This window comes from Mus musculus, chromosome 9 (assembly GCF_000001635.26).
Source record: "Mus musculus strain C57BL/6J chromosome 9, GRCm38.p6 C57BL/6J".
Classification (NCBI taxonomy): Eukaryota; Metazoa; Chordata; class Mammalia; order Rodentia; family Muridae; genus Mus; species Mus musculus.
Genome location: NC_000075.6, coordinates 53895700 through 54014357, shown reverse-complemented (window position 1 = coordinate 54014357; position 118658 = coordinate 53895700). Strand labels below are relative to the sequence as shown.

Here is a 118658-nt window from a genome sequence, read left to right as displayed (position 1 = left end):
AGATCTGTCAGGTAACCTCGGGCAATGGAAGATTGGACCTCATTTCCATCACATGTCTTAGACTAACCTCTACATGGGACTCCAAGCCATCCTCACTGGCACAATAGGACTTATTTTAGGAAAGAGCGACCAGACCCTATGGGGACTACAGATTTACCTAGGCATAGTAGATGAATATTGTACAGGGGAAATAATAAAGTTTTGACTCAGTTGCCCCAAACTTAGTTGGATATTATACAGAAATTAAAAATAGCTCAACTAGGAGGATTAAAAAAAAAAAGAAAAAATAGCTCAACTAGTGATATTCTCCAATAATAAACAAGGAAATATGCTCATGGCTCATCCCCACAGGCCTTTCTCATCTAATCTACCTGCACATTGCTTCCAATGGAGAGTTCTTCTCCAGGGTATGAAAAACAATCTTACAATGCATCAGGAACCTGTTGAGTCTATCAAGCCCATGTATGACAAAAACCCGAAGGCTTGTATCATTACTGTATGGATGATAGTCTAATCAGCCATCCTGACTCCTAAATTGGCAGCTGTCTTTGTCCATCTCCAAAATAGCATTTAGGCCCATAGGCTTCAAATTACTCCAGAAACAAATAAGCAAAGAGGTTCAAAAACATCTCTAGTCCAACATCTAAGCATAATTATAGAGGGATAAACTTTCTGCCCTCAAAAATCTAAAAATATGCAAAGATGGTCTTAAAACTCTTAGTGATTCTAAATCCTGCTGGGAGATAATAATTGGCTCAGACCCTCCCTGAAGCTTACAGCCCAGAAACTTTCTACACTTTTCCAATGTTTAGAAATGAATGCAGATCTCTCTCATTTCTGAGGCCTGGATGGCTTTAGCCAAAGTAAAAGCTACTGTGACCCCTACCGGGCTATTTGACAACTGTAGGGCACTTTAGAATAGTTGTATTTGGAAAAAATCTACCTCCAGAACTCTAAATCTTACTATGGTAAGGGGGTGCAAATGTGCTATAGAAATGCTGTGTAAAAAGGCCAAAGTAATTATCATCCCATATTCAGGAGATCGACAATGTCAGCTCTGCCAACAGCCCACTGTCTGGCAATGCTCTTTGGCTAGTCACCCTGCCCAGCTTGACCCCCATTTTCCACCATTCAGGATGTTACATTTTGCATCCACTCATCGGTTTATTTTTGCCAAGGTAATACAGTCTTAACCCCTTCCTTTGGCTAAGCTGTCTTTATGGATACCTCTGGCAATGACATTGCTGCCCACACTCTTCCTTGAGTTCTAAAGTACAATGCATTCTGAACTTCAGCTCAACAAGCAGAATTCTTAGCAGTCAGCATGATTCTAGAGATGTCTGCTTTCCCACTGATATTTATAGTGACAGCTCCTATGTAACAGAGGAAAGCAAGCCTCGGAGGCAGCCAATATTGGTTGAACCCCAGATCAAGAGTTATACCATAGCCAGGTGTGGCCCCACATTCTGCCTTGCCACTGGGATGTAGGACCGCCACTTGAGCAGGTGAAAGTAGAGATGCTAGATTACATTTACCCTATGCTGCCAATGGGTGCTGGGCTTATGGGAAGCTCCAATGCACTGCTCAGAGGGTGGGAGAATGCAGCTTGGGCAGGGAGTCTCAGCCCAAGGGAGAAACGGCACAGGCTGAGGCCAAAGCTGGGGTTTTCAATCTCCCTGGCATCCAGTCACCACTTGAAACCTCATGGATTCAGGAATGAAGGGGGTCCATAGGCTGAGGAGGATGAGCCTGGGACTGGGATTCAGAAACCCTGTCTCAAGAAAGAAGAAAGAAGAAGGAAAAAGAGAGAAGAAAGATAGGAGGAGGAAGAAGGAAAAAGGAGGAAGAAGAGGAGGAGGAGGAGGAGGAAAAGGGAAGGAAGAAAGGAAGGAAGGAAGGAAGGAAGGAAGAAAGAAAGAAAGAAAGAAAGAAAGAAAGAAAGAAAGAAAGAAAGAAAGAAAGAAAGAGCAAGGAAGGAAGGAAGTGAGGGAGGGAGGAAAGAAGGAAGGAAGAAAGGAAAGAGTTACTGCATCTTTCCCATAGGACCCAGGAACTCTTGTGTTGCCACCAGGGCCCTTACTGTGTTGGCCATATTCAGTCACACTCAAGTCTCCCCAGGCTATTGGCTGAAGGTACTGCACAAGCTGGTGCATGATGCACTTCTATACTGTTCTGCAATCTGTCTTGATAAAAGCCCATGAGAGCCATGATCTGTAACATCAAAATACTGCCTCTTCCTGAAAGGAATTTGCTATTTCCCAAGAACAAGCTGGGAAAATAGTTAAGCAATGCACCCGCAGTGTCCCTTTTCAGTCTGTCAGGCATGACGGCATCGCTTACCCCAGACGATTACTTCCCAACGCCCTTTAGCAGACAGAGGTTACTCATCTCTCCCCTTTGGGGAAGTACAATTTGTGCTCATTTCTATTGATCCTTATTCTCATTCAGTTTATGGCTCTGCCCACGTGGAGGAAGCTGTAAAGTGTATCGTTGCTCATCACCTTGCTCCATTGGCTGTCATGAGCCATCCACAGCACCTCAAGACTGACAGTGCCACTTCTTATCCATCTATATTTGAAAATGTTTGTGCCCACCATAATAGCTCACAATGTGGACATTCTCGAGCATATGCACAGAGGGCCTTAAACTACTGTGGTAGATTCAGAGAGACATCAACTGGGACTCTTGATTACACTCTTTACAACAGAAGATCCTCAAGAAATGTACTTTTTATAGCTATACATAAAAATAAAATAGTTCAATCCTCTGTCACGAGGTTCATTCTGAAAGTAAGGGACAACACTTATAAACTATTTTAGCTCTTCTCAGCTCTGCCATTTTACTGCCACACAAATCTATATTGTGATGTACAACTGTTGAAACGACAGCTGAAAAAAAAGAAAGAAAGAAAGACAGACAGACAGGAAGAAAGAGAAAGAAAGAAAGAAAGAAAGAAAGAAAGAAAGAAAGAAAGGAAGGAAGGAAGGAAGGAAGGAAGGAAGGAAGGAAGGAAGAAAGAGCAAGGAAGGAAGGGAGGGAGGGATGGAGGAAAGAAGGAAGGAAGAAAGGAAAGAGTTACTGCATCTTACATCTTACTTCCATCTGCAAATGGAAGACATTTGCATTGTAAGAATGTTATCAAGGGTACAGATGATGCTGAAATGAGTAAGATGGCAATAATGAGACCACTGAATCCGTACACAGAGCTTCAGTCACTTGAACACTGTGCTAGGCTAACATGATAACTGCACCTGGACACAAATCAATGTAAATGGTCCCCCAAACAAAACACTTAAGGAAGGCATGTGTACTAAATAGAGTTCACAATAGGCTGCCAAAATGATCCTAACATCGGGGCACAGAGTTGAGGCAGCAAAATTCTAATTACACATTAGAAATGACTCTTGTAGGGAAGTGAGCTTCTAGCTGATTACAAATGTATTGTTTTGGAAGACTCAGCGGGGTTTGGAAATGAAACATAATGTCTTGGTTTATAAAAATAAGTGTCTACCATTCCTCTTTATTAAATCCTCATAAATCAAACACTCGGATTTATTGTGGTAATAAATTCTAATAGGTTAGATTCATGGCCTTCTGAAACTCTTTCAAGGATAGAAGTCCGTTAGGGAATTAGCTTGGTGTAGCATTGGGATATGGAATACAGTTAGTGTTAGAGATCCATTTATGGTTATATTTTAGAACTAGTTTTAGTGTATAGGCTAGATGTAGAGTTAGAGTCAGGGTTTTGACTAGGTTATGGTTAGGGTTACGGTTAGTTCATGAATAGTTTTAGTTTTATTCCTGGGATTAGGCTTAGAGGTAGGTTTAGTCTTAGGGTTTGGATCGGTGGCATTACCAGGGTAAGGATTATGAATGGGCTTAGGTTAGAGATTGATATAAGTTAGTGTAAGAGCTGTAATTAATGTTAGTATTAGGGTTAAGTTTAGGCTTAATCTTAGTTTTAGGGTTCTGGCTGGAGGAATTGTTACAATTTAGATTAGATCTAGGGATGTAATATTTGAGCTAAGGTTGATTTTACTGAGAGAACTATGGTTTAAATTACTAGTGAAATTAACTATATAGTTAGAGGTAGTGTTAGGTTTAAGATTAGACCTAGGGTCATATTATGGTCAGAAGTAGGTTAGGGCTAGGTTAAGAATTAGGTCTGGTGTTAAGTTTAGAGTTAGAGTCAATGCACAGCTCTGTGTATAGTGGCAAATGCCAGCTTCAACATGTCAGGGTTTGAAGGAGAATAGTGGAGTCAGTAGAAAACACAGACACAGGAATCTTTTTGATAGTTCAAACGGGTTCTCAGGTTCTCTAAACTTTCTTTCTTTCCCCATAGCAAAATCTCTCAAGCAGTATAAAAATTACAATGTGGTTATACTGTGACTTTCTTTAAGTAAATGATTATAATGAGTATATGTAAAATGAACCAAAACAAAAGGAAACCCAGCATATTCCCCAACACCCTCACATGGTTAAATGTTTTACATATTACAGGAGAAAAAACACATCATTCCCAAGGACCCACATATGTCTGTGTCTAAGCAACTTGTTATAGGTTAGCCAAGTGTAAGCAAGCATAGTATTCCTCTCAGGCAGCTCTCTTCCTGGCAGGCTGCAATTTGCAGTTACAAAGAAAGGATCAATCATTTTATTATTTATCTTAAAAAGTAATCTTATAAAAATTCTTAAAAGAAAAACAAGTCTAAACTTTTATGTAAAAAAATCAGTCATTTCTACTTTAAATCCTCCGAGTGCACACCCACTCGCCAACAATGTTTTATTAAATCATATCAGCAAGCCAAAGGCAAAATGAGTACAAAAAAATTAATCACCACCTTGATCACCAGCCCAGCTTTAGTAAGAAAGGCATGACAGCTAGTACTAGTTGGGCTGCCATTGTTCTTGTTCCATGACTTTAAAAAAAAAATCCCTTGCTCAATTATCAAGAGTTTGCCTTTCTGCACTTTAAATTTTTCCCCAAGATTTTCTACATCAAAGCCACAAACAAAATCATCCTAACTATACTATCAAATACTACATCTCTAATCTACATCTCTAAATTCTTTCTAAAGGTGGTAGTCATTATTAACAGTCTACATCTCGATGTCTTTCCAAGAGTGATGGTTGAATCATTAATCTGCTCCAGCAGCAGTGCTTGAGAAAGATCAATCAATACCATTGTAAGTGCCAATGACACTCTCCAGTGAGGAGCTAGAAACCCCCTTAGGGATTGCATACAACCCATAGATTAGGAAGGATGTGAAGAACACAAGGGCAACAACAGAGAGATGCTCCCTGACAGCAGAGGTCTTCAGGACACTAAGCCCTCAGGGCTCTGCCTCTCTGAGGCACATCCATCATAGTTGTGTTAATCAGAGGGCCACCCTCCATGAGTTCTAAAGCTGTTTGCCATTCTTCTTGCATAGGCCCCAACAGTATAGCTTGGTTAGAATTGTGATTAAGATTATGGATACAATGGGGTTAGGCTTAGGTTCTGGTGACCTTTGGGGTTAGGGTTTTGATTTGTGTCAGTATTTGCAGTTCTGTTGAGTATTGTCTTAGGGTAAAGTTAGATCTAAGATGTAGATTAATATTGGATCTGAACTTACAAATATAGCTTTGTGAGAGTTATGTTTAGGTTTGGAGTGATGGTTAAGATCAGAGCATAGGACTCAGGATAGGTAAACATGGGAAAGCAAGGGCTCAGGATAGGGAAATGTGGGGGAGCAAGGACTCGGGATGGGGAAACATGAGGGAGCAAGGACTCAGGGTAGGGAAACGTGGGGGAGCATTAAGGAAAGGGGTACAATTAGCATTAGAAAATGATTTATGGGAGGTTTTTTTTTTTGGACCTAGTTTTAGTGTTGTGACTAGATAAAGTATTAGGAAAAGGGTTTTGCATCTAGCCACAGACACCCCTCTTACATTATCCCCAAAAGTTGAATGTTACAAGTTACCCACTTGTGTGTATGGTCCCTTAACTTCAGGGACAGGGGGAATAATCTTGGATTAATTTCTCAAGGATTATTGTGCATCCAGGTATAGTAGATGGGGATAGCAAGAAAGAAATTAAAATTATGGCATATGTGAAAAAGGAAATGTACACATACATTTTGTCTGCAATTACCAAGAAAGCATAAAAGAAAATTAGGGGTAATAGAGTAGATGCTTCTGGGGAAGGTATTGATACAGATGATTGAGAACAATCACAAGCTGTGCCCATGATCAAAAAAGAGGACATCATAGGGACTGAGTTTCCAGATTCGTAAAAGGGGCCACTGCTGACATACCAACAGCCTTGCCCCTAAAATGGTTATCAAACCAGCCTCTCTGGCAAGAGCAGTTACCCATAACAAAAGAAAAATGACAGGCACTTGAATAACTGGTACAAGAGCAGCTGGAGGCTCAACATACCAGTTGAGGCTCAGTCTACCAGCCCATGAAATGTCCCTGTCATTGTTGTAAAAAAGAAATCAGCCAGGCAGTGGTGGCACACGCCTTTAATCCCAGCACTTGGGAGGCAGAGGCAGGTGGATTTCTGAGTTCGAGGCCAGCCTGTTCTACAGAGTGAGTTCCAGGACAGCCAGTGCTACACAGATAAACCCTGTCTTCAAAAACCAAGGAAAGAAAGAAAGAAAGAAAGAAAGAAAGAAAGAAAGAAAGAAAGAAAGAAGGAAGGAAGGAAGGAAGGAAGGAAGGAAGGAAGGAAGGAAGGAAGGAAGAGAGAAATCAGGTAAATGGAGGGTAATAACAGATTTAAGAGCAGTTAATAAGGTAATTAAACCAATGGTCCTTTACAACTTCCTTTACCATCTTTGTTACCAAATCATGGCCTATAATAATAATTGATTTGAAAGATTTTTTTTCTTAATACCCTTGCATGAGAAAGATAGGGAAAGGTGTGCTTTTTAGTACCTACTTTGAATAACAGTCTCACACTAAAGAGATACCACTGAAAGGTACTGCCCACAGGGAATGTTAAACAGTCCAGCTTTATGTCAGTATTGTGTGCAACAACCATCAGAAATTATTTGTAAGCAGTTTCCTCGAGCTATCGTTTATCATTATATGGATGACATTCTGTTGGCTGATTCTGACAAAGATGTTCTAGAGAATATGTTTAAGGTAACACAAAGAGTTCTGACAACTCTTAACAATGTTCAAAACTTAATGGGAGATATTAACTAGCTGAGGTCTTCAATTGGATTAAGTGCATATGAGTCAAGTTTGTTTCAAACATTACAAGGATATTCAATTTTAAACAGTCCAAGATGTCTAACAATTGAAGCAGAAAAAGAGTTAACTCTTGCAGAACAAAGAAAAAACTGGAGAATTATATAGAAAAGTTTCTGAATTAATTATAAAAGGTAGAATAAGACTACATCTGTTAGCAAGAACAAATCCAGCTGAAATAGTTGTACCTCTTACAAATGTTGAAATTTTTTTCAGTATGGTTGATTAATGAGGATTGGCAAAAAAGCTTGTAGTAACTTCTTGTATGAAATTAATAACAAATACCCCAAAAGCAAATGTATACAGAACTAATTGGATTCTTCCACGTATAGTAAAGAGAACACCAACTCCAGAGGCACCAACATTTTATACTGATGCGAACAAGATGGGAATGGCAGGTTATAAGTCAGATTTAAAAAGGTGGTCACAAGTCCAATATACATTGGTTCAAAAGTCAGAATTGTATGTAATCCTTATGGTATCGTGAGATTATCCTGAACCTCTCAATTCCTGGTTCTTTATATGCAGAAAGAGTCATTCTGCATATAGAGACTGCTGAATTTGTGCCTGATAACTCAGAATTAAGATTGTTGTTTACATACACAATTACAACAGGCCATCAGCAGTAGAGACCATTCGTTTTGTATTCATCAGCCTCATACAGGTGTGCCTGGTCCATTAGCTCAAGGAAATGAGGACATTGACCAATTACGGACAGGAAATGTGTTAGAAACTGCAACATTTCATGAAATACATCCTATTAATGAGAAGGTTTTTTTTAAAAAAAAAAAATCTATCACTTGGCAACAAGAAATAATAAAAAATGTCCTATGTGTTCCCTATACAACCAGACTCTGTAACCTGCTGGTAGTAACCCTGGAGGTACCAAAGGAAATGACATCTGGCAGATGGATGTTTATCATTTTGCAGAATTTGGAAAGCAAGAGTATATACATAATACTATTAACACGTACTCAGGGTTTCTGTGGGCAACTGCTTTGAGTTCTGAAAAGGCTGATTGTGGAGAGCCGTGCTGCGAGCAATCGCCATTATAAGATGGCACTGGCCTCCTCTGTGCCTAACTAGTAAACAAGCCTTGTACGCAGGTGCGAGCGTGAATTCACTCCTAGTCACTGCCCATTCTCGGGGTGAAGTAGTGGGGTAATGGGCGAGCAACGAATCAGGAACTGTCACGCCATATCAGGTGCTGAAACATCACGCTGCGGGCTATATAAGCAGTGCCATTTTCCCGGTTCGGGGTCTTCCTGAGAAGCAAACAATAAAGCTTTTGCCACAGAAGATTCCGGTTTGTTGCGTCTTTCTTGCTGGTCAAGTGGGACGCAATAAGTGGCGCTGAGGAACCCGGGAACTACCATCACACCAGCACAAGGAAGATCCCTCGTTCGCGGGGTGGAACCAGAACTGCGGGACAAAAGACTCTTCAAGGTATGTACAATCTTGAAATTTCTCCAGAGTTAGAAGCCCTTTTGATTGTTTGCACGGTGATTGCACTTTTCCTTTTGGTTTCGTTTTGCTTCCACCGCTGTAACTGCTGACTGGTTCTTAGTCACGGTCAGGCCTGGACAGCGCCTGGACAGCGACCAGTTTCAGTCGCGGTCAGGACTGGACAGCTGCAGTATGGGAATCTCCCATTCTATAGTAGTTGCCTTATGCTTCGTCCTGAAGAAGTGTGGCCTAAAATTCGCCACTAAGACCTTAGAGAGATTTGTCAGGGAGATAGACCGTGTGGCACCATGGTATGCTTGCTCAGGATCGTTAACTGTCGCCTCTTGGAACAAACTGAAAGGAGATCTAGTTAGGGAACAGCAGAACGGCAAACTTAAAGCAGGGATCATGCCGTTGTGGAAATTGGTGAAATTGTGTTTAACAGATGAGGATTGTCAGCAAATGGTAGAAGCGGGGCAGAACGTTCTGGACGAAATTCAAGAAAGTCTATCAGAGGTAGAGCGGGGAGAGAGAGTAAAAGTAGAGAGGAAACAAAGTGCAATGAAGAATTTAGGCCTTTCCACGGGCCTTGAGCCCGAGGAAAAGAGATATAAAGGAAAGAATGCCTTGGGAGAGATTAGAAAAAGGGATGGAAAGGGAGAGAAGAAGGGAGATCGAGCTGGAGAGGCACATAAGGAAAGGAGCCTCTACCCGCCACTAGATGAGTTTAAGCAGCTAGCTCTTAGTAGCTCAGAATCAGATGAAGGACTTAGCTCCTCTGAAGAAACGGACTTGGAGGAGGAAGCAGTTCGTTATAAGAGAGAAAGGTACCAGCAAGATAAAATGCAAGCTACTCAGTCCAGAAGAAGGCCAAAAGCGGCTGGCGAAAGCCAGCTTGCTGCTCAGCCTCCGGACTGTCAGCTTCAGGATCCTAGTGCACCTCCACCTTATGTGCAGAGGTAGTGGTCAATTTTTACCTACTCCTCATGTAGGGGTAAACCCTCGTGGCATCAGGCCATTGCAGGTCTGGCAAATGGATGTCACTCATATTTCCTCCTTTGGGAGAAATCAGTATTTACATGTTTCCATTGACACCTGCTCTGGTGTAATGTTTGCCACACCTTTAACAGGTGAAAAAGCCTCTCATGTTACACAGCACTGCCTAGAAGCGTGGAGTGCTTGGGGCAAGCCCACAATTCTTAAAATGGATAATGGGCCAGCATATACTTCTACTAAATTTCAACAATTTTGTCATCAAATGGATGTCACACACCTGACTGGCCTTCCTTATAATCCTCAAGGACAAGGCATTGTGGAACGTGCCCACCGCATACTCAAATTTTATCTTATAAAACAAAAAGGGGGAGTTGATGAGACTCTGCCCTCAGTGCCAAGAGTAGCGGTATCTATGGCGCTCTTTACACTTAATTTTTTGAATCTTGATGAGCAGGGACGTTCTGCAGCTGAGCGACATAGCTCAGACCCTGATAGACCAAAAGAAATGGTCAAATGGAAGGATGTTTTAACTGGTCTGTGGAAAGGCCCAGATCCTATCTTAATCAGATCCTGGGGAGCTGTTTGTGTTTTTCCACAGAGTGAAGACAACCCATTTTGGCTGCCGGAATGACTCACCCGCAGGATATTCATTAAGGATGGTGCAGAAGATGCTGACCTCCCGAGGACTGTTCCTGATCCTGACAATGCTGAACTTGTCTCAGGTTCCTAGTATAATGGGCAAACAGAGATGGGCTATTCTCTCGACTTTCCCTAAACCAATGCCAGTTCGCCATGATGCTATAGTTTTTCCAAAATTCTTTACTACTAATAAAACAGTGGATTTGCCATATTTACCCTATGATCCCACCCGAGCACCATTAGGAGAAAATCGCTCTTTACTAGAACAGGGTTCTTTATGTTTTCAAATTAATGCACCAGGAAATTGTATCAACCTCACAGCCCGAGCTTTGGGGAAGTTTAATGAGCACCGAGGAGGTTGGGTGAGCACAACCCAAGATACTTCCAATGTAGATATAACCTTTACAAATCGGACCTTTTGGCAGGAGGCAATTTGGGTTAATGGTACATTTCTACCACCTAACTTTTCAGACAAAGAACGTCCCCACCAACCAAAAATAGCTCCTCATTGTAGCTTGGAAGATGAAGGGCTGATCCTGCCTTGGTCTGATTGTCAATCCTCCATCACTCGTTGGGCAGATCAGAGTAAAACTTTTTCCTTTTCTCCCAACATGATAGGTGACCCAGAGAAGGAATTTGTTATGAAAAAGGGACTTTTCATACAGGACTTTAGAATGCATCCCTTTCACAAGTGGGTGCTTTGTGGAGTCAATGGCAGTTGTACAGAACTCAATCCTTTGATTTTTATCCAGGGAGGAGCAGTTGGAAAGGCTTCTTTTACTGGCATCTCAAGATTTGCTCAGTATTGGGGAATACATGATGCCTCCCAGGACTCTTATGGATATACTAATACCAGTGTAGAGATAACTGGGTTCAATAAAACTTTGGTAAACCAGATTAATTATCCATCTACCCCAGTCTGTGTTTACCCCCTTTCTTGTTTATTCTTTCAAATGATTCATTTGAAGTCTGTTCCAATGATTCTTGTTGGATTTCTCAATGTTGGGATGTAACAAAGAACACCCGTGCCATGGTGGCACGGATCCCATGTTGGATCCCTGTTCCGGTGGAAACACCCTCCACCTTATCTCTGTTTCGACAAAAGAGAGATTTTGGCATTACTGCTGCCGTGATCATAGCAATTTCAGCCAGTGCAGCTGCTGCTACAGCTGCAGGGTATGCTATGGCTAGTACGGTTCAATCAGGCACAAAATTAAATCAGCTTTCAGCAGATCTGGCTGATGCCATCACTGTCCAAACCTCTGCTAGTACCAAGTTAAAGGGAGGGCTGATGATTTTGAATCAGCGCCTTGACCTGGTGGAGGAACAGATAGGTGTTCTATACCAGATGGCCCAGTTGGGTTGTGAAAGAAAACTGGAAGCTCTGTGCATTACCAGTGTCCAATATGAAAATTTTACTTATGCAGCTAATCTGTCTAGGCAGCTTTCTTTATATCTTGCAGGAAATTGGTCTGAAAGATTCGATGAGACCTTTGAGGCCCTGAGAGTGGCCGTTCTAAAGATCAACTCAACACGAGTGGACCTGTCATTGACAGAGGGCCTCTCCTCCTGGATTTCATCTGCATTTTCTTATTTTAAGGAATGGGTGGGGGTAGGTTTATTTGGTGTTGCCACCTGCTGTGGACTTGTGTTCATGCTCTGGTTGGTTTGCAAGCTCAGAACCCAACAAACAAATGACAAGGTTGTGATAACTCAAGCACTTGCTGCCATCGAGCAAGGGGCCTCCCCTGAAATCTGGCTATCTATGCTCAAAAATTAGTTGACATTGGTGGCTGGCCTCTTTTATAGAGTTCGCCCTAGGTCATTTAGTAGTTACTGTCACATAGCACTGCGGTATCCAGGGACGGGCAACTTTCCTCATGCACAGATCAACCTAAGACACGGGGCCCGGTGGCGATAGGGTTACCCTATGACAGGAAAGGCTGTGACATTGGAGGAACGACCTAAGACAGGAGCCACAGCGGATGGGCATAATTACACAGGCCTAGACAAGCCTCAAATTTTAATAAAATAAAAAGGGGGAGATGTGGAGAGCCTTGCTGCCAGCAATCGCTGAGTAGAGCCTTGCGTGCCGCGAGCAATCACCATTATAATATGGTGCTGGCCTCCACTGTGCCTAACTAGTAAACAAGCCTTGTACGTAGGTGCAAGAGTGAATTCACTCCTAGTCACTGCCCATTCTCGGGGCGTAGTAGTGGGGTGATGGGCGAGCAACGAATCAGGAACTGTCACGCCATATCAGGTGCTGAAACATCACGCTGCGGGCTATATAAGCAGTGCCATTTTCCCGGTTCGGGGTCTTCCTGAGAAGCAAGCAATAAAGCTTTTGCCGCAGAAGATTCCGGTTTGTTGCGTCTTTCTTGCCGGATTAAATATTTATTGGAAATAGTGGCAATTATGGGGATACCTGCACATATTACAACTGACAGTGTTCCCATATATGTATCCAATAAGATGAAACAATTCTTCCCATATTATAATATAAAACATGTTGCTGGCATACACACAACGTCACAGGACAAGTAGTCATAGAAAGAGCCATACTTTAAAAGAGGTGCTTATTAAACAAAGAGGGGGAGTGAACCCTCCCCCCAGCACAGACTAAATAAAGCTTTGTTAACTCTCAGTTTTCTTAATGTTGGTGAGAAAGGAACAACAGCAGCTGAGAGACATGGGGTTATCGAAAAAAACTGAGGCACTAGGCCAGCCAGTATATTATAAGGATATGTTGATATTAGAGTGTAAACCTACAATAGTTTTAAGATGAGGACATAATCATGCTTATGTATCTACAGGGAATGAAAAAGTACAGCTACCAACAAAACTTATAAACATCATATCTAACCAGGGAAAACCTCCTATCACCTGAGACATGGATGTCTTCACAAAGCAAATAACCCAGATGTCTCACACACTGTCTCAGTTACTAATTTAAAAAAAAAATCATACAATTCAAATTCAAAAGGGCTAGCCCAAGTGATCAATCACATAAAGACTAGATAAACATAGAGACTGGACAATACATGGACTGGATAGACAATACAGAGACTGGATAAACACAGACACTGAGCAATAAATGCTACAGCTAGCTTCAGACTAACCATTTTTTCCCTTGGGGCCCCAAAATAAGAATTCTTCACCCCAATTCAGCAGGAAAAGAAGACCATTGTCCCAATGCCTTAAATTGGGGTGGGTAGTTTTGGTTACTTGATATGTTATGGTTCTCATCATCTAGGATGGTAGATTGTTATGTTTGAATTATTGTATGTTAATAGTAATTCAAGGTTCTTAATCATCGTATATTAATAGAAATTTGAGGTTTTTATTTGATTATATTCTATATTGATAGGAATGTAAGGTTTTTTTGCTTAATTATTGTATATTCATAGAAATCTCAGGTTGCTTTGTTAGTCTGTTGTTTGACTATATTATACATAAGCCATTTATTGGAAATGTGACGATTCTTATACTTGTTTTTATTGTGTATAGATTGTTAATGTTAGAGAAAAGGAAAATTCTTAATCAGAAAGGGAGATATGAGGTGGAAAGTAAAGTGTTCTTGGGAAAGTCAGTTGTGTCAGATGATATTTTGCTGGGACAAACACATGGAGGAGTGTTTTCCTGGAGTGGACACAAGTGCAAGGTGTTTTGGTAAAGCAGACATGAGAAGGAGAGTTTCGCCAAAGCAGACACGGGTGAAAGGATGTTTCACTAAGCAAGCACGTGAAAGGACAGTGATGAAGGACTCTTTGCTAATGACACACATGTATTGGTCTGCCTTACACTGTATAGCTGAGCTCCACTTGTTGGGACTCCATAGGGAGAAATGCACCAAGCTAACTTCTGGTGGTATGCTGCGGCTGCTTGCCACTTCTGTGGACTCTGGCCAGTTGGCAGAGTGATGTCAGCTGAGACAGACTCACGTGGAGTTTTGCTAAGACAGATGTACATGCTAAGGAAAGACATGTGGTGAGGCAAGACCCAGGGGCTTTCTGGAAGAGCTGGCTGTGCACCACTTCTTGGCCTCGCATCTTCACTGATCTTTGATTCGTTGAGGGAACTTCTCCTGGTGCTCCTGATGCTCCTAATCCCTCCTGATGACTGGTGCTGGTTAGCCTGAGGTCTTAGGTCATGCCACTGCTGCTGCTATCCAGACACTACTGAACTGTACTTTGGTTTATCCATGAAGTGTTTGTGAGTGGATCGAGCTGCCGCTGCTGACCTATGAGCAGAACTGCTGCTTTCTGACAACAAAGATGAGATTCATTCCAAAGAACCATTTCTTATCATGTCTACTTGCCCCGTATCCTTTCTTTTCAACTACCTCCAGTGAAGGGTGGGTTAGAAGGGAGGTTAAAGCATTTAAGAACCATCATTAAAAGTATGTATTGAAAAATTAAAGTTATAATAGTTAGGTTTAGTCTGTGTTGAGAATATATTTGGAGTCAGTGTTGTAGTTATATGTACTGTTAGGGTTAAAATTAGCACTACTTCAAGGGTTATTTTTCTGAGTAAGTCTAGGTTAGAGTCTATATAGGCTTAGGTATAGAACTTTGCTTAATATTATAGTTAATGATTAGGTAGGGCTAGTTCAGGGTTTTATGGTTATGGTTAACCTTATGCCTAGTTTTGTCATTAATGCTAGATTTAGGACTAAAATTTCTCTATGATTTTAGTTATCATTAGCTGTAGGCTTACGGTATGGTTATACCTAGGTTTAATTTGGGGTTTAATCTAAACTTAGAAATAAAGCTATCTGATGGTTAAATTTAGAGTAGATGCTATGGTCAGAGCTAGGCTTAGGATTAGGGTAGATCAAGTTTGGTGTGGCATTAGGGTATGGAGTATAATTAGTGTTAGAAATTGTTTTACGGTTTGTTTTAGGATAGGTATTAATCTTTGTGCTCAATGTATTTTGGACAGTGGTAGGATTATGCTTATTTTATGGTGAAGGCTAAGATTAGGGTTAAGATTGAGATTAAATAGGGTTATGGTTAGTTATGGTTAAGGTTATGGCTAGGATTAGTTTAAGTTTGGAGAGAGCAGTAGCTTTGTTTTGTGTTATGGTTAAGATTGTGGACAGAGTTAGCTCTAGGCTTTGGTTCTGGTACTGGTTCTGATTAACTCTAGGTTTAGGGTACATAAGTAATTAGATTAGGGGTAGTGTTGTCACTATGGTAAGTTGTGGGCTTAACATAAAGTTGGAACAGGGGTTAGTATTAAGGTTAGATCTAAACTTTAAAAATATGGGTTTGTGAGGGTTGGGATTATAAACTAGGCTTTGACTCAGGTTATGTATAGAACTAAAAGTAGAATTTGGGAAGAGGTACAGTTACTATTAGATATTAGTTTCAGGTTAGTTTTAGACCTAAGTTTAAGGTTTGGGCTAGATCTAGGGTTAGGGTCAGATTTACTGCTATGGTCCGATTGTGGCTGTTTTAGGGTCAGGATTAGTGTTAGAGTTAGGGTGAAGGATAAGTTTATAATCAGTGTTAATGTTAGAGCTAGAGAGAGTTTTAGCTTTATTTAATCTATTAACACTAGACTTAGAGATGGGGATAGGGCTATACTTAGGCCCTGGTTAGTATCAGGCATGTACAGTTTTAAGTTGTTGGAGGTCCCTGCTGTTAAGGTCTCAGTCCACCATGTCCGGATAGCTCTCTGAGCCTGGCATAAAATGGGTGCACTCCGTTCCTCAGCGAACCTTCCTTTTCTCTGCATAACCCCAGTTGGAGAATATCTCTAAGCACAGATGCCTGATCTTATTTGGAAGATGGCCCTGACCAAAGCTTCCTGCAAGCATTGCTCTTTCCTCCAGCCCTGATAATTAGGTGCTGTGTTATAACCAATCAGCCCTTCCCGCCTGCAACCCTAAGGACCCTTATATACCTTACCCCTGGAACAATAAAGTGAGCAGTCTCTCTGAGGCTGGTTCCCGGAAGCTCTTTCTAACCATACTCACAGGCAATGAATCCCGCTTGCTACTCCTGCTCCATTCGCCCTTTCTGACCAGTGACCAATGCCCAGCGAGGAAAAAGGGGATCCACAGCTGCCACACCCAGACAGGGAATCCTGGGATGCATGGAATTCGAGAGTATCCCCCTGCGGGTACTGACAGCGACCATCCCGCCTTAGAAATGGTCGTTTCCTTCCCTTTCTTTGCTTTACTTTTGGATTTCTGACAGCTGAAGCCTCTCAGTCAGGGCTATTCCCCGACATCCCGTAATCCTTTTGAGGATCACGACAGCCTGAGTGTGTAGGCAATAACACCTCTACTCTCTTTAAAACCTGGTTCTGCAGCAAACCTGTTAAAAGTCCCTAGTATGGTTGCCAGTCTCTTAAATCTGCAGGCAGGCTTGTGCTCATTGGTGCGTTTTCAATCCCCTGCTGATGGATTTGCCTCCGGAATGTTGAGCAGCACCAGTGACAACACTTCCTCTCTTTTCTATAATTGAGCTCAACATCACCTTAGAGGGATTTCCAAGTTCCTTCCCTCAGAGACTTACTTAAATCAAGTCCTTAAAAATCTCCCAAAAGGAGGGCTTAGAATTTTGGAGGAGGTGGTTTAATTCACACCGTGGGTTCTGTTGGTGAATATTTCCAACCCTGATGTCTAGACCTGGGTTGCCTACCTGGCTAATAAAAAGGAAGTCCAGGAAGGCTATCTTTTGCCCTTCTCCTTCCTCCCCATGATAGTTACCATAGCAATGCATAGGGAAACCCCCAAAGCTTAAGGATGACCCATTAGACACAGGAGGACAAAGGGGAAGACTCTAATGAGGAAGACAACTCTGAGGGTTGTCCAGTGGCTGACTTAGCTGCTCTAGAAAACGAAATTGATATAATCAGACAGAAGTTACTCCCCAACCCAGAGAACCCCTCTCTCTTTATCCCCTCTTCCCGAACTCTGTGAGTCCTCATCAGCTACAAAGACCCAGAAGTTAAGACCAAGGTTCCTAAAAACACCCAAATGATCCCTCCCCCACCCCTGAACACAGCATTGAGCAGCTCTGTAATCTTAGAGATGCTGTGAAGAATTATCCCCAGTCACCTCAGCCACAGTGGCCCAGGGATCCAGAATTGCCACCCATAGGGACCGTTCCCATTAACATACATATATCCAGACAATATCTACTGGTTTGGTATATCCCCTCTTGGCAACAGACTTAAAAGAGTCACACCAAGCCATCCACAAGGATGAATTTATGCCCCATGGACCAACTCTATTTTATAAAGTTTCAATAGCAACCTCTTAACTCTTCAGGACTGGAGAACTATATGCCAATCTTCTTTCCCTAGTCTCCTGTTTGTAAAATGAGAAGCCTCATTTAGAGATGAATGTCAGATGCAGAGTAATAAAAAAGGAATTACATAATCAGCAAATAGGACCATGCCAAGGACAAAACCACCCCACTCAATTAATAAACTGAAACTATGACCAACTGTTCGACCAGGGTAACTTCCCCACAGGAATTCAGCAGGACATACTCCCTGCTGGCTGCTTTGAGGAACCTTAGCTTGCCTATGTGCACTCCAGGCCTGGGGTGGCTTAACTCCCTTGTCTGCAGGGCCGGGAGAGGCCTCTTCATTGACTTTCCTAAAACAAAAACCAGCCAAGACTCTCCAGAATTTTATACTAACTGTTCGAGCCAATTTAGACAGAAAAACAGCAGACCCTGCCAACCAAAGCAATGGTCCTAAACAACCTTATCTGGGAAGGGTGACCCTAGAACACAGACAGGCATGCCAGGAACAAAATGTGAACATTGTGACAAAGGGATCATGGCTACCCAGGACACTGCGTCTGCCTCATCTCAGGTATCCTCTCTCACTCAAGCCTATGTGGCTGTCACACAATCTAATTCAAAACATTTTTAATGTGGAGAGACACTAAAAAGAAGACTGCTGAACAAACGACCTGACTGCCCTTAAACCTCCTAAACCCAGTTGTCCCCTCTGCAAGAAAGGCTTTCATTGGGAAAAAAAAAAAAAAGGACTAAAAATTCAGATATGACAAAGATAGCAAACCTCTGCCACTGTCAAACTCCTTGTGGGGCAACCCTCAGACCCATCAGTCAGAGCAAAACCCACGAGACCACCAGGTAATTAACATACTGGGGAAAATCTCACCTTAAACTTTCAATAAAATTTGATAAGTACAAGTTTTAAGTGGGTAATGGACATAGGTACAGATAAGATCATCCAAAAATGAGCTTAGGTTCCTCCACATTGAACCTCCCCACCAGGACCTCATCTGATGGGGGTAGGTGGTCGCTTCCGAGCATTCATTACCCAAACCTTTTGGACAGACCCAGATAGAACAAACAGGACCATTAGACCCCTAGTGGCCAATATGGCCACTAACTTGCTGTGTAGAAATTTCTTTCTTTCTTTTTTTCTTTTTTCTTTTTTCTTAGATATTTCTTTATTTACATTTCAAATGTTATCCCCTTTCCTGGTTTCCCCTTCGAAAACCCTCTATCCCCTCTCCCACTCCCACCCCTACCCCCACCCCCACCCTGCTTACTAACCTACCCACTCCTGCTTCTCTGTCCTGGCATTCCCCTACATTGGGGCATCAAGCCTTCACAAGACCAAGGGCCTCTCCTCCCATTGATGTTTGGCAAGGCTATATCCTCTGCTACATATGTAGCTGGTGTCATGAATCCCACCATGTGTACTTGTTGGTTTGTGGTTTAGTCCCTGGGAGCTCTGGGGGTACTGATTAGTTCATATTGTTGCTCCTCCTATGGGACTGCAAACCCCTTCAGCTCCTTGGGTCCTTTCTCTAGCTCTTTCACTGGGGACCCTGTGCTAGTCCAATGGTTGGCTGAAAACATCCACCTCTGTATTTGTCCGGCACTGCCAGAGCCTCTCAGGAGACAGCTATATCAGGCTCCTGTCAGCAAGCACTTTCTTAGAAGATTTAAATGTGGTCCTTGCTAGTGGAGAAGAGGGAGAATGCCTCCAAATAGAAGATTACTAAAAATATCAAGATCTAAAGAACCCCCAAGTCTAAGGGTCACTGTTGAATACCTTATTAATGAGTCACAGAAGATCCTATGTGACTATAAGAATGGCCTTTAAACACAGAGATATTAACAATTTTAGAACAATTTGTTAAACACCAGTTAGACATGGGACACATTTGTCCCTCTAGAAGCCCCTGGAATATCCAGTTTGGGTAATTAAAAAGAAGTCCTGGACCTAAAGGCTCCTCCAGGATTTAAGGTTAGAATTTTGTTTAGGGCCATTTATATATTTGGGTTTGGAAGTTTATGGTGCCATCTAGGGTTTGGTTCAAGTTATGTCTAGGATTAGAGATAGTGTTGGGTTACTACTAGAGTTAGGTCTAACCCTAGAGCTATTTAGGGTTAAGGTTCATTGTTCAGGCTTAGGAAGGAATTAGGACTACGTTGAGGGTTAATTTTATGCTTAAGACTAGAGTTAGAGACAATATTGGGGTTAGTTGTAGAGCTTTGCTTAGTTTTTCTGGTTAAGTTATACACAGGGTTAGAGCTAAGTTCATGATGTGGCTATTGTTTGTGCTAGGTTTATGGTTATGATCAGTGATGGGGTTATGGTAGTTAAGTTTGCTTGTAAGGTTACAGTAAGTTTAGGGCAATGGTTAGGAATAGGGTTAGGTCTATACCTATAGATATAGGTATGTGAGGGTTATATTTATGCTTGATTTATGGTCATGGCAGAGCTAGGATTTGTCTTAGGACTCAGGGGAGGGGTAAAGCTTAGTATAGCATTAGGGTAAGGGGTAAAACTAATGTAAGAAATTGGTTTATGGTTATTTTCAGATATAACCTTAATATATAGGCTAAATATAGGGTCAAGGTTTTTGCTAGGGTCTCATTAAGGTCATGGTTGGGTTTAGTGTTAGGACTAGAGGCAGTTTATATTCATTTCCAATATTAGTGTTAGAGTGACTATTAAGTTTATGGTTAGGTATGAGACTATTAGGTAATTAACCCTTCATTTAAGGCTAACTTAGACTATGGTAACGTTTAGATCTTATGTTAGGGTTATGATTAACTGCAACTCTAACTTTAGGGGAAGAGTCTGAGTTCAGTTACAGCTAGCCATAGGCTTAAGATAAGGTTAGAGCTATAATTAGGTTTCAGGTTAGATGTAAGCTTACAAATAGAGCTATGTGTGGCTATAGTAAGATTTAGAATTACGATTAGTTTCAGAGCTAAAACTAGAAATAGTGTCCAGTGAACTTTAGGGTAGGGCTACAGCTAATGTTAGAAATTGTATTACGATTAGTTTCAGACCTAGTTTTATTGTTAGGGATAGATTTCAGTTTATGTTTTGGGTGTTGACTAGTGTCTGATTGTGATTAATGAAAGATTTGGGTCAAGGATAGGGTTAGACAGGGTTAGGATTAGGGTTAGGGTTAGGGTTAGGGCTAGTGACTAAGGTTTTGGTTGTAAATAGGGTTAAGGAGAGCATTGGTCGTATTTCCAAGGTTGGTTTTCTAGTTAGGCTTAGGTGTAAAGGGATGGCTAGGTTTGGTCTTAGTGTTTGTGCTGGTCTTCGAGTTACAGACTGCTGTCGGCTGCCACTTAAGAGAGATCACTGAGCCTACATCCTCTGGGAGGGCAGCTAGTGCTTACTCTTAATTCCTGATCCATCTCTTTAGATCCATGAAACTGGAATTTTTTTTTTCAAAGTCATTCTATAGCATGAGGTTTTTTGACATAAAAGTATTTGAGCCTCTGAAATTTGTTCTTATGTATTTTATAAAATAAGATGCCAGGCACCTTCTACATGTTTATTGAGTGATGTTGAATATTTAATATAAGAAACACATACTAAACTGGGTGTGGTGGCCTATGCTTTTAATCTTGGCACTCATGAGTGTCTTAGTTAGGGTTTTACTGCTGTGAACAGACACCATGATCAAGGCAAGTCTTATAAAAAAACAACATTTAATTGGGGCTGGCTTACAGGTTCAGAGGTTCAGTCCATTATCATCAAGGTGGGAGCATGGCAATATCCAGACAGGCATGGTGCAGGAGGAGCTGAGAGTTCTATGTCTTCATCCAAAGGCTGCTAGTGGAAGACTGACTTCCAGGCAACTAGGGTGAGGATCTTATACCCACACCCACAGTTACACACCCATTCCAACCAGGTCACACCTATTCCAACAAGGCCACACCTCCAGATGGTGCCACTCCCTGGTCCAAAGATATGCAAACCATCACAATGAGGCATACACCAGGGGATAGGCAAGATCAAAGTCAGACTGGTCTACATAGCAAACACAGAACAACAACAAAAATCTCCCTACATTTCTGTCACTGCTTGGAGATGCCTTTAGTCTGTCTGGACACTTTTGCCAGTACTACAGTCTTTGGCACAGGGCAGATTGGACTGTGAAGTGGAACAGTGAAGATTTAATTCTGTAGAAATGGAACCTGGCCCACTCTTACTAGCCTCTTTTCTCAACCTGACCCTCACTGTGAGTCTTCTGACTTGTGACAAAAGCCAGCCAGTTTTTAATGTTTTATTTTGTGTGGCTGGGGGTGGAAGCCATGTGTGCAGGACCCATTGATTTACTTGCTTATTTAGTGGGGAGATGAGCAGCAAGGATGTCATAGTGAGTGTTTGGAGGTCAGACGGCAAACTGTCCGTTGGTTCTCTCCTTTAAATTTCTGTAATTCCATTTCCAGTGGATCCAAAACCTTCTTCTGGCCTTCAAAGTCTCTCTGTCTCTGCCTCTGTATGTCTGTCTCTGTCTCCATCTCTCTCTATTTTCACATGCACAGATATGTGCACCTCTAAATAAATAAATGAGTAAATACATAAATATTCAACAAATAAATAAATGCTGTTGGTATGAGGGGAAAGACTACAGGATGATGTACTGGGATGCTTCTTCCAGAATGTCAGGGTATCCGGATGTCACTGATACACCTGCTCGGAGAGGACTGGGTGAAGTCTGGAACAGGTGGGGTCCACAGTCCATCTCTTCCCTCCAAGATCTCAGATACCACTGCCAATCAGGGCAGGATGGGGTGAAGCAGAGTCTTGGACAGGTGGGATACTGGTCCAGTTGGGATCGAGGTCCAGAGCAGGGGAGGTTGGGGGCGTGGATGTCGGGGGTGGAGAGGGATAGGAGGGTGGGGTAAGATGGGGGATGAGGGAATGAAGGGTGGGGAATGAGGTGGGGGTGGGAGGGGGCAGCAGAGGGGGAGTCCTTCTCTGTGTTGTGGTCCTTTCAGGCAAAGGCCTTCTCTGACAATCTTTAATGAAGCCGCTTTCTGGGATGATCTTAGCTTGTTTACATTCCTTTATTTGGGGTGGGTTTGTATAGTTTAGGGGAAGGGTGTGAGACTATCTAGGGAGGAAAAAGGTCACTGGCTGAAGGCTAAGGCTACTAAAATGCCTCATTAGCATGGAGAGGCATTCCAGGTGCTTGGTAAGTACCCGACTACCTGTGACCACGTGGTTGAGGGCTGCCTGGTTACACCTCCAAGGCAGGCGGAGAAACCTGGAGGAAGCCAGTTCCACTCCTGCTGGCCTCAAGTTCTGAGATTTCTGGGGGGTTTGAATATGCTCTACCTCGCCAGTTCCACCAGTTCCTCTTGAGGCACGGTTCTCGTGCTCCACAGAAACCCACCAGTCAGAATAGAGTAAAATCATTTTCCTTCAAGGTCAGTGACATTGGGAAATATCAGGCACACACTGTGTTGCTCAGAGTTTCTCACTATTGTCTTTGGGGATGGAGACTCTCTGTGGAGCAGGCATGTCTAAAATTCACAGAAAGAATAAAGGGTAAAGAAAAACTGAGAATCCAAAGAATCAACAGGAGGGGACAAGGGGAGGAGAGAAAAAGGACGAGTGCCCAGCACACTCCATCCCATACTAAAGGGAGCTTGTGCCATCTAGTGGCCGTTGTATGTAATAACTACAAATGATGCTTCAGATGGCTGGTTCAATGTAGATAGGGACCCTCTCTTGTAGAAACGAATGCATTACACAGAAATAAGTGAGTAAGTGAAAACCTGGAAGAATCACTGCATGCAGATCTTGGAAGGGAGGAGCTAAGAGGCCAAGAGGATGGTAAAAAGCAGAACAGAGAGATTTATGACCGCACCGGGAAGAGGGCCAAGAGATCTTATTAGGCCTCTTTCCTCTCCCCTCAATAGCTCCCAGAAATAATGTAAATGTTAAATATATAATAATGCTTGGTGATTGGCAATGTGTTGTAATAATAATAAACTTAAAAGACTTAAGAGAGGCCACTTTCTTTCAAGGCTTGCTCAATGCTCAGGAAGAAGACCTGGGCCAGGTGGTGACATAATGTGTCCTGAAGGTAACAGAGGCAGGACAATCAGTAGGGCTTGCTGAATTCCAGATAAAATCCAGTTACATCAGATTTAAAACTGAAGTAAAAAAGCGAATAAGTCAAAATGAACTTAAGCATAGGATTCTCCCCCAAAAAGCTATGAGTCTGGAAGGCAGCATGGAGGCCCTCTTCCCCTCCACACTCCAACACACAAAGGTTGGCTGGAAGGTGAGAGCTATGCTTGTCTAAGTAGTCCTGCTCAGCCATGGCCCTGCACATCATGTCTCTGCTACAAGGTCAAGGTGCTATAAATGGATGATGATCCTTCAGCACCTACCGCTCAGTTTCAGGTACAATGGGCGGGTGCCACCGTGTCCAATGTTTTCCCATTCAGGTGTGAGATAATAGAACTACGTGTCACCTACTCATTTACCTGCATACCAGCATACTCATTTGTTGAGTATATATATATGCTGTATACCAGCACCCATGTAGTTGTTATGCCACAGTTACAGAGAGCTATAGCACAATGTAAGTAATTTCAGGACCTGGGTTATGTGAGAGAGAGAGAGAGAGAGAGAGAGAGAGAGAGAGAGAGAGAGAGAGAGAGATATCTTAGGAAAACCTTTCTAGAGTTTACTGGTCAAGAAGAGCACAGACAGACAAACATAGGCACACACGCACAAACAGCAAATACATAAATAAGTAAGTAAATAAAAAGGAAAAGACATAGCTGTTGTTATCACTCTTTCATGGCCACCACAAATGAAAAGGGGACACCCTGTTCCCGAGGACATAAGGCACTTTGGTGGCTTGGTGGAGAAATATACTTTGGTGTGATGTCACACATCCTCCCTTCCAGTTGGCTCACTTGTCCCCAAAAAGTGGGCTCCTAGTGGCTCTCCATTTATAACGTTTGTCTTTGTGTTATGCCTGTAGTCTGGGCAGTTGGAAGAGGCAAGGGTCAGAGAGGAATGACAGCAAGTGCACCCACCACACTATACACTAAAATGAGAGCAAGTGCGTCTACCACTGCATACACTACGGAGAGAGCACAGATTCTGACCCCTGTCAGAGAAGGAAAGGCAGGTTCTCGCCACTGAGATGCATCCTCACCTCAACACAGCAGGAGCCAGCGAGTAACCTAGCAGCAGATTATAATAATTACTTGTTAGAAACAATGACAATTGATGCCCCTGTCCACCACTGTGGCATGGGTAGGGTGCGGGACACCCAGAGGTCTGTCAACCATTATGATGAGCGAGTAAATGGTGGAGAGATGGGAGAGAAAGAGAAGCAGAGTGGTGTGTGCACAGTGAAGAGAGGCAGAACTGGAAAAGTGAGGATGGTGAGGAATAGCCTGATGTGAGCAGCCTGGGCTGCCACCTGAGGGCATGTGAGGCCCAGTCCACGCTGCTACTGAGGACCGTGTCTGGGTCAGTGGCCCTGCATAAGCAGGGGTCTGTGTTGATGTCCATGGTCCATGTTACCACCAAAGGCCATGTGGAAGTCCCTGGTGTGGACTGCTGCCTCGGACCATTTTGTTGTCCAAGGGCTGCACTGAGTTGACCCTGTCCCTCTGTGGCTGAAGCACTGAGGAGAGCATCCCCACCCTTGCTGGAGCAGCATGAGAGAACTAGCTCTGGTAATGTGGGCACAGAAGAGCAGGCCAAAGGTCTGAGAGCAGGACAGCTGGCCCCACCATTGCAGGGACAGTACTGGAGATCTGGCCCTAGTGACATGAGCTCAGGAGAGCTGGCAGGCTGACCAACTAACTCAGCTACCACCCAAACACAAATCTATATCTTTGAGTTGGTCCACACTAACATGATCTGCTGGAGCATGTGAAGGGGCTGGTTCTACAGATCCAAAGCTGCAGGATCTCCATGACACAGGGCAACAACAGGACGTCTGAGAGGAGTCCCAGTGAGGACCCAGTATTGATAGTGTAGCAGAAGCCAGAGGCCTAGAACCAGGCTCATTAAGATGGTGTACTGGCTAGTTTTGTGTCAACTTGACACAGCTGGAGTTATCACAGAGAAAGGAGCTTCAGTTGGGGAAATGCCTCCATGAGATCCAACTATAAGGCATGCTCTCAATTAGTGATCAAGGGGGAAAGGCCCCTTGTGGGTGGGACCATCTCTGGGCTGGGAGTCTTGGGTTTTATAAGAGAGCAGGCTGAGCAAGCCAGGGGAAGCAAGCCAGTAAGGAACATCCCTCCATGACCTCTGCATCAGCTCCTGCTTCCTGACCTACTTGAGTCCCAGTCCTGACTTCCTTGGTGATGAACAGCAGTATGGAAGTGTAAGTCGAATAAACCCTTTCCTCCCCAGCTTGCTTCTTGGTCATAATGTTTGTGCAGGAATAGAAACCCTGACTAAGATAGATAGATATTTGCAAGTAAAGCTGTTTGGGCAAAAGGGTGTACTGTGTGACACACCACAGCTTCCTCAACAAGATGATTTCTTTTAGTTTTTTAAATTCTTTTGTTTCCTTTGTAGGTGAGATTGCAAGGGCAGAGATTGGCTACGGAGGGGCGGGGAGATGGGTGGGATTGGGATGCATGATGTGAAATTCACAAAGAATCAACAAAATTTTTTAAAATAATGATAATCATACTAACATTGAATTGAGAATAATCATGAGGTATAGTCATTCACTCCTTTTTTTAATCTTTAAATTTTCGGAGATAGTTGTTTTGCCTGCACTTATGTCTGAGCATCACATGAGTGCCTGGTGACCTCACAGGACTTAAGTGGACATCAGGTCCCCTACAACTGGAGATTAAACAACTCATTCATTACATAATGCATAATGAACAGGTCAAGAAAGAAATAAAAATACAGAAATGGAAGGAGTGCTTTCAAACTCCTTCTATAAATCTTTTATTAACCAGTTTTGGGCAATTTAAAACCAGGTAAAGATAGAGGGAAGGAAGAAAGGAAAGAAGGAAGAAAGGAAAGAAGGAAGAAAGGAAAGAAGGAAGGGAGGGAGGGGAAGGGAGGGAGGGGAGGAAAGGAAGGAGAGAAGAAAGTAGGGGAGGAGGGAGGAAAGGGGAGAGGGAAGGATGGAGAGACAGAGACAGGGAGACAAAGAGACAGAGTGTCCTAATGATCATAGAATTAAAAAATGCTCACTTGAAAACCAAATACAGACTTCTATCAAAAAGATTATCCACCATGACTGAGTTGGCTTTATCCCAGAGATGCAAAGTTGGCTCACCACACACAGGTCACTAAATGCAGCGAACCACATAAATGATCTGAAAGACAAAAAACAATCTGATCATCTCCATAAATATAGGGGGGGAAGCTTCCCTGAAATCCTATATGTCCCAGTGATAGAAGGGCTAGAGGGACCTTAGGGTCATTTTCCTACATATTAAAAGCTGTAGATGAGAAACCTAAGCCCAACATCAGCCTAAATGGAGAAAAGCTTGAAGCAATCTCACTGGAATCAGGAATACAACAGGGCTGTCTGCTAATCCCATCCTTTTCAAGACTGTGCTCAGAGCACTAGAGGGAGCACTAGGACAGGAGAAGGAAGGTGAAGGGACACAAATAGGAAAGGAAGAAGTCAAACTCCCCTGTTTGTGGACGACATGATACTATCTGTAAGAGACCCTCAATGTTCTGCCAGAGAACGTCTAGAAATGAAACACCATGTCAGACTAGAAATAAAACACCATGTCAGCAAGGTGCCCGTGTATAGAATCAACTTGCATGAGTCCATAGCCTGACTATGCACCAACAAAAAACAAAACATAAGGAAGAGATGGCGAATACACTCACTTTCGCAATAACCTGAAAGAAATTTAAATATTTATGAATAAGCCCTAGCGCAGGAGGTGAAAGACCTCTACAAGGAAAACTTTAAATTTCAGGAGAGAAGGAAAGGGGGAGGGGGAGAAACAGAAAGAGAGGGAAAAGAGGTGGTGGTGGTGGGGATAGGAAACGGAAAGGCAGACCCTGCTCTTGGATCAGTAGAGTTAATAACTTGAGCATGATGTGTCTATCTGAAGGTATAATCCGTTTCAGTGCAGTGCAAATCAAAAGCCCCACCACATTCTTTACAAAATAGAAAAGAAGAAAGGAAAATTAATCTAAAACTTTCATGGAATCACAAAAGACTTCAGTCAGTCAAAACAATCTCAATACCATTCCAAACTTCAAGTTATAGTACAGCACTATAGTCATTAAAACAATGTGTTACTGGCTCAAAAATAGATACAGAGACCAGCGGAGTCATATCCAAGACCCCAACAGGAATATGTGTAAGTATTCCATCTACAACACACACTGAAAACAAGACATTTTCTACAAAGATGTTGGGGAAACTGGATGCTCACATGTAGAGGAATGAAATTGGATTCCTATCAATCACCAGGCAAAAAACTAATTCTAAATGGAGAGGGGGACCTGGAGGAGATGCAAGAGAGGTACAGAGGGTCAGGAAATTGAACAAAAATATGTAACAGGGGGAATGAGAAACTGGGGATACCTATTGGAGGGTCCCAGACACCAAGGAAACATGAGGTTACCAGGACCCAACAGGGATAACTTTAGCTAAAATGCACAGGGGATATATGAAGGGGGATATAGAACCTGTTGAGACTACCTCCAGTAGATGGTCATGGCCCTTGGTCAAGGGATGGGGCCACCCACCCATCTCAAAGTTTAACCCAGAAATGTTCCTGTCCAAAAGAAGAACAGGGACAAAAAATGGAACAGAGACTGAAGGAAAGGCCAACCAGGGACTGCACCACCTGGGGATCCATCATGTCTGCAGACACCAAACCCAACACTGTTGCTGCAGTCAAGAGGTGCTTGCTGACAGGAACCTAGTGTGGTGTTCCTTGGGAGGTCGGGCCAGCAACTGACCAATGCAGAGGCGGACGCTTGGAGCCAACCATCAGACTGAGCTCAGGGAACCTGGTGGGGGAGCTGGCAGAAGGACTGGAGGAGCGAAGGGGGATTGCAACCCCACTGGAAGAACAACATAGGCTGGCTGACCACCCAGTCCGCCCAGAGTCTGGACCACCAACCAAAGAGCGTACCTGGAGGGATCCGTGGCTCCAGATAGATATGTAGCAGAGGAAGGCCTTGCCTGACAGCAGTGGGAGGTGAGGCCCTTGGTTCCAGGGGAAGTTTGGTGCCCCAGCGTAGAGGGGTTGCTGGAGCGGTGGGGCAGAGGAGTGTGGGTGGGTGGGAGAGCAGCCTCATACAGGCAAAGGGGAGGGGAGAGGGCAGGTGTGGGATGAGGGGTTGATGGAGGGGTAACCGGGAAGTGGGATATCATTTGAGATGCAAATGAATGGAATGATTAATTTTAAAAAAACGACAAAACATAAATGTGAAAATTGAGACACTGAGATTGAAGGAAACAGGCAATACCCACAGTGTGTAAGCTTGGGGAAAGATTTTCTGTCGCCGAGGGGTCCAACCGCCCAGTGCTCCAGGTCGATGCTTTACAGATGGGGCGTCACAAAAGGAAAAAGCTCTGTACAGCTGAGAAGATGATAGAACAAGAGACGATGGTCTCCTTTTTAAAGATTAATTATTTTCTTTTATATGCATGGTCTGTGTACATGTTTGCAGTTCCCTCGGAGGCCAGAAGGCGGCACTGGATCCTCTAGAACTGCAGTTACAGACCACTGTCAGATGCCACTTACAGGTCTGAAAGCGCTCACATCCTCTGGAAGTGCAGCTAAAACTCTTAACTCTTAAACTGAAGTGGGACTATGCAGATTTAATTCTGTAGAAACAGAACGTGGCCCACTCTTGCTAGCCTCTCTTCTCAGCCTGGCCCTCGCTGTGAGTCTTCTGACTTGTGTCAAAAGCCAACAGCGTTTCTCTAAATTTTACTGTATGTGGCTGGGAGTGGGGACCGTACATGTGGTACTTCTGATTATTTAGTTGGGTAGCATGTATGTCACAGCATGGAAAGGTCAAAGGACCAACTGTGTTAGTTGATTCTTTACCGTCTGTGACTTCAGCTCAACTGGATCCAATACATTCTTCTGGCCTCTAAAGTCTCTGTCTATCTCCGCCTGTCTTATTCTCTTTTTGTCTGTCTGTCTCTGTATCTCTTAAAACACACACACACATTAATTTTCTAAGAAAGTTCAGATGTGAATGGGTATGTACACACATGTGCATGTTTATGTGTGCATGCATGTGTGCTTATATAAATGTGCATTTATATGTACATGTATGTGTATATCAGTATTTATATGTGGTTGTGTGCATGGCCATATTGCATATCTATTCATATGTGCATATGTATCATACCTGCATATATATGTGTTAATATATGCATGTGAATGTTTGTGTTCATATGTATATAGGTATGTGTTTATATGGCAATTTATGCATATATAGTTGTATGTGTGCATTTATATGTGCATGTGTACATTCTTATATATGTATTTATAATCATATATTTATTCCTATCTTCATAGTTTCATATGTATATTTGTTTTCATATGCTCATGTGTGTGTTTTATGTGCATGTACATGTGTATATGTGTATTGTGTTCATGTGTGCATATGGATATGTGTGTTCATATGTGCATTGTGTATTCATATATGCATGTGTATGTCTGTGCTTATGAATTCATGTGTTTGTATAGAGGTTTACATTTATGTGTGTGTACATATGTGATGTGTGTATTCATACATAAATGTGCCTGTGTGTTTATATGTTCAGGTATCTTAGAGTTTTATTCGTGTGAAGAGACACCATGACTATGGCAACTCTTATAAAAAAAAATTGGGGCTGGCTTGCAGTTCCAGAGGTTTAGTCTGTTATCACCATGGAGAGAAGAATCCTGGCTGATGTGGTGCTAGAGAAGGAATTGAAAGTTCTACATCTTGATCCACAGCCAGCTGAAGAAGACTACCACACTAGGCCTAGCTTGAGCAGATGAGATCTCAAAGCTCGCCTCCACAGTGGCACACTTCTTCCAACAAGCCCTCACTTCCTAACAGGGCCTCTCTTTATGGGCTAAGCATTCAAACACATGAATCTATGGCAACCAATCCTATTCAAACCACCACAAGGTGCAAATGTGATTTCATATGTGCATGGCCATGTGTGTGTGCATAGGTACATGTGTGCATTCATATGTGCATGTATGTGTTCATATATATGTGTGTATAGTCATATGTGCTTAACTATGTTTATGTGTGCTGGATTTGTGTATATGCATGGTCATAGGGACGTATGAATGCGTTTGCATTTATATATACTTATGTGTGTGTGCACTCCCATGTGTAGACTTTCCATCAGACAACCTGGAATCTGGCCTCTTCCGTCATTACTAGATTGGCAGTCTTGATCTCTCTCTGCTTCTGTTCCTCATCTATATGTAAAATGGGAATAATAATATACTTACCTTTAGGGCTGTTATGAGGATAAACTAGATAATATCTCTATAATGTTTTGAATAAGGCTGGCCATAAAGTAAGACTCTATAAATGCTAGATGCAATTCTTTAAATGCTTCACTTTAAGTCTGTAAGGCTCTTCCCTTATCTCTGCCAGCTACATTATGTTCCCTCATAAATAAACTGCCTCAGTCCCTTATAGCCTTACCATGCCTACCACAGCCTAATGTGCATTAGTGCTACTGGATGGCAAGCATTTGGGGACAGTTGACATGCTGACTTCTCTCTGTGATGTGCCTATTAAGTACTCTCACCATTGCACTAACTCATAACTGGCTTCACCTGGGCAAAGGAAGGTACTAGCCCGATGAGGCCAATCCAGAGAAGTTCTGCTTAGAGGGTTCCACCTGGAGCAGCATAGACATTTTACCACTTCATTTCAATATGGACTAGGATATGGAGCAGATGAGCCTGGATTGATACTTTTAGAGAACTGGGCTTCCATCCTAAGTGTTTCTTAATTAGTTCCATGCATCAGGATCACCTAGGGGAGTTTTCACAATACTCAGGCCTGGGTCCATACCCTACAGACTCTAATTCGAGGGAACCAGGTAGTGTGCTGGCTGCTTATCTGGAAGTCATTTATCCAGATAATTCTGAATCAGATCTGCTGGACCAACTTTTCCATTTCCTTTCTACACATTCAACAAAAGCCTGCTTCAGCCGGAATATACCCTATCCACCGTTTTGACGGCTCTTTCCACATAACTAGCTATAGTATGGATAGACAGCTCTTCTCAAGTTCTCAACTCAACAAAAGAAAATGCTTTGGATTCTTGTTTGACTATCCCATGTGACCGTGAGTGATGCTCCAGGAGGACCGAGCGACTAGCAGTTTCCCTAGTGAATCTTCTGCACTTCGAATGAGAACAGCACCACAAGCCTTTGGGTTGTTTTCCCGGACTGCCTCCTTTGACTGTGGGCTGATACTGCCCAGGGTGCTGAACATGGGGTGCTGCCCCATGGTGGCATTGCTGCTGCCACATCTAGTTTTCTCTTGGGTGCTGTCCCCAACTTCTAAATTTTAAGATAGTTGTCTACCTTCTTGTTAGAGAGACCCGTGTCCGAGACTCATGTCCCTCAAAGCTTTGATTGGGAGATAAAAGCGGAACAGAGAACAGGAAAGTATAATTGAGTTCTATCCCTTTAAATAAATCACATTTCTAATCTTTACATTTTTAAGGTTTATTTTTATATTTGTTTGTGTGTATGCATGTGTGTAGGTACCCACAGAGGGCAAAGGATAGTGTCAAATCCCTGGGTGCTGAGGTTACAGTCAGTTGCCTGCTGTGGGTGGAAACTGAACTCAAATCCTCTAGAGGAGCCACTTAACCATTGAGCCATCTCTTCAGACATAAACTATGATTTTCAGGTCCATAAAAGGATAGAGGTTATACAAACAAACAAACAAACAAACAACGTATATTAGGTCCCAGCTGATGGCATTTAAGCCTCCGAAGCTCTCTGTATCTTCACTGGCTAATTCCCTGCCTCTAAACACTGTTGATTGGTCTGGAAATTTAGCTCACTGGTAGAGCAGTTACCTAGTATGTACAAGGCCTTGGACCCAATCCCAGCACTACAAATAATAATCATGATCGTAGATAAAAATAAAGTGTTGCTGATTCTGCAATCTGTTGTCCTTTCTATATGTGCTCCAAGGAAGTCATGGCTGAAATGATTTATCAAATTAAAAGGGAGATATTAAAAGGGGTATATATATATATATATATATATATATATATTCCTAAACTCCAACTGTTTCAGGAACTGAATAGAAATCTTCCCTGAAAACAAGTCTCATTTATAGCAGGCACTTGAGAACTGCTTGTTGAATTGAAGTAAAAAAGTTAATGGTGCTAAGCTCCCAATGCTATACTTCAGAGATATTCATAGAAGAAATGCTCTTTCTACAGAAAAAAAAAGAAAAGAAAAGAAAAGAAAAAAAAAAAAAGGTACTCTCAGCTCAGCTTTTATGTGGGATTCTAAGAGCTGAAAGGTCAGACTTTCAAAAATACACCACTCCAGGCTATTCCATGTTGTAATTAATACACTTAAGTAAGATGCAAAGCCACTGACTTTTAAAGGAACTGCGCTGTCCGAAGCAGAGGACACTGTCACAGCAGATGTGAAGCTAGAGTTGACCTGCTTTGGAGTATTGCCATTGTGTGTAGGAAATGCCTGTACATACTGAAGGATTGTAGACATTCCCTGCAAGAGATTCCCATCAGAACATTGTCTAATCTATGGTCCACAGCTTTCTCTTTTGCCTGAAGTTGAACTGTTTCTGTTTGTCCTTTTCTATTAGCTTGTGAACCTTTTGAAGTCACACTCCATGTGTTCATCTGCATGGTCTCAGTGCCCAGCAGAACCAAACATATAACACAGCAACTCGATCTGAAGCAATTTTCTCTGGTTTGGCTCCAGAATTAAGTTAGTAGAAGAAATGCCTCCATATATATAAAATAATGTGTGTGTATACATCAGATATACAAATTATATAGATAGATGTGTGTTTATATAAGATGTTTAAATTATATTCATAGATGTATGTGTACATCAGATGTATAAATTATACAAATAGGTGTGTAGGTGTGTGTGTGTGTGTGTGTGTGTGTGTGTGTGTGTGTGTGTGTTTCTAAGGATCTAATCCAGTACTCTTGAGGCAAAGGCAGGCATGTAGGTTCAAGGCCTATAGAGAGTTATAGACCCTCCAATGCTTTACAGCAAGATCCTGGCTATAAATAATTAAATAAATAAATAAATAAATAAATAAATAAATAAATGGAGATAGGTCATCTGGAATACAGACAATGAAACAAAATATCTGAAATTTAAATAGTCTCAGAAAGTTCTAGAGAGATAAGAGACTGTCCACATATCAGCGATGCTATTCACTCCTTCATCCACTTACCCCCCATCCATCTAATACTTAACTATTCAATGTATACTTACAACCCATAGTTCCAAAAATATACATAGATACATTGCTTTGACATTTAAATAAGTGAGATTGAGCTGGAGATCATTCAGTGATTAAAAGCTCTTGTTTCTCTCTCAGAGGACCCTTGTTTGAGTCCCAGCACACAGTGGTGATTCACAACCACTACTAATTCCAGTACCTGTAGATCAGGTGCCCATCTGGCCTCATCGGGTGTCTAGCATATGTATAGCACATATGCATGCATCATTCAGGCAAAATGCCTATACACATAAACTAAATTACACACACATTCAAGGCCAGAATGATGGCTCTGCTTTAAATTCTCAAGACCTGAGTTTGATCTTTGAAGCAAGGTGTCTTCTGACTTCTACATAGGAACCATGACCCATGCACTCAACACACACACACACACACACACACACTCATACACACACTCTCACACACACACATACACACATCATCATCATCACTATTATCATTTTGTCACAAATAAAATGAGATTTAAAATTTAAAGATAATATAGAAACAAAAAAAAATGTATCTTTCTGCTCTTAGTATGAATCAAACTTTTCTCTCCACCTAAACAACTACCATGGAAAAGAATGTACATTCCGTATCCCATTTCATGTCTTTCTACCATAAGCCCCAATATCTATAACAAATTTGACCTTCAGTGTTCCCTCATCTAAAAGGAAATTGATTGTCTAGATATTCAAAAGAATCAGAAATCTTCAGTTTCTAGAGCTAAAAAAGCTCCTGATTCCGGCTAAGTCCGGAGGCTTGTGTCTGTGATCCCAGCCCTGGGAAGGCAGGGGTAGAGTGGTAGAGAGTTTAAGGCCAGCTTGGACCGCACAGGAAAACTTCATCTCAAAAATAAGCAAGCTGGGCATGGTGGTACACACTGATCCTGCTAAGCCAGGAGAAATGCTTTGAGTTCAAGTCCAGCCTGTTCTGCATAGTGAGTCCCAGGCCAGGATGGGCCCCAGAGTGAAACCTTGTATGAAACAAACAAATAACTACACAACACTTCTGTTCATAGCAGCACAAGTAAACCTGTAGGCTTTCTCCCTTTATTGTGAAATGAAGAAGGCCTTCAACATTAGGTCACGTGATATGATAAACCTCATCAATTACTCTGGCATCCTGTCCTTGCTCAGTAACTGTACAAAATGTTATAAATGTAAAAGTATTAATTTTACATTTAAAAATATTTAGAAAGAACTCCCACCCAAAAAGTCATGACATGGTTTAGAATAAACTCCCAGTAAGGGAATATGTGTGTGTGTGTTGGCCTCCTTCAGGAATGCTCTGCCAGTAATTTTATGTGGCCAAGCCATCAGTTTTTCGTGTATTTTTACACAAGTTTTTTTTGCTTATCCTTTTTCTTTGTTCTGAACTGAATGTCCACCAGACTTCTCCCAAGCTAACACAATTTTTCACTATCTCTACATTGTGGAACCATATTCAACTCTCTCCAAAGCCAACAACATTTATTGTGTCAGAAAGCACAACAGAGAGGAAAAGGCCACAGTATTCATGAAGAAGATAGCATGCAGAATTGCAGATTCATGCAATGGCAGAATTGTTGAGATTACTTGGGTACCCATTCCTAGAAAAAGACCAGTTATGCTATTTTGCATTATTGATTACTGATTATTAACTCTATTCCCTAACTCCCTGTTTTCTTTTCTCCCAAGTGGATAACTGTTTTCTTCCCAGGTATGACATCTGTCCTCCCCAGTGGATTATAAAGGGGCCATATATTTTGCCATATTGACTATACCCTGCTTGAGCCTGTTCCAAGTCAGTGTCAGGAGTAAACGGAGAGTTGAGGCAATGAGTCCTTCAAGCCTGACCAACTGCAGATCCAGAACCATCGCTGATGATACTCATAGATATTAATAGTCACCTTGAATCCAGCTGCCACTTCAACTTTGCACCCAGGACCCCACCAGTCTATAAAATTCCATTCTTCTACAAAGCATGGTGAATTTCTATTCACTTCTCAACTTTACACAACTAAGCAGACTTGCACAAGACCTAAAACATTTTAAGTCCATGGGTTTCCTATTTACTAAGAAAATCCATCCAAGAATTCTCTCTCAATTCCTAGTTCTCCAAATCACAATACTCAAAGCTCAGGCTAGACTGGGGATAAACAGATGGGCCTCAGCATCTACCCCACCCACAAAATTATCTAGATGAGACATTCCTCTTTGCTTGTTGCCCAATCTAGTCTTGCTAAAGAAAGAAACCTTTGGGTGGGGAAATTCTTAGTCAAATAGATTCCTAAAGAGAATGTTCAATAAGTGATGCTATCAAGGAGTATGTCACTATCCCAGAAAGACCTGAGTTCTGTGTTACTAAGGGTGAGTCAGCACTGAGCCTGAGGAGATGACAGAACACAACAGCTTCTAATTCTGCCCCAGCCTCTTCAGCTCTCCTCTGTGACTCTGCATACAGATCCTCCTCTGTGGACTCTTTATGCATTATTTGTAAAAGATAATTCACATGGTCTCAATCTCTTCGCTGTTGATTGCATGGTAAACTTTTGATCAAGTTTGGGGTTTTATGGGTTTTTTTGTTTGTTTGTTTTGTCTGTTTGTTTTTCCTGAGACAAGGTCTAACTAAATATATAACCCTGGAACTCTCTATGTAGAACAGGCTGGCCACCAACCCATAGCAATCTGGCTGCTTCGGCCTTCCAGGTGCTGGGTGTAAAGGTGTGCATCACACTTGGCTGCTGCTTCCTTCCTTCCTTCCTTCCTTCCTTCCTTCCTTCTTTCCTTCCTTTCTTCTTCTTCTTCTTCTTCTTCTTCTTCTTCTTCTTCTTCTTCTTCTTCTTCTTCTTCTTCTTCTTCTTCTTCTTCTCCTCCTCCTCCTCCTCCTCCTCCTCCTCCTTCTCCTTCCCCTTCTCCTTCTCCTCCTTCTCCTTCTCCTTCTTCTTCCTCTTCTTCCTCTTCTTCTTCTTTCTTCTTCTTCTTCTTTTCTAAATCCAAAAGTAACTCAAAACCCAGAAGAAAAAAAAGTAAATTTGTGGCTAATGGAAAAATCCATAGACCAGGCAAGGGCCAAGTTAAGTGTCATGATTGTGGAATTTATTCCACGGTTACTAGGAAGACCTGTTAAAAAGAATGTGGTCGGAAGGCCCAGCATTCCTGTAGTCGGTAAACTCACTGAGGATCCCCCACCCACTAGTCATCTGCTAAGTTCTTTAATAAAAAGATGAATGAGATCTAACCCTGGAGGTGCCCACATTATACAGTGTCAAAGTGGTTAGTCATTAGTCATCATGGACACCCATAATCAAACAAGCTTCAGGAGAGCTGGTTCTTAAGCTCAGACAACAACAGGATCGAGCGAAATACTTACACAATCCAGACAGCAGGAAGGTGCAATGAGTCAAATGATATATTTTGGAGAATAACTATTTCTGTAAATACAGATAATACATGAGAAGAGACTCATGAGATTTGGGAATCTCGGTTGACTTTGGCCATTTAACAAATACTGTTCCTCCAATTAGATAATAGATACAATACAACTGCTCTGTCTCCCACAACACACGCCTCCTACTCATTACTTGGGATGGCAAGTTCTTCCTACAAATAATTTGAGATTAGAACAGTTTTAGCTGATGGAATCAAATGAAAGGGGGAAAAAATCAATGGTTTAACAACAGACTAGCAAGGACCCACACATTTTGGTTAGCCTGAGGCCATTATTAATATTATTATCCATTGTTTCAGAGATAAGTCAAGTCTCGGTAGATTCATTTGATGGGTAACACAAAGTCAAAAACAACTTGACCTTTATTCTTGATAATACTCTCCATTTTAGGTATTTGTTGCCTTTCTCTGGTTTTGTGATTGTTATTGGACTCACTATGTAGACCAAGCTGCCCTCAAATTCAGGAAATCCACCTGCCTCTGCTTCCCAAGTGCTGCCGCCATTCTGGCTTGCCTGTCGTTTTCAACAGATTGTAAATTCTCTGAGGAGAAAAACCTGTCTGTCTTATTTGTTGTTGTTTTCTCAGCACATTGTTCCGTGCCTGCACAAAACAGTTGGCTTGGTTGTTTGACCTTCTTATACAGCAGTAACCAACTCTACTATGTGACAGCAGCGTGTCCAGATGATCTCTGACAGCCAGGCATTAACTTGTATTGCAGCCACGTTTCAGAGAAGGTAACATTGATCACAGAGAGTGAGTAGGTCGTCATGAAGGGGAACGGAAAGGGTAAGGTAAACCAGAAGATCGGAACACCACGAGCAAAATCAAAGCCTTTTGAAGAAGTCAGTTTCCCTGTGTTGTTCGGAAACTCTTATCTATGAAGACGTTCTACATAAAACCGAAAATAGGACTGAGGAAGGGTGTGGGTGTTCGGGAGTTCAGCCATTCCACTGCAAGAAGGCAGTGTTCCCCCCAAATAATTGCAGACCAGGATATCTATAATTTATCCCATTATACTTAAACTTGTAATGAGCTGTTGTTTATGAAACCCTCGATGAAACACAGGCCTGGGCCAGGGAAGACCCACCGGGGCTCTCAGTTACACCTAATTAAAGAACTGGCTCTTTGACAACTTCACCTGACCTGTCCAAGAATCAAGAGAGGAAGGGGATGCCTGGGGGGAGTCAGAACACACAGGAAAGCAAGTGAGGGTTGGGTATCTGAATTGGGAGGAGGTAAAAAAACAAATAAACTAAAAACAAACTTTGCCTTCTGGATAATCCACCTCAGAGGAACTGGAGAACATTCCTTGCCCTAGATTCTTCAGGAATCCCACTGACAGGTCTTCCCAGGTTCACAACCCTGGACTTCTTTAGGGGTGGTCGACTCTGACTCCTGCACAGTTAAACTAGGCCACTGCGGCCAAGTGCGCAGTTTTAACCCTTTCTTCCCACATTCTGGCGCGGGGGCCTGAGCTCACTCCTCCCCGCCGCGCCCGCGCCCCGGGGTTCCGCGACTGAGCATGCTCAGTAGCCGCCAGCGTCTTGCTCCCAGGGAAACCTCTGCACGCCCTCCCCAGCTGCTCTCGGTCGCCTCCTCTCTGCCCGCTGCCCAGGGTGCAACCCGGCTTGCAGGGCTCCACGCGACCCAGATTCCCGCCCCGCCCCCGCCCCTCCCGCGCCCGCAGCCAGTGCGGCAGCCGCGGCCGCCTCTGTCCAGCATCCGCTCGGGGACCAGCCGCGGCGATCACGGTCGCTAGTGCGTAGCAGGAGCGAAGGCGGAGATGGAGACCACACTGTTGCGATCCCAGAGCTGCTGAGCCCACCACTGTCTCTGCTCCGGTGAGTCGCGACCCTAGAGGAGCCAAGGGTGAATGCCCTTGGAAAAAAGAGAGGTGGCAGCTGACCTGTGTGTGTAGGGTACAAAATAAATGGGGACAGTGAGGGGACGTGAATGAAAGTGCGCACTACCTGGGTGCCGGAGCGCCCGAGTCACCCAAGACTAAATCCTCTTTCTCATCGTGAGCCGGGAAATAACAACCCGCGGCGCTGCGGGTCAGCGCTGGAAGCTGTTTGCGTCCCTGGGGCGCAGGTCGCCTAGCGACTGAACGCCACTGCTGGTGCTTAGGGAGGAATCCCAAGCGGGAACAAAGAGCGGCCTGGCTGGGGCAAGTGGAGGGTCCTGGCCCCTAAGGAGCCCTCTGTCCTGCCGGTCAGGCCCCGGGGCGGTGCCAGGCGGCAGAGTGGCAGAGCTGTAAACCAGAGGTCTCTGAGCCTCCACCCTGAGCCAGGTCTGCAGGGCTGGCGAGCGCACCTCCTTCTACTCCAGGAAACTCCACTCTTGGAGCATCTCCTGGGCAGGTGCAATTGAACAGGCGGGCGGAGAGCAGCCGTGAGGAGCTGTTAAAACAGGAACAGTGGAGCGAGGTGTGCTGTTTTTCCTAGTGCCTTTATTTCCAAGTGTGGGCACCAACTGCTCCCCCTCGTCGTGTTTCTGCTCAACCTCTAAGTGGCGAGTCCGGTAACAGACCTTATGAATATTTCAGAAACGACCTCACAGACTCGCTCGCTTCAGATCAAGTTTAATGAATATGTGTGTAAGCCTTTCTGCCCCGCACAAACAGATGGAAGCCCAGGCCACTGCTTGGAGCTCTCCAAATTTCATCTCTTTCTTCCCCACCAACAGAGAAAAAGACGTCGCAAATCCCCGCAAGCCTTAGACTGGTGTCATAAATTGGGGCTGTCATTTGGAGAGACCGATTTTAGGCAGCCACCCAGGCTTTGTTCTGCATCTCAGCAGTGTGTGCATGTTGTGTCGGTCGCTTGACAACCGTCCTTAACTGCTATTGCCAATATGGTGGAAAGCAGGTAGTAGCATGCCTACATTGGAATAAACGTCATAGTTCCTTGTTGTCTTATGACAACACGGAGTAACAACAGTCTTGGTCATTCTCTCCCTAGAAGTTTCATTTGAGATCAATCTGGTTGAAATTTTGCCAAAGGCACACATTTTTGTTTTTCCTCACCCTTAGGAGATATTTCTTCTTACCCTCTCTTATGGGAAAAGATGAGTGCTTTCTCTGTAAGACATTGAGGTTAAAAACAGCAAAATAATGTTTTATTTCAGGGCACTTTTTGGATTGTAGCAGACTTACGCTTTGAACTACGTAACTCGTGTTGCGCCATCACAATTAACCAGTAAACTGACACACTGCCTAGTTGTCAGTATCCTAAGGTGGATTTACAGACAGTCAGCTCCCCCGGCCCAACCCCAGGTGTGTGGGAGACACATAGGTAATCTTGACCCATCTATAAGGAATTCTTTTGTTGGCCAAGAACTCAAGCCTTCTTGTGAAGAATAAGAGAGACAGTAATTCTCTCTTGCAAGTCTGCACACACAAGGAGGAGGCGGAGGGGCTTCAGTTTGCATACTTAGGCTTCATATTTAGGAAAGGTCCTTCCTACAGAGACCTACCGCAGTTACATCACAGGCTCCACCTCCGCCTGCCAGGCTGCTTCTCCCAGTCGGAGGTCAGTGTGTGTTGCTGTGTTCAATTAATGAAGATTTAAAAAAAAAACTGAAATGAAAATTTGCTCCTTTTCTCTATTGTGTCTTGCTGATTCAACTAAAACATATATGAATGCTAGCTTTCCAAGAGATTTTGACACCAGCGTCACATGTCTGTGCTATTGTGCTGAAAAATCATTGATAGGTGGTATTATAAAGGAATTCCATTTCTATAGAATTAACAAAATAAGGGAACTATTATGTAACAGGCAACATCTCCTAGAGCAAGTCACCAAACCGCTCAGAAATAAACCCAGCTGCGTTCACAGATGTAAAAATCTGGCTAATTGGGAAGTTTGCAGAGCTCAGACACAACTCCCAGGTGTGTCAATGAAGCTGACCCCACATCCTCCAAGGTTTTTTTTTTTTTTTAATCATTTTTAGAGTTGTTGGATTTAGCAAATAAAAATTTAGGTTGCTTCACTAAATTTTAATTTCAAATCAGCAGCAGATACTGTTTGAATTTAAATATGTCACTATGATACTTGGAATTATACTTTTAAAATTATTAGTTGTTTCTCTGAAATTTAGTTTGGATTGGGAAGACTTTTTTTTCTTCTGGAAACCCTATAATGAAAACATTTCTTTCCTCCCTTTTTGGGTCACTTATGGGTTGAAAAAACAAAGTGGAGCAGAAGTCATATGCTGTTCTGCAGACAATCTGGGGCAAGCTCAGCTCTTGAGCTATAGAGAGTAACTCATGCCTGAAAGTGGGGATTCTCTGTTCTGCACATATTTGCCAAATACTTCTTGTTAGGTTCTGTGGGAATTGCCAAGAATCCAAAGATGAGAAGAAACAGGGACTAGGGATGGATTTACATCAACTTATGTAGGAGTTGCTTTGCCAGAAGTGTGAGGTGTGTTTGTGTGTGTGTGTGTGTGTGTGTGTGTGTGTGTGTGTGTGTGTGTAATGTAAGAGACTGGGGAAGACACAGAATTCTGCTAGACATCTCCACTCAAAAAATGATATCTTCAGCTGTCCAACAGTGTTGACAGGAATGGCCTCAGATATGAGAATGAGTTCTTATCATGGGAGAAAGGTGTGAAGAGAGAGACAGATGGAACTACAAGTTACAGGGTTTTACCCACTGGCCTCAGTTAGAAAAACAAAATGGCCTCTGATGTCCTGAATACAGTGTTTCACAGCACCCTCCTCCCCATCTGTCTTCCTGCGCTTACATTGTTTTCTCCCCCCCCCAAGAAATACTTTTAAATAGTTCTTAATGGGAAAGATGAAGGAACTGAGATGAGACACAAGTAGGGACTGGCAAATGGCAGTCTGGGCAAAGGTATATCACTGCATTTAAAAAAAAATAAAAAACTTTTAAATTTATTTTAATTATTAATGCATGTGAGTGTTCTGCCTACAGGTATGTCTGCACATGTATGTCTGTATACCAAATGTGTGCCTGGTACCCTTGGGGACCAAAAGAGGACAATGGATCTTCTGGGACTGAAATTACAGTTGGTTGTGAGCTCCCATGTGGGTGCTAGGATCCGAACCTGGGTCCTCTTAAAGAATAGCCTATGCCCTTAACCAATGAGCCACCTCTCTGGCTCCTCTCACTGTATACTAAAAAGCAGGTGACCTGTTCTTTAACTGACATTATTGGGTCCTCTTTCATTATTCCACTATTATCCTGGTCTCTTCAGATTAAACCAAACCAAACCAAACCAAACCAAACCAAACCAAACCAAACAAACAAACAAACAAAAAGATCACCCACAGTATTCAAATGCATTGTTCCTTTACATTTTTACTTTTATATAAATGTAGATATTTAAATGTGTCCTTTGAGGTGCCAATCAATATTCCGTTTCTTTTGGTACAATTACTTGAAATAAGATAAGCATATGTTTGGGTTTTAGGAAATCTGTTGCTCTAAGTGAGAAAAGACATTAAATTGCTATCATTTTCTGTTTCAGTTGAATTATCTTTGAGGAAGCAGATGCCAGTGATGGAAAGAAAGTATATCTTACAAAAATAACACCATGTGAAAGTGACCATATGCTTGTAGTATCAGAGACTACCTACTTAGTGTTCTGAAGGAAATTAATTCCTAAACAATGCCACAGCAAACACAACTGTGTCTGTAAAGACACTCAGAGTACTATGCAGATCATCAGCGGAGGACGCCGCTTGCATGTGTGGAGGTTGAAGGTTAAACCCATGCAGTTCTTGTAGAGACCAGCTACTCATCCCTTCATGATTCTAACTGGCAAACTCCAATGCTCATGAATAGAATGCCAATTTAGATTACCCTTCCATCAGGAAACATAGTTATTCAGCAATTTCCATCAGAAGAGCCTCAAGTGTGTGGCTAATTTTCACTTTTTTTTTTTCTTTTTAAAATGGTGCTGGGGAGGACACCTGCTGTTTTATGCCAGACAAAACACTTTTGTACGGAGCTGTATTAGATCCATAAATGAAAAAAAAATCTTTTTATTTTGAGACAGTTTCACTAAGTATGCAGGATGGCCTTGAACTTTCTCTGTAGTCAAGGAAGGCCCTGAACATGTAATCCCCGTGCCTCAGTCTTAAATAACTGGGATTAACAGGTCCACCTCAGAATGTAACATAAATTCTCAAAAATCATAAGAATTACCCTACACTGAAACATATCATGAAATAGTCTTATTGAATAAATGATCATCCTATAAGATGGAACAGAAAAATGCTCTAATCTAGAAACTTACACCAGTCCTTTTTTGCAGAAAGTCAAACATTTTTCTGCCATAATTCTGCGATTATGTGTGAGAGAGAAAAACTATGACCAAGGGACATACTGAAATGATTAAATTCCAAGGCAATTAGGTCACATTTTCAACCAAGTTTCCTGTGGACACACACAGCTCATTATGAGAAGATTTACTGCAGTGATCCCCAGAGATAGGTGATGGGGTCTGTCACCCAGAGAGCCTCGGGTGACACCGGATGCTCCGTCTAAGTCCTTGGTAAACATTCTGAATCCAAGATTCTATGTACGGAATGTTCTTGCACCCCAAGTGCATGTAACCTTCCAGCTCCCTTGTGCTGACTGTGGGAAAATAGCAGTGTATCTTAACAACAGTTTCTTTGCTATAAAACACAAGGTATAAAAGTTATAAATAATGATGATATGATGCCAACCCTAATGTCTGTATCTATAAAATAATCTCGAGTCCTTGCTGAGGTTTCAATAGCTGAGTAGTTTTGCTCTCAAATAAATTAGAAAACTTATATTAAGTAAGTATGTTCTATATGATGTTTCCCCTGGCATTGAAATGATAACACAGATTGGATTTTCTTAATTTTTACATTTTAGAAGTGAAACAGTTTGCTTGTTACCTAACTAGAATTTATTAAGTTCCTCTTCAAAATTAGTGTCAGCTGGAGGTGGCAGTGCACACACCTTTAGTCTCAGCACTTAGGGGGCACAGGCAAGTAGATCTCTATTCATTCAAGGCCAGCTTGGTGCACATAATTACTTTTTGGCCAGGCAGGAACCCTATCTCAAAAAAAAAAAAAGTCTCAGACACACAAATCCCCCCAAACCAAAAAGACCAAAAATTAGTCTCTAATAATGAAGATGGACCATACAGAGAAGACAATGTCAAGCCTTATGATCTCACGTTGACCACTAGGCTCCACATATTGGAAGATGTGAACCAGACCCAGCAGGTTGTCCTCTGATCTCCACAGGCACTGTGATGCGTGATTGTGTACATTCAAATACACATACACACCCATGTACACACACACCAAACCAAAGAAAGCTAAAGAAGTAAGAGTGCTTTTTACGATCAGTCACAAGGAAGCCAATGACGCAGATTCAGGGTTCTTCGCATACTATTGCAATGACGTTTCCATTTTAATTATTAGGTTGAACTTATTCATTAAAACACCTGACATAAGAGCTTACTTAAGCCACTCTCCTCCCTAATTTTCCTTGTGCAACTAGTTGGTGAAAAAAAAAAAAAACTGACTCTATACAAATATCTGTGTCTATGTATATGTAAGGGTACCAGTGTCCTCAGAAGCCAAGAGGACATCAAATCTCCTGGCACTAGAGTTACAGACAGTTGACGTGGGTGTAAGAACTATAGCCCTCTGAAACAGCAGTGTGTATCCCAGACCACTGTACCATCCCTCCGGCTCCTGCCATATGTTTTAAAGGTTTTGTTCATGATGAAACCAATCATTTATTTACCTCACAGATGTTTTGATTTGAAACATTATTCTAACAGATATCATTAAAGACAGGAACTCCGTTCCCTACATCATTTTTTTTCTACCTGCCAGTTGGCATTGTAAATATTTACAGTGTAAATCAGTCATTGAAGTGAGCATATTTATTGTATAAATATATATTTCCCCTTTTCACTTAAAGCAGAGAGATAGTCTATTCAGAATTTGAAAGACACATTTTCTAAAAAATTGTATAATGTAGTAGACCCTTGTTTTCTTGTTTTGTTTTTATTTGTTCTGTTTTTTGAAACAGGGTCTCTCTATTATGGAGGTGTGGCTGGCCTTGAACTCACAGAGATCCTCCTGCCTCTGCTTCCCAAGTGCTGGGGTTGAGGGTGTATACTGCCATGCTGCACCTTGACATCTACCTTTTAAATGTAATATCTTTATTTATTCTTTGAGAATTTTATATAATTAAACAATGAATTTTCATGATCCACCTTTCCTCCCTCCTCCAACTCCTACCAAACCCTTCCAACACACCCTCTCCCAAATTCATGTTATTTTATGTCTTGTTTTGTATGCTTCTTTCTTTCTCTTTTTTTTCTTCCTTTTTTCTTCTTTTTTAATACCTCACTGAGTCAAATTAGTGCTATTCATCTTCCTATGGGTCTGAGGCCATCCACTGGAGGAAAATGGGCAGCTTATCAGCATCCAAGTCTACCAGCAGCCATACCCCTAAAAGAACAATGATTCTCTCTCCTCTGGTGGTCATTAATGGTCAATAGTTCCTTAGCTAAAGATGCCGCCTTCTGAGCACTGCCGGTATCCAAGCCCCCACCTATATCCTAGCCCTGCCCACATCCAAATGGAATTTTGACTGTCCTGATCTGCTGTAGTCATGAGCTGCTGTGTGTTCAGCAGTGCGATGATGATGTCATGTCCAGACTGCATTCCACAGCACTCTTCCCATGCTCCAGTGACTGCATTCTTTCTGCTCCCTCCACCATGATGTTTCCCGAGTCTTGGCAGGGGAGCAGTTGTTATCTGATTCGGCCTGAGCACCCACAGCCATTTATTCTCAGCACTTGGCCCAATTTTGAGTCTTTGTATTAACTGCTGCCCATTACAAAAAGAAACTTCTCTGACCAAGGTTGGGAGAAGCACTAATATGAGTGTAACAGATATTTAGAGTGCAATTTGACAACAGGACCACTTGGCAAAATGGCAAGGACGGGTTCCTCCTGTGCCCTACAGCGCTCTCAGAGACAGGCTTACAGGATCTGGCATGTATTGCCCCTTGTGGAGCATGCCTGACATCCAATTAGAAAACAGTTGGTTACCTCCAGAACAGACACTCCACTCTTGTGCCAGCAGCCTAGCTTGCTTGGCAGGTCGGTTTTGTATTATGCAGGATCTAGCGCTAGGTAAGACTTGTGTCTTTTCTCTCCCAGTGGCTTGCATAACACCTTCTAGCACTGCAAAAACTGACCAGCAGGAGAGAAGTTTCCTGATCAGTTCCAGATGGATTTCTCTAAATCCGACAACCAAAGTGGGACACTTAGGTTTTAATTTTAAAGTGTCTCTAGCCTGAAGATCCATTAGAATTTTAAAGCTTTAAAAAATGTAAGCAATTACTTTTGGTTGTGAAACTTTAATCATAGGGTACCTTAAAACGGTAAGCAGTCATTAGAACTGTGTTAATTGAGAGGTGTATTACATGCCATGATTTAAAAGCCCTTTATTAAAATGCCTAACATAGAATGCCTTCATATCTGCTCTGTGTATAATGTGTGCATAGCCCAACGTGTGAACCCAATAAATACCAATCAGGATTTAACAAGACAGGAGGGTACAGCTTAGATGCCTTTCTATACTGTACCAGATATCTCCTTAACTATTCTTTTAAATGATAGTTTATCTAGAAATGTATGTGATAGATTCATATTTACATATATATATGGGGACAGAGCTTGTCAATTAGCTTCTTGAACAATCTGAGAGTGAGATACAGGAATTAAATCTGAGATGTGGTTTCACGCTGGCCAACTATGTTGACAAACTGGGGAAACAGTTCACTTTCAAATTCCATATTGGCCATAATATATTTACTTTATCAATGATCCAGATCTACATAGGCCATTGTGAGCTTCTCAAAAAAAAAAGAGAGAGAGAATTTGGATAATAATCTGTATCCAACTTGATATTTCTTGGCCCAGAAAAAAATCAAGACTAATATTATGCTATTAAAAGGATGGATATGAAGTTCATTTATGATTTAAAATCAGTTCCAAGGCCAGAGTGTGGAAGTATGAGCTCAGCTACTGTAGGACCATGGAAACAGTTTTAGTTCACTGACTACGAGCAGATGGGTTTATAAATGATCCAAGCTCAAATCAAAGAGGGTCATAAAGAAAATGTACAGCACACACTCTATAAAGTGACTCACTTGGGACATCTCGGGAGGAGTAAGAAGAAAGAATGATCTCCCTGAGTTGGACTTGGGCTCAGATAACCTAAAAAATCACCATTGTAGGTTTCAAATTGAGTTCCTAGGTGTTTGCACATGTGTCTGCAAGTGTCTAACTCAACTAAACAAACTATATGTAACAGATCGCTATTGTACCTCTGTCCTTCATTTTAAAATTAATTTATAACTTTATTATTTTACACTTAATTATTGCCTAGACCACTAACAGTCATAAATCAATCAACAAGTAAATAAGTGCATCTATTCTGTGACTGCCACTGGGTTATTTCCAGGATATTCTTTAATTATGTAATTCATATTTGAAATTGTTCATTCTAAAGGATGGTGATGTTTTTCAGCAGCCATAAAATTAGGCGTGTGTCTTAAGTTGTGCATCTAATAGAGCATGACAGTGGGTGTGTAGTCTCCAGCATCTCTCTGCATCATGATTTGGCTTTCAGGGACATTTGTTTATACTGTAGAATGGACATTTGTTGCTCTTTTTAAACAGGGGCTTCAAAATCCTATTTTATACTGAGGACTGTATTCATTGTTATACAGAGAAGCAGAACCAACGGGAGATAGGCACATTTGTGCACACACATACACATTCTCTCTCTCTCTCTCTCTCTCTCTCTCTCTCTCTCTCTCTCTCTCTCTCTCTCTCTCTCTCTCTCTCTCTCTCCCCGTGTGTGTGTGTGTGTGTGTGTGTGCAGATTTATTATGAAGAATGGGCTCTGTTGATTATAGCAGCTGAAAAGTTCACATTCTGTTGTCTGCAAACCAGAGACCCAGAGAAGCTGTTATAATTCTACCCAAGGGCAAGAAGACACCACTGTCTCAGCCCATTATGTGAAAGTCAAGTCCCTCCTCCTCCTTTTTGTTACATGTGGACCCATAGCAGATTGGCTAAATCAACCTACACTGGGAAGAGAAGCATGCTTTATTGAGTGTAGGGATTCAAGCACTGATGTTATACAGAAGGTAGAATCAGAGCCTTACTTACCCAGAAATAATGTAATAAGAACGCCTTGCCCCAATCAAGTTGACACATGAAATTAACCACCACAGGACTCTCCAGCATTACAAAACAGATCCCACTTTTCACAACAGGAGTTGGAAGTGCCAAATGTTTCCCTTTTCACACAGGTTTGAGCCTTAGACCTGTTTCTATTATCCATTCCAGGGGTTGCAGCCATTAGGGCCCCTCTACCAGTGCTAGACAGTGTGGAAGCAGTACCAGCCTGGTGGTGACAATAGAGGTTTCTTTTTTTTTTTTTTTTTTCCATTTTTTATTAGGTATTTAGCTCATTTACATTTCCAATGCTATACCAAAAGTCCCCCTTACCCACCCACCCCCACTCCCCTACCCACCCACTCCCCCCCTTTGGCCCTGGCGTTCCCCTGTACCGGGGCACACAAAGTCTGCGTGTCCAATGGGCCTCTCTTTCCAGTGATGGCCGACTAGGCCATCTTTTGATATATATGCAGCTAGAGTCAAGAGCTCCGGGGTACTGGTTAGTTCATAATGTTGTTCCACCTATAGGGTTGAAGATCCCTTTAGCTCCTTGGGTACTTTCTCTAGCTCCTCCATTGGGAGCCCTGTGATCCATCCATTAGCTGACTGTGAGCATCCACTTCTGTGTTTGCTAGGCCCCGGCATAGTCTCACAAGAGACAGCTACATCTGGGTCCTTTCGATAAAATCTTGCTAGTATATGCAATGGTGTCAGCGTTTGGATGCTGATTATGGGGTGGATCCCTGGGTATGGCAGTCTCTACATGGTCCATCCTTTCATCTCAGCTCCAAACTTTGTTTCTGTAACTCCTTCCATGGGTGTTTTGTTCCCACTTCTAAGGAGGGGCATAGTGTCCACACTTCAGTCTTCATTTTTCTTGAGTTTCATGTGTTTAGGAAATTGTATCTTATATCGTGGGTATCCTAGGTTTTGGGCTAGTATCCACTTATCAGTGAGTACATATTGTGTGAGTTCCTTTGTGATTGTGTTACCTCACTCAGGATGATGCTCTCCAGGTCCATCCATTTGGCTAGGAATTTCATAAATTCATTCTTTTTAATAGCTGAGTAGTACTCCATTGTGTAGATGTACCACATTTTCTGTATCCATTCCTCTGTTGAGGGGCATCTGGGTTCCTTCCAGTTTCTGGCTATTATAAATAAGGCTGCTATGAACATAGTGGAGCATGTGTCCTTCTTACCAGTTGGGGCTTCTTCTGGATATATGCCCAGGAGAGGTATTGCTGGATCCTCCGGTAGTACTATGTCCAATTTTCTGAGGAACCGCCAGACTGATTTCCAGAGTGGTTGTACAAGCCTGCAATTCCACCAACAATGGAGGAGTGTTCCTCTTTCTCCACATCCTCGCCAGCATCTGCTGTCACCTGAATTTTTGATCTTAGCCATTCTCACTGGTGTGAGGTGGAATCTCAGGGTTGTTTTGATTTGCATTTCCCTGATGATTAAGGATGTTGAACATTTTTTCAGGTGCTTCTCTGCCATTCGGTATTCCTCAGGTGAGAATTCTTTGTTCAGTTCTGAGCCCCATTTTTTAAGGGGGTTATTTGATTTTCTGAGGTCCACCTTCTTGAGTTCTTTATATATGTTGGATATTAGTCCCCTATCTGATTTAGGATAGGTAAAGATCCTTTCCCAGTCTGTTGGTGGTCTTTTTGTCTTATAGACAGTGTCTTTTGCCTTGCAGAAACTTTGGAGTTTCATTAGGTCCCATTTGTCAATTCTCGATCTTACAGCACAAGCCATTGCTGTTCTGTTCAGGAATTTTTCCCCTGTGCCCATATCTTCAAGGCTTTTCCCCACTTTCTCCTCTATAAGTTTCAGTGTCTCTGGTTTTATGTGAAGTTCCTTGATCCACTTAGATTTGACCTTAGTACAAGGAGATAAGTATGGATCGATTCGCATTCTTCTACATGATAACAACCAGTTGTGCCAGCACCAATTGTTGAAAATGCTGTCTTTCTTCCACTGGATGGTTTTGGCTCCCTTGTCGAAGATCAAGTGACCATAGGTGTGTGGGTTCATTTCTGGGTCTTCAATTCTATTCCATTGGTCCACTTGTCTGTCTCTATACCAGTACCATGCAGTTTTTATCACAATTGCTCTGTAGTAAAGCTTTAGGTCAGGCATGGTGATTCCACCAGAGGTTCTTTTATCCTTGAGAAGAGTTTTTGCTATCCTCGGTTTTTTGTTATTCCAGATGAATTTGCAAATTGCTCCTTCTAATTCGTTGAAGAATTGAGTTGGAATTTTAATGGGGATTGCATTGAATCTGTAGATTGCTTTTGGCAAGATAGCCATTTTTACAATGTTGGTCCTGCCAATCCATGAGCATGGGAGATCTTTCCATCTTCTGAGATCTTCTTTAATTTCTTTCTTCAGGGACTTGAAGTTTTTATCATACAGATCTTTCACTTCCTTCGTTAGAGTCACGCCGAGATATTTTATATTATTTGTGGCTATTGAGAAGGGTGTTGTTTCCCTAATTTCTTTCTCAGCCTGTTTATTCTTTGTGTAGAGAAAGGCCATTGACTTGTTTGAGTTAATTTTATATCCAGCTACTTCACCGAAGCTGTCTATCAGGTTTAGGAGTTCTCTGGTGGAATTTTTAGGGTCACTTATATATACTATCATATCATCTGCAAAAAGTGATATTTTGACTTCCTCTTTTCCAATTTGTATCCCCTTGATCTCCTTTTGTTGTCGAATTGCTCTGGCTAATACTTCAAGTACTATGTTGAAAAGGTAGGGAGAAAGTGGGCAGCCTTGTCTAGTCCCTGATTTTAGTGGGATTGCTTCCAGCTTCTCTCCATTTACTTTGATGTTGGCTACTGGTTTGCTGTAGATTGCTTTTATCATGTTTAGGTATTGGCCTTGAATTCCTGATCTTTCCAGAACTTTTATCATGAATGGGTGTTGGATCTTGTCAAATGCTTTTTCTGCATCTAACGAGATGATCATGTGGTTTTTGTCTTTGAGTTTGTTTATATAATGGATTACATTGATGGATTTTCGTATATTAAACCATCCCTGCATCCCTGGAATAAAACCTACTTGGTCAGGATGGATGATTGCTTTAATGTGTTCTTGGATTCGGTTAGCGAGAATTTTATTAAGGATTTTTGCATCGATGTTCATAAGAGAAATTGGTCTGAAGTTCTCTATCTTTGTTGGATCTTTCTGTGGTTTAGGTATCAGAGTAATAGTGGCTTCATAAAATGAGTTGGGTAGAATACCTTCTACTTCTATCTTGTGAAAAAGTTTGTGCAGAACTGGAGTTAGATCTTCTTTGAAGGTCTGATAGAACTCTGCACTAAACCCGTCTGGTCCTGGGCTTTTTTTGGCTGGGAGACTATTAATAACTGCTTCTATTTCTTTAGGGGATATGGGACTGTTTAGAAGGTCAACTTGATCCTGATTCAACTTTGGTACCTGGTATCTGTCCAGAAATTTGTCCATTTCGTCCAGGTTTTCCAATTTTGTTGAGTATAGCCTTTTGTAGAAGGATCTGATGGTGTTTTGGATTTCTTCAGGATCTGTTGTTATGTCTCCCTTTTCATTTCTGATTTTGTTAATTAGGATTTTGTCCCTGTGCCCTTTAGTGAGTCTAGCTAAGGGTTTATCTATCTTGTTGATTTTCTCAAAGAACCAACTCCTCGTTTGGTTAATTCTTTGAATAGTTCTTCTTGTTTCCACTTGGTTGATTTCACCCCTGAGTTTGATTATTTCCTGCCGTCTACTCCTCTTGGGTGAATTTGCTTCCTTTTTTTCTAGAGCTTTTAGATGTGTTGTCAAGCTGCTAGTATGTGCTCTCTCCCGTTTTTTCTTGAAGGCACTCATAGCTATGAGTTTCCCTCTTAGAAATGCTTTCATTGTGTCCCAAAGGTTTGGGTACGTTGTGGCTTCATTTTCATTAAACTCTAAAAAGTCTTTAATTTCTTTCTTTATTCCTTCCTTGACCAAGGTATCATTGAGAAGAGTGTTGTTCAGTTTCCATGTGAATGTTGGCTTTCTGTTATTTATTTTGTTATTGAAGATCAGCCTTAGTGCATGGTGATCTGATAGGATACATGGGACAATTTCAATATTTTTGAATCTGTTGAGGCCTGATTTGTGACCTATTATGTGGTCAATTTTGGAGAAGGTACCATGAGGTGCTGAGAAGAAGGTATATCCTTTTGTTTTAGGGAAAAATGTTCTGTAGATATCTGTCAGATCCATTTGTTTCATCACTTCTGTTAGTTTCAGTGTGTCCCTGTTTAGTTTCTGTTTCCATGATCTGTCCATTGGTGAAAGTGGTGTGTTGAAGTCTCCCACTATTATTGTGTGAGGCGCAATGTGTGCTTTGAGCTTTACTAAAGTTTCTTTAGTGAATGTGGCTGCTCTTGTATTTGGAGCATAGATATTCAGAATTGAGAGTTCCTCTTGGAGGATTTTACCTTTGATGAGAATGAAGTGTCCCTCCTTGTCTTTTTTGATGACTTTGGGTTGGAAGTCAATCTTATCAGATATTAGGATGGCTACTCCTGCTTGTTTCTTCATACCATTTGCTTGGAAAATTGTTTTCCAGCCTTTCATTCTGAGGTAGTGTCTATCTTTTTCTCTGAGATGAGTTTCCTGTAAGCAGCAAAATGTTGGGTCTTGTTTGTGTAGCCAGTTTGTTAGTCTATGTCTTTTTATTGGCGAGTTGAGACCATTGATGTTAAGAGATATTAAGGAAAAGTAATTGTTGCTTCCTGTTATTTTAGTTGTTAAAGGTGGCATTCTGTTCTTGTGGCTGTCTTCTTTTAGGTTTGTTGAGGGATTACCTTCTTGTTTTTTCTAGGGCGTTGTTCCCGTTCTTGTATTGGTTTTTTTCTGTTATTATCCTTTGAAGGGCTGGATTCGTGGAGAGATAATGCGTGAATTTGGTTTTGTCGTGGAATACTTTGGTTTCTCCCTCTATGATAATTGAGAGTTTGGCTGGGTATAGTAGCCTGGGCTGCAGTTTGTGTTCTCTTAGTGTCTGTATAACATCTGTCCAGGCTCTTCTGGCTTTCATAGTCTCTGGTGAAAAATCTGGTGTAATTCTGATAGGCTTGCCTTTATATGTTACTTGACCTTTTTCCCTTACTGCTTTTAGTATTCTATCTTTATTTAATGCATTTGATGTTCTGATTATTATGTGTCGGGAGGAATTTCTTTTCTGGTCCAGTCTATTTGGAGTTCTGTAGGCTTCTTGTATGTTCATATGCATCTCATTCTTTAGATTTGGGAAGTTTTCTTCAATAATTTTGTTGAAGATGTTTGCTGGACCTTTGAGTTGAAAATCTTCATTCTCATCCACTCCTATTATCCGTATGTTTGGTCTTCTTATTGTGTCCTGGATTTCCTGGATATTTTGAGTTAGGATCTTTTTGCATTTTCCATTTTCTTTGATTGTTGTGCCGATGTTCTCTATGGAATCTTCTGCACCTGAGATTCTCTCTTCCATCTCTTGTATTCTGTTGCTGATGCTCAAATCTATGGTTCCAGATTTCTTTCCTAGGGTTTCTATCTCTAGTGTTGCCTCGCTTTGAGTTTTCTTTATTGTGTCTACTTCCCTTTTTAGGTCTAGTATGGTTTTGTTCATTTCCATCACCTGTTTGTATGTTTTTTCCTCTTTTTCTGTAAGGACTTCTACCTGTTTGATTGTGTTTTCCTGTTTTTCTTTAAGGACTTGTAACTCTTTAGCAGTGTTCTCCTGTATTTCTTTAAGTGATTTATTAAAGTCCTTCTTGATGTCCTCTACCATCATCATGAGATATGCTTTTAAATCTAGGTCTAGGTTCTCAGGTGTGTTGGGGTTCCCTGGACTGGGCGAAGTGGGTGTGCTGGGTTCTGGTGATGGTGAGTGGTCTTGGTTCCTGTTAGTAAGATTCCTCCGTTTACCTTTCGCCATCTGGTAATCTCTGGAGTTAGTAGTTATAGTTGACTCTGTTTAGAGATTGTTCTTCTGGTGATTCTGTTACCGTCTATCAGCAGACCTGGGAGACAGATTCTCTCCTCTGAGTTTCAGTGCTCAGAGCACTCTCTGCTGGCAAGCTCTCTTACAGGGAAGGTGCGCAGATATCTTGTATTTGGACCTCCTCCTGGCCGAAGAAGAAGGCCCAAAACAGGACCTTTCTCAGACACTGTGTTGCTTTGGCAGTTCCCAGGTGGTACAGACTCTCACCTAAGCAGACTAAATTCCTAAGTTCCTTGGAGTCCCGGGACCAAGATGGCGACCGCTGCTGCTGTGACTTAGGTCGCCTCCCCAGCCGGGCGGGCACCTGTCCTCTGGTCCGGAAGGTGGCCGGCTGTCCCCGGCCCACACAGGGTGCTGCCTCAGCGCCTCTGTGCTTCTGCCTGTTCCAGAAGCTGTCAGGTTCTCTGGCGCACCCTCTCACCTGTTCAGACTAATTTCCTAAGTTCGGCGGGTCCCGGACCCTAGAGGTTTCTTTAAAGGGCTGCTTTTATGTCATATGTCGCATGTTAAACCCCCCCCCTTTTTTTTTGCTATATACTCTCCAAACCTGATTTCTTTGCCCACCTGGAAATCTGAGGAAATAACTTATGACTAATTTTCTACTTACATGAGAGAGTGCGAGTTTGTTTTGTTTGGATTTGGGTTTTTGAGACAGTAGTCCAGACTGGCTTTGAACTCTTGTCAATCTACCTTCCTTAGCTTCTTGAGTGTTGGGATTATAGGTAAGCTCTATCTTGACCCACTAGTTTCTGTTTCTGCAATAGTAAACCCTACATGGGACTCATCCCATGCAGATGGAGGGGTATTCACCAGCCACTAGGACTCAAGGAGTACAAGACATTCTGAGAGGCTCAAGGTGGGAGAGATGTTTATCCATTCTCAAAGTGTTCATGAGGGAAGTCACCTTGCTGGGCATATAGTGGTCGAGAGACAAGTAAAAAAAGGTAAGGACCTTAATGGCAAACTGAAGGTATAGACATGAATCTGTGAGCACAGTGATTTTAAGAATGGCTCCACTTTGAAAGTGGGAGGTTGGTATACCAAAGGATATTTCTTAGAACAATATATGTTGTGTTTCATCTCTTCCAAGAGGCAACAATTTTCTTTCCTTTTTAATGTTTAAAGTTTGGAAGTTGCTCAAGTGTGTCATGCCTTGGTCACCACCATTCTGTTCCTGGAGGTCTCCCCAACCGTATTTAGCCGAACTAGGGTGTCACTGAAACACACAATCATCGTCTGAGTAAAAGGCTCAGTAAGGAACTGGGGAGATGGCTCAGTCTATAAAGCACTTGGCACACAAATGTGGAGACCTGAGTCTGGAGCTCCATGTAAAAACCCAGGTGCAGTGCCTGCAGTCCCAGAGTGGAGGAGGTGGAGATTAGAGGGTTCCTGGGGTTCCTGATCTTGCCAAATGAGTGAGTTCTGGGTTCAGTGAGAGACTCTGTCTTAAAATGGTGTCTTAGTCAGGGTTTCTATTCCTGCACAAACATCATGACCAAGAAGCAAGTTGGGGAGGAAAGGGTTTATTTGGCTTACACTTCCATACTGCTGTTCATCACCAAGGAAGTCAGGACTGGAACTCAAGCAGGTCAGGAAGCAGGAGCTGATGCAGAGGCCATGGAAGGATGTTCTTTACTAGCCTGCCTCACCTGGCTTGCTCGGCCTGCTCTCTTATAGAACCAAGACTACCAGCCCAGAGATGATCCCACTCACAAGGGGCCTTTCCCCCTTGATCACTAATTGAAAAAATGCCTTACAGCTGAATCTTGTGGAGGCATTTCCTCAACTGAAGCTCCTTTCTCTGTGATAACTCCAGCTGTGTCAAGTTGACACAAAACTAGCCAGTACAAATGGGGTGGGAGGGGGGTAAGGAAGGAAGCAGCAAGCAGTTGAAGAAACCTATGTCTCCTCTGTCTCTCACGGCCACCTACACTCATGTGCATATATCCAGCGACAGATGTGCACACATACACAAAACTAAAACTAAGAAAATAAATACACAAAGGGGGGCTGTATTTATACCAGGGTAAGGCTTTCACATTTCTTAAAACATCACAATAGTAAGACTTGACCGTACAACCTCCGTTCCTTCTCCACTCCAAATTTGTATTTATCAAGAAAAAACATTTCATTTTAATGTGAGAAGCCATGTCCACATATTTACCAGCCTTTGTTGTGGCCTTCCTTTAGAATTTTAATTTTCAAGTTGAAAATATCGAGGATATTTTGCGTCAAGTACACTATTCTATTTTTAGACTTCCCCGGGGTCTTTGAAAAGTCAGAGACAGATTCCATCAACTGTGCTCGCCCATCCTTCACTGCCTTGAGAGGCAGACAAGCAAAGCGTGTGCTGCTGAAGCCAGTCATGAGCGGATTTATGGGCGGCCTCGACTTCTCCAGCGAATGTGGACAGCCATTGCTATAAATCACAAAATAAGCCCCAGATGAGTGTTTACGTCTGAGGAAGGGAAAAGCCTCCCGAGTTGTCGTGTTCATGCATGTCAGCAGGGCAGTTCTGAAGCTGACTGCCCAGGAAGGAGGAAAAAGGGCTCTGGAACTTGGCCTCAGGGTGATGGTTAGGTGTGAGCATGACACCTCTAGTGGATATCTCAGTGCCATGTGTGACCAGTCACTGTTGCATTACAAAGACTCTCTCCCCTCCCTCGGAGTGGTGAGTTTCCGTATTGCTAGTTTTCAGTCCTTATGTGAATACCTTAAACCCCAAATTGCACTTTATCCATGCTCCAAATGTACACCACAGCCTTAGGATCTTTTCTTCTCTTCTTCTCCATTCCACTCTGCCTCTCCATTGCCTTACTAATTCCTTCCGTCCCCTGTCTTTTTTTCTTGAATGTGTTCTCTTGTTTACATTATATCCTTTTAAAGTCATGAGTCTCTCATCTTTCCTTGTAGAGATTCCTTACTTCTCAGGACTTGATCAGATATGAAGCAGGCTGAAAATAGACATTGTCTGAATTTGCTAATTTAGATCTATTTATTCACCCAACCTAAATCTGACGCTAGGCCCGTTTGATCTGGAAGGATTGATGGAGCTCTTGTTTGGTTTGTGGCTCTGCCTGCCACAGCAGTTCAGGCAGGTTATTTTTGCCCAGACTCCTCACCCACAATCTCTGTCCTTGCTTGGTGTCCCATGCAGATGTGTTTCCTGCTGCCATGCTCATTTTGGAGAGGGATTATTTTCCCCTAATTTTTTTTTGGAAAGCATCTATAGACAAGCATACATGCAGAGCATAGTAAAGAGTTGATGTGAGCTGAGTTCATCTGATCTTTAAACCACATCAGCTTTGGGAGTTTGTTGGTGTGAGCCTTTCCCAGAGCACTCACGTTTTTCCCTCCATTTTGTCTTCTCTACCTAAACATACTGAGGATGAGGTGGGTCAAAAAGAAACACATCTATTTCTTTTTCTTAAAACAATACTTATTTTGCATTTACTTTATGTGAGGGTGTTTTTACCTGCATTATATATCTATGCTCCACATGCAAACAGTGCCTAGGGAGACCAGAAGAGGGTGCAGCATCCCCTGGAGCTAGCACTATGCCACCATGTGAGTACTGGGAATCAAACCTGGTCCTCTGGAAGAGCAGCCAGTACTCTTAACCACTGAGCCATCTCTCCGGGCCCACTTTATGTCTGTTTTTAGTAGATTCCTAAATCTCTCCCTGACTGAAGAATGCCATCTCTGTTTTTATTGTATCACATTCTTAAAACGCTGTAAACACGCAAAGTCAGATGTCCCTGGAAGCTGGTCTCCCAGTTGCTCCCCCTGGATGCTCTGAAGCTTGGGATACACGTGAGACTCACACCCTGCTGGCTTCCTGGCTTTGCACTTTAGTGTAAATTAAATGCAGTTTTTATTCTAAATTAAATGTAGTCATTATTCTCTTGTCCATATCTGTCTGGAATATTGACCCAGTGGCTTCTAGAGGCATTGCAGAAAAGAGCTGAGAACCACCCTGAATCTCAACTCTGCCACTGCTAACCATAGCCCTTCCTTGAAAGGACCCTTAACATCTCCGGCTCAATTTCCTCAGCTGCAAAATGGGGACAATAATGATGACTGAGGTGGCTAGGAGTGAGTTTATACAAGCAAAACCCATTGGTTGTTGCCCAACTTTTAGCAAATTGTGTGTAAATACTAGTTGCTATTAATTCCACAAAACCTTAAACTAAGATTTAATTCTTAAGATTGGATTTTATACCAGGAGGTGGTGGCACATGCCTTAAGTCCTAGCCCTTGGGAGGCAGAGAATCAGACTCTATTTTAAATGTACTCTACATACATTTCTAAAATAGTGGGATAATTATATTGGGCAGGTATTAAAATGAAACAGTATTCACTTTGGGGGTTGTTTTTTATGTATGTGTAAGTACCCCAAACCCACAAGCGTTTTGGTTGTTAGACTATCCAGTCAGTTAAAATTTGAAGACTGTACAGAGATAGTTTTTTTTTTCTTTTGCTTTTCTGCCCCCACCCCCATATAGGGATTAAGATCTTGAAGAAAGGAGCTCTGCTGCCTCTAGCGGAGTCTCTAACTCGTTCCCTGGGGTGTTCAATGGCTGGATGGAAAAGATGGGTTTACTCTGTGGTGCTTTACAAAGAACCGCAGGGAACTTCATGCTCAAAGAAGGCAGCACAAGTTTCCTGATGTTGGGGGCCCAGGAGCCCTTCAGAAGCCATGGACCAGCGATCACTGTCCCTTCCCTCCCAGCTGGAAAAAGAGAGAAGAGGCAGATAGCGGCACAGCCCCATACTGAAGTGCCAAACCGTCTCCGGGTGTTTGATCAGCAAGCTCAGTCATTTGATCTTTCTCTTTGGATCTGCTCATCTCTGTACACAGGGAGACAAGTCACTGCAGGGCCCTGCCGAGCTTCACAAGCCTGGTTTATAATCCTTTTCATTATCATTGGAAAAGTAAGAGCTAGGGCTTTTTTTTTTCTTCCAGGTGGGAAATTTAGAGTTTGTTTGACTAGTGTTGTTATCGATTGATGCTTTTAACATGCATTTTCCTAAGAAAGATAACAGCAAATACTACAGAGAGTTAGGAGCCTAGGGAGGAAATAAATATGAAAAAGATCATCTGTGTAGGATAAGAAGATGGCTTAGTGGATAAGAGTGCTTGCTGCACAGCAATGAAGACCTGAGTCCATACCTGATACCCATATAAAAGCTGAACATAGATGCGGGCACCTGAAATCCCAACACTGGTAGGAGCAGAGACAGGAGGATTTCTGAAACTTAATGCCTCCGCCTCCCAAAAGAACAAGCTCCAGATTTAGAGAGAGGCCTCATTTCAGGGGAATAAGCAAGAGAGCAATAGAACAGGGCAAGCACATGGCTCTTCCTTCTCTCTCTCTCTCTCTCTCTCTCTCTCTCTCACACACACACACACACACACACACACACACACACACACACACACACACAATTTTTCTAAGCTTTTGAGACAATATTAAGAATGCAGAATACAACAAAAAAAATTATTGTGTCCACCCTAGAATACCTCCCTCTATATAGAAAGTCGTAGGGAAGGGACCGTCCAGAGTGGGTTTGATGTTTTTCTTAATTCCCATGAAAGAGGAAGCAATATTGTCTAGCCAGAAAAATTGGTGAACTTTTTCTGGATTGAACAAAAAGGTTGACATTTGCATTTGTCAAGTAGGTAATTTCCATGTAATCATTAAAGTTAATAGGCCTGTGTGTACAGACACTCAATATGTCTACTGTAGCCACACTGTGACAATGGTGGAAATGAAAGGAAATGTACAAAGTGATAAATTGGCCACAAAGGAGGACTATGGCTCTTGGCACCCTCACTGAAAAGCAACTCAGAGAATATTTCCTAGCAATAGCAACTCAAAGCACCATAGATTGTACCCTACCTTACTACATAGATTGCAGTAATCAGCACCCCTTTGAAACATAAAGAAACAGGGCATAGTACAAACTAAGCATTTTTCTGTATAAATTTAGGCTAACTTACATAATCATTTGCCAATGTGTTTAGTGGCATTTTGCTTATTGTTTAACAACAAGCCATTTTTGATGGGAGGGAACAAATAAAGAAGATCTAAGTTGTTACCATTGCCTCCCATTAAAGGACAGATTATTACAACTGATTATTGTTTTTTTCCATCACTTTTTTCTACCCAACAAGTGAACCCGGTTATTTCCTCTTGGTAAATATTCATCACCCATTTGCTTTTCGCTCATGCCACCACCACTGTGCCAATTCAGGTCACAAAAGCTGGCCAGAATTTATTTTTCCAATTTCTTAAGTGCAAGCAAAATGACCTTTTACTTTAGATGAAGATATAATGATAATGGCAAAGTAATGGAACCATGGGTGCTCGGGCTCTGGGTGCCCACTATGCACCTTAAGGATACTAAGAACTTAGATGCTTTGGTCTATCCAATGCTTGGAAGGTAGATATAACTACTCCTCCCACTGAACCCTAGACAGACTAAGCAGCTTGACTAAAGCTACCAGACAGTCAGTTGTAGGTTCAAGCTATGAACTTTCTTTCCTGAATTCTGCAATCATAACGACCCTACCCTCTCTACCACATGGTGACTGTTCCTGCCTATAGTAAGTCTTCCCCTAGTTCCAAATTATGTTGCTCTGTTTGGTGCAGTGCCAGACATGCCTTCCCCAACTCCATGGGTAAAATTACATCTTGATGTCTGGCCAAGAACCTGTGACTAGATAGGTCAAACTTCCTAGGGAAGAACACAGAATTTTTCTGGTAATTGACCTAAAAGATTTTTAAGATAAACCAATTTGTAGCCTTATGAAATTGAACTACTTGAGAAGAAAATGACGTGCTGAGTCTGACAACATATTCCTGGCTATAACTCCTTCTTTACCACCTCTGTGTTATAAGAACTTTAGTCTCTCAGCTATTGGATGGATCACAGGGCCCCCAATGGAGGAGCTAGAGAAAATACCCAAGGAGCTAAAGGGATCTGCAACCCTATAGGTGGAACAACATTATGAACTAACCAGTACCCCAGAGCTCTTGACTCTAGCTGCATATATATCAAAAGATGGCCTAGTTGGCCATCACTGGAAAGAGAGGCCCATTGGACTTGCAAATTTTATATGCCCCAGTACAGGGGAACGCCAGGGCCAAAAGTGGGAGTGGAGGGGTAGGGGAGTGGGGAGAGGGTATGGGGGACTTTTGGGATAGCATTGGAAATGTAAATGAGGAAAATACCTAATTAAAAAAAAAATCATAGTTAAAAAAAATAGTGTGGGTGAGAATAATCTCTCTGCATTGTATGCAAGTATCAAATAGTCAAGTATTAAGAATTAAAAGACACAGCACTCATCTTGAAAGCCTCCAATTTTGTCAGATCTAGAAGAATATCTATGACTCACGGAACATTCCATAAGTAGCAGAAAGATTGTAAGAGCCAGACTGTCATTGATTCTGCAATAAAACATATCTCCTGAGAATGGTTACCTTAAACAAGACTGGAATTATGATATTAGTGGACATAATAACCTAGAAAGAGAAAAAAAAAACTGTGGCATTCCATCCATAGTCAAGAGACCGTAGGCAACTCTTGATTGTTGAGAGAGGGAGAAGCAGCATCGCCCTTGAATGAGCTCCCTTACCCACTGTCCAGTGGACAGTGGTCAGCCCTGAAAACATATACACACAAATAAGGAAAATGTGTGTGTAGACATATGTGGGAGGAGGATGTACCTATGTCAACAAAAAGGAGGCTATCGACTTGAGAGGAACAGGTTGGGAGGGACTGAAGTGAGAAAAAGGAGGTTGGGAAAATGAAGTAATTCTCTTTCACTTAAAGCATAATATTGATTTTTAAAAAGTGATTTATATAAATAAATGAATACTGGGTAGAGGGATGTCTTCTTATAACAATGTGAAATGAATTCTTTAATTTTGGATTTTTGAATAGCAAACTTAATAGTAAATGTTAAAATGTTAAATTTGGTAAAAAAAAAAAAAAAAAAAAAAAAAAAGAACTTTAGTCTCATCCTCGTGAAGAATTGTGATGATGATCATAGTCTGTATATGTGGTTTGCCTAGTAATTCCATCTGGACTATGATACTAATTACATGCCGAGAAAGTCCATTTATCTAGAGCTCCATACTATCACTTGGCCCTAGAAACCTAGAATGTCCTAGATTCCCAAGTCCAACTCTGCAAAATTCTGTAGCTCAGTGAATTCCTTGGCCAGTTGCCGTCCACAGACAGAGGCCTGTGTTGGCTGCTCATTTTCCTTCACCAACCCCACCATCAAAAGCCTTGCCAACTCTACCCACTAAGTATCTCTCAAATTCTTCATGCCGTCTCTCTAGTCATCACCTTTCTATATCACTATTCTCGCCAGGAGCATCACCGGAAGCTTCTAAATGGTATCACTACCTGTAATTTCATCACAGTACAACCCATTCTTTGTACTACAATCAGAGTGTGTTCTTAGATTTTACTATTATTTTATGTGTATGGACCTTTTGCCTGCACAAATATCTGTGCACCAGTTGTACATCTTATCTACACCAAAGCCAGAGGAGGGCATCAGATACCCTAGAACTGGAATTGCAGGTGGTTCCAAGCCACCATGTGGGTGCTGGGAATCAAATCCAGGTCCTCTGGAAGAGCAGCCAATGCTCTTAACCATGAGCCATCTCTTCATGTTTTTTTAAACCATTAATCAAATCGTGTTGCATATCAGCTTGAAAACTTGCAGTAGTCCTCACTACCCATATGAGATGCATCAAACTCTTTCCCCTGCCCCCTTCCCTCCTCCCACTCATTCCACTCACTCCAGGTCCTCCACTCGCTCAGCCCCATCCCTCGCTCCAGGCCCTGCTCTCTCCAGCCCATAGGTTTATTTGTTTCTCATTATGGATGGTTGTGAGCCACTATGTGGTTGCTGGGATTTGAACTTATGACCTACAGAAGAGCAATCAGTGCTCTTAACCACTGATCCATCTCACCAGCCTGCATCAAATTCTTACAAGGCCTTCTGATAGGCCTTCCACATCTCATTGCCCTCTCACTGAGGACCACATCAGGCATAGGAACATCCTCTCTATGTGCATTGTGCTTCTTTCACTTCTAGGGTTTTGTACTTCTACTTGTAATTCTGTGCTTAAGTACCTATCTGCTTTCCTGTTGCAGAGCCTGAGAGCTGGGGTATGGAGAAGTGGGGGAGTGGGGTGTCAGGATGTGTCTGAACCCCATCCCTTCCCCAACCCTGGGCCTGAATGTTCCAGAGCAGGTAGCCCTGTAGCCCCAACTTTGCCCCCCCCCAGGAGGTCTCACTCCCTGGTAGCCAGTTTAATTTCCTCTCTTCTTGTAAGGTCATGGGTCATGTCCAGCAGCGGCTGGAGCTTCTCCTTATGCAAATGAGGCATCTCCGGCACCATAGCCAGGGCCAATGGTGCACACTCATCTCAATAGCCCCAACCCACCCACCCCCAAAGGTTTAAGTTGCCTTTGTTCCCCCAAATGAAACAAGCTGTGTCACTGAAGCTGTCTCGGAGAAGTCTGTTTCTCATCAGGCTCACAGCTACCTGAGCGTTCTCTCTCTCTCTCTCTCTCTCTCTCTCTCTCTCTCTCTCTCTCTCTCACACACACACAGAGAGAGAGAGAGAGAGAGAGAGAGAGAGAGAGAGAGAGAGAGAGAGCATTATTGCCCCCACTTCCCCTCTCAGGATCCACCAATCTCAACAATGGGCAGGGAAATGGAGCCTGAACGCCATCATCGTGTATCAGCCTGTCACTCAAGATGGTTGGTCTGAAGAATGCAGCCACACCCCTCTAATTCACTGCGTAACTCTGGGTGTAAGGCAGAAGAGGCATTAATTCTTTAAAACACTTAAGTTTAGAATGATACTCATTTACAAAGAAGTTACCAAAGTAATACAGATAGTTCCTTTATACTGCCTCCCAGTGTCCAGTATTCATATCTTGCACTGATGCAGTATGCTTGCCACAACTAGCAGATGTGTATTGGCATCTCACTATTAATGCTAGTTCATGTTTTTCTTTTTATAAGTATTTTTGGGTTTGTTTAATTATTATTACTCTGTGTGTATATGCATGATGTGTGTATATAAGTACAAGCACAAACATGTGTGTGTGTGTGTGTGTGTGTGTGTGTGTGTGTGTGTGTGTGTGTGTAGGTCAGAGGTCATCTTTCAGGAGTCTGTTCTCTCCTTCCATTGTACTAATTAAGTTCAGGTTATTAGGCTCACACAGTGAGCACTTCCACCCACTGAGTTATGGCACTCTGGACTGACCTTCATTAACATTCCCTTAGCTATTATTTTATTCCCCTTTTCGCCTTCCAGGACCCTGCCTCGATGCCTCATTTAGAGGACCTGTCTCCTTAGGAACACACCTCTTGGCTTCTGTACTTTACTGGACTTTCCTTAGTTTTGATTACCTTGAGCATTCTGAGACGTCTGGTTACAGACTTTGTGGTATGTCCTCCCTCTGGGATTGTCTGATGTTTCTCTCCGGATTAGACTAGAATGATTGGACTGACAGGAGCAAGTATCATGGACATTCTGCTTTTTGCTGTCACTCTTTGGTGACATTAGCACCTGACTGGGGCAGTGCTTGTCACGTTTCCCCATGTCACTTACTCCTCTCTCTTACCTTACAGTGTTCGGGAAGACACTGGGTCTAGCCTTCCTTTAAGGGGTAAGAAGTTTTGCACAACTTCCTTGAGGACAAAGTGTCAACCTATTTAATCGACATTCTTGTGTGTGTGAGACCTATGTAGCCTTCTCTCTGTGTTTTCTGGCCCAGTCTTCTTTTGCACTGATACAGAACCCTGGATCTTCATTATACATAGGTTCTAGTTCAATAGCGCTTTATTTTGTTGCCCAGATTGTTCCTTCCCTGGCCACTGGGGCTTTTTCCATGTTTATTTGTGTTTATTTTAAATACCCCCTCTTTTGCCTTTGGTGCATCCCTTTCTGGCATGATGTTTCTCAGCATGACCCGGTTATAAATTGTCCGTTTCTCCAAGACTCCCTGGCTCCTTGCAAAGGTGAATATATGAAAAACCATAAGCTCTCTGGAAGCATTGCATAATTAAATTAAAAACCGGATTCATAATTGGATTCATTTGGAAGCCACAGATATACAAAGAATGATGTAATGTTCCTACTACCCCAAATGAACAAGTATGATTTTTAATTTTGCTTCTGACATATTTCAAAGGGCATTTCTCCCCTCTCTGTCTTGCCGGAAGCAATCAGCCACAGTCTCCGTGTGTAGATTTTTTTTTCAGACATGTAGACTGTACATTGTAGAGAGTACTTGTAGACGCACATATGTTAAGGAGAAGCTAGCCTTGAGCTGGGCTGTGTCCCTGACTTGTGAGCTGCTCTGGGTGGTAGCTGTGATACTGCCCTCTGCGGGGCATGCACACACTCCGTTCCACTCACTTCTCCTGAAGCTGTCTTTCCCCTTTGCCCTTCCTTCAACGGTATCTTCTCTCTGCTCTTATTTGCAGCCAATTCTCTGTAGACTGCCCCATGTATCATCCTTACCAGAAGAGAGCAGATGCGCCAGAAGCCATGGGTGTTGGGAAAGCAAACATTATTGAGAAATGTTCATTTAAATGAGTTGTTTGACAATTTCATACATGTCTATAATGCCTTCTAATCACTTCCATCCTCACGCTCTTCCTCCCCTTTCAACTCCTTCCTTCTCTACAGATCCCATTCTCACAGTCATGCCTGCCTATGTTCTTTTGTGACCCACTGACTTTAACCAGGGCTGTCTACTGAAACTTGGCAGCCTCACCAAAAACAGTGACTTCTCCCCTCCCAGAATCCATCAGTAGCCAATAGTTAAGCAAAGGGTGGGAGAGACCTGTGTTGACAGGACCAGTCTTGTGCAGGCCAAGGGTATATAACCACAACTGCTGGGAGATATGACTGTAATGCCATAACATGTCCAGAAGATGGAGTTTCACAGCCCCTTCAACCTGTCTTCTGCTCTTACAGTCTTTGTCTTCCTCTTCTGTGATTCTTCTATGATACCTCTTAGGGAAATTTTGAACTGCAAAGAACTGTGCAATGTAGTACCTATTCCTCTGTTCATTGTGCAAAATGTATACATACATACATACATACATACGTACGTACATACATACATACATACCTTGAACTTGGCACATTTATTTATTTGTCAGGAGCACCTGGCTCTTGAACAACTATTTAAAATCATCTATTAACATATACCAATTGTACCAATTCTGAGCTTAACAATAGTATCAGTTCCTTCCTGTTCTTTTTGAGTTGTGCTTTTGGGAAGTTAAGGGTGCTGGGGTCATGGGGCATCTGGAAACCATGATAGTATTTTTATGGTTTTTTAATTTATTTTTCTTACACATGTTGTTCCTTAAATTATTAGGAAAAAATACCTCCCAAAGAGAAAAGGCTTATTATTGAAGCTCACAAAATCATCCCCAGCAAGTGAGTTATAAAATGGAAAGTTAGCTGTACAATTGTAAGGCGAAAGGCTGCGGCTTTCCTCTCCAGCCTTTGAATTCCTCCCGTGGGCAGTTCTAGTGATAGTGTTCTAGACATGGAGCATGCTGTCGTACCCCAGCAAGACAGGAGGACTTTGTTTGGAAATCCCAGTAACTCATGTAATTTTTCCCTGTAGCCCACACTTACTTTGCAAAAGCAAATTTGGAAGCAGTTGCTTGAAGACAGTTGGCGTAGCATCCGGAGAGTCAAACGCCTGCAAAATGAAGCACTTCCTGAGGTAAGTGACCTCCGCTCCCTGGGTAACCCCTCTGAAGCTGAAACTCCCCTGCCAGTCAGAAAGCTCTTTCCTCTGGTCCTCAGCCGTGGTCCCAAGACAGGTCTATTGGCACAGCATCTTGAATGAGAGGAACCTGTGTGTGAGGCTCCTCTCCTAACTCTTGTCCACCTTTTGATGTTGAGAGAGCACGTGGAGATGACGGGAGAGCCTGGGCCTAAGAACATGAATGTTCTTCACAACCTTGGAGGCATGTGTTCCTGAAGGATGATATGCAAACACATGAAATTTGAAGTCTATGAATCATCTATTAAGGGATCAATTGATGTAATTTGTGTAAAATCCACTGCTCTGAAATAAAGAATTGTAAATTTCCAAAAAGTTAGAGCTTGGCTGACACACCAAATCACACTAGTATTATTCCCCACCACAGTCTCTTTTCAGCTTCTTTCTGCTGCCTGGTGATGTCTCTGCGTTATCTGTTAACAGCTCCCAGACAGACCTGCGTGGAGTATCTGTGTTAGTGTTTGGACAGTCCCGCTGGTTAGAAAACATCGGCTGGACATCTTATAACTAACTTCAAGATTACTAATTGCCATCAATGTTTCTATTAATAAAATATACTGAATCATATCAAAATATGACAAAATAAAATCAGTCTGAGTGTTAGAAAAATTAAATACATTTTCCAAAAAAAAAAAAAATGTAGTCGTCTTTCCATCAAGATAGTGACACATCCTTTGCTCTGCTCTGGTCACCCTCTAAGCAATGGGTTTGCTTCTTTCAAGACATTATTTGACTCTCTCAGGGGTGATTTAAGGATTGCTTCCCCCCACTGGTTTTGTTTCCATCATTGTCTCTGGAGGTGTAGATAAGGGTGTGAGGGATTCACTGTGCTCTGTCATGGTCAGTGGTGATTAGTGGACAATTATGCAAAACTATCTGGAGATCATCATTATTGAGTTTGTTATCTTGAACAGAATATTCACTTATTTATCTCAGCTACGTGAAAAGATAGTATTTAAATATCACTAAGACATTTATTTGACCTGATACATTTTTGGTTGATATGGCTATTAACTCTCCTGTTCATACGGGCAAGAAAAGCTGGTATTTTTTACTATCTCCTGAATGCAAATATGGATTCTTTCGAAGCTCAATGTGGCCTGAAGCTTAGCAGCCAGGAGCTTCTTCCATCGCAGAGGTTAGGGTGATGGTGAGATTTGTGTCAGGCCTGTGCTAATGAACTAAACTTGAGCCGAAACCAGTCATTCTACAAGCAATTGTAGCATTGGCTTTTCTAAGTTTCCTTTTTAAATCAGATGGGTGCAATGGTGTGTTTGGAGAGATTCAATAATTTATTTCAGAATCAATCTCCACGTGATGATTGGGAACTGGTAAAATGAAAATCCATTGGTAAGATTTTGTACCCACAGCGTCAGTTGTGTGTTCTAACACAAACTTCTGTTTTTCCTTGACGCATATATTTATAAAGATTATTTGTCATTGGCTCCTTATGTGAGACTGAGGATAGAATAGCAGACTAAAAATTAAGAAGGAAATGAGGGGGCAGCAGGATAGCTGATAGGGTAAAGATGATTGGCACTGAGTCTGATGACCTGATTTTGATCTCAGAACCCACATGGTGGAGAGAACCAACTCCTGCCTGTTGTCTTCCACATGTGTGCTGTGGCATACCCACATACTCACAGGCAAGCAGGTACACACAAACACACACATGTGCACACACATGTGCACAAGCATACACTCGCACACACACACAATCTCAGACACCACATGAAGAAGTGTTAAAAGAAAGAGGGGGTCTCCACCAATTATTTATTTTGAAATAGCAAAAGTAGGTTCATTGCCCATTCTTAGTTGATTACTGGGTTTTGCTTGAGATTTTTTTTAATATTTTTCCATATTGTTTTAGTTTATTTTTTGTTAATATATATGGAATGTGAAAGGATAGACATCAAGAAATTTACAAACTCTCTTAGGTTATATTACTATTTATTCCCCTAAACAGTCCATTCTCACAGCTGTTTGGCAACTTTCAAAATTCTTTCTTTTCAAACAAAAGAAAGAAAGAAAGAAAGGAAGGAAGGAAGGAAGGAAGGAAGAAAGAAAGAAAGAAAGAAAGAAAGAAAGAAAGAAAGAAAGAAAGAAAGAAAGAAAGAAAAGAAAGTTTATTCAGCTCATGATTCTGGAAGCTGAGAGGTCCTTCTTGCTGCCGAAGACCCTGAAGAATCATTTCTAGTCATTTCTAGAAGGTGTCACTGGTCCAACCCCTTAACTTTCACAGTGGAGATCAGTTTGAACATGAATTTTGCACCGGCCAATCAAATCACAGCAGTAGCCTCCACTTCAGCTGCCACTGCCACCACATGTAGTAATAGTGGAGATATTCAATGCATAAAGGAAAAAAGAAAATGTTTTATGTATGTCACTTTAAATACATCAGATAGAACAAATAATTACTACAGGAAGAGTATACCCAGCTAGAGGTAATTGAATGCAGTCTGTAATTGAATGCAGTTGTGGAATGTTGGCTAACTGTCCACAGGCACCCAATCTGACTTTAGCCACGGATGCATAATAAGAAAGCAAAGGGTAAATGAATGAGAACAGTGTGCCCATATGACCCCAAAAGGAGGTCAGCATGTTTTATACTCCACGGGTAACTAAGGCTTAGGAGTTTAGGTTTTATTATATACTGTATTTATTTTAATTCAATTGATAGATATGGTAATGAGGCTCAAGACTTATACTCAAGATATTTGTCCTCATTAGAATATCATTATTTTGAAATTAGATTTTTTTAAAGCCACCGGAACATTATTTTGGAAGATTCTGATAAAGGGAATTTTGAAGTCACCCCTCATAAATAGTTGCCACTAATTGTTCCAGCCCCAGTCTCCCACTTCTCCATTGTGAACCTTCCTGTGTATGTTCATTCTTGAAGTAAGAAAAGAAGGGCAAGAATTTGTCAAGCTCAAACCTCCATGAGAGAAACTGAGCAACACAGCAGACCTCCCCATCCTTCTGGGCTTTGAAGTAATTGGGGGAAATATTTTACTGTTCTGATTGGCCAACTAAAGCCTCATCACTCACAAGCATAACTGTATGAGGCTTTGTAAGTCATTCACACTTGGCTAACAGGAGACTGATTGTTCCTGTCAGCACTTGCTGAGATGACACCCATATTATAGCGACTGGATGGGTGTCTCACAGCGGAAGATGAGGAAGCTTGCTTAGCATTCAAACGCAGACCAATTTCCGGTAGCTTCTGCATTTTGTAAGCCCCATACCGTGTACTGCTATGAGTCTTTGTGAGTGAGATGGTCTCTGCTCCCAAGTAACAGAGCAGCTGGAGAGGCCATGCCAAGCTGAGATACAGGAGAGAACATGGTCTGTGGCAGTTGCAGGCTTTCTGTGATGTTCACAGATGTCTTCAGTGAGGTAACCCTGGAGCAGCCAGGTGGTTGGAATGTGGTTGTTTGGTGCTGGGATTCAAACTTTGGACCTTCACATTCTAAACATGTCGCTGGTCACTGAACAACATCTCCAGGACCTAGGACGTTAGTAGTTTAGAATAAGGACAGCAGGTGTAAGAGATGGAAAAGCCACTGTGAGCAAAGTAGAGTGAGCACCGCAGTGCAGGTGGCCCGCTTTGAGAGATGTGGACACCGTTTAGAGAGAGCAGAGAGTGAATGGAGGAATTTAGAGATAATCCTACATTTGTGACTATAGGATCAAACAGCCCAGAACACAATAGCGTTTTACCCCAACTCAAAGCAGGCTCCGAAGGGAATCCTTTTCTCTGCTAGCTTATCTCCCATTAACTAAAAACCCAGTCTAAGCCCTTCCTTTAACACACATGTGAAAGCAGAGACCCAGAGACACCAAGTAACTTGTCTGATACCACACAACTCATTCTGGCAAATTACAAATGCATTTGTAGTCTGATTTCTAGACTATCCAGGCAAATGTTCCACCCAATATCAACTGACTTCCTGTGCTTTTGAGGGACAACAGCACAGTGGTATGTGGCTATCCCTGAATTTTCATAGTATCACTTGAAACTTTGATAGAGTTTATTAGATAGAGAAGCTATCTTTTAAAAATAAATAAATAAAACAAAACCCAGCAGAGTATATAAATGGCCCATGCACCCAATTCCTCTCACAGAAGTTGGGTACTTTAATACATTGTCATAATTTTCCTTTTTTCAGGGCATATATATACATACATATATATACAGACATGTTTATATGTATATATAAAGCATAAATGCATACAGCCACATAAGCCATACATATACAGGCACACACATATAGCTGATTAATCTACATATATCTATGTGCACATATTGTAGTTTTTCCATGCATTGAAACAACAACTGTTTCTTCACTCAGTTATTCCCTCTGGGTGCCATCTCTAGGGTGTGCTATGCCAGTTCTGCACTGTGTTTTCCCTCAGCGTTTCAGGGGTTCACTCTTTGTCTATGTGACTATTTATTAAACCCCTTTCCCACAGAGACAAGATCAATGAAAGCCAGGGGCACCCCAGAGAAGCTGCTCTGGATTCTAGTTATTTATCTATGGGAATTTTCCCTCTTCCTCTGGAAAAAAACACAATGACCTCCCAGGCATTTTCTTAAGTCCCTGTGGGACAATCAAGATTGGCTTTCCTATTGCCTAAGAGACGGTCCACTGGTAAGCAGCTCATTTGCTCTTGCAAAATAGTTGAGTTCCCAATGCCAACTTCTGACAACACACAATCACCAGTAATTTCATCTCAGGTGGAGTTCTAGCCTTTGCAGGTAGACACCTGCATTCATAGCGCGCGCACACACACACACACACACACAAACCATACATATGCCACACAGACACATACAGACACACACTAACACACACATCCCACACACAAGCCACACACACACACAAGCATATAATTAAAAACAAAATTAATCTTATATTTTAATGATTAAGCTTTTCTGTGCCATTTCAGAGGACAGAACCATATATTTTCCTCTAGAATTATTATGTTATTTTTCAATATTTTGGTTTTAAATTTTTATTTATTATTATTGTATATGTATTTGTGCACATGTATGGTAAAGTGAAAGAGCATACATATATGTACATGTTTGTGGGGGCAAAGGTCCCAATGTTAGGTATTTTCCTCAGTCACTCTCCATCTTATTTTTTGAGACAGGGCCTCCTGTTGAACCTGGATCTCACTGGTTCAGCTACAGTAGCAGGAGAGGGACCCCGAGAGGTCCTCCCCTCTCTGCCTCCTCATAATTAGTGTTACGGGTGCACACTGCCACCCCTGGCTCTTTATGTGGGTGCTAGGGATTGAACTGAGGTCCTCCTGTTTGTGAAGAAACCTATAGAATCACCTCCCCAGCCCCTAGGTAAAAAAGTACTTTTATTTGCCAATAAAAGTTTATAGTTGATATGACATTTAAGTATGTTTTAATGTCAATATATAGTGTTTGCTGGTCGCCTCATGCATAATACACAGAACAAAAAATGTGAGTGTAAAAAAATGAATCTTGTAAAAGGAATGCCTTTACATATCAGATTTTTAATCTGAGTAAAGATAGCATTAATAAATTGAATTAAACCTCCATTCCTTTTCTGTGGATGGAAGAGGATGAACCATTAATTAATCATTTCACTGATCTCGTGATCCCTGCGTATTCTGTAAGCCCACAGATAAAGTCTCCCTGAATGTAAACACAATGCCCATCACCATGATGGGCAACAGAATTAGAGACAGCATCAAACCGTGGAAGATAGCTACCCACCAGTCCCTTTAATAGTTACTTCTCAGAAGGCAGTATGGTCTCTTCAGAGGAAGAATGCTAGGAAAGACTGTGAGCCTCACTCCACTGGTGACAGGGCCCAGGGACTCGCCCCTCTCTGTAAGAGAGGAACATTTTTCCAGCCACTCACAGGTGTTTTCTTTCTCCCATGTGTGATTTCCCATCCAGTTCACATAATCTTCTAACTCTCCCTTCCCCTTCAAAAGTGTGTGAAGAAGAAGGTCTGCTTCACTCAGCCAAACACCTTTGCCACATTAATTCTATACCAATTGCTGGTCCCCTTAATCAAGCACTTCAAGAGAACACCCGCAGGTTCTCAGGTCATTTTAGACTGTATCCGTGGTGCTGGGGTACGAAGCGACTCTCTGCGTGCGACTAGTGTTTGTTTCCACCCAGCCACTGTGAGCTGAGACAACCACTGGTTCTCCCTTTGGATAGTCTAGGTTCTCACCAAGAATCTACTTCTTGTTTATTACAGGATTTCTTCAAGCAAGAGTTGACTTTCATTAGCACAGTCAATGAAACTATTTTTAAGCCTGTTTTCTCTTATCATTTCAAACAAAGATGGCTGACACCCATAGTTTAAATGATGGAGTAGTATGCAACCAGGTGCACCCCCATCCTCAGGCAAAAGCCCCAGCAGGCTCTACCTGAATCTCCTCTTCCAGAGCCCCCATTTGGCCGTCAGCGCCTCTCTCACAAAGCAGCCTAAACAGGAGTTCACTTGTATTTGGAGACAAAGATATGATTCATTTTCAATAAATTTACTCTGACTGAGGCTAGAGAGTGAATACTAAATATAGACACAATTGTTTTATGGAAGAACATTGCTGTGAACTCAGCCAAAAAAACCCCACTATCCAGCGTGTTAATAAACAACAGTAGCAGAAAACGTTAGAGATGGGAGACATATAGGAGCTCTTATGGAGTCTGAGTCAGGGTCCTGCTCGGGGGCTGCAGCAGCTCATTCTGGAACATTAAAAGAAAGACATGATTAAAAATCAGAAGCAAGTGCAAAACTCTACTGCCTGTGCATGGGTGACTGTCAGGCTTCACCTTCTAGTCCTGAGAATGCCTACAAAATTTAACAGACTTCTCATTAGTGGGTGGAGAAAAGCAATGTCCGTAAAACTAAGCTTTTATCAATTGCTGATTGAGGTGGGGAGAAGCCCCCTAGGCCTGCGTCATTGGTGGAAGGGGTGAGAGACAGAGGGAGGTCTGTCCCAGGGCTGTATGTGCAATGCCCCCTCTCAGACCCAAGGGCATAGAGCACAATGGGAAAAGGACAAGAATGAGCCCTAAGACTTCCTCAACCTGGAGAAGAACTAGACAGACCATGCCCTCACTTCTCTCTCTCTCTCTCTCTCTCTCTCTCTCTCTCTCTCTCTCTCTCTCTCTCTCTCTCTCTCTCTCTCTCTCTCTTTCTCTCTGTCCCTCAAACAAAAAAGAAAAACATATTTGTCTGTTTCTTAATTTCTTCCTTCTCTGAGTACTATGTCAACATAGTTAACAACCTCACAAAATGTTTCATCATTTAAAATGTTCTTCTTTCGATCAAGAATTTCCCCCATAAACTTCATAGTTTTGGTAATTAAACCCAGGCCTATGGGGATTTTGCTGCTCTGGTCCTTCCATGGGGTAGAAAGTTGGCTATACCTACTGTACCAATGTAGGGAGAACTCAGATTTTCTACTTCCGAGCATGCCTTAACTAGACTAGCCTATGCTGTAAACACAAAATAGATTATGTCTGTCACAATATTGATTGATCTGAAGATCTTGACAGTTTTCAAGATAGTATTTAGAATGACAAGCTGTACTTTAAATGAAGTGTCTGTGTACATTGGCTAATTAGAAAAACAAGGGACGCACTAGAGAGTTGTTGCAGCAGTTATAAACACTTGTAACTCTTGCAGAGGACTTGAGTCTGGCTCCCAGCACCCACACCACAGCTCACTAACATCTCTTACTCCAGTTCCAGAAGATCCAACTCCCTCTTCTGAACTTTCAGGTGCCAGGTACACATGTGGTACACATACATACATGCTGGCACACTTATACACATAAAATACATATCTTTAAAACAAACTTCCCTTCTTTCAGAGATAGAGAGAGAAATAGAGAGAGAAGGAGGAGGAGGAAATTTAAATTTATCTTGGATAACAAATAGTGTTTCAAAGAGTGCAGGCTTGAAGCTCACCACAGAGTAAGTAGCACATGAGTGCCAAGCCATCCGGAGTTTGTCACTCATGGTTTGCTGGGTGATTTATTCGTCTATGGGACAGGGCAGCCATAGTCTTCTGGCACATCATCAGAGTGATGCTTTCATCCTAAGCCCCACAATGCAATTCTACTGCATTTCACTACTCTTGACAATGTAAACATCTTTGGGGGTATGAAAAAGAGAGAGAGAGAGAGAGAGAAGCAAACAGAATACGATGTCTCTTTTTCTCTTTTTATACAAAATTATCTGCTTGCAAAAGCCATGTAGGTTTTTTCTTCTGAAATACAAGGAGATTTGGGGGAGAAATGATACCCAGGCTCCAAGTCACTTCCTGACATCTGGATAACACTTCTAAGTCTCAAGACACACACGTGTGTAGGCCTGATACAGCAGTCACAGGGGTGACATTCCAGAGCCTAATTTAAGCTATAAAATAGCTGGTGCCTTTACTCTGAGTGGAGTGACGATGAAGGAGCTCTGTGGGTTAAAAAGCTTCTCTTACTGTAACCAAGACCAATTTTGCAGTAATTGCTGTGTGTCACTCTGAATTTGTGGTGAGGTGCACTTCAGGTCAGAAGTACTCAGGGAGCAAAGCTGCTCACCTGTGACCACACAGCAAAGGCAGAGGAAAGGGACAGGATCCCATGGTCCCCTTCACTGGCCTAAAGTCCTGCTTCTAGGTCTCACCACTTCCCAGGTGATCAAGACTTTAACACATGGGCCTTTGAGGACATTCACTTCCTAAACAATAGCCCTCCATAAGCAATTCTCAAAGCCTTTAACTCTGTCAGGATTTAGTACTATAAGGACCCAGAAATATGTGGTCTAGAGTCCTGATGCACAGACTTGAAAGGGGGCTTTGTTTGGACACTAGTCACTGGCGACTTAAAGCTGGAACGGAACAGGTAAAGGCTTTCCGCCTTTGCACTTATAATAGAAGTAATACGCTCTTTAAGCTCTCACCTTTCTCACTCTCTAGCCCTCCTTCTCTCTCTCCCTTCCCCCCTCTTTCCATGTGGCCATGGCCAGTCTCTCTCTTTCTCCCTTCTCTCTTTCCTCCCTACCTTTCTACAATAAAGCTCTAAAACCATAAAAATAAAATAAAATAAAAAGTAATACTTCCCAGAATTTCTATCATTGCTGGCTGGAGACCAGTCAACAAAAAGATAACTCTTTTTTTTTTCTGCAATAGTCATCCAATAGTTAGAAAATAACATTCTTTTTCCAAATGAACACATTGAGGTTTTATAATCTTTTCACTTGCCTAATCAAAATGTTCTACTAAATTTATTTTTAGGGTAACTTTTTTTTTGAAACCTGTTCATCTGAATCCTAACAGAGCTTAGACTGTATTTGACTTGAACACTTAAATGTCAGATGTCATAGTAATGATTTCATCGTAATTGGGTGTGCACAGAAAAGGCACATCCTTTTATGAGTTATGGTAATCATTTTATACACTTTAGGGCTTTATCATTTTTGAGCTTTTTTAAAAAAATGTAGAGAAAAAATGTACTTAGTGAATCGAGAAAAAATTACTGCTGCTGATTCCAATAATTAGCAATAAATCACTATTAAAATTGTTTTATTTCTTAAATAAAACTTAGGTCATTGTGTGTATTTGAGTGCAGTTTTTCTGTTTAGTAAATATTGTGAACATTTCCATGTTCCTAGCTATCCTAGGGTGTGATTTTCTTGCCTGCAAAAGTATTCCATTGTTTCTTTTGGTGGGGCAGCTTTGATACTGGCTCTTTCTTGTCACCAGTGTGTGTGTGTGTGTGTGTGTGTGTGTGTGTGTGTGTGTGTGTATGTGTTTACAAGATCTAAAGCCTGTGCCTTTGGACACATTAGACTCCTAACTTTTAATACAAGGTTGTTGATAATACTTGGACTGGAACAATTCAAATGCATGAATATAACCAAATAACTGCTTCACTAATCAATCAACTAAATGGGTCACATTATTAAGAATGTTAACCATTGTAATTGAGCTGAATAACCCTAAACACCTTATTTTGGGACTAAAGGGAATCAGAGCGTTCAAATCTTTTAGAAATGACACCAGCAGGATGTAATAGAAATAACTGTTTCCTAGAACACAGTGTGAAGGGATGGGCTGAACATAGCACTCTGGGTGACAGGTTTGTAAGATTTGGCACAATAGCACAAAGGAGCGGGCACTTCCATTTTTAAAAAGAAAATCTACATAAAAAACTAAGTCACAAGTTCAGTTACATGCAAATACAGGTATGCTGGAGACAACACGATCCCTGGTTTGTTGGCGTGTCTCTGGAAAGTTTAAATCAGAGAACACTGTCGAGTGGAGGAAGACTAAAAGGTCAAAAGTGCTTCCTCGGCAAGTCGATGAAGACAGGGAAGCTTTAGGGCAGAAGCAACGAGTGCTGGGATTGGTCAGTAGCCACGCAGCCAAAGGAGAACTGCAATGGGCAAGGGACCACATAGGGAGACAGGAAAGGTTGGGAGAGAGAGAGGAAAGGAGAAAATGCCGGCAGTGGACCCTGAGTAGAGGGTCTTAAGGAATGGCTGGAGACGGTAGGGGTGGAGGGCTGTTGGGGGTGGGGGGCGCTGTTGGGGGAGCTGAGCAGCCAGTCTTCTAGGTAATAGGAGGCACACCCGCCCCAATGTCTCAGACAGAGGCAATATTAACGCCGACTGAATTCCAGAATACTTTAGACAGAGATGGTAGAAGAATCTCAGGGTTTTACCCTCAGCTTGTTGGCGTGGTGTAGCCATAGTAACTGTCACTCTCCGGAGTGGAGTAATGAACACCCATGGACGCTGAAATCTAATGGCTGATTTTCTTCCCCGGCTTCTTTTCTTGCTGGTGGTGGCTGCTTCTGTTCTCTCCCAGCTTTCTATCGGAAGGGTGCTGTCTTTTGTTCCCCACAGGATGTTGATCCAGGTGTGCCTGTATTTTTATTGTAAATTTTTGTGGCGCTGCATGAAGTTTGTGATGCGGAAACTCACCGGAAGGTGTGAACTGCAAAGGATTTGCTACGGCACCAAACCTGGAGCTTCCAGAACCATGAAAATTGGTGAGCGTCGAGCAGAAGGGAGGGTGGGATTCAGGGTTGGCGGGATTGAAGTTGCAATGCCCATTTCCGTAAGTAATATTCAAACACTCATAAAGCGTCATTTCTAATGACATTTTGTGTGTATGTTATTGCCTTAACAGAAACGTCACTGAGAGATTCAAAAAGCAAGGTAAATAAAATTATTTTCTTACTTTAATTTTTCACTGAGTGGCTTACATCTATCATAAAATATGAAAATTGTGGGATAGTGAAGGTAGTTTGATGCCCAGGTCCCACATGGACGAATGGACTCCTTCAGGTTTGTCCTCTGATGTCTATATTGTATAGAGTGTGCACCCCACACAATGTAATAAAGAAAAAACTTTTAAAACAATAAAAACTAAAATAAAAATCTCAAGAGTAAAAAAAGTTATCTCTGACTAAAAGCTAATGTAAACTCATTGCTAACAATCATTTTTACATATATGACAGTTTCTAGGGAGACGTGTAAAGTTTAATTTAGTACTGAATGCACTCGTTTTATACTCCCTCTTAAATCAAAAGATAAGACTGTGATAACAGCATCAGCTATCTGTTTGATAGCACAGTAATCAAATCACTTAACTTTATACTTGAGATTTTTCCAATGAAGTCAGAGAAGCCCTATATTAATAATAAAAACGATGCACAGGGCTAGAGAGAGGGCTCAGTGGTTAGGAGCTCTTCGGAGGACTCAAGGTGGGTTCCCAGGACACATAGGGCTAACAGCCATGAGTAACTGTCTTCTGACTTTCAAGTGCACTTCAAACTCATGGTGCACAGACAAACTCAGGCAAAACACACATACATATCAAATAAAATAAATATTTTTCAAAACGATTACACAGTTGACTCTCTACCCAAGGAAAAAACACTTTGTTTTGCAAGAATTTTGGTGATTTTTTAATCTCATCTTCTTGAACTTTGGCAACCTTTAGACCAGTGGTTCTCATCTTGAAGATTGCCACCCCTTTGAGGGTCAAATGACCCTTTCACGGGGGTGACCTAAGACCATCAGCAAACACAGATATTTACATTACGAGTCATAACAGTAGCAAAATTACAGTTATGAAGTAGCAATAAAAATAATTTTATTGTTGGGGTCACCACAGCATGAGGAACTGTGTTAAAGGGTCGCAGCACTAGGAAGGTTGAGAACCACTGCTTTAGACTATGTCTCCCGAGCCCTCCGTCTATCAGATGAAAAGGGAAGCAGATCAGTGTGATATAAATCGCTTAAAACAATCGACAATGGTGAGGAGTGAAGCAAATTACAAGCCTTCCATGTGCCTGCTGTATGCCAAGTACCGTAACCAGGAAAATGGCGCCCCCTAGCTGTGGAAGCCCGGGATGCACGGGAATTCAAGCACACCACCTCAACCTGCTCTCAGCGCCTGCTTTCATACAGAAGTGTGGCACTTGACGCCTCCATCCCAAGAGGTAGTATTTGAAGCCACTGGTGCGAATGAAGGAAACTGACTGAAAGATGTTTTTCAGCTGTTGCAGACATCCGTGAGTGTTCATCCTGATGCTATTGAAAAGACTATTGATGACATCATGGAATTGAAAAAAATTAACCCTGACATCAATCCACAGTAAGAATTAGACTTGTATGTGAGAAATACAGGACATGGGTACCTTTCTCTCATTCCCCTTCCCCTTTCCCCTCTCTCTCCCCTTCCCCATCCCTGTCCTCTTCCCCTTCTCTCTCCCTCTCCCCTTCCCCATCCCTGTCCTCTTCCTCTTCCTAATCCCCCTCCCTCTCCCTCTCCCTCTCCCTCTCCCTCTCCCTCTCCCACTCCCACTCCCACTCCCACTCCCACTCTCTCTCCCACTCCCACTCCCTCTCCCCTTTCTCTTTAAAATAACCATCTGTAGTGTTTTGAATTTCAGATGAGTAATAAATAAAAATGGGGGCTCTTCATGTTCGTAAATGGCAGTGGCGTTAGGTTTCTGGTTTGTGAGCTTACAGTCCTGTTGCCATGGAGGGGAAAAGAGAGTGTGTAAGCTGGTGTCAAACATGAGATCAAGGAAGCCTATTGATCAGCAGGAGACTACTTAATGTCTGTGCTTTACATTAATTTAACGTGTTCAAATCATAATGTGCTTAAACTGGTTCTGCTCCATCTAGAATATTCCTCAGTTCTCTCATGAATATTCCATCGTGTTGGGATGATAATCTTAGAGACAGTTCCTACCTGCTTGTCAAGAAGACAGGCATGTGTGGGAGGAAGAGATGGCTTTTATATGAATATTTTAGAACTTTATAATTTATTCCTCTCATCTTGGAAGTATTAAAATGCATTTGGCAATGTTCGTGACATTTAAATTTAGTTTTATATTTTCCACTGGGTGCAGCAATTTTTCAGTAAAGTTTCGACCTTAAAGGCATTAGATAAAATAAATTCTAAAGGCAGGTATATTTAGAGATACTTTAAGGTAGGTAACAATCAAACTGTCTTTTAGATCTGTTTGCATGAGGACTTCAGATGTCACTGCTGAGAAAAACTGTTAATTAACCAAAATGGAGACAGAGTTGAAGGGATTTTACAGTATGCTAGGCACTGCTCTATGTCTTGATCTGTCTGGGAGTTCAGTCAGAAAAACTCCATTTCCTCCTAGTCTCTACAACATCTATCTGTACTCTTGTGGGCTAGTAAGCTGAACCTTTCCCTCACGCAGATGTTAAGGTTGATTTCACTACATCGTAACGAGTTTTAAAATCTTCTAGTGGGCTGGAGAGATGACCCCGCAGTTAGGAACACTTAATGCTCTTGCAGAGAACCTGAGTTTGGTTCCCAAGATCCACATGGGGTCTCACAGCCACCTGTAACTCCAGTTCCCAGGTATCTGACAGCCTCTTCTGGCTTCTGCAGGCATCTGAATGCACATGTGCACATAGTCACTTACACACACACACACACACACACACACACACACACTAAATCATTACTAAAATTTTAAAACTGTTTTAATTAAAAAGTGATTACACCATTCCCCCTTCCCCTCATCCCTCCCATGCTCTGTCTCCTCCACTCCCTCAAATTTATGGCTTCTTTTTCTTTAATTACTATTATCATGTATGTATGTGCATAAATATATAAATTCAATCTGCTGTCCACTCACAGCAGAACGTGTACCATGGTACGGCATGAGAAGCCTCGTGAGGAGAAATGAAAGGAATGGGGCTTTTCATTCTAGCCCTGGAAATGAGACTTGAAGAACAGATATTATAAAATAAGTAGTCCTGGCAGGAATGGTGGCGATAAGTCTGTCCCCGCTTGTCTTGAGACACCACACACACAGGCGATGTGGCCTTTGCCACCTCTCTTACAGTCAGCACCGCTGCCTTTGTTCCTTTTATTTTGTACAGAAATTTTCTTGTCCTGAATCTCCTGAGGGCCCCTCCCTCCTTCCTTCTCTTCCTTTCCCTCCCTCTCATACACAGACCATTGAAGTAAATCTAATATACCCAGAGAGACAGTCCCTAGGAATCTATCATCAGTGCTGCTTTCAAATCTTACGTCAACCCACCCTCTTGAAGGCTTTGCTTGGTCTTTGGTTTGGTTTGGTTTGGTTTGGGGGCTTTCGGTTTGTTTGTTTTTGTTTTTGTTTTCCAAAACAGTTGCACTTGCACTTTGGCAGGTGGATTTCTGAGTTCGAGGCCAGCCTGGTCTACAAAGTGAGTTCCAGGACAGCCAGGGCTACACAGAGAAACCCTGTCTCAAAAAAAAAAAAAAAAAAAAAAAAAAAAAAAAAAAAAAAAAAAAAAAGCTAAAATGAAGGAAAAAGATTTTTCACAGTTCAGCAAGAATTGTGCTTCTAGGCAGCATGATGGGAAGCTGAGACAGGAGGATTGTCATGAAAGTGAGGCCAACCTAGGCTATGGAGTGAGTTCTAGGCCAGCCTAGAATGCAACATGAGATCCTGTCTGGAGAAACTAAACAAACAAGCAAAAAAGAATTTTTTTCAAAAGGGATGGTGAATATATACATGAGTATATATTCCTGAATATATACATAAGAATATTTACATTAGAAGTTCTATCACACAAGCATCCAGTGAGCAGATGCCAACAGTACAGGGGGTCATATTTCCCCCTCACAGTTGATTCTTCTGTATTTTAGGTTGGGGATCTCTCTCCAGGCTTGCCTCCTGCAAATCGTGGGTTACAGAAACCTCATTGCAGATGTGGAAAAACTGCGCAGAGAACCCTATGATTCCGACAACCCCCAGCATGAAGAGATGCTTCTGAAGGTGAGCCCTTTGCCACTGTCAGCTAACTGCTGCCAAGCAACTCAGGCCAGCCACTCATCTGTGCACTGATAAATAAGATGTGGCTGCTGTAACAGATGGGCAGGTCTGAGTTCTCTTCCTCCTTGGATGTATAGTTTTCATCAGAAAATTCCTATGCAAAATCAACCTTAAAGCCTGTCAGTTGATTTTTTTATAACCTGAGAAAACATTGGAGCTGATTTGTATGGGGGAGGGGCATCTCACACTCAAGTGTGGATTGCTTCAAATGTGTTGAAAGCTGTAGGAGAATCGAGGCGGCGTTTGTCAGACTGTCATGGGGTTTTTACTTACGACTTTAACACACATCAAAGACAACGAGGTTGATTTCTTCTTCAGCAATAGCCCTCTGGGGAAATTACCCAGGATCCTCGGGCTGATTATTTATTCATGTGACTTGGCAAACACTCAAAGAGAAGGTAAAGGATTGTACTTCGTACATTAAACCTGCCAGCCAAGGAATGTGGAGTTGTAAGTACTCCTGTTTCTAATCTTATGAGAGTTGATACTGCAGCTTCATCAGACAGCAATAAAACTTTCCACAAAACACCAAAATACGAGGTAATTAAAGCCCAAACAAGAACATTCAGACCAACATTTGGAACTACTAATTAAATTTAAATGTTTTAGACATTCATTTCTAAAAATAGATGATGCTCTTCTGGCATCAAGTGTTTCTCTGTCTCTTCCTAAAATTCAAATAGCCAGTGACAAAATGTAGGGAGGGGCTGGAGAGATGGCTCAGGAGAGCCTGGGGCTTAATGTTGGGTTCCCTGCACCCACAGCAGGCAGCTCCAGGAGAACTGATGCCCTCTGCTGACCTCTTCAGACACCTACACTTAAGTATGTGTAGTCATACACAGATGCACACGTACATGTAATTAAAAACAAATCTTTAAAAAAAAGAAAGAAGCATTTTTATCTTGTTTAAAAAAATATCAACAAACCTAATTTTCTAAACACATCTTGTGTTTTGTGTGGAAGAGTGTGTGTTTCTGTGTGTGCAAGTACTTAAACTGTGATCTATATGTCTCTATTAATCAACGCTGGGTCAGAAGTGATCATTAAGAACTGAAGAAACTTCATTCTTGGCCCCAGCATTCCTTCTTCACCCTCTCCCCTGTTACTTTTAGCTAGCCTACTAGCTGCCTTCTGCCTTCTCCTACTGCCCGTCCTCCTGACCATTTTCTGATGGAGGTTGTCAAGCTCAGCAAAGTGATGTAATAGCCAGGATCAAGGTGAATGAAGGGGAAATGAATCAGTTAACAGCCTGGCTACACATGTCCAAAATGCTTTGCAATGGCTGAGATAAACTCAACATTAGCTAATGACATTTGTGTGCCTGCTGTATGGCTTGTCTCATATGTGAGCTAGCTTATAGTGGATGTCCAGCGAGGGGTGGAGGAGGCACAGAGAGACAGACAGAGACAGACAGACAGATGGGTCAATGCATGACTTACTGTAGTTCCTTAGTGTGTTAGTCTGGTTTCTGTAAAGTAACGGAACTGGCAATGAATCCGTAGATATTAAAAGGCGATTCACTAGAGCGGCTTTCCAGCTATGGCTCAAGGTCCAACAATGACTGTCTCCTGATAGATCCAGTAACTGTTCATCTATAAGACTAATGTCTCACCTATTCCAATCTGGAGCTGGAGTCCCCAGGTATTCCCAGAGAGCTGCCAGTTTTCAGGCCGAGTTGATATCCTGAAGCAATTGATTCACTTGATGGTTCTAGCACCAAAAAGGCTCAAGAACAAGACAGATGAACTTGCCAATGAGAGTGGGAACAAGAAGGCCAAAAACCCGGAGCTTCCTTCTTCCATGACCTTTATTAGGTGTGTGGCAGGGGGCAGGGTTGGGTCACCAGAAGATGTGGCCCAGATTTAAGGTGCGTCTTCCACCTCAAATGATCCATCCAATAAAACTCTCTCACAGGTGTGCCCAACTGCTTGGGTTCTTGTTAATTCCAGATGTGGTCAAGTTGACAACCAAGATTAGCCATCATACTTGGCTAGATGTTAAAGCCATCTAAGATGGCACAGAACAGGCATCCAAATCCTATTTGCTAATTTTGAGTTTATGTCAACCAGTGTAGTGTACTTCAGACACACTTGAACAGTATAGGATTTGACTATGTACATGCTATTATTCTGATGTCATGGCTAATGAATCAGGTTGGTGATTATTTATTTTAGAGATGAGAAAAACGACATTTACGTTAGTTCAGGTTCTGACTATCTATCACATGTGTAGTAAATAATAAAGCCAGAACAGTTGACCATTAAGTTTGGCACTTTTTGTTTGGTGTTTGACTGTTTTGAGACAAAGTTTTGCCTGCTATTGTGAGTTGGTCCTGAACTGACTATAGAGCCAAGCCTGTCCTTGAATTTGTGACAATCCTCCTGCCTAAGCTTCTGAAATGCTGAGGTTACAGGTGTGAGACACCCTGGCCTTTACACTCTTTCCTTCCATCTTCTAAATACCGACAGAACGGCTTTTGCGAGACAAGTCTAACCATCTTAATCCCTACATGCCTCTATAGTACTGAGGCAGCCAAAGCAAGATGTCTGAGGCTTGAAGCTCAGTCTGGGATGCATGAAAAATTCTTCCTCAAACAAAACAAAAAATCTTCAGGCTTTCTATGTACTACAGTAGAGAACCCATATTCTCAGAGCTGCCCTTCAGCCTCTTCCCAATATATCTCTGAGCTCCACCTCCTGTATTCCCATCCATGACATACAGAGCCATTCACCATAACACATACTGAGCCATGACACCCAAGTGCCCAGGACCTTGTTCATCACTCTTACTGATATTCACTATTCTCAAGGAAGGAGCCGCCTAGCTTTTAAAATCTTTATCCACTGAATTTTGTAATAGTCTCTATCCTTCCCAAACACACACAGTAGAGGGATCTTTATTCTGCCCCTCTGGGTATTTGAATTCCAAGTATGAAAGTAATACAGTCATAATATTGAAACAATTGCTGGATGTTTGCTACGTTTTGATTACTACAGTAAATTCTGCACCGAGTTCTCCATGTTAATTCCCACAGTAACTTTGTGCTGATCTACTGTCTTTATTGTCATTTGGAGATGGGGGTAAGAAAACTGAGTGGTTAGTAACTGTGCAAGTTCACATCATTAGAAAGGCTCTCAACTATGTACTGTGTCTTCAGAGGAAACCATGCCTTGGTCTGACCTTGTGTCTGCAGAACCTGGCCAATGTTGGTGTATAGTTGCCCCAGTTCAAGCTCAGTCTTTAAGGATGGGCAATGACACCCCTGCTTCCTACTTCACTAAACTGTTTAGGACAAGAGTCAGCAAACAAAAGCCCACAGACAAATCCTTACTTCCCACCCATTTGTAGCACTTATGGTTGGTCACATAGCCATGTGGGAGTGTTTCTGTTGTCCCTGGCTGCTATTTTACTACAAAGACAAAAGAAAGCAGTTACAGCAGAGCCAACAGAGCTCGCTGCCCAAAGTAATGTAAAAAGATCACGTGCAGGGTTTGCTCACCCAGTTTATAGCTCAGCTAACCCAGGCTGGCCTTTAGTTCTCTGTGTAACCAAGGCTGACCTTCAGCTCCTGGTCCACCTGCCTGCCTCTGCCTGCCATGTGCCATGATGTCAGGCAATGTACCACCATGCCTGACATCGATGTACCTTTAGATAAGTTGAATGGCTGTGCTGGGACACCAGCATAAATGTTGTATCTTAAGATGAAGTAATATCAGCATCATTTTCACTAAAACCACAACACGTGGAAGTGAACTGCAATGTGTGTGTGTGTGTGTGTGTGTGTGTGTGTGTGTGTGCTCATACACAATTGTGAGTGCATGTGCACATTTGTGTGTGTGACCATGGAGGTGAGAGGTCAACCTTGGATGTCACCACCTTGCTTTGTGAGACAGTGTTTCTCGTTGACCTGGAACTGGCAAATTCCAGAGTCACCTCCCTCCTTACATCCCAGAACTAAAATTAAAAGCATAAGCCATCGTTCCAAACTTTTGTACAGAATTTTGGGGACTCAATCTCAGCCTGGAGAAAAGGCTGTCAGCAAAGTGCTTACTGTGTGAGCATGAGGACCTGTAATTTAAATCTGCAGCACCCTACAAAATCTCCTTGAAGCTCACTAGCCATCTAGTCTAGCTGAATCAGTGAGCTTCAAGTTCACTGAGAGTTCATGTACCAAAACAATAAAAGCAAGGTAAAGACCAATTGACTCAATACCAACCTCTGGTCCCAGTCAAGTGAACAGATATGTGCAACATCTATACACACACACCATGTGCTAACACATATGACTACCACATACACACACAAAGAAATAAAATGTAATAATTGGAATGTATATAATATTTGTGGGACTGGAGAGATGACTCAGCAGTCAAGAGCCCTTCCTGCTCTTCCATAGGACCCAAACTCAATTTCTAGCACCTGCATCAGGAAGCTCAGAGCTGCATTTATGTCTGTGTATTACACACTTACAGAGAACCAACGCCAATACCTGTCCTCCATTGACCTATTTCTATCACTTTGGTGTATGCTAAACCTAGTTGTCTATAGAAAACCTGGAAAATAAACTATATTTATAATGCAGCGAAGAGTATAATGTTCTAAATTTGTATTTTCCACTGGTAAATAGAGTAGATTTTGAATGGGACTATTTTAGGCAACTCTTCAAGATGCTAATGTATTTTGAGGCTCACTCATGAATGATGTTGATGTTTCTTTATCTAGCTGTGTGGTATTTGCTCTTATGCCCATCACAGTAAGACCTAAGAAGTTATTAATGGTATTCATGCTAAGTGTATTGGTGTAAGGTTTCTGTGGAGTTGAACACCAGGTGACCTCAACATTTTCCAATCTCCTTTTTCCTTGTAGATTTCATATTTTAGAGACCGCCCCCCCCCCCCGCCAGAGCATTTCTGCGAGATATTATTTATCTCTTTACCTCACTTAATTAGGAACAAAAATGCGAAGGTTTAAAACATTAGACTATACATGTGTGCATCTCATTGTCTTCAAAGCAACAGCTCCACAACCGCATTCTACGGCTCACCCTTGAGAGGAGAGTAAAGGCCTATAGCCTCTTGCTCTTAGTGTGAAATAACGTTTGGGGCTTTTTTTCTTTCTTTTTATCATCTAACCCAGATAAGTGTTGAGTCACCTTTAAGAACTGCTATCATAAAATATGTGCATATATTCACCTTTGAAAATCCCCTTGTCAGAATACAGCCCACAGCATCTGAGGCAGTAAGACAGGGTGCTTGTGTGTGCACGCCCATGGATGCTTGTCTTTTCCTCTGTCTCCAGCTATGGGAGCTCCTGAAGCCCAACACTCCACTGGAGTCTCGGGTTTCGAAGCAGTGGTGTGAGATCGGCTTCCAAGGCGATGATCCGAAAACAGATTTCCGAGGAATGGGTCTTCTGGGACTTTACAATTTGCAGTGAGTAAAAGAAAGGATGGTTGAGCATTAGGGCAATGTGCTAGTCTGTTGGCCCTGAACCTGCAAAGAAGGGCTATTGCTTTCAAAGGTCACATCCCAGGAAGATGGCGTATATCCTCTGAAGAGAGAATTGGGTTCCTACAATTTTTAAACTTGCCAGCACCTTGCCTATAGTACAACAGACTTCATAGAAATGTTTAAAGCAGCTATTAGATACGGGTTTTTTAATTTTTTATTGTAAAACTTTAAGCCACGTGCAGAAAAAAAAAAAAACTCTTATATTGATGACCTAAACTCTCAAAAATTGCATTAGTTTTAGACCAAAAACAAAACAAAACAAAACAACAACTTAGTGACAATCCTGGACCATTTGTCATCTCCTATTTCAATATATACCTCTTAAAGGAAAATCAATCCTGGGCCTTGAAATGCTTCAGCAGGGAAAATGGCGGGCTGCCTCACTCAATGACCTGAGTTTGAGTGAAAACCTATGTGGTGGGAGGAGAGAGTTGACCAATCAGCTGTCCTCTGACCTCCATATGTACACAGACACACAAAATAAATAAATCTAAAATGGCTGCTTTGAATTTCCCTGGGCCCCGTTAGATTTCTACAATAAATTATGTAGGCATGCATTAGTAACTTTGCTATAGCTTTATTATTGCCCGTGTTAAATACTTTTATGAAGCGCTTTTGAGGTTGTGCGAGTTTTTTGTATGTTTTGTGGAAATTCATTGCTAATTCCACCCCCCTAAGGCAGAAATTTAGTTGTTTATTAACATCCCTAAGTCCTACGAGATGTTTTTGTTTTTGTTTTTCTTTTAATCATCAAGAATCCAAAAACAGTGTGACTGCTTTCTAAGAAAGATGCATTTGATCTGGACATCCCGGCTCACACCTGTAATCCTAACTCTTGGAAGACAGAAAATATCAAGGAGATTAGGGCTCATCCTTATCTGTCTATGGGGTCAATGCCAACCTGAGCTGCAGAGGCACTGTGTAAGGGCAGGGTGAGACACTGGGAAGAAAGAAAGGACAGAAGGAAAAAGGAAGGGAGATAGAGAAAGAGTGTGTGTGCAAGATGAGTAGGAAAGGAAGTGAATGGGAGGGGAGAGTGAGGGGAGGGGAGGGGAACAAGAGGGGAGGGCAATGGGAGGAGAGGTGGGAGGGGGATAGGAGGAGAGGGGAGAAAAGGGAGGGAGAGAGAAAGGAGCTGGAGTTCCCTCACCCCTTTACCATGTTGTTTCTCACCATCTTTTGCCTCTGGGAGTCTTTGTTCTGTTCAGTCACCTGACCCCTTATCTATAATGCTCAGTTATATACTTAGCTCCCTGGGTAGTAACGAAGTTCATAAGTGAGTTTTCAAGTCTCTTGGCTCCAGAAGAATGGTGGTCTCATGCCAGTGTCTACCTCTGAGTGCCAAGTGCCCCTCACCACCACAAGCGGGTGGCTCTCTCATGTGCAGACAGTGCAGTCACGGGTGTTCCTTCCCTACAGATATTTTGCAGAACGGGATGCCACCGTGGCTCAGCAGGTCCTCTCCGACTCTGTCCATCCAAAATGCAGGTACTTGTTCAAAATAGAGGTTGGATTTAAACTTTTTGGATTAGTAAATGTCATTTCTCACATGGATCTATAAAGAAGAATATCCAAAGAGTCAGCTCACTGGAAGCCAAGCTTCAAGTGCTCTCGCTAGCTCGGTGCTAAACAAGAAGGTTAATGCCTCAGATGCGCATTTCAGGATTTAGAATGTAGAGTGGTGTCCTTCAAGTAAGTGTGTGTCAAGAGTGTCAGGAAATTCAAAGGTGAGCATGGAGGGACATACCTGGAGGGAAGAATTCAGAGACAAGGAAATGTTGTGTGGGCATAGAGGGAAATGGAAGTCATTAGGTCAAAGACCAACAGAGAAAGGACTTACAAAGGCTATTTTGCTTTCAAGTTCAGAACTGTGTTTACATCTTATTTACTTTATTTTTTTTTCTCTGACTGAATACATGAAGGGATATCACTAAGGAGGAAATAAGGTATTTTTCTTTGTTTTTATGTTTTGTTTTACTTCTATTTTAGAATGAATAGGTTAAGAATTTCTAAAATAAGTACATTTATGGAAAACACTTAAAGGCAAACATCACCAACTTTTAATCTGATATAGTTTATAATCCACGGACTGCATTTTTTATGAGCCAAAAGCCAAACTGATCTAATCTAATGAAAGGTCAAGAAGCCAGAACTATAACTGGCTTAAAGGACATTTAATCCCTTCTTTTAAAAAGATGAACATCCCACACACATGACCTAATCCGCTCATGAGACATTTTACTGGAAATTGTTTTTGTTGTTGTTTATTGTTTGTTTGTTTGTTTGTTTGTTTTTGCATAGTGAAAATGGTCTTTGGTTAGTATTTTTTTGAGACACAGTCTCAAAAAAATATATGTAGCTCTGGATGGCTTGGTGCTCAGTCTGAAGACCAGGCTGGCCTCAAACTCACAGAGATCAGCCTGCCTCTGTCTCCTGAGCGCTGGGATTAGGGGTGTGCCTCACCACTCCTGGCCTTGATTGATCTATTTCCAATTTGATCTTATGAGAAGAGTAGCTCTTCTCATAAGAGTTCCTACTATTTTACCAGGTCCCATAAGATTTTATTTTGTCCTCCACATGATAGCACTTAATTATTACTTGCTAAATAGTCATAAAGTTTTATTATGGTAGTCTTAAATTTCAGGAACCAGTTGACTTGGGTTTATTTCACTGATGTTACTACTATTTTCCTCCTGGCTCCATTTGGCTAAGGTTCATTAAATTACATTATTTTCCCAAGCTTATGTTTATAGTCTTTTATAAGATTAAAAATTTATTTTCTGTACTTTTATTTATTTAAAAAAATTAACATCAGCTAGCTAATAGATTACATGATCAAATTCAAGCTATTTTAGCTTTTAAGCTTTATCTTCTGGATTGCATTGTGGAGCCTCTGAAGTCCTGTAATTAAAGATGGCTGAGGGTTTGTGTGTCTTTCCAAGTGGTGTTTCCAGATCAGAACCAGAAGCCATGGATAGTCTGTGACCTGGGGAAGTGACAATAAGCTTAAAATATTTTTGAATAACGATTGAAGGGAGATTGATTTCATCAGTGAGCCATCCTCAAGCAAGGGGAAATAGACAGAGGCTTCACAACTGTGGCTCCTTGTGACTGGAGAAACTGTGGACCACTCTTAAGAAGACTTGCCTCTGTATATGTGCTGTGGAGGAACCTGGTTTATCCCTCAAGCTACAATTCAGTCACAGAGAAAGAGGCCTTTGTATTAGCTGCTTCAAAATGATGGTGAAGGTCATCAAATGTGAATCAGAAGGGCTTGAAAATGCTAATATATTTCTTTTATAAGTACCTGAAAGAGATATATTTTGACCAATTATGGTATCATCATAGCTTCTATCAGACCCTACATATTTCAGGTATTCAAGAGTGAAACAAAAATATATGAACTAAGAATATATTCCAAGATGCCCTTCAGCAAGCATGATACCCTATTGCCTTTGGGACTATTTATAGAGTCCTAAAGTAACTTGATGGATAAAGGTAGATGAAATTTTAAGAGGAGAATTATGCCTGTTGGTTTTTGTTTGTTTATCTTGGAGATATCCTGTAAGTAGTCAAATAAGTGGAGGCTACCTGGCCTTTTCTTACATTTCAATTGCAGACAAAGATTTCACTTAACAAATGTAGAGACAAGATTTATAGACACACTGTGGACTTTCAACGTTTTGTTGAAGAGAAAATGGATACTTATGAAATGTTTAAATTTCACATGCAATTCAATTCATTTTGAAGATGGATCTTTTTTTAGGGGTAAAACTTTCCTGGTGCCTCTTCAGTTTAGTTTGTTAGTTAGGAACCACACTTTTAAAATAGGAATATTTTAACATGAAATCCAACAGTAATTTGGCATCATACCCAGTCATTCACAGAGTAGAAAATACATGCATTTAAATATCCTATACCATCTCTCTCTCTCTCTCTCTCTCTCTCTCTCTCTCTCTCTCTCTCTCTCTCTCTCTCTCTCTCTGTGTGTGTGTGTGTGTGTGTGTGTGTGTGTGTGTGTGTGTGTGTGTGTGTGTGTGTGTGTTGTGGTATTACATGAGTGTTTGCAGTATGCCATTTGCCATTTGCCAATTACTCTAGAAAATTCTCCCTTTTCCTGCTTGGATGGATTTAAAAATTGCATGTAACTCCAATGCTAAAGTTTGTTTGTTTTTGAGACAAGGTCTCATGATGTAGCCCAGATGGACCTAGAGTTCAAAATCTTATGTTATGTTATGTTATATCAACATTAAAACTGTACACTCTATGTTAGCTAAAACTGGTCAGTTTAAATACATCAACTCTAAAAGCAAATGGAGGTAGATAGGATTGCAGATGTGTCACCATGTGGAACGTACACTGTTGCTCTTAGCAGCAATATATTCAGACTTAGTGTGATCATGGGGTGACATGTATCTCTCTGTGTAGTTAACAGTTAAATATAATCATTCAAGGGGAGCAAGAACAAATTAAGTATATTAAGTGTTAATTTGTTTATTTGTTCTTTCTTTCAGCAAATTCAGCAAAATAGAATGGGAAAAGAAAAAGATGGATAAAGCCATTGGGTAAGTGTGGGATTGTACATGCAAACTTCCAGCCCTGGCCCAGAGACAGCCAAACTGGGCTGGATTCCCAGCACCCACATGGTAACTCCCAGCTGTCTATAACTCCAGTTCCGGGAGATCCTATACTTGCCTCCATGTGAAAAGGCATCCACATGGCACACAGATAGATATACATACTAGTGTATGTATACAATATAACACCCAATATTATTGTACTATATACAATAATGTATGTAGACAACACTAACACCCATAAAAATAATAAAGCAAATTTTGAAAATGATTTAAAATTTTTACTTTAGGTACCTAGCAACATGGCTTAGGAGGAAAGTTCCTTGCCACTGAGCCTGACAACCTCAGTTTGATTCCTGGAACCTATAACTAGAAAGAAAGGAAGCTCAAATTGTCTCCTGACCTACACACAGACACAGACACACACACACACACACACACACACACACACACACGCGCCCGTCAGTCATGGTACACAAGATCACATGCATGCACCAGCAAACAAACAAACAAACAAATTAACCAGTGTTATTAATGGTTTATTTCATTAGAATTATTTTTTATGATGGACTTACAACAACAGAGAGAATTTCAGTATTCTGTTCCCTTTCTGTAAAAGAGGGACATAAAATATACTTTGTGATAATAACTTAAATATCTGACATAAAAAGTTAAATTTAGAAAGACACAGGCATATTGACCAGAACTCAGCCTGCCTTATCACTTTGCACACCTATAGTAACTGCTCAGATCTCTCCATTCTAGCCATTTCTCATTCACACATGTCCACCTACACTAAATTTCAGCATGTTCTGTGTATGTATCTTGCTTTAACGTCTCTAAGAGTGTCATTTTAGCTAGCTATAAAATTACCAAAATTTAGTTAGCACCAAAATTTTCCATAATTTCTCTAGGAATCTTTTTAGCATATTTGAGTGGTGTCTTAGTTAGGGTTTTACTGCTGTGAGCAGACACCATGACCAAGGCAAGTCTTATAAGACAACATTTAATTGGGGCTGGCTTACAGGTCAGATGTTTAGTCCGGTATCATCAAGGCATGAACATGGCAGCATCCAGGCAGGCATGATGCAAGAGATGCTGAGAGTTCTATATCTTCATCTGAAGGCTGCTAGCAGAATACTCGATTCCAGGCAGTTAGGACTAGGACATTAAAGCCTACACCCACAGTGACACACCTAGTCAAACAGGGCCACACCTTCTAATAGTGCCACTCCTTGGGCCAAGCATATACAAACCATCACAAGTGATTTCTGTGTCTCACCATGATAAATCCTGCTGTAATAAATAGTCCTTTATATAAAGCTGTGTCAACTTTGGACACTGACCTACCACATATTTGGAAATGGAATTACTAAGTCAAAGCATGCACACTCTCAATTCTCTTAATACATGCTACTAAAACTTTGTGGTAAAGTTAAAGGGCAAGACTTTTATATGGTAGAGATGACCGGGTGGCTTGCCACTCTGATGATTTCATGGGGATTTAGAACCCAGGTTATTGGTTTTTGGAGTGCTTCTATCCCATGTTGCAACACTTTTGGATTTTGTGGATCCTACCTGCAGGTACTCCTTTGCAATTGTGGGCATCAATATCACCGACCTGGCATATAATCTGCTCGTGAGCGGCGCTCTAAAAACACACTTCTACAACATTGCCCCCGAAGCTCCGACACTGTCTCACTTCCAACAAACATTCTGTAAGTTTTTATTGTTTAATTATCAGTATGGGTTTCTATAGAGAACTCCAGACAAGGGTCACAGCTGAGAGGCCACTGTGAAGGAGCTACCGTAGGCCCTTTGAGGAAGTCCCTCTGTGTTTAACATGTTGTCTTTGTTTTCTCATGAAACACCTATGCTTATACTTCTGGGCACCATGGATATTTCTTTTCCCCAGCTCTTATATGAAATGCAATGTGTCAACTTCAGGTCTGACCTTTGTCCGTCTCCCTCTGATCTAACATGGCTTAACACTGAAAAATGCAACTCTAAAGACAGCCTGGGTTGACTACGAGGTCCTACGTTTGGACAGAAATGAAATTCATAAGCAGATTAGAAAGTAATGTTGAAAGACTTGCCTAGAATATAGATTAAAAAGAGTTTTATGAAAAGTTTTTTTTTTTTTAAGGAAGAAGGAAAAAATCAGTCCAGCAAGATGGCTTTGTGGGTAAGGACACTTGCTGCTAAGCCTGAAGGTTTGAATTTGATCCCCAAGACCCACATGATAGAAGGCGAGAACCAACTCTCACAATTTGTCCTCTGACTTTTCCACATATGCACGTGCACACACACACATTTAATTAATTAATTAAAATGGTAAAATTTTAGGCCTGAAGGAGGAATTTTCGTATTTTAAGTTCTGAGCACTAACATAATAGATTAAGATCTACCAAACCAAGGTCTGTGTCACTGTGAGATATTATGACATTGTAAAGAGATGATCCTGAACTTTTCCAAAACTGTCACTCAAAAACTTTGGAATTGAGATTATACTAGACTTCTCAAGAGCAGCATTTTATTCTAAAACACCATGGAATGGAAGCTACAAAACCTTAAGATGGGGTACAGGGAATATGATTTAAAATTTCAAATTATATTCCCAGTCTCCCTTATCAAGTGAGTATTGAGTATCAAAATAGGAGAGACTTTTTTTTTTAAATAAATGCAAGGTCTTCAATATTTTACTATTTCAATATTTCAGAGAACTCTTGAAAAATAAAACATTTCCACAAAATAAAAGAGTGATTCTGGGAAGAATAAATGGACCTAGATAGCAGAAGATCTTTCCAGAAGAAAAGTGAAGGGACCCTTCAGACAAAGGAAAGGGCACTGAGGAGGGTCCCACACGATGGGCTGAGAACAGTCATGGATTTTGACAAACCTCTGGAACTGAGAGAGTATCCACTGTGCTCTAACACATCTTAGGGTGTGTTTGGCATCGTTGGGGAAAGTGATTTGTGGTTAAATGAGTTGGAAAACTAAGTATATGAAGAAAATAGGAAGTTAGAACTTGGTTAAAATAAAACAGTGGGAAATGAGTATACCTGGATCTGTGAACAGGAGCTAAACCCTGATGCACCTAGGGGTTTCAAAAATAGCCCCCAAGTGGAATGCAACTTATGTGGAGCTGTGGAGCTGTCAAAAGAATCAGCCAATGCAACTATAGACCAAGGGTCAGGATAGGAGAAGTTACTGTCTTTTGTGGGGCTTTGTTTTCCCATCAAAACGTATTAAACTATCCAGTGCTTAACAAGGTAAGTATAACTGATAAGAATGAAAAGGATATTTAAGGAAATCTTTACTTTATAACTTGTCAGTAGAAAAGTTAAGTCCCTCACAAGACATTTTGTAGCGCCTGTTTTGGCTACCGGGTGATTATATTCACTCCTATAACAATTCTGTCTCCAGCAGATATTACTGGGATTTCACTGCAGATCAGAATGTATAGTGAAGAATACTGGCCTCTAAACAAACAAGCACAACACACTGGGAAGTAAAGTAAATGTTTTAAAACATTGCAAAGGTATATTGCTGTCGTTGCCCACCCAGTCTGAGAGGCAGCGAGAGCAATGCCACTTTCAGTGAATGCCAAAGGGTGAGCGGCAGAAAGTAAAGTAATGGGTATTGAGTGATCCAGCCAGAGATGTGTCAAGGACACAGATCATAAAACAAGAGAGCAAGCATCCAAGCAGTATAGTAGAGAGTGAAGTGTTAATTAGATATGATACAGGAAGTGTAAGAGAAGAATTTGGAATGGACCCTAAAGAACTTTGAGCCCGCCAAGTGGTGGTGCACGTCTTTAATCCCAGCACTTGGGAGGCAGAGGCAGGTGGATTTCTGAGTTCAAAGCCAGCCTGGTCTACAGAGTGAGTTCCAGGACAGCCAGGGCTACACAGAGAAACCTTGTGCCACATTGGAGAACATAAGCATAACAAATAAAAGCGTGTGCACTGTGTTTCCTTGGCCTTTTATAAGTTGCCCTACCCTGTGCTTTCCATCTTCACAAAATCATGGACGCTCTTGCAAGGGAAAATACAATGAGATTAACTTGAGGCAAGCCAAAGGTAAGTTCCTCTGGGGAAATCTATTCAGAGATACAAAACAGACATTTCCATGAGACACCTTAGAGCCCTGATGACTTAGAAGGGATCTGCCTACAGACTTTTGACTCATCTGCTTGGAGCTAAAAATCAGAACCACACAGCAGCCAACATCTCCCAGAAAAAAAATGGGCATTTAAGGGTAGGAACAGATGTTTTGTTCATTGGTATATGATCAGCTTAGTTGATTGTTTAGTAACTATAGAGTGGACGGATGGATGGATGGATGGATGGATGGATGGATGGATGGATGGATGGACAGATAAGATTCTACAATATTGAATGATCCTCTTTTCAGGGAGGAAAAGGGTGTAACTGATATGGAAATGTTTTAGCATTACCCAATTGATATGCTTTTCCAAAAGGCTCGTAGCCCAGATAAGTAAGCATAAAGCAGAATTGTATTTCCCAGGATACTCTTCTTTCTTGTAGAAAGAGCAGCAGTCCCTAAGGGACTGGGTTATGGACAGAGAGAATAGGCATCGTTAGAAGAGGCACACTATGCCCTGGATTCATTGTCCCTCCATTGGGCATGGTCACTTCTTCACATCTCCCCTGTAATATGCTTGCAGTTATCTGTGTCCTTGCACATGCCTTTGCTTTCTACTAACAGGGAAGATGCAATGAAGCAAAGCCAAGATACATTTAAGCAGCAATAAATATGCAGCAGGCTTCAGATGGTGAGGCAAATTAGTATTCAAAACAAGTATTTCATCTAGAGGAAAGGAAATAAGAATGTAATGGCTCTATCGTCCTGGCTTTACAGTCTTGGTGAAAGCTGTGCTGCGAAGGCACTGTGTTGTAAAACTGACATCCAACCTGAAGCTCCACTGAACACAGAGCCCAGCTGTAATGGGGCAAGGCTAGGTGTAGTGATCAGAGGAAAGGACAAGCGCCGAAGAGGGAGGGGAGGTATCTTTTCTCTGACCTTCATGAGAAGAAATTATTACATAGAAATCAGCACCAGCGGAACAGAAGGCACCGGGAGGAGCAGCCTGTGCTGATGATGGGATGACAGCCTGTTTCAGTCCTGGCATCCAGCTGTTCACTGCGTGACTGTGCACTGTTCAAGCTTCCTGGCTGAACCCAGTGCTCACATCTGTAAGACAGAGATATAAAATCTGCTTGGGCAACCCACAGCACTGGGGAATGAATGAAATTGAAAGCGAGGAGCAATAGATTGGCTCTGTTTTCTCCCTCCCCTTTCCACACTGCTTTGTTAGCTGTCTCGGATAACAAATCATTGTCAGGAATTGAATACCCATCTCACTCTCTCTCTCCAAAAGACAGAGAATTAGGAAACATGAGAACTCTACCTTTTTCTTCATCCTCAGTGCCTAATAGTGTATCTGTTACAGGCGTAATTGGTAGATGGGTCAGTCAGAAAACTGGCCAAATGAATCTTTGAATGCTGTGCAATAACACATACATGAGTAGAGTAATATGTAATTTGGGAGCCAGGTCACCATTGCTGTATTTTATAGCAACCATGTTATACAGTCTTTCTCCATTTTCCTGATAACATAGGGGGAGTCTTGGGGGATCTGTCTACAGGAATAACAGTTCACATCTGTACTTATAGAGGAAGTATTGTGAAAATGGTGTCAGATTGTAACGCACCATCACTCTCGGAGATGGTCCTCTGTAATTATGTGCACAAGAGAAAAATGGAGGAAACAACTGTGTCTGAGTTCTTCTAGAACTGTGTGATGTATTACACTCCCTTAAAAGTAAGGTGGGTGTCTGCAAAGAGTAGAAAAGTGGGCATCCTTATGTGTAGTATAGAAAATAGACCATTACAAGGGGCTAGAGTTGCTACATATTCTGATTTGATAGTCCACAGCATACTTGTGCATCAAATTATCACATTGTACCATGTATAGAGAGTCAAAAAATCAAATTAAAAAGTTGGTTTTCGCAGCATTTGTTTTTATCACTGTCAACAGGAGTATGCTAATGAGATGGGTGCATCGTGGATGATTTTAATTTATAATATTAGGAATCTGACTCTCACCCACAGCTAAACAGTAGGCGACAGAATGTGAGGAATCTTGTGGAAGAGGGGGGGAAGGATTGCAGGTGCCAGAGGGATCAAGGACATCGCAAAAACATTGTCTGCAGAATCAGCTAAACAGGGCTCATGGGGGCTCACAGAGACTGAACCTACAATCTGGAAGCCTGTATAGACCAGCACTAGGTCCTCTGCATATACATTATCGTTGTGTAATTGGGTGTTATTTGTGGGACTCGTAACAGTAGGAGTGGGGAGTTCTCTCAGACTCTTTTGCTTGCATTTGGGACCATTTTCCTCCTACTGGGTTGCCTCATCCAGTCTTGATATGAGGCATATACCTGGGTTTATTGTAACTCGTTATGCTATGCTTGGTTGGTATCCCTGAAAGGCCTATTCTTTTCTGAAGGGAAACAGAAAAGTGGATATGAGAGAAAGGGGGCTGTGGGGAGGGACTGGGAGAAGAGGAGGGAGGGGTTGTGAAGGACTGGGAGAAGAGGAGAAGAAGTCAGGGTGTAATATATGAGAAAAGAATAAATAAATAAATAAGAAAAAAAAAAGCAATCTGACTCTCCTAGCAAGAATCGCTCAAGTATGTTTATTTGAGCTCAAAGCCCCACTGGGGAAAGTGTCTGTGTATTTTATATATTAAGAAAAGAAGAACTTATGAATTCTCATTCATTTCTTTTATAACCATATCAATTGAACCATTCCTAGAAAGAGGCCTGGGGTGGGGGATGTAAAACGATGGAGTCTCCTGGACCTAAAGTTTTGAAACTTCAGTGATACGTGATGCTTCATCTGGCTGAATCTGGGTAGATCTGCACGTTTAACAAATCACTCCTGGCTATTCCTGAGATATTTTAGGACCTTTTGTACTCGATGAAATGGACAGAGGATTGAGTTCTTTGAAGTGAGTAAGATGCAGGGATCGGAAGAAATAGTGCTAAAACAAATAGGACAAAAATTCTCTAGCACTCACTCACTGCGCATGCGCTATGGTGTGGGACGGCCTGCCGCTTAGCCTGAAGTGGAGATGAGGGCTGGGCACAAAGCGCACTGCGAGTGTCAGAGAAGGACCACATTTGTTCCATGAAGCATAATGCACCTGTTTAATGTGTCTGGGTGATTTAAGACTTTAGTTAAATTGAATATTGAGAGGGGAAAAGGCAGAGTGGAGTAATTCTGAAAGGCTGGACCATTGTGTTAGTTTAGTCGGAATGAGAAGGATGTAGGAGTCACTGTCAGCTTTTTAGAGTAAGTCCTTGGGATGTAGGGAGATGGCGTACTGGCTAGAGCACTTGCCTTACAGACACAAGGGCCAGAGTTCAGATCCCCAGAGCCCACATAAATACCAAGTGGGCACTGTGACCCATTTGCAGTCCCAGTGCTCAGAAGACATAGAGTGTGGAACCAAGTAAAGTGGCAAGTTCTGGGTTCAAGTGAGAGGCTCCACCTTGACGTATAAGATAGAGAGAAGACACCCATTATCCCCTGGCTCCACAAATGTGCGCGTACTCATACACACACCCACGTACCTGACAACACATGTACACAAATAAATGTAATTTTAACAATTTGAAAATATTTTTGAAATATTTGAAAATAAAGGTGTGGTGGTGCAGCCTTTAACCCAAGCACATGAGAGGCAGGGGCAAGTGAACCTCTGTGAGTTGAGGCCAGCCTGATCTACAGATCGAGTTCCAGGCCAGCCAAAGACCTTGGGGGGAGAGAGAGAGAGAGAGAGAGAGAGAGAGAGAGAGAGAGAGAGAGAGAGAGAGAGAGCCAAAACTCAAGGTTGAGCTAGAGAGATGGCTCAGTGGTTAAGAGTTCTGATCGCCCTTCCAGAGGATCCCATTTCAATTTCCAGCACCCACATAGCAGCTCACAGCTGTAACTCTAGCTCCAGGGCATGCGATGCCCTCTTCTGGCCTTCGAGGGACACCATACCACGTGGTGCACAAACAAACATAACAGGTAAATACTCATAAACATTTAAAACTTTTTACTTAAGGAAAAAAAAATATGTTTCCAACGTGATTCATATTCAAGAGGTGACATCATTGTTTTGTTCTCCTGCTTTATGGAGTAAAAGTTTTCTCTCGTACCAGCTGCAAAAGGAGGAGATTATAAGCAGCTTGGTAGCTTCTACTCCACTGATCTCACTAATCATTGGTGTTTGCTGTGACCTCCATGGAGACTGTTCTGGTCTAACTCATCCACTGAGGATTGGAATGTGACTAAGGATGATGACCTTGCAGACTTATCACTGTCTTGTCCCAAACAGGCTATTTGATGCACGAGTTTCACAAGTTTTGGATTGAAGAGGACCCCATGGACATAATGGAGTTTAATCGCGTGAGGGAGAAATTCCGCAAGAGGATCATAAAACAGCTGCAGAACCCAGATATGGCGCTGTGCCCGCATTTTGCTGCATCGGAAGGTTTAATCAACATGTAGTGCCCACACTGGTTTCAATGAATACCCCAGAACACTGCCTCATTGTCATCCTAGATCTCTGCTTAGGTGACAGCTCACACACCTAATGCACATAAGTGACTATATATATATATATATATATATATATATATATATATATATATGCATGCCTTTTGGTACAGTATTTTCATCTCTTGGTCATTATTCCAAGATTCCCCCAAAATCACCATTTCTGGAGCATCAACCCTCCAGTGATTGCTCACATTGTGGCATTGTGCAGTGTTAACATCTGTCCTTGGCACCCAGGTATGAAAAAAGTTTTCTATTTTTTTAGATTTTTTTCTCCCCCCCCCCATCATTCCATATTAAAAATGTATAATAATTCTCTAGCTGTAATTTGTACGTAAGAGAGTTAGCTGAATCTCGTTCTGTGTTCCTATTTATTAAAATGTCTCACGAAGACTGCTGCTAGCCTCTCAAGCTGGACCCTTGCTTGTACCTCATTTGGGTAAAGCATAAGACTTTTAAAATAATACAGACACATGATAAGCCAAACTCTTCCTGCACATATAACTGCACTTCACCAGAATGTAATGAGGCTATAAGAAATTAGCTTAAATAGGAACCATCCTTGTGTGAAATCCTGCCGAACTGTAGCCTAACTTAACCACAGTACAACTGTGTCCTAGTCATCAGGATAGAAAACTACTACTATTCTCCCATCGCTTCATGGCTTGGATGTCTAAATATGTGTATGATGCTCGGAGCCCCCAGAAAAGAAGCCATATCTTTCCAAGGCTGCAAAGGGTTTCTCACTATCTGACTCTTGCTGAACCCAGACTTAGTTCTTAGCACTCCCCAGATCTGAGTATCCTTGCTTAGGGGATTGAGTGCTGACTGGTTTGTTTCTATGTTGAGGGGCAATATTTTAAAACTTTTGTCAAGAAAATGTGTTAGAACACAGGAACCTAAGCAATGATACCATGCAATATTTCCTGAAATTAGCATCCTTGTATCGGTGGAAGAAGTGGCTTGGAAGAAAAAAAACAAGATCATCCTCAAACTGCTAAGAATCATCTTCTTTAAAATGTAATTTAGTTTGGAATTATGACTGTAGTCTGTTGAATAGTATTTACCATGGTATTTCATACCCGTGGTATTTTATACTTTGGGACTATCGATTTTAGTATTATTAGATGTTTGTGTAATCACTTGCTTATTTAAATAAATTTTGAGTACTGCCTAACTGTCAGTATATGAATAAATTGCATATCATTCTACAGTAATGGAGAGTGGGTTTCATTCTGATGTCTGTGCCCTTTATAGGTCTTAAGATATGCAAATATGTGACTGGGTAGAATGTCAGTGACAAGAAGCTGTTTGTTTATAAACCACTGCCTTTCAGAGCAGCCAGGTGTAATTCAGAATGTGCTATGGCTGAGAGATTCCCTTAATCTTGAGGTCCGATGATGCTTTAATGAATGAGCTATTTTTCTTTCTTTCTTTTTCATTTTTGACAGCATCTCATTATGTAGCCCTACCTGACCTGTGACTCACTGTGTAGACTAGGCTGGCCTGGAATTCACACAGTCACCTGCCTCCATTGCCAAAGCACTAGGATTAAGACATGCATCCCCACTTTTTCTTCACTACTTACTGTAAAATCTGACTTGACTACTGCAAAACATCTGCTATTTAAAACCCCTCAGCTGCCTGTGGTTGCTTAGTGGGAATTCCCCCATTCTAGGATTCTGCCATCCTTTATCTTTCCATCCCAGAGCCAGGTGGTAACCTTCCTACTTCCTCTCCTTTAGCCTGTGCCCTCTGTTAGACAGTGCAAAAGAGAGAGTCGGTCAACACTTAACACGTCCCAGGAATAATGTCTCTAGAAGAAGGAAAAGCTATTAGCCAAGTAGGTGCTTTGCCTTGAGCACAACAGTACTTGCACCTGCAGATAAAGGCATGGCACCACATGCTGGGTAGACCACATCTGTGCACTGCCTCTTCTTATCTAATATAGAACTATAACACCAATGCACCTTGATGGCATGGGATTCTTCGCTCAAGTTATTCTGCTCTGGTGGAGATAGCAGATGTTACAAAGCTAAGACATTCCCTCCTGGTTCCTTGGAAGCGTTCCAATGGTATCTGAACATGGCCACAGGATTTTAGGATGAGCAATCACTGCCAGCTCCCTGGATGTGTTATTAGCCTCCTCGTTCACACCGCATTGTAGAAGATGCATTCTACCCAGTAGCCCAGAGCAAGGTGAGAAAAAGAAAAGGAGGTTTCAAAAAGCAGCAGAGACATGTGATGTATGCTATGTGTGGATGTGTTTCCCTGGAGTATTTTTAGCTTGCTCATGTTTATTCCACTGAGCAAGGGTTGACCGCATAGAATGTAAATTGTGTAGCATGCTTCCTTCAAGGTTTCCAAAACACTACTTGATATATGATTTTTAAAACACTCTAGTTTGCACTACAGGGGGAAAAATAAAAAATACTCTTGTTATTGTGCTAGAGTGAAAAGCATTTGCCTGGCAATCCATCATCTTGTCTGTGTTTGTGAAGAAACTTAGATAGACATCATTCCAAGGACAAAGCTGGGGTAGTTTTACATCCTCCAAATCAGAGAATGTTTGAGAGAGACAGAGACAGGGACAGAGACAGAGAGACAAAGAGACAGAGACAGAGATGGAGAGAGGGATGGAAGGAAGGATGGAGAGAGAAAGGGAGGGAGGGGGAGAGAAGGGGAAGGGAGGGGAGATGGATGCTGTCGACATCTTTGTCGACAGGTTAAACTGGGGCAGTTTAATGAAACAGTGATATTACATGACCAAAGTAGACCAAAAGACAGATATAGATAAGAGTTCTCTACTAGTAGCTCAATGATGCAGATACAAGTCCATCTATTTTTTTCCTCACTCTGGCAGAAGTGCATCATGGGATCCTGTGTGCCCATCAGAGGTGTGGGTTTTGTCCTAGTTGAGAATTTCAACTCCAACGATTGGGCCTCAAGTATGATGGGGAGATGAAAATCAATCTCCATGGGCAAAAGCTTTACTGATCTGCAAACATAGGAGGCTGGGTCCAGACTGAATAGGTGTGTTGATGGGACCAGAGTGGGTGGAGTGTGGGTGGAAGACTTAGAGGGTTCTAGAGAAAACAGGGTAAAGGGAGAGAAAATGGAAAGCAGAAAGTCTTAGCCACTGAGTGCAGAGCCACATGGAAGAACCCAAGGCACAGTAATACTTACTCGGCCAAAGCACTGCCCCCAGCCTCCTGGGACATAATCAGGCAATGCTCTAATTCAGAGACAGGGCAGGAAAGCAGAACAACATTAAGGAGGGCAACATTAAGCCCCGGAAAGAGGTTCCAGCATGGATTCCATTTCTAATGCTAACAAATGCTAGCATGGTGAGCTCCAGTGCCGTGAGCCAGGACCCTGCTAGCCCTGACCTTGCACAGCCACAGCTGCTGGTCAGCATCTGAAGTCAAGCAGCTTTTGTTTGCCCCCTTGCTTGCTTTTCTTCCCTTCCTTTTTTAAATTACTAACTTTATTCATTTCATTTCGTATGTGTTTTGCCTGCATGTGTGGCACGTATATGCTTGGTGCCTGCAGATGTCAGAAAAGGGTTTCAGATAGCTGTAAACCACCATGTGGTGTCTGAGAATTGAACCCAAGACCTCTAAAGCAGCAGCCAGTGCTCTTACCCTATCTGAACCATCACTGCCCCAATGCTTTTCTTGCCACGCAGGCTCATAATATTTCAGTGCTGTGCCAGAGGCTTCAAGAAAGGGAAGGAAATGAGCAAGGCATGGTGGCTCACACCCATAATTCCAATACTGAGGAGGTTGAAAGAAGGGAATCACACGTTCTAGGCCAGCCTAAGCTACAGAGTGATTTCCTATCTCAAGATCCAAAAGTAGAAAGAGAAGAGGAAGAGGAGGAAGGGAAGAGGAAGTGGATGAGGAAGAAGATGGCTAAGCTAAACCTTGAACTCTGACGCTATAAGCTAAGACTTCTAACTGCTATACCATCCACTTAGAATTCTACCCTACTGCCCTGGGATTCTGGTGGGTTATAAACAGGCATAGATTCTCATATCTTGCTCCTAAGTGATAACATGCTACAGTCAGATCCCTGCAAGGTAAATTTGTCCCTACAAATATTGTTTCATTTTCTCTGTTTTCACCACTGGGAAATTCCCTGCTTTGATACACAAACAGTTGTGACAGCATTCTAGACTCTTTCTCCTGACCCTTGCCTCCCTGGGGAAGGAAGCTGTCTTCTTTCTTCCTGCTTCCTGGTGGGAGGCCTCAGCAAGATGGGCTCGCAGAACCTAGGCTGGGCCGTGCTCAGGTCAGATGCTACAGGGCATGTCCGTGGAAAAAGAAACAGGTGAGACCATCAACACACACACACACACACACACACACACACACACACACACACACACACACACACACACTTAAAAAGAAAAAGTTAAACCCTCTCTACCCTGTAAACTAAGGTGTCCCTTGATGGTTTTCACCTATAGTACATACAAAGACTCAAATGAACTACTTTGATTCAAGACATTTCTAAAACCAGAAGCCCAAAGTGAGGAGAGCATGAGACTTGAATTGATGTGTAGAGAGCCCCACCCCCTTGCTATTCTTTCTTTTAGGACAAGCATGAAAGCAACTGTGAAAGCTGTCTTGAACCAGGCAGGCTGGACCTGGCTGCCCGCCGGCAGGAGTCAACCCCTCATGCCTAGAGAACATGGTGTCTGCAGGATGCTATTCTGGGGAAGGCAAGAAATGTCATGGCTTGGGAGAAACTGAATGGAGTTGTAACTGTTCTGTTGGGACAGAGAAAAACATCAGTGCCCCTGGTTTGCCCAAGTTCCCCAAATAGAGCTCAACAGAGTTATTGAGAAACTTTTTCGTATCGTACCACAGTTACATTTTCGTCTTAACAGTGTGTCTGCGCTGAGTGTATAACAATAGAGAAATGGGGTCATTAACAGTCTCAAGCTGAGCTGGGCGTGGTGGCGCACACCTTTAATCCCAGCACTCGGGAGGCAGAGGCAGGTGGATTTCTGAGTTCGAGGCCAGCCTGGTCTACAAAGTGAGTTCCAGGACAGCCAGGGCTACACAGAGAAACTCTGTCTCGAAAAACCAAAACCAAAACAAACAAACAAACAACAACAACAAAAAAAAAAAAAAACAGTCTCAAGCTGACAAAACAATTCTTAAGTCTTTACTTTTTCAGCAGAATATAGCAGAAAAGAACCCTGGCAACCAGTAGGTCCATTTTCCAGTGTCTATACTGCTAGCCTTCCTTAGGGCCATCACTCAATCTGTCTGACTTTGTTTTTATACCCATAACAAATGAATAATGACCATTCCTTCTGAGGGCATTATAGAAAGCATGAGAGCTAAATAATTTATTATTAATTAAAGCACTTTGAGACTTCAGAGTAATAAATACGTGCTTAATCATGGTTTGGTTTGTATCTGTGTGGGTTTTGGCTAGAAGCTATCACCAGGAGAAAAACTATAAGATTTGTCCCTATAGCCAATATCGCCATTAATTATTCACTTCAGCAAACATTTATTGGGAAATTATTTCTGTGCCAGGCATCAGGCCAAGTCTGGGGATCAGAAAGCAAGATAGTGGCTCTGCTCTCAAGTGCATCAGAGTATAAAACTGGGGACGTTCTGAATCTGGCACGTCGACCACAAGCATGAGCGCTGAGAGAAATGAGTGAGCTGGGGTGCTCCTCAGTGCACCGCCGCGTTAACTCCCTCTCTGGCTGGCCTGTGTACAGTGAAACTGAGAGGCTCCGCTCCAGGGTATCGATCTGATGGCTCTCCATTGAAACCTGACCAGGTTTGGCTTCCATTGTGAACAATCTGGAAAACAAGCAACCCTTCCCTTTGTTTGCCCTCCACTCTCACCAGTACAACCTGACACTATGCCTCCCTCAGCAGCGTTGCTATTTCCTCAGACTTTGAAGATCCTCTCCTGGGAGTAAAGAGGGAGCTTCATACAACTTGGCCAGTAAAGGAGACTTGTCAGACTCCCAGTGCTGAAGAAATCATGGCATTCACAAAGCCTCTCTCACGGTTATATAAGCAGTAACAATTACTGAGTGGTGGAGACTCTGGGAGCTGAGCTGCCTGCAAGTTGTACATGGAGCCCCAGTGATACAGCTTTCTGGGACTTGACACCTGTTCTGGCGTGTGCGTGTGCTTTTTTTTTGTGATGCAGCTGTCACTGAGTTACCCATGTTCCTGTAGGTCACCCTCTACCTCTGTTCCTGTACGTCACTTCAATGAATTCACTGGCTCATCAAGTTAGATTTTGGTGGGATCACATACTGGCTCTGTGTCAGAACACTTTGTTCACAGTGTACAGAAAATGTCACATGACAACCGCTATCATGAAAAGATTGTTGTTCTGTTCTGTGGTCCCTTGTCTATGTCACATGTGGGCATGGTGAGGGAAGGGGCCATCACCAGAACAAGTACTTGCTTTCTGTTGTCCCCTAACCACAGCTTCTATCTTAAAGGTAATAAGAGATAGTTTACTCTGGAGCCATTTTGAGTGACCACGACACTCATGTCATGAGAGATTTGGGTTACCCCAAATCCTGTGTTCCAGAGTGGAAGAAGTTTCATGAAGCTTTTACAGTTTTACAGAACAAAGAAAGTTATAACTCGAGGCAAGTTTAAAATATACTGGTGAGTACATTAGAGAGAGGGGTACAGAGAGGGGGGGAAGCTTTCAACAGGACCAGGACACGATCTGATGGCATGCTTAGCTTTTGGATTGGTGGAAGTTAGTGGTCTGCTAAATCAATAGATTCCAAAAGACTTTTAAGTAATCACAAGTTCCGATCAAAGGTGGACAAGGAATGGCTGTTCTAGAGAGAACTAGCCCAAGCTAAGATAACTAGCCTTTGGACTTGCAACATTCCAGTCTCTCCACAGCACTGACACTCGAAATAGCCAAAAAGCCTCTGGAAACAGCTTCTTTTCACGAGTTTCTCTTTGCTCTCTCCAAAGATGTGTTTCCCATGAGTCTTCCAACTGTAGCCAAAACTGGTGTTGCGGTGCAAACTCCCCCTAGTGGGCTTTCATTGAGTCTCCTTCTCTCAAGATGTCTGCCAGGATAATCAGCCTCCTAGCTGCTAGTAAAATAGCAAATAGACTTTACATGTGAACCAATGTAATAAAACCATCCAGTTATAGCTTGGTAGGTGTTGTCATATTCTTGGACTATGATTCACAATACCATACACAGGATGGCTTAATCATTCTCATGGATTTAGACCCAGAAGCCCCAAATCAGCGTGTCAGACTAGTCAGGTCTTGGTGGTAGCCACCTTCTAATGTGTGCCCATATGGTCTCTTTAGTGTTTGCTCCTGGAGGGATACAGATAAGTCTTCTATTACAAGGACACCAATGCCATTAGATTAGGGTCTTCCCTTATGACCACATTTAACCTTAATTATTTCCAGATACAGTTTCATTAGATATCAGGGCTTCAGTGTATGAATGGGGGCTGAGGCTGAACATACAATTCAATATTTGGCAATAACTTTTTGTAGAAGTTATTTGAATTCTGAACCTTGCACTTCCTGAAGTTGATCCAGGACCTTGAAGCCACCAATTCTACCAAAATAATGAACTCTGCTTCTAATTCTACTGACCTTGTTTTAAAAGAGAACCAAAATAAGATAGAATCACTATTTAAATCAAAAGACTAGCAATCATCTGATTCTTTTTCCATGGTCTATAATATAATGTGTGTAAATTCAATTTAAAATACTACCCATTTACAAGAAAGCTATTTAAGTGTTCTTATCAAACTGTAGGTTTGGGTTACATCTACCCTTACTGTAAGTCGCATAGCTAATTTCTTGGCTTTAGGCCCTTTTTGTTCATACTTACATTCCTGGATTTTGTTTGTTTGTTTGTTTGTCTGTTTTGTTTTGAGACAGAGTTTCTCTGTATAGCCCTGGCTGTCCTGGAACTCACTGTGTAGACCAGGCTGGCCTTGAACTCAGAAATCCACCTGCCTCTGCCTCCCAAGTGCTGGTATTAAAGGAGTGTGCCACCGCTGCCCAGCCCATTCCTGGATTTTTTTAAAATATGAAATGAATTAACATGAATGGCTGTAAATATGTGAGAGGCTCTCTCTTCTTAATTATTCCTATTTATCCAAATATGAGTCTTCATGGATGGCCTAAATATTATTTTTCTAAAACACTCCTGGCTTTCTGTGTGTTTATGTTTATTTATTAACACCTTAAAATCATATGACTTGTTCATTTTTAGACCCGGGTCTCTAGAAACTTCTAAGAATATTGTCACATAACACTCAGTTTTCATGAATGATAAGAATATCACATCTAACCTATACTCTCCTCCTGCCACGATGTCATATGTAACTATACGGCAGTCAGGAAACCGGCACTAATACAATCCACTACCTCACCAATATTTCCATCAACCATAGTGTCTGTTGTTCAGTTTTATGCAGTTTTAGCCTAAGGGCAGATTTGTGCCATCATCAACACTGACAATATTTAGAACAATTCTATCACCATAAAGAGTCTCTGTGTTAATAGTGTTGTGTAAAATGTAATTGCTTTTTCATGGCTAGTGTGGATAAAAGTAATTAATTGGGGAGGAGGGGAGGTGTTGTGCCGCCTTATATAACCACACCCACTTTCCACCCTTATCCCCAGTCTCTAAGCCCTGATAGCCATTAATCTGTTCTCTTCATCTACTGTTTGTTCATCTCAGGAGTTAAAAATGGGGTTACACAGAATATTTGAGGGGGTTCTGTGTGTTCATTATTTTAAATCATGAATGTGTGTGTGTGTGTGTGTTATACTTTCCATATTTCCTTCCATGAGCATATATAGTACCCATAATCTGAAGAAAATTATAGTTTCATTTAATAATAAAATAATACTCTCTGAGAGAGCAAGCATAGCCTTGGGAGTCTAAATTTATGCATGTTCTTTGGCAAGGAAGAAACTGTCTTCAACAATCAGGCCCAGGAGTGGGAGCCCAGCCTAAGGATATTCCCAGTAAAAGTCTTGGCAGACAGGTGCCCTGGGTGGGTGCTCACCCGGATCTGCCTCCGTTCAGCCCGATGTTACCTTGAGCTTCTCAGGACCTCGGCTCACAGAGATGGGTTTTGCTTTGTTAGGTTTTGTTATTACTGTTTTTTTTTTTTTTCAGTAATAATTTCAGGCAGTGAAGTGAAAATTCCGGAAAAGCTCATCCTCTGCCAACACCTCATAAAGTGTCAGGATAATGACATCATGAATATGTATGTCTTGTGATTGTCACTGCTTTGTGGAATGACAATTTGAGCTCAAGTGGCTATATTATTCATTTCCCTCTCGCTGCTCAATCCCAAATATTCTGTTTTAGATCAATCTTGAGGACATGAGCAATGCCACAGAAGTGTGGGACAACGATCAGAGCAAAATATCACCAGCCATTCAGAGTGACCAGAGAAAAGGATACGAAGGGAGACAGGATAGTGACGACCTACTGTGTGTTGTGAAAGAGCTGGCGAATGTGAATGTGTCAGCAAGACTGTTGGGAGAGTAATAGTACAGAGCAGTCCAGCTCTATAGAGGCCCAAACTGGACATGTGGGTGTGTAGAAAAAACAGATTCAGAAAAATATGCCTGAGATTAAAAGGGGAGGAAATAGAGCATGGTTGTCTTAGTTACTTTTCCGTCACCATGACAAAACACCATAACCAAGGCAACGTACCCAAAAAAGCATTTAACTTGGGGGTTTACGGTTACAGACAGTGAGAGTCCATGACCATCATGGCGGGAAGCATGGGAGCAGGCAGGCAGGCAGGCATGGCTTTGGAGCAATAGCTAAGAACATACATCTTGATCCACAAGCTGAATGCAGAGAGACAAAGAGAAAAACAAAACAAAACAAAACCAAGAATGGACAAGGCTTTTGCAATCCCAAAACCACCCAGTGACACACCTCCAACAAGGCCACACTTCCTAATCCTTCCCAAACAGTTCCCCAACTGGGGCCTAAACATTCAAATCCATGAGCCTTTGGGGGCCCTTCTCATTCAAATTGCAACAGTGACTACAGGAGGGGAGGAGGGGGAGGGGGAGGGGGAGGGGGAGGGGGAGGGTGTCTATTTGGAAGGGTGAGGGTATTAGGGTATGAGTGGGAGTAAGAACCGTTAAGAGACATTTTTATGGATTGTTTTAGGAAAATTTAATCTGTTTAAATTCTGCATCTTTCCCATCCAGGCTCTGTTCCTCTTCAAATATCCAGGTCTTCTTGAGATCACTTAATAAATTTAAGTCATTTTTTTTCATATGACTCTCCTATTTCTTAGATCAGTACCTATGGATCTGTTTTTGTTATTTTAACTTCTCTTGTTCCTGCTGTAAATGGGCTCTTTTGCCATCTTACTTTCTTATCATTTGTATCAGTTAGGATTCTTTTACTGCAAAGGACAAAAAAAAAAAAAAAACCCAACTTGCATTGGTATTAAAAATAATTGCACATATTTGAGTATTTATTGAAGATGTTGATATAAGTATTTGATATGTTCTAACCTTGAATCCATTTAAATATAAATGATGTATTGTCTCATGTGGCTTAAAAAGTTAGTCATATGTCTGCTTCATATGACATAGGTAAATCTAGTAGCTCAAAGAAGATTCAGTTAGTTCCCATACCTTGGCTCCATAGAAACAAAAGCAGCTTCTACTCTGTATTCTGTAAAATGTGTGGCCAGGCAAGGCAAGGGGGAGCCTGCTTCACACAAAGATTAAAGGGTCATATTAGCCCAATTTGAGACATGCCCATCCCTAAACAATCATCATTACTAGGAGAGCATGATGCTTTTTCTAGCTAAACATCATTCTGAGTAGTTTCCCAACTACACAAAGAGAATTATGCACCACTAACGAAACCAGGTTCCTGTGGGGCAAGTGGAATTGTGTCAACCAAACAAAGACTGGAAAGGTCAAGTGGGTTCAGAAACCCAGTACCTGAGGACCGTAGGAGTTTCACCTACTCCAGACCTAGGCTCCAGTCCTGGAACACATGACCATGACCTCCTAGTGAAGATTGTGACCTCTAGTCATGGAGCACAGACTAGTTCGCCATGCCAATGAGGTATCTAGATGGGCCAGCCCAGAGGGTTTAGCCAATAAGCTTCCCTTCCCATACATTCCTTCCTGCAAAAGGTATTTAGTCTCTGGTCCAATCCAAGTAAGTGCTATGCACCAGTTTTCCACAATGAACAGTGAATAAACAGTATGGACAAGCAAGAACTGTCTCATCAAGAACCACCATGGGGGAAAGCCTTCCTTGTACAGAGCCCAGATGTCTAAGTCTCCTACAGAAGACCCTTCTGTGCTCCCAGACAACTCACTCCCTGAGCTAAGAAGGAGTCCTTCTGCCACCTACTGTGATGGCACTTACCCCATTCCAACTTCATGTGGTTTCCAACAGCAAGTGGACACCTTAGCCTGCATAGTTTCTCACCTGGGTCTGGGACCCCCATCTTATGCTGTGTTGTTCTCCCACACCTGAGTGATGCACTAGCACCTGACACCCAAAGGCAGTACAGGGTGAAGTGTAGTCCAGAGCCTGCCCTTCCTTCTGTCTGCCCAGAGGAGTTTCCACACCCCAGTGGCAGGGCAAAATGTGGACCCACAGGTTCCTTTGCAAGAAGTTGTAGAAGTGGAAAGTAGGGTCAAATGCCAAAACAAAAAAACAAAAACAAACAAACAAAAAACAGTTACTAGTCACCATATTGTTGGTTTCAAACACAAATACACACACTCAACAACCAATCAGCTTAGACAGTTTTAATCAACCTTAATTTGCCTATTGTGTTGTTCCTCAGTTGGTAGTCAGAGCCTGGACGCTGGCAGTCCTTACAAATGCAGCTCAGCCATTCATCTTCAACAGGTAATAGTGAACAGGAGAGAAGGAAGAGTTACTAGACGTGGCCACATTAAGAAGAGGAACAAATAAAGTGGTTCAGTGGTTTTTTTTCCCCCCAAGGCTATCTTTGGAGTCCTAAGATGAGATTTGGATTTAAATAGAGGATTATAAGTGAAAAAAGCCCTGGTCAAGATGTAGCCCCTCTCCCTCTGCCGCTGCCTCCTCCTCCCCTTCTGCCCCCAGCCAATCACTGAGCCACCATGGTCTCAGCTCCAGATCTGCAAGATACCAAGTCTGAGAAGTGTGTAGAGACAAGCTTGTCCTCAGGCTGGCTACAGGCTTCATTCAGCTTTCCCCTCTCCTAGAATGAGATTCCTAGGGGAAAGCCTACTTGGGATATCACAGTCTGAGAAGCAAAGGGAGGGACACAAATGTCTCTCCTTAAACTATCTTCACTCCTACCAGGATAGCTATGGTACTCGAGAGATTAGATCAGTCGTTCCCAAATTTCACTTTCCCTTAATGTAATCTCTCTGCTCTTCCCAGTGATTTGGGGCCTGCCTGGTGCCTTACTGTTGACCAATAGACAAGTTCTCCTTGACACGGGCAAAGGCTTGAAGATGTTTTGAATACCCTGTTGTTCTTCTGCGTGATCTTGGCCACTGCCACAAGAGCAAGCTTGAGCTGGAAGTCTAAAGATCATGTAGGGAAAGCCAAGCTGTACATGCCAAAGCTCTCCTACATCAGCCAGCCCCCAGCTGGTCCGTGAGCTAAGCACAGATGCTTGAACAGGCCTTGCCAAGATCAGCCAAGCCTGGCACCGAGCAGCAGAATATCCAGCCGTGGACTCGTGACAAACTCTATCACCTGCAACTAAGGGGTTTAGAAAGCATCAGTCAGTACCTGAAGGAGATTAATAAAACAATGGACAAAGGTAACTGTGGCTAAGATACTCACCGGTTGTTTTGTTGGTTGGAAGCAGAGTGAGGGATGAACATGTGGCTGCTGTCCAATTGCGTTGCTGTACCTGGCTCACTGACAGCCTAAGGCTTTCAAGTGTTAAAAGGCAAAAGAAAAGAAGACAGTGTCTGGCAAATCAAAGCAATCAATCTTCAAGTTTCCTATCACACATTTATTACAATACTGTTAGGTGGTGCGTTGTGTCTGGGTAAAGACAAAGGGAGCAGAGGAAAGGAGGTTGATAGCTAGGAATATATAAAGCATGGGATTGGTTGGTGCTGGGGTGAGTGCTATAGCCCTTGCCTAGCATGTGTGAAGCCCTAAGTGGATCTCCAGCACCACGATATATACCATGTGTGTTCAAGTATATAATATTATATAATAGTTTGTGTATGCATACGCACAGGGAGCATAAACATCCTTCTGACATGATCGAGTGTATATTACAACCATCCTCTTATATGATCAAAAATGTGCTGCCAGATGCAGGAGCTAAATGAGGTAGGAAGTAAAGATACAGTTGTGGCATGCAAAAAAATGGAAAGACATCAAGCCAGTTTACAGCCTAGAAAGAATACAACTCTTAGACATTTTGGAAGTTTGCATGGTTTGCCAAAAATCTGAATAATGGTGAAAACTCTTTCTTAAAACCTAGAAGAAGAATCAGTTCACTGGCCATGCAGTAGAATGAAAAGGCAGATTTTAATCAGTCAACTGAGTTTTACTTCCACTTGGTTTGGACTCAGTCAGAAGTATTGGGGTCTTGGTTTCCTCATTTTATGAAGTGAAGACATTAGCTAATCTCTGATATTTCCTCTGCTTCTGAAATTCTCTAACTCCTTCTATGAAAGGGACGCCTTCCCTAAACCAGAAATGTAGCTACTGGGGAATCCCATCTGCCTTTGTTTGGATCCACTCCTCAGCAGGGAACTATCAGAGGGGAGAAATGCACAGAGAAGTGTCATTTCCAAGGTAAGGACCAGGAAGCTCCACTCATCAGGCTTCAGTTGCTTAATGAAAAGAATGATCCCTGGGCTCTTAACTTTTTTCCAGAAACATTTCAAATCTTCCAAGAACAATGAGGTTGAAGATATTTTTTTTTTTAATACTGGGAGAAAAAAAAAAAGACCAAATATCTTCCTTCCCTCAAAACAGTCTTGGAGTTTAAATAAATGCTTGTTTGATGACATAGAAATGATACCTTCATATCAATTGTCATCTCTCTCTCTCTTGCTATACATAGCAGACAAAGACATCCTCAAGCTTCTAACACCCAACACCATCCAACAAGCACGCTCGTTTTCCAATGGAGAAGTAACCTGCCTTCAGTGTGTGTCCAGAATGCCAGCTCCCTGACCCTCCTTCCCCATCCTTAAGGTGGGCCAATACGGCACTCTTTAAACACTTTAAACTTGAGGTATTCTTTCAAGGCACCTCGAGTTAACTTTTCTCTTCCCCTAGTGCAATGTCTGTGGGTTTCCATGAGTCCTGAATGTTTCTAAAGCCTAGTGCTTCCATCTCAAATCTCTGTGAGCATGCTCACTGACATTACTGAAAAGCCATCTTGCTTTTAACCTATCGTTGACAGATGAAGGTCCAGACTAACATCCTGGCAGAACCAATCTCGGGCATAAGTCACAGGTAGGGATGCTCTTGCTTCCTCTGACTGCTGCTTCCTCTGCACCGTGCATCTTTTCTTCTATTCACCACAACTCCTATGTGTGGTAAGGCAGGGTCTACGGTAGCCTAGGCTACCCTTGATCTTCCTGCCTCTCTCTCACTGGTGCTGGAAGTACAGCTATGCTCCACCACACCCAGTTTATATTTTTCACTCCCTAAAATTTAGGATAGTGGTACCAGCCTAAATCATATCCCATTGACCACACATAGCTGTGGAAAAGTTTGGAGGTATATTTAGTTTGTCTATTAAGTATAAATTTTAGTTTAAGATTTCTACTTTTTACTTTTTTTTTTTCTTGAGAAGGACACATGAAAACAGGACTGAGATGGAAAACTTCATTTAATCAAACAACAAACTTGAGAGAGAGAGATAGAAAAAGGAAGCTTGGGATGGGGTATGCATCCAGTGCCCAGGTGTATGTGTCCAGAGGAGGGTGTAGAATGACCTGTTCTCTTATTCTGCCTTATTTTCTCGAGTCAGGGTCTCTGACTGATCCTGTAGCTAAGCTAGAAAGCAGGAACTGTCTCTGCCTCCTACAGTACTGTGGTTATAGGTTATAGCACATTGACTTAGGTGCTAGGAATCTAACCTTAGTTCCTCCTGCTTCTTCACCGATGAGCCATTCCACCCCAGCCAAAGTGATAAACTTTTTAAGGGCACACTAGGGTAACAATTAAAACTTTAGATTAATAGCCCTGCCTTATCTACTCAGGATGATGTCATTAAGTGCTTAGCATGCTTTGTCTTTATCTGTATAGAGTGGATAAAGTTGTTACGACTGTTCAATGAATAATGGTGTCTGAGTGCAGTTTGACTGGGAATGATCCCATGGGCTCATATATTTGAGCGCTTGGTATTACGGAGTAGCACTACTTGAGAGGGCTTAGGAGGCATGGCTTTGTTGGAGTAGGGGTGGCCTTGTTAGAGGACATATGTCACTGAGGGTAGGCTTTGGGGTTTCAAAAGCCCAAGCCAGTCTCTTGTCTGTCTCTTCCTGCTGCCTGAAGATCCAGATGTACAGTCCTTTATCTCTTTCTTTGATCTAGATGTAGAACTCTCAAGTACATCTCCAGCACCATGTCTGCCTGCATGCTGCCATGTGCCCCACCCCCCATGATGATAATGGACTACTGCTCTTCACAGCACTATAACACTGACTAACACTCTGAGAATAAGTGCTTAAGAAATGCAATAATGTATTGAATGAGACTGAAGACCATCTTTTGGTGAATGCTATATAATCATTTACTATTTTCTTTTTTCAATTTTTTATTAGATATTTTCTTTATTTACATTTCAAATGCTATCCTGAAAGTCCCCTATACCTTCCCCCTCCCACCCCGCCCTGCTCCCCTACCCACCCACTCCCACTTCTTGGCTCTGGCATTCCCCTGTACTGGGGCATATAAAGTTTGTAAGACCAAAGGGCCTCTCTTCCCAATGATGGCTGACTAGGCCATCTTCTGCTACATATGCAGCCATAGATATGAGTTCTGGGGGTACTGGTTAGTTCATATTGTTGTTCCACCTATAGGGTTGCAGACCCCTTCAGCTCCTTGGGTACTTTCTCTAGTTCCTCCATTAGGGGCCCTGTGATCCATCCAATAGATGACTGTGAGCATCCACTTCTGTATTTGCCAGGCACTGGCATAGCCTCACATACTATTTTCTTTATGTACCAAGTACTTCCCAGACAATCACCTATGCCTATTATGATAAGTTTTGGAATAGGTACAAATGTACCCATTTTATATGTGAGTAAGCTGAGGCCCAAAGAAGTTGAAGGCTTGAGTCTTACATTGGCAGGGTCAACTTCAGCTCACCTTGATATCCCAAGTCTTGGTTGGATGAGCTCTGTTAACTTTATTCAAGACCTGTCCCATCCAACAATATCACCAAATTTTAACTGTGCCTCTGGACTTTACATTCCTTCAAAGTGAGGACTAGTCTGCTCTTGCACAGGCAGATCTCAGAATTGAGTCCTCCTTGCACACATACATGAGGAAATAAATGAAGCAAAGACAATAAAAAGGACATAGGAAGTGAATTGCAGCCACCTTGACCTCTGGCTGACCTAGAGCCAGACTTGAGTATCCCGTATCCGGATTGCACAGAACAATGTGGAACCCCACAGTTAGTCAGCTCCATCGATGTGAGCAGCCGAGCTAGGGAGTCAAATGTCAGGGCCACTGAGCCTGAAACAGTGTCTGCACTTTTAGCCACGCATCGACCTGAGAAACTGGCATCTCAAGTATCACCGGAATGAATGGGGAGGTATAGAAAGAAATGCTCACTTAGTAATGCTTCAAACTGGACAGTCTAAAGAAGCCCAAACTACACTACAATGATAAATGGTGATGTTCTGTAGCGTTGATAATGATAATATTCCTAGCAAGATGCATTGAGAGTTTACACTACAGCATATGCAGTGTGAGGCATAGCAA

General features: G+C 42.1%; 1 protein-coding gene and 1 long non-coding RNA gene across 5 annotated transcripts; one reads left to right on the top strand and one right to left on the bottom strand.

Annotated features, from left to right (window-relative positions):
- Positions 1-38929: 38929 nt before the first annotated feature.
- Positions 38930-102901, top strand: Elmod1 (ELMO/CED-12 domain containing 1). 4 transcript variants are annotated; one of them, XM_006511205.4, is made up of 12 exons: positions 38930-39333; positions 67409-67510; positions 78483-78628; positions 78769-78797; positions 80144-80241; positions 82774-82903; positions 88259-88392; positions 89890-89958; positions 90393-90416; positions 92985-93035; positions 94632-94765; positions 101464-102901. In XM_006511205.4, the coding sequence occupies exons 2-12, from the start codon at positions 67494-67496 to the stop codon at positions 101634-101636; spliced, it is 1005 nt and encodes a 334-aa protein (XP_006511268.1). In that variant the 5' UTR covers positions 38930-39333; positions 67409-67493; the 3' UTR covers positions 101637-102901. The 4 variants fall into 4 exon arrangements, with proteins under 4 accessions (XP_006511268.1, XP_006511269.1, XP_006511270.1 ...); XM_006511206.4 differs by having other exon boundaries at positions 39014-39333; positions 78445-78628; XM_006511207.4 differs by lacking the exon at positions 90393-90416 and having other exon boundaries at positions 39014-39333; positions 78445-78628.
- Positions 102902-113438: 10537 nt separating this feature from the next.
- Gm39340 lies at positions 113439-114845 on the bottom strand. Its single transcript, XR_870773.2, has 3 exons — positions 114531-114845; positions 114207-114446; positions 113439-113588 (listed from the first exon to the last, which is right to left on the bottom strand). It is a non-coding gene; the product is annotated as a predicted gene, 39340 (long non-coding RNA).
- Between the last annotated feature and the right edge of the window lie 3813 nt (positions 114846-118658).

Coding starts and splice junctions, on each gene's coding strand:
- Elmod1 (XM_006511205.4), top strand. Junction 78,798..80,143: donor TGAGAGATTCAAAAAGCAAG/GTAAATAAAATT, acceptor GATGTTTTTCAG/CTGTTGCAGACATCCGTGAG. Junction 93,036..94,631: donor AAGATGGATAAAGCCATTGG/GTAAGTGTGGGA, acceptor TCCTACCTGCAG/GTACTCCTTTGCAATTGTGG.